This window comes from Cyanistes caeruleus, unplaced genomic scaffold (assembly GCF_971803275.1).
Source record: "Cyanistes caeruleus unplaced genomic scaffold, bCyaCae1.hap1.1 HAP1_SCAFFOLD_98, whole genome shotgun sequence".
In the NCBI taxonomy this organism is placed as follows: Eukaryota; Metazoa; Chordata; class Aves; order Passeriformes; family Paridae; genus Cyanistes; species Cyanistes caeruleus.
The window spans coordinates 726,676-870,854 of NW_028255900.1; the positions used below are offsets into that span (position 1 = coordinate 726,676).

Genomic DNA, 144,179 nt, shown 5'->3' on the forward strand with positions numbered 1-144,179 from the left:
ATTCTTAGCAATTTGGTTAGTTTACAGCATCTTCAAGGGAGAAATACAGAAGAAAATGTCCTGGAACCAGAAAATAATAAAGGCACTGATGTGAGATCCTCACCCCCACCATCTTCTGGTTCTCCAGTTCGTGACAACATCCAGGACAATGCTTACATCAATCAAGGATTCGAAGAACATCAAGTATAAACTCAGAAACAAAGGACTGTATCAAGTGAAAACATTTGCACTTCTAGTGAAGTAAAAATGCTTTCAAAGTGGGGAATAATAGTAAAAGGTCTTAAAATCTTAGAAAATTCAGGGACTTAGAAATAAAGTTAGGTTTGGCAAGCCTGGGAAAAGTAGGCTATGGGAAATGTTAGGCCTTGTCCTTGCTAAAGATCAGGTGAAACTGCACCTGTGTTAGCAGTATATAATAAATGATACAATTGTTAGATGTGATTAGATATTATTATTGTTTAAAGAAGATGAGGAACAATGTTAGGGGTCTGAGGGGGATCATGAGAAATCCATGCTTGGGTAACATCAATGTATACAATAGAACGCTGTAAGTTTAATAATTAATATATAAGTTTTATAATGATAGAGTAGAAAAACATGTTCAACTCAAAACCAAGTCGGGTCAGATTTGGGTATGTGTACCCCTGACACCCAGATCTCTTAATAAAGCACCTGCATATAATCATTCATGATTGTCTGTGCTCCTGAACGCTAACAATTTCATCAGATTTTACTGGAATTTTGTGAGAAATTTGTGGAATTTTGTGGGATATTTTGTAAAATTTTGTGAGATATTGAGGAGATACAGTGAATTTTGTGGGAAATTTTCTGGAATTTTGAGGATTTTTCTAGAATTTTTTGGGATTCTGAGAAGACTTGAAGAGTTTTTTGGTATTTTTCTGGAATTTTGTGGAACACTGTGGAGATTTTGTGGATGCTTCTGGAATTTTGTGGGATTTTTCTTGAATTTTGTGGGGCTTTTCAAGAATTTTGTGATTTTTTTTTCTGGAATTCTGTGTAAATAGGAGGAGATTCTGTGGGATGTTTCTGGAAATTGGTAGGGTTTTGATAAGATTGAGGGTTTTTTTTAATTTTTCTGCAATTTTATGGGATTTTTCTGGAATTTTGTAAAAATTGTGGAGATATTTTGGGATGTTTCTGGAAATGTGTAGGGTTTTGAGAAGTTTTAGGAAATTTTGTGGGTGTTTTCTGCCATTTTGTGAGATTTTAAGGAGACTTGAAGGATTTTGTGGGAGGTTTATAGAATTATTGGGATTTTTATGGAATGTTGTGGGGTTTTTGTGGAATTTTGTGGGATTTTGAGGAGACTTGAGGAATTTTGAGGGATTTTTCTTAGGCTTTGAGGAAATTGGAGCAGATTTTTTGGGATGTTTCTGGAATTTGGTAGAGTTTTGAGACGTTTCAGGGATTTTTGTGGGATTTTTCTGGAATTTCATGGGATTTTTCAGAGCTTTTGTGGGATTTTGATAAAATTTAAATATTTTTGTGGGATTTTTTTGGAATTTTGTGGGATTTGTTTTGAATGTTGTGAAATTTTGTGGGATTTTGAGGAGACTTGAACAATTTTGTGGGATTTTTCTTAGATTGTGTGGAAATTTGTGGAGATTTTGTGGGATGTTTCAAAAATTTGGTAGGGTTATGAGAAGATTTAAGAATTTTTTGGGATTTTGCTGCAATTTTGTAGGATTTTTCTGGAATTTTGTGGTATATTGAGGAAACTTGATGAATTTTGAGGGATATTTCTAATATTTTCTGGAAATTTGTGCAGATTTTGTGAGATGTTTCTGGAATTTGATGAAGGGAGAAAATTTAGGTAATTTTGTGGTATTTTTTTCAAATGTTGTCAAACTTCTCTTAAATTTTGAGGAATTTTCTCAAATTTTGAGGGATTTTTGTAGAATTTTGTGGAAATTGTGGAGATTTTGTGGGATGTTTCTGGAATTCGGTAAAGTTTTGAGAAGATTTAGTGAATTTTGTGGTATTTTTTTCTTTAATGTTGTGGGATTTTTTTAAAAATTTTGTGGGATTTTGAAGAGATTTTTGTGGAAGTTTCTTGAATTTTGTGAGATTTTCTTTGAATTTTGAAAGATTTCGAAGACTCATGTTTTGTGGATCTTTGTAGGATTTTGAGGAGACTTGAAGGATTTTGATGGCCTTTTTCTTAGATTGTGTGGAAATTAGTGGAGATTTTGTGGGGTGTTTCTGGAATTTGGTTGGGTTTTCGGAAGTTTCAGGGAATTTTGTGGGATTTTTTTGGAATGTTGTAGTAATTTTCTGGAATTGTGTGGGATTTTGAGGAGACTTGAAGAATTGTGAGGGATTCTTCTTAGATTGTGTGGAAATTTGTGGAGATTTTTTGGGATATTTCTGGAATTTGTTGGGCTTATGAGAAGATTTTTGGAATTTTGAGGGGTTTTTTTCTGGAATTTTGTGAGGTGTTCGTGGAATTTGGTGGGATTTTTTTTGAATGTTGTGGAATTGTCAGGAATTTTGTAGGATTTTAAGAAGACCTGAGATATTTTGTGGGTTGTTTCTAGAATTGTTAGGATTTTTTGGAATGTTGTGGGGTTTTTGTGGAATTTTGTAGGATATTGAGGAGCCCTGAAGAATTGTGTGGGATTTTTCTCAGGCTTTGTGGAAATTTGTGAAGATTATGTGGGATATTTCTGGAATTTGGTAGGGTTTTGAGAAGATTTAGGGAATTTTGTGGGTGTTTTCAGGCATTTTTCTGGATTTTTCTGGAAGGTGGCGGGATGTTTCTGGAATTTTGTGATGATTTTTTGTAATTTGGGTGCTTTTGGAGAGACTTGAAGAATTTTGAGTACATTTTTCTTAGATTGTGAGGAAATTAGTGGAGATTTTGTGGGGATATTTCAAGAATTTGGAAGGGTTTTCTGAAGTTTTAGGGAATTTTGTGGGATTTTTTTGGAATGTTGTGGTAATTTTCAGGAATTTTGTGTGATTTTAAGCAGCCTTGATGAATTGTGTGGGATTTTTCTTAGATTGCATGGAAATTTCTGGAGATTTTTGTGGGATATTTCTGGAATATGGTAGGCTTATGAGAAGATTTAGGGAATTTTGTAGATTTTTTTCAGGAATTTTGTGAGGTGTTTCTGGAATTTTGTGGGATTTTGAGGAGACTTGAAAAATTTTGAAAGGTTTTTCGTAGATTGCGTGGAAATTTGGGGAGATTTTGTGGGATGTTTCTGGAATTTGTTGGGCTTAGGAGAAGATTTTGGGAATTTTGCGGCTTTTTGTCTGGAATTTTGTGAGGTATTTCTGGATTTCGGTGCGATTTCTTTGGAATGTTGTGGAATTGTCTGGAATTTTGTGGGATTTTGAGGAGACTTGAAGGATTTTGTGGGATGTTTCTAGAATTTTTAGGAATTTTTTGGAATGTTGTGTGGTTTCTGTGGAATTTTGTGGGATATGGAGGAGCCTTCAAGAATTGTGTGGGATTTTTCTTAGATTGTGTGGAAATTTGTGGGGATTTTGTGGGATGTTTCTGGAATTTGTTGAGCTTATGAGAAGATTTAGGGAATTTTGTGGGATTTCTTTGGAATGTTGTGGTAATTTTCTGGAATTTTCTGGGATTTTGAGGAGACTTGAAGAATTGTGAGGGATTCTTCTTAGATTGTGTGGAAATTTGTGGTGATTTTTTGGGATATTTCTGGAATTTGTTGGGCTTATGAGAAGATTTTTGGAATTTTGAGGGTTTTTTTCAGGAATTTTGTGAGGTGTTCCTGGAATTTGGTGGGATTTTTTTTGAATGTTGTGGAATTGTCAGGAATTTTGTGGGATTTTGAGGAGACTTGAAGGATTTTGTGGGATGTTTCTTATATTGTGTGGAAATTAGTGGAGATTTTGTGGGATATTTCTGGAATTTGGTAGGGTTTTGAGAAGATTTAGGGAACTTTTGTGGCTGTTTTCTGTCATTTTTTGGGATTTTTCTGGAATTTTGAGGGATGTTTCTAGAATTTTTTGATGTTTTTGTGCAATTTGGGTGATTTTGAGGAGACTTGTAGAATTTTGATGGCCTTTTTCTTAGATTTTGTGGAAATTGGTGGAGATTTTGTGGGGTGTTTCTGGAATTTGGTTGGGTTTTCGGAAGTTTCAGGGAATTTTGTGGCATTTATTGGGAATGTTGTGGTAATTTTCTGGAATTTTGTGGGATTTTGAGGAGCCCTGAAGAATTGTGTGGGATTTTTCTTAGATTGTGTGGAAATTAGTGGAGATTTTGTGGGATGTTTCTGGAATTTGTTGAGCTTATGAGAAAATTTTGGGAATTTTGTGGGTTTTTTTCAGGAATTTTTGAGATGTCTCTGGAATTTGGTGGGATTTCTTTGGAATGTTGTGGAATTGTCTGAAATATTGTGGGATTTTGAGGAGACTTGAAGGATTTTGAGGGGTTTTTCTTATATTGTGTGGAAATTAGTGGAGATTTTGTGGGATGTTTCTGGAATTTGTCGAGCTTATGAGAAGATTTTGGGAATTTTGTGGGGTTTTTTATGAAATTTTGTTCAATGTTTCTGGAATTTTGTGGGATTTTGAGGAGCCTTGAAGAATTGTGTGGGATTTTTCTTAGGTTTGGTGGAAATTTTTAAAGACCATGAGGGTTGTTTCTATAATTTGGTTAGGTTTTGAAAAGATTTAGGGAATTTTGTGGGATTTTTTTGTAATTTGGTGGGCTTATGAGAAGATTTTGGGAATTTCGTGGATTTTTTTCTGGAATTTTGTGGAATGTTTATGGAATTTGGTGGGATTTTGGGGAGACTTGAAGGATTTTGTGGGATGTTTCTTATATTGTGTGGAAATTAGTGGAGATTTTGTGGGATATTTCTGGAATTTGGTAGGGTTTTGAGAAGATTTAGGGAACTTTTGTGGCTGTTTTCTGCCATTTTTTGGGATTTTTCTGGAATTTTGAGGGATGTTTCTAGAATTTTTTGATGTTTTTGTGCAATTTGGGTGATTTTGAGGAGACTTGTAGAATTTTGATGGCCTTTTTCTTAGATTTTGTGGAAATTGGTGGAGATTTTGTGGGGTGTTTCTGGAATTTGGTTGGGTTTTCGGAAGTTTCAGGGAATTTTGTGGCATTTATTGGGAATGTTGTGGTAATTTTCTGGAATTGTGTGGGATTTTGAGGAGACTTGAAGAATTGTGTGGGATTTTTCTTAGATTGCGTGGAAACTGGTGGAGATTATGTGGGATATTTTTGGAATTTTGTAGGTTTATGAGATGATTTTGGGAATTTTGTGGATTTTTTTCTTGAATTCTTGAGATGTTTCTGGAATTTGGTGGGATTTCTTTGGAATGTTGTGGAATTGTCTGAAATATTGTGGGATTTTGAGGAGACTTGAAGGATTTTGAGGGATATTTCTAGAATTTTTAGGATTATTTTGGAATGTTGTGTGGTTTCTGTGGAATTTTGTGGGATATGGAGGAGACTTGAAGAGTTTTGAGGGATTTTTCTTAGGTTTAGTGGAAAGTTTTAAAGATTATGTGGGATGTTTCTGGAATTTGGTAGGGTTTTGAGAAGATTTAGAGAATTTTGTGGGATTTTTTTTGTAAAGTTGTAATTTTCTGAAATTTTTTTGGATTTTAAGGAGACTTGGAGAATTGTGTGGGATTTTTCTTAGATTGTGTGGAAATTAGTGGAGATTTTGTGGGATATTTCTGCAATTTGGTAGGCTTATTAGAAGATTTTGGGAATTTTGTGGGGTTTTTTCAGGAATTTTGTGAGATGTTTCTGGAATTTGTTGGGATTTCTTTGGAATGTTGTGGAATCGTCTGGAATTTTATGGGATTTTGAGGAGACTTGAAGGATTTAGTGGGAGTTTTGTTATATTGTGTGCAAACTTGTGGAGATTTTGTGGGATGTTTTTGGAATTTGGTGGGCTTATGAGAAGATTTTGGGAATTTTGTGGATTTTTTTTCTGTAATTTTTGAGGTGTTTCTGGAATTTGATTGGATTTCTTTGGAATGTTGTGGAATTGTCTGGAATTTTGTGGGATTTTGAGGAGACTTGAAGGATTTCGTGGGGTGTTTCTAGAATTTTTATGATTATTTTGGAATGTTGTGTGGTTTCTGTGGAATTTTGTGGGATTTTGAGGAGACCTGAAGAATTTTGAGGGGTTTTTCTTAGGTTTAGTGGAAATTAGTGGAGATTTTGTGTGATATTTCTGGAATTTGGTAGGGTTTTGAGAAGATTCGGGAACTTTTGTGGGTGTTTTCTGCCATTTTTTGGGATTTTTCTGGAATTTTGCGGTGTGTTTCTAGAATTTTGTGATGTTTTTGTGTAATTTGGGTGATTTTGAGGAGACTTGAAGAATTTTGATGGCCTTTTTCTTAGATTTTGTGGAAATTAGTGGAGATTTTGTGGGGTGGTTCTGGAATTTGGTTGGGTTTTTAGAAGTTTCAGGGAATTTTGTGGCATTTATTGGGAATGTTGTGGTAATTTTCTGGAATTGTGTGGGATTTTGAGGAGACTTGGAGAATTGTGTGGGATTTTTCTTAGATTGCATGGAAACTTGTGGAGATTTTGTGGGATATTTCTGGAACTTGGCAGGCTTATGAGAAGATTTTGGGAATTTTGTGGATTTCTTTCTTGAATTCTTGAGATGTTTCTGGAATTTGGTGGGATTTCTTTGGAATGTTGTGGAATTGTCTGAAATATTGTGGGATTTTGAGGAGACTTGAAGGATTTTGTGGGATGTTTCTAGAATTTTTAGGATTATTTTGGAATGTTGTGTGGTTTCTGTGGAATTTTGTAGGCTTATGAGGAGATCTGGGGAATATTGTGGGGTTTTTTCAGGAATTTTGTGAGATGTTTCTGGAATTTGTTGGGATTTCTTTGGAATGTTGAGGAATTGCCTGGAATTTTGTGGGATTCTGAGGAGACTTGAAGGATTTTGTGGGATGTTTCTGGAATTTTGTGGGATATTTTTTGAATGTTGTGTGGTTTCTGTGGAATTTTGTGGGATATGGAGGAGAATTGAAGAACTTTGAGGGATTTTTCTTAGGTTTTTTGGAAATTTGTAAAGATTGTGTGGGATGTATCTGGAAGTTGGTGGGCTTATGAGAAGATTTTGGGGACTTTGTGGGGGTTTTCTTTGTAAGTTTGTGAGGCGTTTCTGGAATTTGGTGGGATTGTTTTGGAATGTTGTGGTAATTTTCTGGAATTTTGTGGGATTTTGAGGAGCCTTGAAGAATTGTGTGGGATTTTACTTTGATTGTGCGGAAATTTGTGGAGATTTTTGTGGGATATTTCTGGAATTTGGTAAGCTTATGAGAAGATTAAGGGAATTTTGTGGATATTTTACTGGAATTTTGTGAGGTTTTTCTGGAATTTTGTGGGATTTTGAGGAGTCTTGAAGTGTTTTGAGGGGTTTTTCTTAGATTGTGCGGAAATTTTTGGAGATAATGTGGGATATTTCTGGAATTTGGTAGGGTTTTGAGAAGATTTAGGAATTTTTGTGGGTGTTTTCTGCCATTTTTTGGGATTTTTCTGGAATTTTGCGGTGTGTTTCTAAAATTTTGTGATGTTTTTGTGTAATTTGGGTGATTGTCCTGGTTTAGGGTAAATTTGGGAGAAAACCTCCAGTGGGCTCCCCCCGGGAAGCAAACCCACGTGGCCCCTTTCTCCCACCCCCCATCCAGTTCGGGAAGAGATTTCTCTGAGAGGAGTGGAAAAAACCTGTTTATTTCCCAGGCACAGCACTACCCAGCACAAAAATGAACGATATCAAATTACAAAACCTCTCGCCCTTCAGCAGAGATGAGGAACTTCAGAGGGTCTCTTTCCTGGGGGTGTTGGCTCTGTTATCAGTCCCTCTGGCGCTGGAAAATGCCGCTGCCCAGGCTGGGCTCCCGGTAGTCCAGGGGTGCTCCCGGTGCTCCCCCGAGTCCCCAGTCCAGAGCAGCTTCGATTCGTTTCAGGAAAAGGGAAAGAAAACAGTCCAGGAAGACCTCTCTGCTCCGGCTAGCTGGAAAGCCAAGGCGATCTGTGTCTTGTTGTCTGTCTGTGCTGTAGTCAAAACTCCCGATGCGGGGGGAGCAAGTGCAGTCTGATAACAGACTTGGTGCTTCTTTTCCACTCACTTTTACTCTCAGATGGAATTTTAAGAATACAAAACCTGTGTCTGGGTTAGGTGGACGAATGGGGATACAATTTAACATCATAATCAACCCAGGACACACGCCCACTGTGCTTTCCAGCTGCTTTGCTCCAGCTCCCCCCAGATCACCACGAATTCCACTGAACTGAAACAAATCCAAATCCTCGTGGGTCGGGACAAGGGCAGGGAGAGGTCACTCAGGGATCACCATCAGGGGCACAACAGCCCGACATGGGGAAATGAACTGAACTTAGGACTGAGCAAATCAGACCAGGAGAATGAGGATTAAAATCAATCTTGAGAAACACCTCCTCCCGCTCCTGAACTTTTCTGTCCGGGCCGCTGCTCGCGGGGCACAGAGAGGGGCCCGGCCGTGTCCCTCCAGACCTCGCTGGGAATCAGCCCAGAGCCCTCAGCCTTCCTTGTGCCCATCCCCGGGGCCCCTTGTGGGCTCCCAATGGCTCCCGTGGCTCTCCCAGTCCATCCCAGCCTCTCCCAGTCCATCCCAGTCACTCCCAGTGACCCCGCCTGTCCATCTCGCCCCTCCGTGTATCTCTCGCCCCTCAGCCAATCAGAGCGCCCCTCTCTGATGACTCATCAGTTGCCGGGCAGATCCACAGAGCCGAGAGCCCCGCGCTGGACTCGGCCGCCCAGCGCCGTGCGCTTCATTCCCAGTCCCTCCCAGTGCCACCACAGTCCCGCCCAGTGCCACCACAGTCCCTCCCAGTGCCACCACAGTCCCGCCCAGTGCCACCACAGTCCCTCCCAGTGCCACCACAGTCCCGCCCAGTGCCACCACAGTCCCTCCCAGTGCCACCACAGTCCCGCCCAGTGCCACCACAGTCCCTCCCAGTGCCACCACAGTCCCGCCCAGTGCCACCACAGTCCCGCCCAGTGCCACCGCAGTCCCTCCCAGTGCCACCACAGTCCCGCCCACTCCTTTTTAGCCATTCCCAGTCTATTCCTAATTCATTCTCACTTCACTCCCAGACCTCCACACTCTCTTCCAGTGTCCCAGTATCCACTCTCATCTCTTTCAGTGACATCCCAGTCCCTGCCAGTCCATTCCCAGTCCCTCCCATTTCCACACCACTCCTCTCCACTCTCTCCCAGTGCCCATCCCAGCGTGTCCATCTCGCTGGTGCCCTCCAGCTCCCAGCCCGGCCCCGGCCGCCTGCTCTGCTCCCTGATGGATTTCTCCCCTGCCCACATCCAGCTGAGCTGCTCCCAGGGCCAGCAGCAGCTCTCGGGCCACGTGCTGGCCACTGCCGTGCTCCCCAGCGGGGACTGGAGCCAGCAGCTCCTGGTGCTGCTGGAAACTCCCCCGGCAATGCGGGCTCAGCTCCAGCTGCCAGGTGCAGCACGGCAGCCTGGAGCACCCCCTGAGCCGGCACTGGGGCACGGCCCGGCCCCCACAGCGCCGGGGGCAGCGGGGGAGGCACTGGGGGGGCCCAGAGGGGGATTGGGGTGTGCTGAGAGGAACTGGGAGGGAGTTTGAGACAGACTGGTTTAAACTGGAGAAGGGATTGAGGTGCTTAGGATGGCTGGGAAGGGGATTAAAGGATGTTGGGGAGGGTGGGATGGGGTTCTGGGGGTGCTGGTGGACACTGGGAGGGAGTTTGGGGGTGCTGGGTGTCACTGGGAGGGATTTGAGTGAGCCTGGAGGAGCTGGAAGGAGATTGGGGATTGGAAAGCAGGGATTGGGATGAGGTTGGTTGTGCTGGAAGAGACTGGGAGGAGTCTTGATGAGTCCTGGTGGGGCTGGGAAGGGACTGGGAGAGGGTCTGGGGGTCCAGGGGCAGTGGGGGGAAATTGGGAGGGGGCTGTGGGATCCTGAGAGGAACAGGAGGGGCTCTGCTGGGTCCTGGGGAGGCTGGGAAGAGACTGGCAGTGATTTACCAAAACAGCAATATTGATCCAGTATCAACATCAATCTGTTAATGGACAAAAAACCTCTCCAACAGTTTAAAGTTACAAAGTGGATGTTTAATCACAGCACTGGGCGAGGGCGGGAGTCACCCCTTAATATGCACTGCAAGCTGACAAAAGATTCCAGTGTCTATTTATTTACAAAAGTCTTGAATATCCAAAATACTAATACATATTAATACCAATACATATGCATAATGCTAACACTTCCCATTCCCCACTTTGGATTAAAATGCACTGTAATCAGTTTAAAATGTCATTACAACTGCGTGGTTGGCTCCCCAATTTGAGGAGGGGGTCGTTTTGGTGAGGAGGGGTCATCAGGAGATGAAGGAAAACCGCTCTTCCTCACTCTCGCCTTTCTACCTTTACAATGGTTGACATTACAAATGACATTTGGTACAACTCCAATTTCCTCCCTTGTGACTTTGAAATGGGTTTCCAGATGTAAGGTCTGTGATCTTCCTGAACCCGTTTATCACTTTCTCTTTTCTCATTATAAGCACAGCTAAACAAACATACAGTGACAAGTAATTTTTTACCTAAGTCTGAGATTCATTATCTCAAATCCTGCTTCTCACTTCATCATTAACTCTAACTAGCTCCAGCAAGGCCTATCTCTAGCTGAGATCTCCAAATTTTCTAAAATACCTAATTTTTTAAAATTAGTTAGTCCAAAGGAGGTTCCAGAGCGTCCTGGGCAGGCTGGGGGAGACTGAGAGGGTCCTTGGAGGTACCTGTGGGGTCTGTGAGAGGTTTTGGGGGTCCTGCCCTCTGCAGTTGCCCCAGGGACGCCATGAAATGCCACCTGCAGTAAGATGCTTACGGAGATTGGAGTCTCCATGTTGGGTTTCGTCTTCCTGGTTCTGGGGCTCAGCATCTACCTGAGCAAGAATGTGAGACGGGGTCCCTAAGTTTGGATATCCCCTCCCCCAGAGCATGTGTGTTCCCTCAGGGCCCCCAAGCCCGGTGTCACCCCCTTTTCTCTGCCAACAGTGCTCCTGAGGCAGCGACAAAAGGTTCTCTAGGATTGAAAGTCAACAAATCCAGTCTCCTCAAGGAATTCCTATTGTTGGTCTGTGTCCTGATGGATTTTCATTCCCCTGCTTTCATCCAGGCGCCCACAGGGAGCCAGGAAGATGTGGAGCCTCCCAGCCACGTGTCTTCCCAACACAGATCACCAGGACCACGGATCACCAGGGCTCTGCCCAACGGGGGTCACTGGGGATCATCCAACGCCCATCCTCCCATGGGGGATGGAGCTGGAGCAGCGCACGAAGCTCTTCCCGCACCCGGGGCACTCGCAGGGCTTCCCTTACTGGTGCCTCCGTTGGTGTTGGGTCAAGTGAGAGCTCTGTGAGAAGCTCTTCCCACACTGGGGACACTCGTAGGGCCTCTCCCCACTGTGGATGCGCCGGTGGAGAGTGAGGGTGGAGTTGCGGTTGAAGCCCTTCCCGCAGTCGGGGCAGCGGAAGGGCCTCTCGTCTGTGTGAATCCGCTCATGTCTGATGACACTGGAGCTGCGCTGAAACCTCTTCCCACACTGGGGACACTCATAGGGCCTCTCCCCAGTGTGGATGAGCTGGTGTTTTCTCAGGTCAGAGCTCCACCCAAAGCTTTTCCCACATTTCAAGCAGGTGTAGGGCCGTTCCCCAGTGTGGATCACCTGGGGTGCCCTCAGGTTGGACCTCTTGCTGAAGCACTTCCCACATTTTCCACACTCATAGGGCTTTTCCCCAGTGTGGATCCTCTGGTGTTCCCTCAGGTAGGAGATGTAGCTGAAGCTCATCCCACATTCCCCACACTCGTAGGGCTTTTCCCCAGTGTGAATCACCTGGTCCTGGATCAGCTCGCACCTGTACCTGAAACCCTTCCCACATTCCAAGCAGTTGCAGGGCTTCTCCCCACCATGAGGCTTCTCCCCCAGCTCTGAGCTCTGGCTGGATCTCTGGCCATGTTCCTGGTATAGGGGGGGATCTTTCCTCCTCGCAGCTCCCTGGGCTGGGTTTGCAGACCCTTCTCATGCGGCTTCTCCAGGGCTTTTCCACCTCCTCCATCCAGCCACGGCTTAGGAATGAAAAATCCTGGTTTGGGGGAAAAAACAAGAGGAGAGCACTTTGGGCTGGGGGTACCTCCTTGCCCAAGGTGCTCTCAGGAAGTCACTGGGCATCTTGTGTCTGAAAGAACCTCCAGGACACCAAGATTCAGCACCAACATCCTCCAAACATCAAAAGAGATCAAAAACTTCCAAAACACCAAAAAGCTGATATCCTCCCAAAATAGAAAGATTCAGCCCCCACAAAAAAACAAAGCACCAACATTCAGCCCAATAAAGCTCAGAAACACCAAGATTCAGCCCCGTGAAAATCGTGCATCTCCCTGCCCGGGCACTCGCTGCATGGGGGGTGAGGGGGGCAATGAGGCCGGGCCGGAGCAGGGGGTGCCTGAGAGAGGCCCCGAGCCCGGCAGAAGCCCCTGCACAGCCATGCAAGTGGCTCCTGGCCGGACTCGGGGATCCCCCTGGCCATCCCCGCTGGAGCAGCCTGGTCCTGAGGGACTCTGGCCCCTGCGAGGGACCCCAGGCTGCAGCAGGACAAGGATTCCTGGCCCTCAGGGGGAGGCAGTGACATGACCTGACTGTGACCCCCATCCCTGTGCCTCTGGGCGGGGAGGGGGACGGAGAGGGGCACAAAGTTAAGCCCGGGAAGGAGGGAGAGCTGGGGGGAAGATGGATTTCCATAGGAATTACTTTGCTTCTCGTTTTCTTGTTCTGACATGTTGGATAATAAATTCAATTAATTTCCCCAAGTCAGGTGTGCTGTGCCCGTGACGAAGGATTGAACTGTCCCTACCCCCATCCCGACCCCCGAGCCTTTCCTTGAGTGTTCTGCTCCCCGCCCGGGCCAGGAAGGAAAGTCACGGAGTTTTTGCCTCTTTCTGGCATCCCCTGCTCCATCCCGGACTCACCCCCAGCTCCCTCAGCTCCCGGGCACCCCGAGCTCCCGGCGCTTCAGCGCAGCGGCGCTTCCTTGGCCTCCTGCCCGGGCCGGGCCCAGCGCCGGGGCCGCTCCTCAGCCCAGGGGGCCGAGAAATGGCGGAGCTCAACCTAAGGCAGGCGAGGCCGTGCCGTGTGCAGAGCCCGCCGCTGGCTGCGATTGGCTGCTTCTGCCGTCACTCGTGGCTCTGGCGCGCGCTGATTGGGCAGAGCGGGGACAAGCCCGGCCCCGCCGGCGCCCCCAGGGCGGCCGTGGGGCAGGAGAGCCGCCATTGCCGGAGCGTCTGTGCGGGCCCGGCAGCGGCGGCAGCAGCGGCCGGAGCCCGGTGAGGCGGCGGCGGAGCTCGGAGGCGGCCCCGGCCATCGCAGGTGGGAGCCGCGCTCGGTTCTGCGGGGGCTCGGGGCTCGCTGCGGGCCCGGGAGGGGGCGGCAGGGGGCTGTGGCGGGTGGCTTGTGCCGTGGGCGGCCCGTGTTGGCCCTGGGCTGAGGGCGCTGCGGGAGCGGCTGCCCGCGGTCTCCTTGCCGCTGGGGCCTCGGCAGGAGGCGGTGGCGGAGCAGCGCTGGCTCGTCCCGCTTCGTGTCGGGAGGCCGGAGGTGGCTGCGCTGGGCCCGGGGCCGGGCGGGAAAATTCCCGGCGCCAGAGGTTTGTGTGGCCCAAGGAGCCAGAGGAGTGGTGTGCAAGTGACTTTATTGCTGCCCAAAGGGAGAGGCCATGGGGCATTTGCCGTGCGCTCTCTCCAGTTCTTGGAGGACGCGGCCTCGTTTTTGTCCTGATTTTCCCGGCCGCATGTCCCTGTCCCTTTGCCCAACACTGGCCGAGGTGCTTGGAAGGTTCAGCCTTCCCGATCCGCCTGCTGCATGTCCTTTTTGTATAACATCCGATATTCGTGGCTCTGTGAAGTGTTTGTTCTTCTGGAAGTTCAGGAATGTATTGGGACTTGGTCTGAGCAGCAGTCCTTGTCAATTAGTAACATTTTCTGAAACTGGTTGATTTCTCCCATTGCTTCCTTATGTGTAAGTCCCTAGCCCCATCTCCAAGCAGATTCACTCATTGCCTCTGTTTTTTCTTCCTGGGTGTTCTTTGTTTTTGGGATTGCTCTCAATGCCCTCATTCTCTGTCCTTTTGTAGCCGTTTGTGGCTCAGGAGGCCTGGCTGCCACCTGCATCCCCTTGCTCAGCTGCTGAATGAGCTGCACTCAGCAAGGTGTGGTGCATGGTAAAAAGTTGAGAGTTGCTGTAGCACATGAGAGGAGAAACAGCATTTGTTTAACCCATGGTCTGTGAGAGAACCACAAACTGTGTCCCATTCCCATCCTTTCCACGTTTGGACCAGTACAAGAGCTGTTTTTTTATTTCCTTTTTTATCTGTTCCTCCACTTTTCCTTTGTGATCTATTTGCCAAGAGCAGTTTGAGTCATTTACCTTTCCACAAACTCTGCCTCGATTTTCTGCTAAAAGGTAATCTGATCCCATCCCATGGTGAAATGTTGTGTTCCTCATCTGAGTGGATTGGTCGGGAAGAAGGTTGGGAGCTGTCTGATTGAGTATGTCAGGAAAATTAATCCACAAACCCCAGAGGTTTATGTCCAAAAAGGATACAGGGGAGTCCTTTGACTTTATTTGAATAAAGGGAGAGGCCATGGGGCATTCCCCTGGGGTCTCTCAAATTTTTGGAAGACACAACCTTGTTTTCATCCCAATTTCACGTCTCTGTGTCCCTCTCTTTCCCCAGTGCCTGAGGTATTGGAGAGGTACAGACTTCCCGGAATGCCTGATAACTAAGATTCCCCTCTAATGTGTAACCCTCCCTCTTAATTTTTAACTCTTATGGAATTTATGGTTTTCTTGCATTATTTCTTTCATCTTTCAATATTTAATCTCATTTATCAGCAATCCTACAGTCTGTAAAGACAAATAGATATTTTCCATTCATCCATCAGTGGAAACTTTCTCATTGTTTCTTCTATCTCTCGGTGCTGGTTTCATGTATCAGCAGACCCACAGCTTGTTTATAAAGACAAATCTGTCATTCCTCTCAGGTATTTCACTGACAGTTTGTAATCTAATTATGGCATTGAAATGATGAATGGGTTCTCTGGCTCCTGATATGAATTCCTTGGGGTTCCCAGGGGCTGGTCCATGGTGCTGCAGTGAGAAATGTGAGTGAAAATAGGAGAAGAAGGTGACAGGAGAAAAGGGCAGGAAAGATGATGGAAAAATTCTAAGAAACATGAGTGCAAAAGGGTGAGAAACATGAGGGGAGAGAAGGGAGAGAATGTGAGGGGAAGAGCATGAGAAACTTAACTATTAAAAACAGTAAAACAGTCAGGAAATGTGAGGGAAACATTGTGGAAACCTGAGGGGAAAAAAATAAAAGAGAAACCTGAGGGTGGAAAAAGGCAGAAGATATGAGTGAAAAAAGGGCACAAAATATGAGAGGAAAAGTGTAAGGAACATGAAGAGAAAAGAATGATAAATGTGAAGAAAAAGGAGTGAGAAACATGAGAGGAAAGAAGTGAGAACGATGAGGAGAAAAGTGAGAAACATAAGGAGAAATTTTGAGAAGGAAAACTGGGATAAGGAGAGAACCAAGAGGGGAGAAAAAGGTGGGAAATGTGAGAGGAAAAGTGTGAGGAACATGAGGTGAAAAGGCTGGGAATCATGAGTAAAAATGATCAGGAGAAGTGTGACAGTCTTGGTTGGGAAGGGGTGGAAATGTGAGGGAGAAAGGACAGGAAATGTGAATGGAGAAAAGGGCAGGAGAAAAGGCACCATTGACAAAAGAGCTGTAATAATTCCAAACCCATTCCCCCATACATTTGTCCATTTATTGGACAAGCCCAGGGCTGCTCTGTGTGTCCGTCTCTACCTCTGCCTTAATTCCCCTTTGGAAGCGGTGGAACTGGCCGGATCTGTGTCGCTAGAGGACACAAAGTGGAGCACGAGGGTTTGAATCACAAAACAGCCAGAGGTTTATTTCATGAGGCAAAAGCCCTTAAAGCCCTTATTTTGGGGTTTTTCAACCCTTTTTATAAGGTGTTCCAATACAGGTTAGCCTGATTGGTAGAAGAAACAACAGCTCCCTCATCCCATTGGTGGGACAAGAGAGAAACACTCTCAGAACATCTGTATGATTATTTTGAGAAACTAAAACCTTGTTTTCACTACAGTCCTTGAGAGAGAAGAAAGTTCTCAAAAGACTTTCCCTTGGGAACAGATCAGCCCCTGAGAGCTTGAAACTGTCTCAGGTTCAGAAAATCATGTCCACAGATCTGCCCACCAGCAGCAGCTGCTCCAAGCTGGGAACGTGACTGGCAGTGCTGATTTCCAGAGGCTTCTGTCCCCCAGGTGAAGCCAAGGCAGGGCAGGGTTGAAAAGCGCTGCTGGTGCTGCTGCTGCTGCTGCTGGTGCTCTGTGCCAGAGAGCCCCGGCTGGGCAGGGCACGGCGCCCACGCACTGCGGGCTCTTCCTCCTGCTGGGCACACCTGGGAACAAGTCATGATGACTTGTGGGAAAAACAAGAGCTTTGTGGGGGCTGCACTGCTCCTCACACACTCAGGCCACCTACAGCACAGAGCTTTGGCCCCCAAAAGGTAAACCAGAGGGAAACAGCTGGAAAAGGTTTCATTTCAACCTTTCTTACCTGCTCAACAGAAATGGCCAAAATGAAAGTCACCAAGCAGGGTGTGATCCCCACATCCAGCTTAGAAACAGTTAGAAAGAAGGCAATACTGTATTTGCACTGGTTGTGTGGGAAATCCCTTCCCTAACTTGTGCACACCCAGCAATCTCACCTACTCGTTTGTATCCATGGAACTAAGACATACTCAATACTTTGCTGAAGCTCACAGGCTAAACATTCCCCTAAATTATTTGACATATTTAAATCTCATCTCAGAATTTATCAACATGAGAGTAGGGCTGTCCTGAGGGTCTCTGGTCTCATTGTCATAGGTTCAGGAGGAGACCCATGCACAAAAGAACCCAAGACTCAGATGGGGTTGCAAAGCAAATTTATTCTATTAGTTGCAGTAGCAAATACTGCATACCAACCACAGCATTCCCAAAAACCCGCTGAGCGGGAGAAGGAGCTGAAGCATCGTCCTCAGCGGGAGGGCAGGTAGGCAGTGCCCTTTCAGGACATTCCCTGCATCAAAACAGTGTGCACCTCGTCCTTCTCACCTCTCCACCCCAGACGCAGGCCTTATATCTCCTGCTCAGGAGTGGCATTTTCCCAGTTCCAGCATCAGCTCCCACATGGCCAGCATGAGATGAGGCCACAATGGCTCAGAATAGCGACTCCAAGCCAACAAGGCCTCCATTATGCATTGTTCCTCTTTCAAAAGTTAACTGCCCACCGACTGACCAATACATTGCTTCTCTTGCAAGGGTCAAGTTCCCACCCCTTAAACGATACAGTTTTCTTCATTGTCTTGTCAACCTGCTCAAACATGGATCAAATGTGGCAGGGCCTCAAACACGACTGCAGTCCCTGACACAATCTTTTGGAAACACCCGTTCCTCATCTTCTCCTCTGGATGTCAAGAGACTCCTAAAACCACTTTCTTCCTGTGAATGCATTCCAGCTACCTTCTTACCAGGACCACTCTCTTTATTCTCAAGGCTAAGATAGCCACTTGGAGACATGAATCACTGCAGTGGGGGAATACAGGGTTCAGCACTGTTTGTTAAAGCTAATGGAATTCACGAGCCCTATTTGTTACAGTTCAACACCTCTGCTTCCTTTTCTGGGAATTCAACACAAACTTAGTAAGTTCTGCAAGTGCTCTTGCTGCGTAAAGCCACATTGTGTTTTTCATTCAGCAATTCATGAAGAAAACACAAATTGCCTACTGAGACCCTTCTGCTCCCTCCCAAATCACTACTCAAGAACAAGCCTCAGGCACATGCCCATAGCCCCTCTCTGCCAGCAGCTCCGAGCTGCATTGCACAGTGCTTGCTGTGCCCCAGAGAGCACCAAGCAGGCTGGCCTGGTGCCCCTGAATATTTCTGCAAAACCCTCTGCATTAAACACCTTTGCTGTGGCTCAGTGCAGAGCTCCAGGATTGCAGGCGCTTGGTCCCAGAGCTGTGTGAGGCACTGGCTCGTGCAGATGTGCCCTGACTTGCTGTCAGTGCCTCACACTGGCCTGGGTTCCCCTGGCAGAAATGCCGTGCCTGAAGGACACTGCCCTGTGCTGGAGCCTGCGGAGCAGCCCGGCTCCCTCCCCCTGTGCCCAGAGTGCTGCACACACTGCTGACCATTGCCAGCAGTTCCAGGGCAGGCGGCAGAAGAGCAGCAATGGTCAGGCAGGGCAGCAGCCCTGGGCTGCTCTTTGCCTTTCTCTCCTCCTGTGCAGACTCCAGACAGCCCATGGCACCAGTGTGTGCTGTGCCCAGCACGGCGCCGCTTCCCCTCAGAAGCAGCCAGCTGCCAGCTTGGCTCTGAGAGTGGAGGATTTGCCTGGGGCCAGCAAGAGGCAGCCAGGGCCAGGCTGCTGCCTCTTGCAGCTCCAAGGGCCTCCTTCCAGCCTGCCTCTGCCGAGGCTCAGGCTCCTCCGGGCTCTGCCAGGGCTCTGCTGGGGCTCCAGCCTGGCCAAGGCCGGGCCCGCTCTCACCTCACAGGCGCTGACAGCTCTGCACCACAGGAGACCTTGCACAGCACCCTCACTGCTCTTTCTGCTTTCTCTCTTCAGCCAGACTCTCCTCCAGCCAAAGAGATTTCTCTTAGGGATACAAATCCAAGTGGCAGGAACCCAAATGTTCTCGAGTCACATCTGCACAGCCTGCATCTGCACGGGATGTTTGCGTTGCACTGCTCCTCCTTTGGTTTTTCCTGCAAATTCCATTGCTGTTTCTGCCTCAAATAGAAATGCCACAGCTGGGCAAAACTTGTCCAGTTGGCCATATTCCAAAGGCAGTGTGGTCTGGAGAGGATGAATGAAGAGGAGCCTTCCCCCCTTACAAACTGTACCAAAGAAGCCATCAATGTCACTTTCCACCTCTAAGAAAAAACTGACAATTTAGGAGGAAATGTTGAGCTTTCTCACAGGGTCAGAAGGAGAGAAATGTTCCAAAGGAGTTGAGATTTTAGAAATTTTATTTAAAATCCTACTCTACAATCCTACACTACAAACCTACACTACCATCCTGCACTACAATCCTACTCTATAATCCTATTCTACAATCCTACTCTGCAGTCCTACTCTATAATCCTACTCTAAGTTTTTCATGGAGAAGACAGTTTATAAATTGATTGTTGCATTCCTGCCTCCTCCTTCCACTTCTTTACTGCAAGGATGAGAGGTGCCAGGCTGGACCCAGGCATGGCCGATGTTATAAATTGATGCTGCAGAAAGGAAAATAAAACAACAAGAAAGCATGATTTTCCAAGCTAAGAGCTTCAAAGGCAGGGGAATACTTTTTAAATGAAAAGGGGATTGAGTCAGAGTAGGTCAGGGGCATGGGGCAAGAGTGGCACAGGTTGTCCCAAGAGCTGGTAGGTGGCCCACCCCTGGAAATATCTGAGGTGTGAGTATCCTGATCTCTTGAAAGATGTCCCTGCTCATTGCAGGACACAGACTAGGTGACCTTTCCATGTCCCTGTGTGTTAGTTTGAGATGAATTGACATTTAGGGAAAGAAGTAAGAAACCCCACACGGAAGTGATTTCTTTGAGAGAAGCTGCTGGAAGCTTCCTCTGTGCCTGAGACAGGCCAATGGCTGGCTAGTTCTGAGAACTGACAACATTTTGCACCATTTAGAAATGAGATGCGCCTCTGTGATGATGCACATTTTGAAAACCACCAGCCCGGGCACTGGCCCTCTTTGCTTCCGGAGCCCAAAGGTAACGGAGCTCTGCTGAGGCCGGCCCTGCTCGCCCATGGCCTGTGCTCCTGGGGGAGGCCGGGCCAGAGCCCAGCGGCTCCCGGGCGGGGGATGGAGGCTGCGGGACCCCGGCCCCAGGCTGGGCCAGGCCACGGCTGCTGACATCTTGCCCACACTAAACCCTCTCCCCGGCGTGCAGCGACGGCTCCAGGCTGAGCCTCCCCTCCCAGCGGCTCCCGGGCAGAGAGAGGGGCCCAGCACAGCCTGAAATCCAACACCGTGACTGCCATGACCTGGGTGAGATTGAACCCTTTCACTGCACAGATGAGACCTTTCTTATTCTTGTGGGCCTGATAATAAAATTTGTTATTCCTTTGAAGTTTGAAGCCTGTTTTGCCCTTCTCCTGATCCATAGCTCCCAGCAAGAAATGAGTAAGTGCCCTGGTGATTTTAGCCAGCGCTAAAACCCAGCACTCCCTGCCAGCCCAGCCCAGTCTAGGATTGCTCCCCACTGTCAGCTGAACAGCACCAAGGTTGGAAGGGAGGAGGATGGGGGCTCATCTGATGCCTTGGATTTCAGTGGAGGAGGAGCCCATCCCTGGGACACTGTTTCACCTGCAGCCCTTTTGGCATTTTACCTGCAGCAGCTCCTTGGCAGACCAGCGCTGCGCCTCGCCTTTCTGCAGGCAGCAGCTCAGGAAGTCACGCAGCAAAGGCGAGAATTGCTCGGGCTGCCGCAGCTGTGGGGTCCCTTCTGTGGCTATGTGGAATTTAGCCTGGGGAAACAGGAAACACAAGGCTCCACCTGCTTCTTTCCCATCTGGAACTGCTCTCCCAGAGCCCATTGTTTCAGCTCCACTCTGCAGTGGCAGTTTTTGCCCTGGCAGAGAGGCAGACATGACTTTCCTGTAGCATTTGGATGACGACTTTCCTGTATCATGAAAAAACCCAAGCCCCAAAGCCACAGCTTTGCCAACATCCAGCAGATCTTGCCTTGGCAGCTGATTTCATTGCCTGCTCTAGTTAGTGGCAACTACATCAGCAAATACATGTTTCCTTCACAAAGGATTCCCAGCAGCTTGGCAGCCTTTTTGGAAGAGGGATTATGCTATTCTAACTAACTGTACTATTCCAAGGATTCTTATGTGAAAAGAATCTCTGCAGTGCTTGTTGGTCCCTTAAGCACAGCTGCCATGAAACAAAACTCTTCAGGCTTTTTGTCTTGTTCTTGAAAATGATGGTAATTGGAAGAAAAGAAAGGAAATGCAGCAGGTGTTCCTCAGGGAAGGAAACAAACCTTTGGAATCTCATTTTCAACACAGACACATTAAGATGCCTCCACAAATGTATTGGGTTGAAAATGCCTGTTTGGGCACACAGGAACCACCTGCAGCTCTGTCTCTCAGCACTCTGAAAATTTCAGGTTCCCTTAGGTGGCAAAAGGAAAATATTCATGGTGAAATCAGAAGTGTCATCCCTGTGGTAACCCTGTGCTCGTTGGATTCTCAAGTCAATGCATTAACGCTGTGCCCATCCCAGAAAGTGCCAGGAAACAAACAGGAGGTTTTGGCAGGCTCTCCCCGTCACCAGGCTCCAGCTTGGTGATATGGAGAAAGTGGCTTGGGTTAGGAAAGAAGGTGGTCACTGAGTGTCTCAGCAGCACTGCACAAGAAGCAGAAGAGACTCTGGCTTTACAGCCTCATCTCCAGGTTTCAGGCAAGTTTCCCTGTGAGAAGAATGGGGCTGCACCTCTTCTCTCAAAAGCACTGTTTTAGAAACTTGGTTTGCTTTGAGTTTCTTTGCTTCATTTCTGGAAAGATAACACCAGCTCTGAGATGCTTGTTTCCTATTCTTGGGGCCATCTACACCGCCAAAAGAGCTGGAACGACTTCTAAGGCAAAGCAAAATGCTGCCTGAGAATGGAGATGGTTTGGGCGAGGTAAGGCTTGAGTTCCCCCAGTGCTGCAACCAAAGCTCCAGCAGATGCTGATGTGCTGCAGGGCCATTTGTAGAAGGGGCCTTGGTGGAAGTACTTCCAGCAGATGCCATGGGATTTTGTGCAGTGAGCAGAGAACACGGGACAGGTGAGAAAGACAGCGGGATCAGAGAGTATTTGCTCCTTACCGATCGAGCAGTGAAACTGTCATAAGGAGTTTTTTGTTCGGCCATTTCAATTGCCACAATTCCAAAAGACCACACGTCCACTTTGGGGCCATATGGTTGACGCTTCACCACTTCAGGTGCCATCCACCAAGGAGTCCCGGTCACCGAGCACCGCTGATTTTGCTCAGGGGTGAGCTGAGCAGAAAGGCCAAAATCAGCTGAGGAGAAAGCAAAATACTCTTTTAATTTTAATACTCTCAATTAGGAAACCAAGCCAGAGAATTCCCCAGTGGAAGTTTGAGAATGTGCACTTGAATTTCCTGGACAACACTCCCTGCTCTGTTTCCTTGGGGCTTTGGCCAAGGCAATATGAATTGGCTACTTCAAACATCCCCCCATTTCTTACACTTCCTCCAGCAGTGCCTTTTGTTCCCCTGAAGGTTTAGATTGCAGCTCCCTCCCTCTGGAAGGAACACACACAGACACACACAGAGCAATAGCACTCTTGGCTGCTTGTGGTTCCTTGTCATAGCTGTGTGCACCCTGCAACTGTGCCTTCAGCCCACAGCAGGGGGGACCCCTGCACTGCCAGCAGCAGCATTTTTGGGGAGCTGGCAGTCACTGAAAGCAGCCCCACACCCCCCATTCCTGGAAGGCTGAAGCTGAGCAAGAATACACTGACCCAGCTTGACAGAGCCGTCGGTTCTTAGAAGGATGTTGTTGCTCTTGACATCTCGATGGATCACGTGGTTGGAGTGAAGAAAATCCAGTCCTTGCAGGCACTGAGAGAGAAAACAGAACCAGGGGGGCAAAAAGTAGTGCTGTGAGTTCATCGCACAAGAAAGGAAACAGCTGTGGAAGGTTCCCTTTGCAGGGGAATGGGGAGGAATGGCAGAACACAGTGCCATTGAGAGCAAGAGCCTGCTGCTCCAACAGGAGCAGAGCAGCACCTTTCTCAGTGGAGAACTGCAAATGCCAATGCAAGAGACAGAGATAGAATACAAGAGCAGGGGATAAGAGTACAGGAAATGAGTCCAGTGAGTGTAGGGGCACTGGCAGACAGTTCCCTTGAGATGCTCTTGCTTGCCCATAGCCGAGCAGCAACACAGAAACCAAGCCTGGCCCATGAAATCCCTCCCGTTCTGAGCCCCTGTTTCCCAGACAATGCAGCTCAAGGCCTTGGAAGCACAGATGGGATCCCTGACCTCCCGACTGACAGCTGCAATCTCTCCTTCAGACATTTGAATCTCATCGATGAGATCTCTCAGAGTGCCTCCGTCCATGTACTCCATCACCAGCCAGAGTTCCTCATGCACAAGGTAGCTGAAAAAAGGAAACAAGGCCATGCAGGTGAACATGCACGGCTAGCTTGGTTTTTTGCTTGAGTCTTGTTTCTGGGTCCCTTTGTGACAAGGGCAGAAGTAAAGGCATAGACATTGCCTCTAGGCTGTGCAGTGTTTGCAGTCTGAGCTGTCTCAAGGAGAAAGGCAGTTTAGGAAGAGCCCAGATAAAAAACCTGTCACGCATGGCATTTCTGGAAATAAGCACCTAGTCTTCCTGGCATGCACAGCAATGGAAAAGAGGGGCAACAATGCAAGGGCAATCCTCTCTTGGATGGTTCATCAGCATTTAAGAAACTTGAAAAACTCAAGCCCAAAGAACTGTGGAGGCAATGAACTTAGAAGGTATTGAATTCTTAAGATAGGGCTGATGCAGGTTTTTGAACAATGTTCAGTCTGCATTTGCCAGGGTGGATTCATGCAGACAAAATGCAGTCTCTTCCCATCCATTGGAGATAAGTAGAGAAATAATCATTAACAACTCTATTTCCTGCCACTGACCAAAGTGGGGTTTTAAGCTCTCATGCTTGTAGTATGTAAACAAACATTCAAGGGGTAGGACCGTGACCACTCACCTGGCTAAGTAATTCACGATCCTGGGACTCCTATTGCTTTCCATGATCCTGATTTCATTCATGGTTAGTATCTTCCTACTCACTCCTTGCACATTTATTTTCTTTATGGCCACCTCAAATGACATTGAAAGGAGTAACTTGAGAAAATTGGTAGCATGAGACCACAACACACATGGAGCAAGTGATTTTGGAATGGCACAGCCAAGCTGTGCCCAAGTGCCTTGTGATTAGACCTCATCATTGGAGTAATTAGGGAGTGACATTCCAACAGCCCATTTCTCTGCTCCCTTGGGGGTCAGTTACAGGACATGTGGCCACTGGCGATTTGTCCACTTGGTAACTAAGGTGTATCAACGATCACCCACCAAGCTCTGACCACACTCTCTGCTGCTCTGCTTGGTTCAAAAGAAGGAATGGGTGCCTTGGTTCTCTGTGGATACATCCTGGGCTATGGGCAGGGCTCAGGGCTTTTAGGAACATCTTGCAGATCTCTCCCTACGTGTGGCTCCCAAGTGCAGCACTGCACGTGTCTAGGGAACTACCAGGAGCATTCAGATGTATTTGCTGGCAGCCAGAAATGAGAATTCAGGACTCTGAAGCTGTAGCCCCAAAAAGCAGTGAGGTGCTCTAAGACACCACCTTTGTTTTAGCAATTGAGAGCGTGTGGGCGCGTCCTTCTCTGAAAGGAACCGCTGCCCTCCTTGTCTTCGTACGGGCAGCTGAGGAGGACAAAGCCTGTTCCAAGTGCAATTTGCAGGCTGGCTCCAGTCTGTGCTTCTTGTGCCTTTTCAGCACAGCTCTACTCAAAGCTCCAGCCACAGCTGTCAGCAGTGGGGAAAGGCCTGGAGAGCAGCAGAGGCTGCAGGGGCTGTTGACATTTACCTCTCCTCCTGTTGCAGTGTCAAGTGCTCTGGAAACCTCTCCAAAACCCCTAGAAACAAAACAGCAGCAAAGAAAGGAGAAGCCATTTAGATCTTGCAGTGGAAGCCAGTCCAGACAGGAGAGCTCTGCTGTAAATGCCTAAAAGCTGCAGGTTGCAGGAGGGGTCTGCCAGAAGGCAGATGATGCATTTTCCCCTCAAGTGCCTGGGCACTGTGCCTGTTCCTGAAGCCTTGGGCTTTACTGCCTCAGCTCCAAAAGGCAGCTTATTCCTTCAAGCAGATTTCCCAGGTTCTATTCCTTGCTGCAGGCAAGACCTTGGCAGCATGGAGATGTCTTTGACAATGCCTTCTGAGCACACTTGACAAATTCTGGCCAGTACTGAGAGATGGGGCAGACTAAGCCCGCTGTCTAAACATATGGACAACCTGTCTGACTTCCCACTTGATGGATATTCCCCCAGTGAAACACCTGGCCCATGGCTGTGTAGAAGTGACTGTGGTTGGACTCACCCGCTGCCAAGACTTTCCAGTTCAATGTATTTTGTGATGGGATTTTCCTTGTTCACCATTCTCCCTGAGGGAAACAAAATGCAAGATGCTGACTTTCAGGCAGAGATCCCAACTTGCAGGAGATGCCAAAGGCAGCCCCGCTGTCTGGGGCTCTGAACCCTCTGTGGTCAGCTGGGCAGCAAGCACAGCAGCAACAAGACAGGCAGTTGTGCAGTACAAATGGGCAGCAGAGAGACTGATTTTGTCCAGTCCTTGGAAGGAAATGAAGCGCAGAGAGCACAGCAGGGCACAGCACAAGGCTGGCAAAGGCCAAGCGTGAGCACTGACAAGCAATGGCAAGAAGACACAGCCAGCCTGAGCCCCTGACAAGCTTGTAGCAAATATCTGTTTCTTCATTGTGGGCCCAATGAAAACATCTCTCGCTCTCTTTGCTGTCACCTGATGTACTTTCAAAGGAGTCCTCACTGACAAAAATACAGCATTCTCATAAAAACCTTGTAGATATAGTAGACGCAATAAAAACAGTCACCAGTAAATGACACCAGTAAGACACATGGGTCAGAACAGCTCTTTCAGGGTGGAGAAAAAACAAACTCTTCCAAAAAACCCCGAATCAGAAACTAAAAAAGGATAAAATCTGAAAACTAAAACCAGAACCACAACAAAAAGACAAAACCCCAAAACCAATCAATATCTCTGAAGTCTTTTGGTTCTGATGACTGGTGGGAAGTCTGGAGTCTAAGGAGAATTTCAGAATCAAATACTCTGTTCAGTTTGGCCACTAGCACACAGGACTTGCATAGATCATTTGCTAGGCCACAGCCTCCTGCTGATCCAAGAACAATTCCTGCTTCTGCCTTTAGTGGCAGGGGAATGCCAGGCAAAGCCGAGCCAGTCCAAGCTGCCCTCAGAGGCAGCAGGAACAGCCAGAGCGCTCTCTCGCTGCCTCAGAGCACAGCAGTTCCTGTGGGGAGTCCTAAATGTCTCTGGGACACCAAAGTGAGGAGGATCATTTGCTACAGCTCTGCTGGCACGTGCACACAATACACTGTCCCTCAGACAAGAAATACACCAGACGTACTCAGTTGCTCCACGAAGTCTCCCTGGCTCTCCTGGAGCTGAGCAGCAGATGTGTCACTGCTGGAAATGGACAAACTGCTCCGGCTCCACTGCTCAGCTTGGGCAACAAAGGCTCCTTTAGATGCTGCTGCTGCTGCTGCTGCTGCAGCAGATTGAATGGAAGAGCCTGTGTAGATCTGCGAGAAGAAAGGAGTTTGTGTCAGAAAGCTGGCTGGCAGAGATTACCCCGAGTTCCCTTTTCAAATGCAAGCCCTTAGGAAGTTGCTGTTAGCCACATGCAAAGCTCATCAACTGGATTTTTTGGATTCCCGCTTCTGGAACCAAATGGTCAAAACCCAAGGTTGGTTTTAATCAAGTTGATGGCCAGTTTCATATTCCATTTTCCTGGATTTTCTGAAGGATGACTGCAACAACGACCATTGCACTTCCTCCCAAGGATCCCTTTCCCCCTCCAAGGGCTGCAGACACATTTGCAGCTCCTTGTTCTAATGTTGGAGCTCCTCCCCCTCAGTCCTCTTTTCCTGCACCATCTTCAGAAGGTGCTCAGCCTGCAGCACTTGTGCTTGGGACAGTACCTGTGCCTCCCGCCGACCTTGGGGCTCTTCATCAGCAGGCATTTGCTGGAAGCCTTCGCAGGCTGCCAGGTGAGATATCAACACGTCCACCTCAAGTCAAAGAGAACAAAGCAGTCAGAGACCACAGCTTGTCCCTGTGTGCCAAGGCTCATTGACTGTGAGCAAAGGGAAAGAGCAGGACAGCAGCAGATTCACCAAGGGATACAGACAGCTTGCAGCTTGTATTCCAAATCTGTCTGGGGGACTGTGTTCACTTGCAAAAAGCCCTGAAGAAACAAGGAGAGCAGGAGCAGGCCAGCAGGAATCTCTTGAGATGAGTGCTGGCAAAAGGGCAAATGACTGGTGCCACTGTCCAGGGCAGCAGCTGAGATTGAGCACAGCAGGAAATGTCCTTCCAAGCAGCTGGGATAGACACTACAGCAGGATGGCACTGAGAGGCATCAGCCCAGCCCCCTGCTGCTCTGCAGAAGAAAGGCAAGAAGGGCAGAAAGCACCAGACTGCAGTGACTGCTGTGCCTATCGCTCTTTCACTCACTCGATTTTCTAGAGCCTCTTGCTGCTGAGCGAGGAGATGGAATTTCTCTTCGATGATTCTTCTTTCTTCCTCCAGCCTGTTCTCCCTTGCCCTGATCCTAGCCTCAGCTTCCTGTAGCTCTGCCAGAAGCTCCTCATCAGAGGCCTGTGAAGAACAACAGAGAGGAATTTCCATGAGTGGAGTGTCGGCCACACTTTCACTCACCTGGTTCTGTTGATTTCCTCTCTGCCAGGGGAGATTCATCTCCTCTTCGATGCTTCTGTCTTCCTCGTGCCTCCTCTTCACTGCCATGATGGCCCTCGGAGCTTCGGGCAGCTCTGCCTGGGGCTCTGCCTCGATGTTCTGTACACACAAATGGAGAGCAAGTGCCTGGGAGCTGCCATCAGGCTCAGCTTCTTCCTCAGTTTCAGCCTCAAAATCACACTCATTCAGTCACTTCTTTCTGCTTCCCTACCCACCTCTGCTTCCACTGTAACCTCCTGTCCCGCTGCTGATCTCTGCAGAGGCTCTTTGCTTTCAGGGCCTCTGGCACTCGTGGCCTGCTCAGTCCCAAGAGCTGCGTTTTATGCCCCTCTTCCTGCCCTTCACTCTGTCCCCTGCTGAGTCAGCCTTACCTGGCCATTCTCCAGTGGCTCTTCCACCTGCTGCCCCAGCTGCTCTTCCTGCTCTTGGGCTGGGAACAGCTCTCCCTCAGGCTGGCACGGCCGTCCTGATAAAACAATCTGCTCCTGCTCTTTCTCTGGAAGGACCTGCAGAGAAAGCAAGAGAAGATCGGCTTCAACTTCTCATCCAACATTTGTGGGCCAAGACTCAAAGACTGATGGGCTCCCACGTTCCCAAAGCTCTGTGCTGCTGCTCTCCTGCCTTGTTCTCTGCCCGTGGGGAAGCACAGATTCCAAAGTGACCCTGGCAGTGCAATCAGGGCCCATCTGGCACTGAATCTCCAACAGACTCTTGGGCAGCTGACAGGAAATGTGGGGCATTTCTCAAGGGCCTCCTTCCCCTTCTGCTGTGTCCTGCTTGTCTCTCCCTAGTGACTGACAGCCAGCCCTGTCCCACAGCTCCATCCTGGCTCTGCAGGGGCTTCCTGGGTGAGCTCACCCCTTGGGAGAGACACTGCTGGAGTTCATGTTCTTTTCAGGCCTGCCCTGCCACTCCTGCCCCTCTGACATCTACACTCTTGTTAGAAATCCTGCTCATTCAGGAGACAAGGATGTGTGCAATTTGATCCTCTGCTGCAGGTCAGAGCCTCTATGGCCACCTCAGGATATGGAAGAGGATCAAGGTGTTTCTCCTCCCTCTTTTGTCAGCTGAGAATTCTGAGTGGCAGTGACAGAGATCCTCAAAAGGCCCCACCAACAAATTAATTGACACACCCCTAGGGATGCCAATGAAGGAAGCCATGGATCATGTAATGCATGTATGACCAAAGTCAGCAAAAACCACCTAAACCATGGAATTGTCCCACCTCACTAGGACAGGCAGAAATTTATAGGTTAAACAGGGAGTGTCAGGACAGAAGAGGCAGGAGGAGGAAAACAGCTCTGAGGAGAAAAAACAACCAACTCTAAAGGGGTTCTTAGCAACACAAGACAGCACTCAAGGACTTGCAGCTTTGCCCCCACACTAGGCTCCAATGCAGTTTCCAAAGCTGCAGACTTCACCACAAAACGTATCAAGAGAAACTTGCCACTTGTGGATTTTGCCTCAGAAGAAGGGTTCAGAACTACACAGTTTGTTTCTTTGGCCACACAGGACAAGAATGGCCGGCCACAGCTTCATGGACAACACAATCATCTCCCTGCAGTTTATCAAAAGCCAAAAGACAGGTGGCCTAAAAGACTCTGCAGAAGTGAAGAATTACTCCAGAAAACTGCAGAACACTTCTCCAGGTCATGCAGAGGTTTCCAAAAAGGGACAGCAAACAAACCAATCCCTGTGAGCCCCAGAAATGCCGTGTGAGCCCTTGGCCATGGCTTGGCAGAAGCCAAGAGACAGAGCTTCCCTGAGCCAAGCAGCCAGCTGCTCACCCGCAGGCAGCAGCGCTTTGGGGCCTCAGCACGACGGCTCAAAGCCCAATTTCCAGCTGCCACGGGATGGGGGAATGGCTGGGTGCTGGCAGGACTCCAGCACTCAGCATCCTCAGCCAGCAACAGCAAGTGCTGGCTGCTCAGAAACTTGCAGCTCTGCCTTGCACTAAAGACAGCAGCACCCAGCACTGGCACTTACTGTCTGGGCATGGTCAGGCTGGGCTGTGACCACAGCTGGAGGCTCGTGCTCCTTTTGCTCATTTTGCTCCTCTTTGGCCTCTTCTCCAGGAGCAGAGGGAGCCACAGCAGAGTCTGCTCTTGCTTCTGGGCTCTGTGGACAGATGGTGGAGTTAGGGACAGGCAGCTCCCTATCATTTAGAACCTTATTTCTCTTCAGCTCTATTTCTACAACCAGCTCTACCAAGCACAAATCATCAGCTTTGATAGCAATGGGATTCTAAGTCTCTCCAACGAAATTAAAATGGGTTAATTCAGCCAGGCTACAAATAGCTCTGAATTAGAGAGTTCACCCTGGCTACTATCAGCAAGCAACGTTCTCTCTGCAAATCTGAGCTTTGAGTTCTTTTAAAGCTCTGCAATGGAAAATTAGGAAATAGCCAACAATGCCTTTGCTATTGCTGCTGTAAACATGGAAATGGATCTTCTTTCAGCCCACCCAGCTGGCCCTCTGCACTCTACTGCCACAGGCCAAGCTCACAGTTCCCTGCACAATTCTGAAACACCAGAAACATCAAATGTTCCTTTCTGACTCACCTCAGGATCGGCACCTCTGAACACACGGCTCAGATGACCTGCAGTGGGCAAGGAAAAGGAACCAAATTCTTTGAGAAAACTGGAGAGAACCGTGGCCTATTTAGAACAGCATCTGAGAAGATCTCCCAGTCTGCATTTTCAAAGGTGTCCTGCTTGACTGGTGTGGTTTAAAGCAGCAACTAAAAAATCACTAGAAAACTTACTTATTTCTTGCTGTGAGATATAGATTAGAACAAGAGCAAAACAGGCTTAAAACTTAAATGGAATAAAGAAAGTTTATTGACAAAAACTACAAGAATAAGAAACCAGAATAAAACTTCCAGAACAACCCTTTTCTCCCCCACTACCCAACCATTCCCTTGTTTACATGACAACATGGAGACAAAAAACTTTGGATCTTTGGTGTTTACAACAGTTCCAATTCCTGCTGGAGTCTTTTCATCAGTCTTTGTAGAGAAATAGAAGTCTTCTTCTGCTATCTATGGAGTTTTTCACAAGAAAACTATTTTTCTTCATAGCTTTCTATTTCTCTGATGCCAGCTGCTGGGAAATCTGCCATCAGTTGTCTCCTCCCATTTCCCATCACTCTGAGGTGTGTTATGGGTCATGAGTCTAGGGATGTCATTTTTATGAATGAGTTATTCAAAGGCAAAAGTTCTCTATCTGTTTTTGTGAGCCCTCCTGGAAACAGAAGTTTTCTCTTTTTGCTTCTTAAAAGCCACAAATCTTCAACTCTTACTTCTCCCCCTCTGTTCCAGCATCTCACAGTGTCACAACTACTTCATCATTTGCTCAAAATCCACACTTGGAAACACTCCATTCCTCCCAATATACTCTGTCATGAATTAAAGGCGGTTTTTTCAGAACATTACTGTCCATCTCCATAGCTTTAACAGAAAAATATTCCAGCTTATTAAAGCATCTCCTTCTTTCTCTTCCCCCTCTCAATTTAATTTGTTTCTTCACTCTCTTTGATGGGTTGATGGTTGATCACTCCCTCTCTCTCTCTCTCTCTCTGGGACAAAAGGATTAATCTGCAAGTCTCATGCAGGTAGTAAAAGAGTTAAAATCTTGCTAAAGCTGCAGATGTTGATGGTGTCAGTTTTCAGTTCAGTGGCAGAAACTGCAAACCAAGTCAGGCTGGCCGGCTCCGTTTCTCCCCCCACCCCGCCCTCTGCAGCCTTGTCCGGCCTGGAGGGGGGGAGGAGGCCGAGACAGAGCCCTGTGACCTCGTCAGAAGCCAGAAACCAAAAAGAGCAAGAAATTCCCGGCCTCACATCTTCAGGTGGTGTTCACAGGTTGATCTCACTTCTCAATAGTTAAAACCGCTGCCAATTCTCACCCATGTCCAGGAATTAGTCAGGAGAAAAAACTCCCATCAGCCTCCAGCAGTTTCAACTTCCCCAGCTCTCAGAGCTATCTTAAAAGTAAAGTCACCGCAAGAGATTGAGCCAGCAAAGTGAGGAAATGCCAGACTCTGCTGCCACAGGCTCTCCCGTGGAGGGAACAGAAGCCCTGCAAATGCTGCCCTCAGCCCCCTGGCTACAGACACCCCGTGTTTTGCTGAAGGTGTTGACAGGAGCTTGACCAAACCAGGGGCATCCTCATGGTCTTTGTGTTTCAATAGCAACCCGGTCACTAAGAAAGAGCAGGGAGACCTACAAAAGCCAGCTCAGGTTCCAGCCAGGGAAAACCTCTACTTACGTGCCAGGTTGGTGAGGTAATAGCCGGCATAGCCGATGCCATAAATGGCGCAAACGGCAACAGCGAGCTGCTCCATCACTGTAGCACTGCTGTGCCAGTTTGCACACTCTGCTCCACCACAAAAACAAACAAGGCTCCTGTCAGTGTGCAGCTGCCCACTGACAAACGCCTCAAGCAGGAGGATGCTCCTGCACTGAGCAAGCCCAAGAGCTGCTCTGACCCTGAGGCCTTCCGTGCACCAAGGCAACCTTGGGATGTCACCACGACAAGGTGGCATCCATGCCCTGACATCACAAAGCCAATGCTCTGCGCTGCTCTGGGAATTGATGCAGAGCAACCCAACCTTCCCTACAGCAAACACAAAATTGCCTGGCAGGTTCTCCTCTGTCACAAAGGGTCACAAATCCTTTGCTGGGCTGTGGGAAATGGAAAGACAGAAACTTCCACAGATACTGAAGGGTTTGATTTCCAGCCTTGGAAGGAGCTTGGGTTCATGCAATGCTAAAGGTTCACAGACGTTGAGTCGAGAATTCATAAGCTTATGTTCCTATAGCTGCAAGTAAGAATATGCCAGAAGTAAATAAAAAACTGCATTGAGTGAGATGGTGGAGAGATTTTCAACTGTAATTGTGTGATTTTAGAGAGTAAGGTATGAATCTAAATATTATCCTAAGAAGCACATGTGTGTAGGTGAGCTAGCAGTGTATTGGGTGAAAAGCAGACACAGTGCAGCAGAACTTGGCAAAGATGAAAGGTGATTAAGTAATAATAAACCTCTTCAATTTAGTGCATTAGCCAAAAATCTCAAATTAGCGAATCTAAGGCACTGCACCAGGCTGAAGCTGAGGATCCCCAGCCAAGCTCAGAGGGAGGAGAACACAGCATTTGTGGGATCCTTTCCAGTCTGACTTGCTTTAGCTGGAGCCTGGGGGAGGAGAGAGCAGGAGAAGGCTTGGCTGAGTCCTCTCCCCTCTGCCTTGCCCTTCTCTGCTGGATCCTCAGTTCATCCCACACCCACCCCAAGACTCCATCCCCATCCTACTGGTGCTGATGGGATTAAAGGAGATAAAGAGGAGATTAAAAAGATAGAGAGGAGAGAAAAAGAGAAGTTTAAATGCAGTTTAAATATGAAAGAAATGCACATGTTAGTGACTGCTGAGAGTTGAAAGGGAGCTGAAGGGTTTGGGAAGGGCCAGGAGCCCGTGAAGGGCTCAGGAGCTGCTGCTGCCGGGAGGGAGGAAATGCACCAATGGCTCCCAGCAGAGTCTGTGCTTTGAGGCTCTTTCCCAAACAGCTGCAGGAGGGAAAGCAGCTGAGTTTGGAGGAAGAGTTTTCTGCGGAGGTTTCCTGTTTGGAGCTGTCACAAGCTTGAGCTGCTCAAGGGAAACGCGGCTCTGCTTCCAGCAGGGCCCAACTGCCCGGGAGCACAACTTGGTTCCCTGGCCCTGAGCCAACGGGCAGCAGCAGCTTCTGTTCCCTCCTGGCTCTTGTGTCATTTCCAGCAGCACAAGACACACCAAGAAAAGCTCCTCCAGAACATGCCATGAGAAACACAACCTGATTTCATTGCATGGAGGAGCTCTGACAGTCCCACGGGCTCAGGTTTGTTTGTCAGTGAACAGAGCAGGGAAAAGCACAGACACATTCCCTGCACAGGGAATTCACAGGAGGAAAGTGCAGCGCTGGAGGATGTGCTTGGATACAATGTTCCCACGGCAGTTTTGGGGATAAAATCGTCAGCAGAGAGAAAAGAAAAAGTGCTACCAAGGGTGGGCTGGGGAGGGCTGGTGCTTCCCGGGAGGCTCCCGAAGCTCAAGAGGACAAAGCCCAGACCTTGTCCAAGCTGCGAGCTGGGTCTGAGCCAGAAACCAGGGGGTGGCAGAGACATTGCTGCTGAAGGGCTTCAGATTGCCAAAGCTAAAGTGTCCAGGATCAAGGAACATCTTGAGGTTACAGAAGTCCCAATGCCCACGTTCCATCCCCTCATTTCAAGCTGAAAGCAGAGCTCCACTTGTGACTCTGCTTTTTAATAAAGAATGTCAAACTTCAACAAAATTCCCTTAGAAAGACCCCATGAAGGTTCACACTGTGAGAGCTCACTCGAGGCAGCCCCAGCTCCTGCCCTGGGTCAGTCCCTGTCAAGCCCACTGTGCTTTCCAGCTGCTTTGCTCCAGCTCCCCCCAAATCACCACGAATTCCACTGAACTGAAACAAATCCAAATCCTCGTGGGTCGGGACAAGGGCAGGGAGAGGTCACTCAGGGATCACCATCAGGGGCACAACAGCCCGACACGGGGAAATGAACTGAATTTAGGACTGAGCAAATCAGACCAGGAGAATGAGGATTAAAATCAATCTTGAGAAACACCTCCTCCCGCTCCTGAACTTTTCTGTCCGGGCCGCTGCTCGCGGGGCACAGAGAGGGGCCCGGCCTTGTCCCTCCAAACCTCCCTGGGAATCACCCCAGAGCCCTCAGCCTTCCGTGTGCCCATCCCCGGGGCCCCTTGTCCCTCCCAGTGGCTCCCGTGGCTCTCCCAGTCCATCCCAGCCTCTCCCAGTCCATCCCAGCCTCTCCCAGTGACCACGCCTGTTCAACTCGCCCCTCCGTGCACCTCTCGCCCCTCAGCCAATCAGAGCGCGCCTCTCTGATGACTCATCAGTTGCTGGGCAGATCCACAGAGCCGAGAGCCCCGCGCTGGACTCGGCCGCCCAGTGCCGCGCACTTCATTCCCAGTCCCTCCCAGTGCCACCACAGTCCCGCCCAGTGCCACCACAGTCCCTCCCAGTGTCACCACAGTCCCGCCCAGAGGCCCCACAGTCCCTTCCACTTCTTTTTAGGCCATTCCCAGTCTATTCCGAGTTCATTCTCACTTCACTCCCAGACCTCCACGCCCTCATCCAGTGTCCCAGTATCCACTCTCATCTCTTTCAGTGCCATCCCAGTCCCTGCCAGTCCATTCCCAATCCCTCTCAATGCCACACAACTCGTCACCCATCTCTCCCAGTGCCCATCCCAGCGTGTCCATCTCGCTGGTGCCCTCCAGCTCCCAGCCCGGCCCCGGCCGCCTGCTCTGCTCCCTGATGGATTTCTCCCCTGTCCACATCCAGCTGAGCTGCTCCCAGGGCCAGCAGCAGCTCTCGGGCCACGTGCTGGCCACTGCCGTGCTCCCCAGCGGGGACTGGAGCCAGCAGCTCCTGGTGCTGCTGGAAACCGCCCCCGGCAATGCGGGCTCAGCTCCAGCTGCCAGGTGGAGCACGGCAGCCTGGAGCACCCCCTGAGCCGGCACTGGGGCACGGCCCGGCCCCCACAGCGCCGGGGGCAGCGGGGGAGGCACTGGGGGGGCCCAGAGGGGGATTGGGCTGTGCTGGGAGGAACTGGGAGGGAGTTTGAGATGGCCTGGTTTAAACTGGGGAAGGGATTGAGGTGCTTAGGATGGCTGGGAAGGGGATTAAAGGATGTTGGGGAGGGTGGGATGGGGTTCTGGGGGTCCTGGTGGACACTGGGAGGGAGTTTGGGGGTGCTGGGTGTCACTGGGAGGGATTTGAGTGAGCCTGGAGGGGCTGGAAGGAGATTGGGCATTGGAAAGCAGGGATTGGGATGAGGTTGGTTGTGCTGGGAAGAGAAGGGGAGGGGTCTCAATGAGTCCTGGTGGGGCTGGGAAGGGACTGGGAGAGGGTTTGGGGGTCCAGGGGCAGTGGGGGGAAATTGGGAGGGGGCTGTGGGATCCTGAGAGGAACAGGAGGGGCTCTGGTGGGTCCTGAGGAGGCTGGGAAGAGACTGGCAGTGATTTACCAAAATAGCAATATTGATCCAGTATCAACATCAATCTGTTAATGGACAAAAAACCTCTCCAACAGTTTAAAGTTACAAAGTGGATGTTTAATCACAGCACTGGGTGAGTGCAGGAGTCACCCCTTAATACGCACTGCAAGTTGACAAAAGATTCCAGTGTCTATTTATTTACAAAAGTCTTGAATATCCAAAATATGAATACATATTCACAATGCTAACACCTCCCATTCCCCACTTTGAATTAAAATGCAAAGTAATGAATTTAAAATGTAATTACACCTCTGTGGTTGGCTCCCTGATTTGAGGAGGGCTTTGTTTTGGCAAAGAGTAATCAAGAGATGAAGGAAAACCGCTCTTCCTCACTCTCACCTTTCTACCTTTACAATGGTGGACATTAAAAATGACATTTGGTACAACTCCAGTTTCCTCCCTTGTGACTTTGAAATGGGTTTCCAGATGTAAGGTCTGTGATCTTCCTGAACCCATTTATCAGTTTCTCTTTTCTCATTATAAGCACAGCTGAACAAACATACAACGAAAAGTAATTTTTTACCTGAGATTCATTATCTCAAATCTTGCTTCTCAATAATCATTAACTCTAACTAGTTCCAGCAAGGCCTATCTCTAGCTAAGATCTCTTATTTTTCTAAAATTCTTAATTTTTTAATATTATTAACTCCAAAGGAGGTTTCAGAGGGTCGAGGGTGAGCTGGGAGAGACTGGGAGGGTCCTTGGAGGGGCTTGAGGTGTCTGTGAGAGGTTTTGGGGGTCCTGACCCCTGAAAACCCCCCCAGGGATGATGACAGATGCTGCCCACAGCAAGATGCTGACGGGGATCGCAGTCTCCGTGTTGGGCTTCATCTTCCTGGCACTGGGGCTCGGCTTCTGCCTGTGCAGGAAGGTGAGGGGGGATCCCAGGGATTGTGTCCTCCCTCCCCACAGAGCGTGTGTGCTTCCCTTGGGCCCCCTATGTCTGGTGTCACCCCCTTTTCTCTGCCCACACAGCTCCTGAGTCAGTGGCAAAAGGTTAAAAGGATTTTAAGTCAACAATTCCCACTGTCATTCTGTATCCTGTTGGATTTGCATTCCCCTGCTTTCATCCAGGTGCCCACAGGGAGCCAGGAAGATGTGGAGCCTCCCAGCCAGGTGTCTTCCCAACACAGATCACCAGGACCACGGATCACCAGGGCTCTGCCCAACGGGGGTCACTGGGGATCATCCAACGCCCATCCTCCCATGGGGGATGGAGCTGGAGCAGCGCACGAAGCTCTTCCCGCACTCGGGGCACTCGCAGGGCTTCCCTTACTGGTGCCTCCGTTGGTGTCGGGTCAAATGAGAGCTCCTGGAGAAGCTCTTCCCACACTGGGGACACTCGTAGGGCCTCTCCCCAGTGTGGATGCGTCGGTGGATGGTGAGGGTGGAGTTGTGCTTGAAGCCCTTCCCGCAGTCGGGGCAGCGGAAGGGCCTCTCGTCCGTGTGAATCCGCTCATGTTTGAGGACATGGGAGCTGCGCTGAAACCTCTTCCCGCACTGGGGACACTCATAGGGCCTCTCCCTGGTGTGGATGAGCTGGTGTTTTCTCAGGTCAGAGCTCCACCCAAAGCTCTTCCCACATTCCAAGCAGGTGTAGGGCCGTTCCCCTGTGTGGATCACCTGGTGTCTCATCAGGTCGGAGATATCTCTGAAACTCTTCCTACATTTTCCACACTCGTAGGGCTTTTCCCCAGTGTGGATCCTCTGGTGTTTCCACAGGCTGGAGCTCTGGCTGAAGCTCTTCCCACATTCCCCACACCCATAGGGCTTTTCCCCAGTGTGGATCCTCTGGTGCTCAATCAGCTGGGAGCTGTACCTGAAGCCCTTCCCACATTCCAAGCACTTGTGGGGCTTCTCCCCCAGCTCTGAGCTCCGCCTGGATCTCTGGCCGTGTTCCTGGCACTGGGGGGATCTTTCCTCCTCACAGCTCCCTGGACTGGATTTGCAGACCCTCCTTGTGCGGCATCTCTGGGGCTTTTTCTTCTCTTCCATCTCAACACTGTTTGGGAACGTAAAATCCTGGTTGGGGGGAAAAAAACAACAGGAGAGCACCTTGGACTGGGGTTTCCTCCTTGCCCAAGTTCATCTCAGGAAGTCACTGGGCATCTTGTGTCTATAAGAACGTCCAGCACACAAAGATTCAGCCCAAACATCCTCCAAACATCAAAACAGATCAATAGCTAATCAAACAACGAGATTCAGCCAAAACACCCTGCAGAACAGAAAGGTTCAGCCCCTGCAAGAAACCAAAGCACCAACATTTATCCCAATAAAGCTCAGAAACACAAAGATTCAGCCCCGTGAAAATGGTTATTCCCCTCCCCAGTCACCTACTGCATTTGGCGGGAGGGGGGGAGAATGCTCCTGGGGTGGGGGAGCTGCAGATACAGGGATGAACATTGTGCTGCTTCCTCTTCCTGCTCCTCTTCCTCCTGTGGCCCTACTCTTCCTCACACTCCTCCTCCTCCTTCTGCACAACCCCAGGTACATATTTTGACCCTTTTGTTCCTCAGCCCTGCTTCTCCTTCCCTTCTCCTCCTGCCCCCAGGCCCAGCACCCAGTGCCGCCTCCCTCTTCCCCCCCAGTCCCACAGCATCCCACCGCAGGGGCACGGATGCAGCTGGGCCAGCTCGGCCTGGGGCAGCGCTGGGCTCTCGGCCGCTTCCGCCCGCACTCGCTCCCCACTGCAGCCGCTCCCGCCACCACAGCGCGGGGGGGCCCGGCCTTGGCGCTCCCCCCTCCCACCTCCCCAAATTCCCCTCCAGGGGGGCGCCAAGGCCCGGGGAGGCACAGGTGGGATCCAAGTGGGACCACTGTGGGGAAAAAATGAATGTTAAAAAGACATCCTGGACAAAGAGATGATGACCTCAAAATATCTCTCAAGGGTCCCTTGGGAGCATGTGGAGGTCGTTTGCACATTCTCCCAGAGGGAATTAAGGACATGGACACCCAGGGGGGCAAGAAGGGAAGTCCAGAAGGAATTTAGACAACAGGGGATGGAGGGTGTTTGTGTGCTGGGAAAGGGATTGGCTGAAGGGGAGTGTGCAGGAATGTGCTTAAGGCAAGAAGCAGCAGGAGGAATCCATGGGGTAAGAAAAATGATGATGGAAAAGAAGAGGAAGAAAAAAAATACTGAGGATTGGGATGTGTTTCAGAAGACTCTTATCCTCAGAATTTGCCAGCTGACTCAGATCCTTTGTATCCCAGTTTTGGAGGACAGGAAAACAAGGAGGTGAGGATTTCAGGGGGTTTCTCTGAGCTGGGAGCGGCAGGAGCGGGCGCAGAGCTGCGGCACCGGGAGCACGGGCTGGGGGCCTGTGGGGAGCTGTGGGGCCGGGCCGGGGCTGTGGGGCAGCCGGGGCTCAGCGCCGGGCGCTGCCTGAGCCCAGCACCCCCCGGGCAGGGCCGGCAGTGGCCCCCGGCCCCCAGGAGGCTGCGGGACGCCCCGGCCGCTGCCCGGCCCCGTGGAGCTGCCGGCCCTGCCCGCCGGGGGGGCCGCCTTTGGACACTGCGGCAGGACAGGGACCGGCTCTGGGATACGGGCTGGGGAGGGGAGCCTCAGCACAGCCAACACGAGGAAGGAACAACTCACAAATGGCGATTAGACCTGCAAGGATCCACATGATCTTTTAAGCATTTCCTGCTGGGTCCCTGGAGAAAGGAAGGATTTTGCAGAAAGCTCAGCAGCTGACACACGATGAGCACCCACAGGCACTGAGGGGGGCTGCAGCAGCGACAGAAGAAGCCCCTGCAGCACTTGCTCACAAAGGCTCAGCAGCTGAATGCAGCAAGGGATGAGCAAAAGGCCAAGCTGAAGGCAAAGGCCATGGCACAGTTCCTACAGCCCCTGAGGGATCAAGCCCAGGGCCCAAGGGGGCCCCAGCACCCAGGGGACACCCTCGGCCAAAGCACCTGGCACAGGCATTGCCCTCCTGGCCAGGGCACAGCCCACCCAAACAGCCCCTGGCAAGGAATCAGCCTTCCAGCTGCAGGGCACAAGGACACTGCAAGCACAGACAGCAGCACCCTCAGCACCAGCAAGTCCAGCCCTTGATGGACACGCATTCTTAGCGGTGGCACAGCTCCCATTCCACCAGGGACCCACCACACTGCAGCCCTTGGGAACATCCAGGGTGGCTCTGGATCCAGAGGAGACCTTTCCTGATGGACACAGGGGCCTCTCCATCCAATCGGAATCTTACAATAAAAGGGGGGAAAACTGTTAAGGAATATTTTAGCTATTAAGGCACTAAGTGGGAAAGATGAGTGGGTGTGTTTTCTTCAGCCACTATTAACAAATGTGGGGGATGGGTTTAAAATGCAGGAACTTTTATTTGCTCACAATTGTGATTGTAATTTACTGGGAAGGGATTTGATGGCAAAACGGGGAATGCAAATTAATGTTGGAAAAGGTGATACAGAGGCTGGTTCTGCTGTACCTCTGTGTCAAATGTCTGGCAGAGCCACGGCCGAAGTGAACCCACAAGTGTGGGCAGCCCCAGGGAAATGGGCAAAATTAGATATGGAGCCTCTCCAAATTTCCCTGAAGCAACCAGGACAAGAGGTGTCCAAAAGCAATCCCCTGTTCCAAGGGAGGGAAGGAAGGGCTCACAGCCTGTCTGGGAGTCCTGCTCAAGGCATGGCTTGGGCAGCCAGGGATGGCTCCCTAGAATGCTCCTATCCTGCCAAACAAGAAATCCAATGGAATCCACAGAATGCTGCAGGACCCAAGAAGAAGAAATGAGATGATGAAACCGAGGCACCCCACACTCTCAGATCCTTACACCAGCCTCAACCAGGTGCCCTCCTCACACTGCTGCCATTCACAACTTGATGCAAAAGATGCTTTCTGGGGATCTGCCCACTTCCAGAGGATGCAAACACAATTCTGCCTTGGGCTGGCAACAAGAGGTAGAAGGGAAAATGCTCAAGACATGGACGGTCCTTCTGCAGGGATGCACGGAAGCACCGGCCTGACTGGGGCAAGCCTTGCAGGAAATATCAAAGGAATTGACCTCACCCCCAGGGACTGGCTTATTGCAGGATGTGGATGACTTGATCCAGTCAGGAGGACAAGGAGAAGAAGTAGAGGAAGCCTCTGTGAAATAACCAAAAAAATAACGAATCAGACAGCTCCAGCTCCTGACCTTCCCCCCAACCAATCCCTTCAGATGAGGAACACAGTATTTCACTATGGGATGGGATCAGATTACCTTTTAGCAGAAAAAGGAGAGGTTTGGGAGAACTTAAGTTTAAAAAAGTTTAAAAGTTAAAACTGCTCGTGGCAAATGGATGGCAATGGAAAAGTAGTAAAACAGATAACAAAGGAAATAGCAAAGCAGCTCATGTACTTGTTCAAATGTGGAAAGGATGGGAATGGGACACAGTTTTGTGCTTCCCTGGCAGACCATGGGTGAAACAAATGCTGTTTCTCCTCTCATGTGCTACAGCAACTCTCATCTTTTTACCATGCACCACACCTTGCTGAGTGCAGCTCATTCAGCAGCTGAGCAAGGGGATGCAGGTGGCAGCCAGGCCTCCTGAGCCACAAACGGCTACAAAAGGACAGAGAATGAGGGCACTGAGAGCAACCCCAAAAACAAAGAACACCCAGGAAGAAAAAACAGAGGCAATGAGTGAATCTGCTTGGAGATGGGGCCAGGGACTTGTACATAAGGAAACAATAGGAGAAATCACCAGTTTCAGAAAATGTTACTAATTGACAAGGACTGCTGCTCAGACCAAGTCCTGCTACATTCCTGAACTTCCAAAAGAACAAACACTTCACAGAGCTAGGAATATCGGATTGTTATATATGCACATCATATTATTGGCTTTTCACAAGTATTATAATGAATATTATATGTCTAACATTAGAAAATTTAGCTGTAATAATACAGTCTTCTTTATTTCTGTTATTAATGAAACTTAGAAATAGTGGTATAATACATGTATGTTAAGCTAGGACATAGCATTAAAACAAAAACTACTTTTGTTTGTGGAACCCAAAGACTGAAAAAGATGGAGATCTTCTTTTCTTTTATAACTATCTTATCCAGATGAAGACAGCAGTGACCAAAACTGTGGGAGGGAGGAATTTATTGCATTTCTGGTATCAGGGAATGTAAATCTCGATGGCGCCAAGAGGATTGATCCATTGAGAAGGGGGCAAGAGAAAACTAAACAGAAGAACACCAAAGATCCTAAGAAGAATGTATGAATATGTATAAGAATGTAAGGACATGTAGTAGGATTCTGTTTTTAAGAGACAATCCTTTGTTAGTAAGGTCTGCTCTCTTGGCTGAATGCAGAGACACCCGGCCGGATCTGTATACATTATTTTTTTCTCCTAATTCTTTTTTTATTAAACTTTTAATTCGATAAAAATTATGTGAACTTCGTTTTTCACAGGATGTTATACAAAAAGGACATGCAGCAGGAGGATCGGGAAGGCTGAACCTTCCAAGCACCTCGGCCAGTGTTGGGCAAAGGGACAGGGACATGCGGCCGGGAAAATCAGGACAAAAACGAGGCCGCGTCCTCCAACACCTGGAGAGAGCGCACGGCAAATGCCCCATGGCCTCTCCCTTTGGGCAGCAATAAAGTCACTTGCACACCACTCCTCGGGCTCCTTGGGCCACACAAACCTCTGGCGCCGGGAATTTTCCCGCCCGGCCCCGGGCCCAGCGCAGCCACCTCCGGCCTCCCGACACGAAGCGGGACGAGCCAGCGCTGCTCCGCCACCGCCTCCTGCCGAGGCCCCAGCGGCAAGGAGACCGCGGGCAGCCGCTCCCGCAGCGCCCTCAGCCCAGGGCCAACACGGGCCGCCCACGGCACAAGCCACCCGCCACAGCCCCCTGCCGCCCCCTCCCGGGCCCGCAGCGAGCCCCGAGCCCCCACAGAACCGAGCGCGGCTCCCACCTGCGATGGCCGGGGCCGCCTCCGAGCTCCGCCGCCGCCTCACCGGGCTCCGGCCGCTGCTGCCGCCGCTGCCGGGCCCGCACAGACGCTCCGGCAATGGCGGCTCTCCTGCCCCACGGCCGCCCTGGGGGCGCCAGCGGGGTTGGGCTTGTCCCCGCTCTGCCCAATCAGCGCGCGCCAGAGCCACGAGTGACGGCAGAAGCAGCCAATCGCAGCCAGCGGCGGGCTCTGCACACGGCACGGCCTCGCCTGCCTTGGGCTGAGCTCCGCCATTTCTCGGACCCCTGGGCTGAGGGGCGGCCCCGGCGCTGGGCCCGGCCCGGGCAGGAGGCCGAGGAAGCGCCGCTGCGCTGAAGCGCCGGGAGCTCGGGGTGCCCGGGAGCTTGAGGGCGCTGGGAGCTGGGGGTGAGTCCGGGATGGAGCAGGGCATGCCGGAGCGAGGCCAAAACTCTGTGACTCTCCTTCCTGTCCCGGGCGGGGAGCAGAACACTCAAGGAAAGGCTCGGGGGTGTGGATGAGGGTGGGGACAGTTCAATCCTTGGTCACGGGCACAACACACCTGACTTGGGGAAATTAATTGAATTTATTATTCCGACGTGTCAGAGGAAGAAAACGAGAAGCAAAGTAATTCCTACGGAAATCGATCTTCCCCCCAGCTCTCCCTCCTTCCCGGGCTTAACTTTGTGCCCCTCTCCGTCCCCCTCCCCGCCCAGAGGCACAGGGATGGGGGTCACAGTCAGGTCATGTCACTGCCTCCCCCTGAGGGCCAGGAATCCTTGTCCTGCTGCAGCCTGGGGTCCCTCGCAGGGGCCTGAGTCCCTCAGGACCAGGCTGCTCCAGCGGGGATGGCCAGGGGGATCCCCGAGTCCGGCCAGGAGCCACTTGCATGGCTGTGCAGGGGCTTCTGCCGGGCTCGGGGCCTCTCTCAGGCACCCCCTGCTCCGGCCCGGCCTCACTGCCCCCCTCACCCCCCATGCAGCGAGTGCCCGGGCAGGGAGATGCACGATTTTCACGGGGCTGAATCTTGGTGTTTCTGAGCTTTATTGCGGTGAATGTTGGTGTTTTGTTTTTTTTGTGGGGGCAGAATCTTTCTATTTTGGGGGGATATCAGATTTTTGGTGTTTTGGAAGTTTTTGGTCTGTCTTTATTAGCATTCAGGAACACACATAATCAGAGACTGATTATATGCAGGTGCTTTATTGAAGTGTGCAGGAACTGGGGGTATCAGCAACCCAAATCTAGCTCCATTGTCTTTTTCCAAAGTGCACATATTTCTACAATTTCAGCTGTAGCAATAATCACTATAACAACCTTATCAATATTGCTTCATTAATATTGCTTCATTAACTCTATCTATATTGCTTCATGAGAGTTAGCTCATCCTTTTATGAACATGTCCGAATCTTATCTCTGGGTGGGTATCTTGGAGACCCCAAGTACCAGTTCTCGTTACCATAAACATTTCAGCTTGCTAGACCATCCCTAATACGAAGCATTCTTGTGGCCTACCTCTACATGATTTGAAGAAACATTTTCAGAAACATTTAACCCCATAGTACCATATTTCCCCCCTTTAAAAATATTTTATTTTACTATAATAAGTGTGATGCTTTCACTATATACAGTCCTTTTTCTGAGATTATACTTGATGTTCGTCTTTGAATCCACAGTTGTCGTAAGCGTTGTTACACTCTGGAGGACTTGGAGATGACAAATGTGGATGTGGATCTCTGTCCTGTGTCAGTGCCTTTATTATCTTTTGGTTCCAGGATACTCTTTTCTTTCTCTCTCCTTTCAGAACTGCACAGATTAACCAGATTGCTAAGAACACAATTAGTAGGATTATCAGACTCTCAAGAATAGATTTGATCCAGGAGCTCACATTCCATCCTAACCCTTCAAAAATTTTATCTACCCAACTTGTGGTCAGATCTTCCCTCTCTTTCTGTGCTTCATGTTCTATTTGTTTTAACGGATTAATGTCGTGTTCTACATCTGCAGTTCCATTTGGGCTGTGGATGCAGCAGTGATCAATTTGTCCTTTTAGGTACCCGCATATTCCGTGTTCTTTCAACAATAACATATCTGAAGCAAATCTGTTTTGCTGGGTCATTTTAGTTGTGGTTTATAATTGTACATTTAGCTCTCTAAATCCCTCTTTGGTAACTCTTGCCAATCTTTCTACCTGACCTGTAAGTTTGTACAACATCTTTCTATTGTTATAATTTGTTATTGGACCAAACAAGGATTCCAGAGCCCAATGAAATTTTACACTACTGGAGGGTTCCTGCCATCTTTCTTCATCTTCAGCTTTGTTTTCCTGAACTTCTCGTCTTGTCCTTATTTGCAGAAGTTCATGTTCTCCCTTGAATGGGGACCTTTTCCAAATTGAGCATAAGGTGGGGAGGCCTAAAGTAATCTCTTTTACTTTTTCACCTACAGGCAAATGTGTTGTCCAGGTGCCATCGCTTGCTGCCCATCCAAATTGGCCTGGACTCTGAATTGTACTTGTGCTACATATTACCTTTTGGATCACTTGTCCTATCTTGTCATTTGTTTCACCTTGTTTATGTTTGATTCCTCTGCAGGCACATCCAATTTGCAGAGCTACCACGAGTGGTGGCATTTGTTTTATTTCTTCATCATCAGAAGTACAGTCCTAAGTTTTGTTCCATTCCCACCAATTCACTTTGTCTGTCTCCATTCTACTACTGGTTGCAGTGTTCCATACCCCTGTATCTGTTTCATTTTCTGAGCCTTCCCACTTAATGCACCAAGGGCTATCTGCCATAGATTGGAATTTCTGAAGCCCACTCATTGCCCATGCACTGTCCCAAGCTTCAGCCCGATCTTTTCCTTCCTGTCCTTCACACTTCCACTTCAATACTGGAATCTTTTCTTTAATGACCTTTGCTGTCTTTTCATAACACCATCCATAATTCCCTAATCCCCCATACCAGCCTAGTTTTGGTTCATACTTTCCTCCATTTTCATGACAATCCCATGTAGATGAATACTTTGGCTTCACAGCATTTTCAAACACTGTCTTATTTGGGTACTCGTAATCTATATGCAGTACAAAGCTCACATTTTCATTTTTATTCTTTTGTATTTCAGGTAATTTTGATGTTATAATTCTCCAATTTATTTGGTCTCCTGCTGCCTTTGGTATTGGCAGACAGGCAGTTATTTTGCTGGTGTTTTGCACGTTAGCAAAATCTTTAATTAATCCAATCATCCCATTTTCTGCCTGAATAGTATGAGAGACTTTTATCACTTGTGTTTCTGGCTGCACCCCCACATCCCTCTTCATTCTCAAATGAAGAGTTGTCAGCTGATCCTTTTGCATTTCACATCCCAAGGTAACATTGATTCCAACTGATGGCCCTAAAGGCCATAAAATAATCACCATTACAGTCACTAGCAACCTAGACATTTGAAACAATCAAACCCGCTTCATCTGCAGCTTTGTTGGCCCTACAGTTTGTGCAGTCCACAGTGCAGGGGAAACCTTCTTCACCCTGGTGTAATGTATGCAGGGATCCAGTCCAGCTCCTTTGACTGCTGTCAAGGTAGTTAACAGTACCTGATAGGGTCCATTCCACCTTTCTTTTAATGGTTCTTCCTTCCAGCTTTTACCGTACACTTCATCTCCCGGGGGGATGTCATGAACTGGATTCTCAAGAGTCAGCGGCCTGTTCCACACAAGGGTGCTCCGAAGCCGAGCTCGAGCTTTTCCAAGAGACAGAACATAATTCTACACCTCTTGCTTCCCTGTAACATGTACATTTGGATTAGGTTCAGGGCATTCATATGGTTTCCCATCCAATATCTCATAAGGACTGACTGACATCCCGCTTCTAGGCTTTATCTGAATCCTCAGCAGTGCTATTGGTAAAGCTTGTGGCTACTGCAATTTAGCCTCTTGGCATCTTTTGCTGATTTGCCTCTTCAATGTCTGATTCATCCTCTCTACCTGTCCACTGGATTGGGGTCTCCATGGTGTATGGAGATGCCAAGCTATTCCCAGTAACCTACTCACCTCCCTCACTGCTGTGGCTGTGAAATGTGGGCCCCTATCTGATGATATTCCTAGAGGCACCCCAAATCTTGAAATGATTTCTTGCAGTAACCACTTGACTGTCTCCTTTGCTTGATTTGTGTGACAGGGAAGAGCTTCTGGCCATCCTGAAAATGTGTCAACCCCTTTCAATAGATATTTGTATCCTTGAGTTCTTGGTAATTCTACAAAATCTACTTGCTGATAATCTCCTGGTCCTACTCCTACCAGAATTTTCCCTAATTGTGCCTGTCGTCGAGCCACTGGATTGTTCTTTAAGCAGATTTCACATTTTGACATTACTGATTTTGCCATTGTTAACATCCGTACTGAAATTAAATTTTGTTTTAACAATTTCACCAATGCCTCTGCACCCCAATGACATTTGTTATGTTTAATTTGTAGAACTTCTCTCATTATCAAGGGGGGTACCACTACTTGTCCCTGTGTAGTCACATACCACCCTTCTGAATTCTTCTGTGCATTCAGTGAACATCCCAATTTCTCATCTTCTTTTGAATATTTTGTTTCTGTGGGTAAATTGAATTGAGATACATTAGTTTTTAAAGGTATCAATGCCATTGCAGTTTGCACTTCTCGAGCAGCTTGTCGGGCTGTCCAGTCTGTTTTCCGATTTCCCTCATGAATTTTGGAGCTTCCTGATTGGTGAGCTTTGCAGTGCATGATTGCTACTTCGTCAGGCTTTTGTACTGCTTTTATTGATTGCAGGACTGCATCTTGATGTTTAATGTGTGTGCCTTGAGAAGACAGCAGTCCTCTTTCTTTCCCCAGTGCTCTGTGTACATGCACTACTCCAAAAGCATACTTTGAGCCAGTCCATATGTTTACCCTTTTCCTTTCACTTAATTCTAGTGTTCTGGTTAAGGCAACCAGTTCTGCCCTCTGGGCAGATGGATTTGGTGATGATGCTTTTGCCTCCACTGTTGTACTGACTGTTGTTGCCTGGGGGTCCCAGAGCATCTTCCTCTCTGCCTTCTTCTCCTCCATTCCTCTAATGCTTGGGCATGAGAAGTCTGGTTTGGGGGGAAAAACAAGGGGTGACCACCTAGGATTCAGGGTTCCTCCTGCCTGAGTCCATCTCTAGAAGTCTTCAGGTGTCTTGTGTCCATGAAAATCTCCAAAGCATCAGGACTGAGAGGAAAAATTCCCTCCCTGAGGTTTCCCTTTCCTGGGGTCCCCACTTTGGTGTCCCAGGGCTTCCCCCTCTGCAGGCTCATCCCTTCTCCGGGCTGCCCCTTCTCCAGGCTCCCCTCACTCCCGGCTCTCGGGGTCCCCCATCTCCAGGCCCCCATTTCAGGCTCCGGGGCTCCCGGGGCTCCCCCCTTTTCGCTGCTCCCCTTCCCCTGCCGGTACCGGGCATCTCAGCTCAGCTTTGGAGTCCTGCAAGATCCAGACATCGCTCTGCCCGGCCCGGCCCCAGAAAAAGGAACAGGGGTCCCCAAAGCTACTTCGAGTGAGCTCCAAATATCCCTTCCCCTGCAAACAAATCCTGCCAGGACGGCCCAAGACCTTCGGGGCGAGGTTCCCGTCCCCGGTGAGCTGCGGGCTGCGGGGCCCGATGCTCCCGGCGCGAAGGGGCTGCAGATCCAGAGAGCGATGGACGCACCTGGGTGATTTGCGGAATAAAAGGAACTCTATAACTCACAGAGTAGTTATAAGAGCAGGTATGAATTTATTCAGCGCTGAGGTGCATGGGGGATATCTCCTCCAAAATGCATGCACACCCTTTTGATTGGGTTTTCCCTTTTTATCCTTTACAGAGCAGGTTTACACGATACGGCTAATACATATTAATTTCCTAACCCCGCCTGTCTTCACTTCATATTAAAATTAGCCCTGTGCCCCTTTCAGTCCTTTGGCCGCTTTTTTTTGGGGAGGGGGACTTCAAATCCGTTTCCTCCGGCTTAGGGTCCAGGAATCTCCTTTATCCTGTGGTGCCTTTGTCTTTGCATCTTGTTTGTGTATTCCAGCTCCTTATCTTATCTTGCAGTCTGACTCTTTTTCCTGTTCTTGTGGATTAGGGTGTCAGGGTCTGGTTTTTGTCAGACACCCCTTTTAAACGTTTCTTCTTAATTTCTTTGTTTCATGGGGCCTCCTCTGCTGCTCCTCTTGCAGTTCCTGCTCCTCCTCTACCCCTCCTCTTCCTCCCGCTCCTCCGCTTTCCCCTCCTTGCCCTCCTCCTCCTCCATCTCTCGGCTGCTGGCGAGGAGCTCTGGGGTGAGCGGAGCGGGGCCGGGAGCCGGTGGGAAAGGGCTGGGAGAGGGGGATGAGGGGAGCTGGGCCAGGGGGAGAGGGGTTCTCAAGGAGGGGCTGCCAGTTAAGGCCAGGAGCCCCAAATCCCCTCCGTGTCCTGCCAGCCCCTGCCCCCGGCGCTGTGGGGGCCGGGCCGTGCCCCAGTGCCGGCTCAGGGGGTGCTCCAGGCTGCCGTGCTCCACCTGGCAGCTGGAGCTGAGCCCGCATTGCCGGGGGCGGTTTCCAGCAGCACCAGGAGCTGCTGGCTCCAGTCCCCGCTGGGGAGCACGGCAGTGGCCAGCACGTGGCCCGAGAGCTGCTGCTGGCCCTGGGAGCAGCTCAGCTGGATGTGGGCAGGGGAGAAATCCATCAGGGAGCAGAGCAGGCGGCCGGGGCCGGGCTGGGAGCTGGAGGGCACCAGCGAGATGGACACGCTGGGATGGGCAGGGGGCTTGGGGACCCCCCAATGCGGATCTTCCTCCCCACAAGCCACAGGGAATCGCTCCAGGGATCGAGTGCTGCGGGGACGGGGAACCACGTTTCTTTCATCCCAGCCCCACCTTTCCCTCTCCTCTCCCCCTTTCTCCTCCTTCCCCCAATCCATTGACCCCACTCAATGCAATTTGGGTTTCCCAGCACCCTCCCCCACGCTTTGGGGGTCCCAGCCCTCTCTTTTTCCCACTTGCCCCTTCCCAATCGTCCCTCCAATCTCCAGCCTCCTCCCCCGTGCTTGGATTTGGGGGTTCCAGGCCCCTCCTGCTCCGTCTGGGGGTCCCATCCCCCCTTTCACTCAATTTGGGGTGATCCTAGCAGATTTTTTTCTGGGAGGAATCCCTGAGTTACAGGATTTTTGGTGTGTAGATTTGAAGGGGGACAGCTCCGTCTGGCATTTGTTTAACCCATGGTCTGCCGGGGAAGCACAAAAATGTTTCCCATTCCCATCCTTTCCTCATTTGGTCTGGTTCATGAGCTGCTTTCTTGTTTCCTTTGGTATCTGTTCTCATCTATTTGTCAACAGCAGTTTGAGTCATTTACTTTTCCAGAAATTCTGTCTCCTTCTGCTAATAGATAATGTGATCCCATCCCATGGTGAAATGTTGTGTTCCTCATCTGAGTGGATTGGTTGGGGGGAAGGTCAGGAGCTGGAGCTGTGTGGTTGGTTATTATTTCAATGACATCCTGTAATCTAATTATGCCATTGAAATGAGAAATGGTTTCTCTGGTACCTGCTATGAATTCATCAGGGTTCCCAGGGTCTGGTCCGTGGTGTTGCAGGATTTGTTCTGGTGGCCGTTCATCTTTTCCCCATTTCTGGGTGCTCCCTCCAGCCAGGGCTGCATCAATTGTCAGCTTTTCTCTCATTAAATCATCACATACTTGGATTCCCAACTGGTTTCCCTGAACTTGTAGCAAATAAACCCCAGTGGTCTGATACACCCTATATAACATAGACAGTGACAGCACATGTTGGAGCGGGGACGGGGATGATTCTCCCTCACTTGTTTTAGCGAAGTTTTCACAACATTCTCCATTTTCTGTTTTCCTTTGCAGCTTAAACAATTTCTGCTGCAGAGTCAGATATCCTCACAATGGGCTGTGCCTTTATCTGTGCAAATTCCATCTGTGCAAGCAGGCAGAGCTTGGGCTGAGGGGCAGAAAGAATCAGCTCAGTTCCCCCCAGGTAGGAAGCCTCATGTCCATTGTGCAGGCTTTGGCCCATCGGTGTTAATTTGCATTTCTAAAGCTCCTCTCCTGGCTGCTTGGAACAAAGCTTCTCTTCCAGGGCAGTCATGGGATGATTCACATTTGTTAGTGCCACAATGTGGTTGTTTTTTGTTTTGGTTTATTTTTTTAACAGTACTCTAATAAGTGTTTATGAGATAAAGGCTCACCTTTAAAGCTCTTCTGGTTTTCAGAAACAGCCTAAAATTCCACATCCAAAAACCCATATAAAATTTTTGCCATCACTATGAGCCAGGCACAAACATTCCCAAAACATTTTCAAGGCAATTGAATTTTTCCTACTTCCCTCTCGGCCTAAAAATTGATTCTCCCTACCTTGGCCCAAACTGAACTGACAATATAAAATCAGGATTATTACAAAAAAAAAAAAAATCGAATGCTGTAATCCTTTCACTGAAACTTTGCAAAAATCAAAAAGTCTCCCACAATGTCTTTAGTGCTAGAGAGTCAAGGCACAACGTGATTCTGGCCAGGATGTGCAAAAGAAATCATTAAATCCACACTTAGGCTGGGTGTGCTGTGAAAATCATTCCATGACACATGAGTTTGACTAGATTTTTCCTAAATTCATACAGTCTGACCCCATAGAAATCCATTGGTTTAATGTTCATTGGTTTGAAGGTGTGGAGTTGTTAGGATTTGGTTTCCTGTTGCAGCCGGATTTCTGTGCCTGTGATGGGAATTAGGTGGGCACTCCTGGATTTCCTGCTCAGCCTTTTCCAGACCAGGTGTCTCCAGCTGTGCCTGGAGCAGTGTCTGGGGTAGATGTTGGTTGATGTTTGCTGCTGGGTGTTGATGTTTTGTTGATGGTCGTTATCTTGGTGGGAATCTTTTGGGCTATTCCCAGTCTGTTGAGATGTTAATTTCATCTCTGCTGAGTGGTGGAAAAGAAACATTAAAATTCCTTTCCCCAAGGTAAATGCAAACAAAGTGCCTTGAGAGAAATAAGATTTGAAGCCATTTTCAAGTTGGTCTATTTTGCCAGCAGCTAATCCCAGGCAGGGCAGAGTGTGAGTGTAATTGAGAGGCAGAGTGGAATTGTCCCGGTGCCTTCCCCAGCAGCTGTGGCGAGGGCAGGCACAGAAAGGCCTGAAGCTGCAAGAGTGAGAGCAAGGATTGTCCCGCAGTGGCTGGAGATGGCAAAGGAGGGTGCCCAGGCCAAGGATTTGAGCAGAGGATCTGTGGGCAGGCCCAGGGGCTTCCCCCGCTGGGGAGCCCTGGCTGCTGCTGCGTTGCCTTCAGTGCAGGCTCAGGGGTGGCCTGTTTAATATTCCCTTGCAATTCAGATTTCTGAGTCTGGAAGAGCCATGGCTGGGGCATCACTCTTTTTATTTTTTTCATTTTGTTGAGTTTTGTTCTCTTTCTTATGTCCACTCCATAATATTGAGACTATCTAGGGCTAAAAAAGTCACAGAATGATCTGGCTAGAAGAGAGAATCCTCAATTCATCTCCTGCAATTCCCTGTTAATTGTAGGAATTGTACCAGCTCCATTTTAGTCCTGGGTCACATTATTTCTGAGATTCCTTGAGCCCTCTCAGGGTCAATACAATACAAAGCTTCAGTCAAAATAGGTCCCAAATATTTAACATTTTCTCTACCATTTGCTCTTCCTTTTTTTTCAGAAAAAGCAAAGCAGCAAAGCTGCTTTTTAGCCTGAAAATGAAGCCATTTCACAGAGGCTTCCTGTACCTCTTCTCCTTGTCCTCCTGACTGGATCAAGTCCTCCACATCCTGCATTAAGCCAGTCCCTGGGGGTGAGGTCAATTCCTTTGATATTTCCTGCAAGGCTTGCCCCAGTCAGGCCGGTGCTTCCGTGCATCCCTGCAGAAGGACCGTCCATGTCTTGAGCATTTTCCCATCTACCTCTTGTTGCCAGCCCAAGGCAGAATTGTGTTTGCATCCTCTGGAAGTGGGCAGATCCCCAGAAAGCATCTTTTGCATCAAGTTGTGAATGGCAGCAGTGTGAGGAGGGCACCTGGTTGAGGCTGGTGTAAGGATCTGAGAGTGTGGGGTGGCTCGGTTTCATCATCTCATTTCTTCTTCTTGGGTCCTGCAGCATTCTGTGGATTCCATTGGATTTCTTGTTTGGCAGGATAGGAGCATTCTAGGAAGCCATCCCTGGCTGCCCAAGCCATGCCTTGAGCAGGACTCCCAGACAGGCTGTGAGCCCTTCCTTCCCTCCCTTGGAACAGGGGATTGCTTTTGGACACCTCTTGTCCTGGTTGCTTCAGGGAAATTTGGAGAGGCTCCATATCTAATTTTGCCAATTTCCCTGGGTCTGCCCACACTTGTGGGTTCACTTCAGCCGTGGCTCTGCCAGACATTTGACACAGAGGTACAACAGAACCAGCCTCTGTATCACCTTTTGCAACTTTAATTTGCATTCCAAATTTAGCCATCAAATCCCTTCCCAGTAAATTACAATCACAACTGTGAGCAAATAAAAATTCCTGAATTTCAAACCAAACCCCCACATCTGCTAATAGTGGCTGAATACAACACACCTGCTCATCTTTCCCACTTAGTGCCTTAATAATTAAAATATTCCTTAACAATTTACTCCCCTTAGGTGTAAGATTCTGAGTGGATGGAGAGGCCCCTGTGTCCATCAGGAAAGGTCTCCTCTGGATCCAGAGCCACCCTGGATGTTCCCAAGGGCTGCAGTGTGGTGGGTCCCTGGTGGAATGGGAGCTGTGCCACCGCTAAGAATGCGTGTCCATCAAGGGCTGGACTTGCTGGTGCTGAGGGTGCTGCTGTCTGTGCTTGCAGTGTCCTTGTGCCCTGCAGCTGGAAGGCTGATTCCTTGCCAGGGGCTGTTTGGGTGGGCTGTGCCCTGGCCAGGAGGGCAATGCCTGTGCCAGGTGCTTGTGGCCGAGGGTGTCCCCTGGGTGCTGGGGCCCCCTTGGGCCCTGGGCTTGATCCCTCAGGGGCTGTAGGAACTGTGCCATGGCCTTTGCCTTCAGCTTGGCCTTTTGCTCATCCCTTGCTGCATTCAGCTGCTGAGCCTTTGTGAGCAAGTGCTGCAGGGGCTTCTTCTGTCGCTGCTGCAGCCCCCTCAGTGCCTGTGGGTGCTCATCGTGTGGCAGCTGCTGAGCTTTCTGCAAAACCCTTCCTTTCTCCAGGGACCCACCAGGAAATGCTTAAAAGATCATGTGGATCCTTGCAGGTCTAATCGCCATTTGTGAGCTGTTCCTTCCTCGTGCTGGCTGTGCTGAGGCTCCCCTCCCCAGCCCGTATCCCAGAGCCGGTCCCTGTCCTGCCGCAGTGTCCAAAGGCGGCCCCCCCGGCGGGCAGGGCCGGCAGCTCCACGGGGCCGGGCAGCGGCCGGGGCGTCCCGCAGCCTCCTGGGGGCCGGGGGCCACTGCCGGCCCTGCCCGGGGGGTGCTGGGCTCAGGCAGCGCCCGGCGCTGAGCCCCGGCTGCCCCACAGCCCCGGCCCAGCCCCACAGCTCCCCACAGGCCCCCAGCCCGTGCTCCCGGTGCCGCAGCTCTGCGCCCGCTCCTGCCGCTCCCAGCTCAGAGAAACCCCCTGAAATCCTCACCTCCTTGTTTTCCTGTCCTGGAAAACTGGGATACAAAGGATCTGAGTCAGCTGGCAAATTCTGAGGATAAGACCCTTCTGAAACACATCTAAATCCTCAGTGTTTTTTTCTTCCTCCTCTTTTCCATCATCCTTTTTCTTACCCCATGGATTCCTCCTGCTGCTTCTTGCCTTAAGCACATTCCTGCACACTCCCCTTCAGCCAATCCCTTCCCAGCACACCAACACCATCCATCCCCTGTTGTCTAAATCCCTTCTGGACTTCCCTTCTTGCCCCCCTGGGTGTCCATGTCCCTAGTTAGCTCTGGGAGAATGTGCAAACGACCTCCACATGCTCCCAAGGGACTCTTGAGAGATATTTTGGGGTCATCATCCCTTTGTCCAGGATGCCCTTCTAGCATTCCATATTGTCCCCTCAATGGTCCTACCTGGATCCCACCTGCGCCCCTCCCCCCGGGCCTTGGCGCCCCCCTGGAGGGGAATTTGGGGAGGTGGGAGGGGGGAGCGCCAAGGCCGGGCCCCCCCGCGCTGTGGTGGCGGGAGCGGCTGCAGTGGGGAGCGAGTGCGGGCGGAAGCGGCCGAGAGCCCAGCGCTGCCCCAGGCCGAGCTGGCCCAGCTGCATCCGTGCCCCTGCGGTGGGATGCTGTGGGACTGGGGGGGAAGAGGGAGGAGGCAGTGGGTGCTGGGCCTGGGGGCAGGAGGAGAAGGGAGGGAGAAGCAGGGTTGAGGAACAAAATGGTCAAAATATCTATCTTGGGTTTTACAGAAGGAGGAAGAGGTGTGAGCAAGAGTTGGGCCACAGGAGGAGGAGGAGGAGGAGGAGCAGGAAGAGGAAGCAGCACAAGGTTCCTCCCTCCCTGTGTGCGCAGTCCCAGGAGTGTTTCCCTGCCCACAGTCAGCAGGTGACTGGAGAGGGGGATCCACGATTTTCACTGGGCTGAATCCTGTTGTTTCTGAGCTTTATTGGGCTAAATGTTGGTGCTTTGTCTTTTTGCAGGGGCTGAATCTTTCTATGCTGGAGGGGGTTTTGCCTGAATTTGGTGTTTGATTAGTTTTTGATCTTTTTGATCTAGTTTTGATGTTTGGAGGATGTCTGGGCTGAATCTTGGTGTTTTGGTTTGTTACAGACACAAGATGCCAAATGACTTTCTGAGATGAACTTGGGCATGGAGGAACCCCCAGTCCAAGGCTCTCTCCTGTCTTTTTTTCCTCCTAATCAGGAATTTTCATACCGTGTCTAAATGGAAGAGGCGGAGGAAAAGTCCTGGAGGTGCCACACAAGGAAGGGCTGCAAACCCAGCCCAGGGAGCTGCAAGGAGGAAAGATCCCCCCAGTGCCAGGAACACGGCCAGAGATCCAGCCGGAGCTCAGAGCTGGGGGAGAAGCCCCACAAGTGCTTGGAATGTGGGAAGGGCTTCAGAAAGAGATCCCACCTCATCCAGCACCAGAGGATCCACACTGGGGAAAAGCCCTACGAGTGTGGGGAATGTGGGAAGAGCTTCAGCCACAGCTGCCACCTGATCCGGCACCAGATGATCCACACTGGGGAAAAGCCCTATGAGTGTGGAAAATGTGGGAAGAGCTTCAGAGATATCTCTAACCTGATGCAACACCAGGTGATCCACACGGGGGAACGGCCCTACACCTGCTTGGAATGTGGGAAGAGCTTTGGGTGGAGCTCTGACCTGAGAAAACACCAGCTCATCCACACTGGGGAGAGGCCCTACGAGTGTCCCCAGTGTGGGAAGAGGTTTCAGCGCAGCTCCCATGTCCTCCTACATGAGCGGATTCACACAGACGAGAGGCCCTTCCGCTGCCCCGACTGCGGGAAGGGCTTCAAGCACAACTCCACCCTCACCGTCCACTGGCGCATCCATACTGGGGAGAGGCCCTACGAGTGTCCCCAGTGTGGGAAGAGCTTCTCCAGGGGCTATCACTTGACCCAACACCAACGGAGGCACCAGTAAGGGAAGCCCTGCGAGTGCCCCGAATGCGGGAAGAGCTTCGTGCGCTGCTCCAGCTCCATCCCCCATGGGAGGATGGGCGTTGGATGATCCCCAGTGACCCCCGTTGGGCAGAGCCCTGGTGATCCGTGGTCCTGGTGATGCGTGTTGGGAAGACACCTGGCTGGGAGGTTCCACATCTTTCTGGCTCCCTGTGGGCACCTGGATGAACACAGGTGCAGGAACATCCATTGGGACACAGAACAACAATGGGAATTCCTTGGGGAGAGTGGATTTGTTGACTTTTAATCCTAGAGAACCTTTTCCTGCTGCCTCAGGAGCTCTGTGGGCAGAGAAAAGGGGGTGACACCGGGCTTGGGGGGCCTGAGGAGAGCACACACGCTCTTGGGGGGCGGAGGACACCACCCCTAGGACCCCCCCTCACCTTCCTGCGCAGGCAGAAGCCGAGCCCCAGTGCCAGGAAGACGAAACCCAACACGGAGACTCTAATCCCTGTCAGCATCTTGATGCAGGCAGCATTTCACAGCATCCCTGGGTGTCTGCAGGGTTCAGGACCCACAAAACCTCTTACAGACACCCCAAGCCCCTCCAAGGACCCTCCTAGTCTCCCACAGCCCACCCAGGACCCTCTGAAACCTCCTTTGGACTAATTAATTTCAAAAAATTAGGTATTTTAGAAAATTTGGAGATCTCAGCTAGAGACAGGCCTTGCTGGAAGTAGTTAGAGTTAATGATTAAGTGAGAAGCAGGATTTGAGATAATGAATCTCGGACTGAGGTAAAAAATTCCCTTTCACTGTGTGTTTGTTTTTCTGTGCTTATAATGAGAAAAGAGAAACTGATAAATGGGTTCAGGAAGATCACAGACCTTACATCTGGAAACCCATTTCAAAGTCACAAGGGAGGAAACTGGAGTTGTACCAAATGTCATTTGTAATGTTAACCATTGTAAAGGTAGAAAGGTGAGAGTGAGGAAGAGCGGTTTTCCTTCATCACTTGATGATTCCTCCTTGCCAAAATGACCTCCTCCTCAAATTAGAGCGCCCATCACGCAGGCAGAATGACTTTTTAAACTCATTACCGTACATTTTAATACAAAGTGGGGAATGGGAAATGTTAGCATTATGCATATGTATTGGTATTAATATGTATTAGTATTTTGGGTATTTAAGACTTTTGTACATAAATAGACACTGGAATCTTTTGTCAACTTGCAGTGCGTATTAAGGGGTGACTCCCGCACTCGCCCAGTGCTGTGATTAAACATCCACTTTGTAACTTTAAACTGTTGGAGAGGTTTTTTGTCCATTAACAGATTGATATTGATACTGGATCAATATTGCTATTTTGGTAAATCACTGCCAGTCTCTTCCCAGCCTCCCCAGGACCCAGCAGAGCCCCTCCTGTTCCTCTCAGGATCCCACAGCCCCCTCCCAATTTCCCCCCACTGCCCCAGGACCCCCAAACCCTCTCCCAGTCCCTTCCCAGCCCCACCAGGACTCATCAAGACTCCTCCCAGTCTCTTCCCAGCACAACCAACCTCATCCCAATCCCTGCTTTCCAATCCCCAATCTCCTTCCAGCCCCTCCAGGCTCACTCAGATCTCTCCCAGTGACACCCAGCACCCCCAAACTCCCTCCCAGTGTCCACCAGGACCCCCAGAACCCCATCCCACCCTCCCCAACATTCTTCAAACCCCTTCCCAGCCATCCTAAGCACCTCAATCCCTTCCCCAGTTTAAACCAGTCTATCTCAAACTCCCTCCCAGTTCCTCCCAGCACAGCCCAATCCCCCTCTGGGCCCCCCCAGTGCCTCCCCCGCTGCCCCCGGCGCTGTGGGGGCCGGGCCGTGCCCCAGTGCCGGCTCAGGGAGTGCTCCAGGCTGCCGTGCTCCACCTGGCAGCTGGAGCTGAGCCCGCATTGCCGGGGGCGGTTTCCAGCAGCACCAGGAGCTGCTGGCTCCAGTCCCCGCTGGGGAGCACGGCAGTGGCCAGCACGTGGCCCGAGAGCTGCTGCTGGCCCTGGGAGCAGCTCAGCTGGATGTGGGCAGGGGAGAAATCCATCAGGGAGCAGAGCAGGCGGCCGGGGCCGGGCTGGGAGCTGGAGGGCACCAGCGAGATGGACACGCTGGGGACACTGGGAGAGAGTGGAGAGAGTGGTGTGGCATTGGGAGGGACTGGGAATGGACAGGGAGGGACTGGGGTGGCACTGAAAGAGATGAGAGTGGATACTGGGACACTGGATGAGGGCGTGGAGTTTTGGGAGTGAAGTGAGAATGAGCCAGGAATAGACTGGAAATGGCTAAAAAGGAGTGCAAGGGACTCTGGGGCCTCTAGGAGGGACTGTGGTGGCACTGGGAGGGACTGTGGGGGCACTGGACGGGACTGCGGTGGCACTGGGCGGGACTGTGGTGGCACTGAGCGGGACTGTGGTGGCACTGGGCGGGACTGTGGTGGCACTGGGAGGGACTGTGGTGGCACTGGGCGGGACTGTGGTGGCACTGGGAGGGACTGGGAATGAAGTGCGCGGCACTGGGCGGCCGAGTCCAGCGCGGGGCTCTCGGCTCTGTGGATCTGCCCGGCAACTGATGAGTCATCAGAGAGACGCGCTCTGATTGGCTGAGGGGCGGCAGATCCACGGAGAGGCGAGATGGACAGGCGGGGTCACTGGGAGAGGCTGGGATGGACTGGGAGAGGCTGGGATGGACTGGGAGAGGCTGGGATGGACTGGGAGAGCTACGGGAGCCATTGGGAGGGACAAGGGGCCCCGGGGATGGGCACAAGGAAGCCTGAGGGCTCTGGGGTGATTCCCAGGGAGGTTTGGAGGGACACGGCCGGGCCCCTCTCTGTGCCCCGCGAGCAGCGGCCCGGACAGAAAAGTTCAGGAGCGGGAGGAGGTGTTTCTCAAGATCGATTTTAATCCTCATTCTCCGGCTCTGATTTGCTCAGTCCTAAGTTCAGTTCATTTCCCCGTGTCGGGCTGTTGTGCCCCTGATGGTGATCCCTGAGTGACCTCTCCCTGCCCTTGTCCCGACCCACGAGGATTTGGATTTGTTTCAGTTCAGTGGAATTCGTGGTGATTTGGGGGGAGCTGGAGCAAAGCAGCTGGAAAGCACAGTGGGCGTGTGTCCTGGGTTGATTATGATGTTAAATTGTATCCCCATTCGTCCACCTAACCCCGACACAGGTTCTGTATTCTTAAAATTCCATCTGAGAGTAAAAGTGAGTGGAAAAGAAGCACCAAGTCTGTTATCAGACTGCACTTGCTCCCCCCGCATCGGGAGTTTTGACTACAGCACAGACAGACAACAAGACACAGATCGCCTTGGCTTTCCAGCTAGCCGGAGCAGAGAGGTCTTCCTGGACTGTTTTCTTTCCCTTTTCCTGAAACGAATCGAAGCTGCTCTGGACTGGGGACTCGGGGGAGCACCGGGAGCACCCCTGGACTACCGGGAGCCCGGCCTGGGCAGCGGCATTTTCCAGCGCCAGAGGGACTGATAACAGAGCCAACACCCCCAGGAAAGAGACCCTCTGAAGTTCCTCATCTCTGCTGAAGGGCGAGAGGTTTTGTAATTTGATATCGTTCATTTTTGTGCTGGGTAGTGCTGTGCCTGGGAAATAAACAGGTTTTTTCCACTCCTCTCAGAGAAATCTCTTCCCGAACTGGATGGGGGGTGGGAGAAAGGGGCCACGTGGGTTTGCTTCCCGGGGGGAGCCCACTGGAGGTTTTCTCCCAAATTTACCCTAAACCAGGACAATCACCCAAATTACATAAACACATCACAAAATTTCAGAAACATCCATCCAAATTCTAGAAAAAATGACAAAAAATGGCAGAAAACACCCACAAAATTTCCTAAATCTTCTCAAAACTCTACCAAATTCCAGAAGCATCCCACATAATCTCCAAAAATTTCCACACAATCTAAGAAAAACCCCTCAAAACTCTTCAAGACTCCTCAAAATCTCACAAAATTCCAGAAAAACCTCACAAAATTCCAGAAAAAAAATCCACAAAATTCCCTAAATCTTTTCATAAGCCTACCAAATTCCAGAAATATCCCACAAAAATCTCCACGAATTTCCGCACAATCTAAGGAAAATCCCACACAATTCTTCAAGGCTCCTCAAAATCCCACAAAATTCCAGAAAATTACCACAACATTCCAAAACAATCCCACCAAATTCCAGAAACACCTCACAAACTTACAAAAAAAACCCCCACTAAGTCCCCAAAATCTTCTCATAAGCCCACCAACTTCCAGATACATCCCACACAATCTTTACAAATTTCCACTAAACCTAAGAAAGATCCCTCAAAGTTCTTCAAGTCTCCTCAATATCCCACAAAATTCCACAGAAAATTACCACAACATTCAAAAAAAAATCCTAAAAATTCCAGAAACATCCCACAAATTCCTTCAAGTCTCCTCAGAATCCCACAAAATTCCAGACAATTCCTCAACATTCCAAAGAAATCCCAGCAAATTCCAGAAACATCTCACAAAATTCCAGAAAAAAAGCAAAATTACCCAGATCTTCTCATAAGCCCACAAAATTCCAGAAATATCCCACAAAATCTCCACAAATTTCCACACAACCTACGAAAAACCCCTCAAAATTCTTCAAGTCTTCTCAAAATCACACAAAATCCAAGAAAACTGCCACAACATTCCAAAAAAATCCAACAAAATTCCCTAAATCTTCTGAAAAACCCACAAAATTCCAGAAAATTACCACAACATTCCAAAAAAACCTCACCAAATTCCAAAAATCTTCTCATAACCCTACCAAATTCCAGAAACACCCCACATCTCCACTAATTTCCACACAATCTAAGAAAAATGTACTCAAAATTCTTCAAGTCTCCTCAGAATCCCACAAAATTTCAGACAATTCCACAACATTCCAAAGAAATCCCACCAAATTCCAGAAACATCCCACAAAATTCCAGACAAAAATCCACAAAATTGCCAAAATCTTCTCATAAGCCTACCAAATTCCAGAAATCCCACAAAATCGCCTCAAATTTCCAAACAATCTTAGAAAAATCCCACACAATTCTTCAAGGCTCCTCAAAATCCCACAAAATTCCAGAAACATTACCACAACATTCCAAAAAAATCCCACAACTTCCCTAAATCTTCTCAAAACCCTACCAAATTCTAGAAACATCCCTCATAATCTTTACAAATTTCCACTAAACCTAAGAAAAATCCCACAAAATTCTTCAAGTCTCCTCAGAATCCCACAAAATTCCACAGAAACCCCACAACATTCCAAAAAAATCCAAAAAATTCCAGAAACATCCCACACATTCCTTCAAGTCTCCTCAAAATCCCACAAAATTCCAGACAATTCCATAACATTCCAAATAAATCCCACCGAAATCCAGAAACATCTCACAAAATTCCTGAAAAAACCCCACAAAATTCCCAAAATCTTCTCATAAGCTTATCACATTCCAGAAATATCCCACAAAAATCTCCACAAATTTCCATGCAATCGAAGAAAAATCCCACACAATTCATCAAGGCTGCTTAAAATCCCACAAAATTCCAGAAAATTACCACAACTTTCCAAAAAAGTCCCACAAAATTCCAAAAATCTTCTCATAACCCTACCAAATTCCAGAAACACCCCACAAAATCTCCAGTAATTTCCACACAATCTAAGAAAAATGTACTCAAAATACTTCAAGTCTCTCCAAAATCACCCAAATTACAAAAAAACCCAGAAAATTCCAGAAATATCCCGCCACATTCCAGAAAAATCACAAAAAATGCCAGAAAACACCCACAAAATTCCCTAAATCTTCTCAAAACCCTACCAAATTCTTGAAATATCCCACATAATCTTCACAAATTTCCACAAAGCCTGAGAAAAATCCCACACAATTCTTCAGGGCTCCTCAATATCCTACAAAATTCCACAAAAACCCCACAACATTCCAAAAAATCCTAACAATTCTAGAAACAACCCACAAAATCTCTCAGGTCTCCTCAAAATCCCACAAAATTCCTGACAATTCCACAACATTCCAAAAAAATCCCACAAAATTCCAGAAACACTTCACAAAATTCCAGACAAAAAACCCCTCAAAATTCCAAAAACCTTCTCATAAGCCCAACAAATTCCAGAAATATCCCAAAAAATCTCCACAAATTTCCACACAATCTAAGAAGAATCCCTCACAATTCTTCAAGTCTCCTCAAAATCCCACAAAATTCCAGAAAATTACTACAACATTCCAAAAAAATCCCACAAAATTCCCTAAAACTTCAGAAAACCCAAGAAAATTCCAGAAACACCCCACAAAATCTCCACTAATTTCCACAAAGTCTAAGAAAAAGGCCATCAAAATCCTTCAAGTCTCCTCAAAATCCTACAAAGATCCACAAAACCCCTAAACAATCCAAAAAAATCCTAAAAATTCTAGAAACATCCCACAAAATTCTAGAAAAAAATCACGAAATTCCTTAAATCTTCTCACAGGCTCACAAAATTCCAGATATATCCCACAAAATTCTCCACAAATTTCCACACAATCTCAGAAAAATGCTTAAAAACGTTTCATGAGACTTCGAAATCTTTCAAAATTCAAAAAAAATCTCACAAAATTCAAGAACTTCCACAAAAATCTCTTCAATATCCCACAAAATTTTAAAAAAATCCCACAACATTAAAGAAAAAAATACCACTAAATTCACTAAATCTTCTCAAAACTTTACCGAATTCCAGAAACATCCCACAAAATCTCCACAATTTCCACAAAATTCAAAAAAAATCTCTCAAAATTTGAGAAAATTCCACAAAATTTAAGAGAAGGTCCACAACATTTGAAAAAAATACCACAAAATTACCTAAATTTTCTCCCTTCACCAAATTTCAGAAACATCTCACAAAATCTGCACAAATTTCCAGAAAATATTAGAAATATCCCTCAAAATTCATCAAGTTTCCTCAATATACCACAAAATTCCAGAAAAATCCTACAAAATTGCAGCAAAATTCAAAAAAATTCTTAAATGTTCTCATAACCCTACCAAATTTTTGAAACATCCCACAAAATCTCCACAAATTTCCACACAATCTAGGAAAAATCCCACAAAATTGTTCAAGGCTTCTCAAAATCCCACAAAATTCTACAAAAATTCCACAAAAATGCCACAAAATTCTTCAAAATGTCACCTAATTCCAGAAACATAAAAAAGATCTCTTCCAATTTCCACAACATTCCAAAATATTCCCTCAAAATTCCAGAAACATCCACACAGATCTCCTCCACTTTCCACAAAATTCCAGAAATATCCCTCAAAATTCTTCAAGTCTCCTCATTATCCCACAACATTCCAGAAAAATCCCACAAAATTAAAAAAAAAAATCCCCCAAAATTGCATATAAATCCCACAAAATTGCAGAAAAAAAAAAAAGTCCTTAAATCTTCTCAAAACCGAATCAAATTTTTGAAACATCCCACAAAATCTCCACAAATTTCCACAAAATCTAAGAAAAAGCCCACAAAATCCTTCAAGTATTCCCAAATTCCTTCAAAATTTCACAAAAACCTCAATAATTCCAGAATCATCCCACAAAATCTCCTCATAATTCCAGAATAACTCAAAAAAATCCTACAAAATTCAAAAAAAAAAACCCCGAAGAATTCCATCAATCTTCTCAAAATCCCACCGAATTCCAGAAACATCCCACAAAATCTCCACAAATTCCCACAAAATCTAAGAAAGATGCCTGAAAATTCTTCATGTCTCCTCAATATCCCTCAAAATTCCATAAAACCCCCACGAAATTCAAGAAGCATCACACAAAATTTAATGAACAATCCCACAAGATTTCAGAAACATCCCAAAAAATTCTTCAAGTCTCCTCAAAATCCCACAAAATTTCACAACATTCAAAAAAAATCCCACAAAATTCCCAAAAAATCCCACAAATGTATTTAAATTTTATCAAAATCCCACAAAAGCTCAGAAAAATCCCATGAAATTCCAGAAAAATCCCACAAAAATCCCTGAAACGTCTCAAAACCCTACCAAATTCCAGAAACATCTCCCAAAAAATCTGCTCCAATTTCTTCAAAGCCTAAGAAAAATACCTCAAAATTCCTCAAGTCTCCTCAAAATCCCACAAAATTCCACAAAAACCCCACAACATTCCATTAAAATCCCAATAATTCTATAAACCTCCCACAAAATCCTTCAAGTCTCCTTAAAATCCCACAAAATGGCAGAAAACACCCACAAAATTTCCTAAAACTTCTCAAAACCCCAGACATTTCCAGAAACATCGCAAAATATCTCCACAATTTTCTACAAAATTCCAGAAAAATCCCACAAAATTGCAGAAAAATTAAAAAAACCCTCAATCTTATCAAACCCCTACGATTTTCCAGAAACAATCGAAAATGTCTCCATAAATTTCTACAAAATTACAGAAAAATCCCATAAAATTGCAGAAAAATAAAAAACCCCCTCAATCTTATTAAAACCCGACCAATTTCCAGAAACATCCCACAGAATCTCCTCCTATTTACACAGAATTCCAGAAAAAAAAAATCACAAAATTCTTGAAAAGCCCCACAAAATTCAAGAAAAATCCCACCAAATTCCAGAAAAATCCCACAAAATTCCCTAAATCTGCACAAAACCCTACCAAATTCCAGAAACATCCACAAAATCTCCAGTGTTCCACAAAATTCCAGAAAAATACCAAAAAACTCTTCAAGTCTTCTCAGAATCCCACAAAATTCTAGAAAAATCCTCAAAGTTCCAGAGAATTTCCCACAAAATTCCCTAAATCTCCTCAATATCTCACAAAATTTTACAAAATATCCCACAAAATTCCACAAATTTCTCACAAAATTCCAGTAAAATCTGATGAAATTGTTAGCGTTCAGAAGCACAGACATTCACGAATGATTATATGCAGGTGCTTTAATGAAGAGCTCTGGGTGTCAGGGGTACACATACCCAAATCTGACCCGACTTGGTTTTGAGTTGAACATGTTTTTATACTCTATCATTATAAAACTTATATATTAATTATTAAACTTACATCGTTCTATTGTATACATTGATGTTACCCAAGCATGGATTTCTCATGATCCCCCTCAGCCCCCTAACATTGTTCCTCATCTTCTATAAACAATAATATCTAATTATATCTAACAATTGTATCATTTATTATATACTGCTAACACAGGTGCAGTTTCACCTGATCTTTAGCAAGGACAAGGCCTAACATTTCCCATAGCCTACTTTTCCCAGGCTTGCCAAACCTAACTTTATTTCTAAGTCCCTGAATTTTCTAAGATTTTAAGACCTTTTACTATTATTCCCCCCTTTGAAAGCATTTTTACTTCACTAGAAGTGCAAATGTTTTCACTTGATACAGTCCTTTGTTTCTGAGTTTATACTTGATGTTCTTCGAATCCTTGAGTGATGTAAGCGTTGTCCTGGATGTTGTCACGAACTGGAGAACCAGAAGATGGTGGATGTGGATCTCACATCAGTGCCTTTATTATTTTCTGGTTCCAGGACATTTTTTTCTGTATTTCTCCCTTGAAGATGCTGTAAATTAACCAAATTGCTAAGAATACAGTTAGTAAGATGATCACACTCTCAATGATAGATTTAACCCATGAACTCACATTCCACCCTAACCCTTTGAAGATTTTGCCTAACCAACTTGTAGACAAATCCTTTTGCTCTTCCTGCGCTTCATGCTCTATTTGTTGCAATTGATTGATGTCATATTCTACATCTGCAGTCACATTTGGGGTGTGGACGCAGCAATGATCAATCCATCCCTTTAAAAATCTCACACACTCCATGCTCTTTCAGGAGTAGTAAATTGTAATTGTACATTTAGTTCTTTAAATCTTTCTCAGGTCACTCTTGCTAATTTATCTACCCGACCTGTAAGTTTGTACAACATTTCTCTCTTCTGATAGTTTGCTATAGGACCAAGCAAAGACTCTAGGGCCCACCCAAATTTCACTCTACTAGAGGCTTCTTGCCAAGTGTCACCCTGATTCTGTTCCTATCCTAATCTTCCCTAGCTATGCCTGTGTCTAGCCACTGAGTTGTTTTTTAAGCAGATTTCACATTTTGACATTACTGATTTTGCCATTGTTAGCATCCGTACCGAGATTAATTTTTGTTTCATCAATTTCACCAATGCCTCTGCACCCCAATGACATTTGTTATGTTTCATTTGTAGAACTTTATTGGAGGACTGCCAGCGACTCACCGCTCTTCACAGAAGTAAACGTGAACGCCGTTTATTTCTATCTTTAGCACACCTTTTATAGGGTTCTACAGGGCCTGCGGGCAGAGCAAGTTACTATTGGCTAACACACACAGGTTTACATTTTTTCTCCTGTACACAAGGATATTGTTTTGCTTTACTCTCTCTTCTGCAGGAGGGTTTCAAGGACTTTAGCCTTTAATATCACGAGTTATTTCAAAGACTGGTTTGTGCAGACAGGCCTTTACTAATATTTAAAATATAGCAACCATTCCCCCTTTCACTTTTTGCACAAACCAGGCTTTGGATGTGACTCATTCTATACTCTTATGAAGACAAGATAACACACAACTTAGACTTTCATCCCCATTAACATTATAAGTAAAGTCCGTCCCCCTTCTAGCACAAGAGACCTCAACCATCCAGTGATGCCCCAGCTGGAGAACCAACTTCCAGTGGGGTCACTATCTTCCTTCAGGGCATGTAACCCATCCTGTAGCTGTTGCAGTTGCCCATGGATGGAAGCTGAATGATCAGTAAGATTCAAGCAGCACATGCCTTCAAACTCCTCACAACCATGTCCTTGTGCTAAGAGCAAAAAGTCAATTGTGGCTCGATTTTGTAATACTGCAAGATGTACACTACTCACATCGGCTGAAAGCTCACTTAACATTGTGGATATTAAATTCAATCTTTTATTAGTCTAACAAGTGAGCCTTTTTAGAGTTGCTAAGCTTTAATTCATTCAGGCTTCACTTTGACTGACTGATGTTTTTTATTTTATCAGCTACATTCTACAATTGATGTAAGCTTGGATGGAAACAAAGTAAGTTTCCCAAGATAACGGGTTTTCTATGTGGATTAGCAGGAATCTCATTCCATGCTCTATCTCCACAGATTAGGAATATAGAACTAGGTAATCACTTTGGTAATTGTTCTGTGAGATTGCACCACTAATAAAGGCTTTACTCTCAGTGTGAGTAACGAGATCAGCTATAGGGTTGTCTGCAGCCCAGTGCTGCATTACTTTGTTGGAATGACTTTTTGTCGGGGGTTCAAACATTATCCATCCACCTGAGGTATTGGTGGAACCTAACAAATCTAATTCTTCTGGGGGGCCCTATGGTAACATTGAGAACTTTGGTAATTTTTGCTTGCCAGCAGGCTTCAAGTTGGCTTCTTAATGTGAAGCCAACAGTGCAATTGCACTCTTGCAACATTGCCAATTGATTCAGTTGAGTCTCATTACTAATTAAACCTTTAAATGCTGGAGGATCCCATTCAGGGACTCCTATGAGACAGGTGTGAAAAGGATCTCCAGGTGTGGCTAGGCTCAGACACATTGACCTTTGGCCAGTTCAGTGTGCCAGAGTGACCCATATGTTCTGTCACTTTTGGATGTTAGTTGATTTAACACGATTCAGTCTTGGAACATTCACTGCTGCCGTGATGTCAGCTGGCAGCTGATCGGTGACTGAGGGCTTTGATGTTCAGATTGTTCTTCACATCCTTCTAAATCTTAAAACAAAAGATAACTGAAAAATTGGTACAGACACAACATCATAATAACAACATAAAATTTCTGTTGGTAAACTGTCTGTGTAGTGCTCAGACACAACTGTGTCCTGACAGCTCCACTTCTGATCCATGTCTGGAGTACCAAGGCTGTGTGGTGACATCTCTGTTCACTGGATCTCGTGTGTTCAGAGGCAGACAGTCTGGTCAGATGGACAGGTGACCTTTTTGAACCTGTCAACAAAACACAGATACTTCTTCCTTTGAAGTTAATGAATTACACTAATCAAATGCTTTTAGGGCATCAATTTCCCCCATTTTTTTTTTTTTTTTTAAATAAAAACGAGATGTACTTCTGTTATACACATCAACATTAACACAAAACCATATACACAATGAATAAGAACCTATAACAGTTAAAAATCAATCAAATTATAAACATTATTAATAACATATGTAATATAAAACTACTATTAATTACTAAAACACTGCACCAGCATCCCATACTTTGCAAACAAATAGAAACAAAAAATCATCAGTGAAGGATTGGATCACCACCTCCGGAAATGATTCTCCAAGCCCACTTCAAAATTGATCCAGCTGTCATATTAATAGGGTCAAACTGCTGAGTCAAAAAGTGACTCAAATACTGATTTGGGACAGAAAACATCTGGATCTGATGGCAAACATTCTGTCCAGGTAAAGTCAAGGCTTGGCCAGGGCCTGGCTTTAAACTGGAAAGATGCCTCTTAACTCATTTCTAAAACAAGGTTCTCAGTAGCAGCAGCTAGGAGATGCTCACAGCACAACAAACTGTTAAAATGCATTTGTACAAAGCAAATGATCAGAAGCCTCAGGTACCAGACCAATCAAACCATGCAGCAGTTGGTTTAATCTGAAGCCTCTCCCATGGCAGCTGATCCTCAGCAATGGTACATCTTAAAATTCTGGAAACACTGAAAAATAAGAAAGCTATAACAAACAAAAACTGCAGAGATTGCAACAACCAATAGAACTCCCGATGAAGTCAAGGGTGTCACAGACTGCATTCCCTTCTATCCACAAGCAGGTGTTCATCAGTGTTCTGTCACAGCTGTTTCAGATGTGGCTATCTTCATCTCTCTAGGAAAATAACTATACTTTGCAGTTTAGACAAGTGTCTCCAATAAGACATAAAACAATTTAAATTGAACAGTATTTAAAATTAATAAAATTAATTATAACAAAAGGAAATAACAAAACTTAACCTTAAAAAATATCTAAGTTATAAAACTTAACTTAAAAACATTCAAGCCTAAACATAAAACTTGACTTCTCTTAATTCTATTAACACTTCATCTATATTAAATAAAAACATAACAATCTTATTCTGTTACTACAAAGAGGCAACTAAAAGTTTGATATATACCTTTTAAACACAATATAACAGTAACATGGATTCACTATAAAGATTATAAAAATGTAACAAATCCATCACAATTCTATGTCATCTAGCCTTGAGAATAACTCACAATAACTGCAAATGTTACTAAAAATACTCATTCAAAACAGGAATTTGCCTAGTATATGTTTAAATTGGTTAGGATTTTAAAGTGCAGTTTTTCTAGAGAAAAACCACAACAACACAGGATTTGGCAAGTTGCCATTCAGCTTTTGTAGCACTTTTCAGAAACATTAAGTTTAATTCTTAAACTAAAATCTAAAATCCAAATTGGTATATATGCAGTTATATGTGTTTTATATAACAAAAGGACTCACATTAAAATTACCTTATTAAAATTGTGGAAAAAACAAGCAAATGGGTAATATATACTTTAACTTAACTTTGTCTTGTGCAGTAAAGTTCCCTTAACTAATTATTTTTTTTTTAAACCACAAATCTCTTTTGTAGATAACATTAATTGGAAGGTTTTCTTAGAAGCTGTAAATCATACCATATTTTAACCTTAGGTTTTAAGGCTAATTATTGCAAGGTAACTTCTGCTAATATTCACCTTAAACACCTTTTTTTTTGAAAAGGGACCTTTTTAAACTTTCAAAGAAACACAATAATTTCTCCAGTAAAACTCTAGAAAACTGCAACTGCATAAATTCATTATTACTTAAAACACAAAATTAACTCTAACAGGGTATATAAAAACATTTTTAAAAACCAATGAATCATGACTTTTTAACAAACTGGGTACTATCCCAGTGCTTTTTCTTAGAGAGGGAGCGGGGGGGGTGGACTGCCCGCCCTGCTGCTGCTCTCTGCTGCTGTTGTCTTTATTCGCATTCTCCACATACTCTCGCAGGAAAAAAAACAAAACAAAAAAACACCTCACAAAGTTAACTTTAACACATACAGTTGTTTCTCTCAATCCCTCTTGTTCACTGATAGAGGAAAAAAGGGGCACAATTTTTACAAAAGCAGGCGATGTTATATGAAAAGGCTCTCACGGCCAGGTGCTAACAATGGTGACCACTGCAGCTTATCAACTTCTAATTACAGTGATGAATTTCGAACTAGGTACCATATAGTTTGTGACTTTTTGGCTATTTTGTCTCTTTCTGAAGCTGTCTGAGCCACCTGTTCCTGCTCAGCTGTTTCTGTAATTGTTCAGCATGGCCTTGGAAGTTTTTCTGCACTGCTTCTGCCCCGGGGGTGCCCCCGCTCTCTGTGCACACCTCAGTGCTCCCCCATGTCCCCCTGGTTCGGGTGGAAACCAATCTAAATTTGGATTCTTTTCTTCCAGGGTAGCAAAGTTGGAACTTAAATAAGATTGTAATGTTAAGAGTGACTCCAAAAGTGAAGCAAATAGTTCAGGATATATCACATCCTGCCGTAACTGAACAGATTCTGTTGTTTCAGCGTTTGCTGTGGAATTTCTTTCTCATTATTTCCTTCTCTCTGACTCTCCCTCCCTCTTTCCATGGGCAGCATAGATAGGAGTGTTTGCCCAGCAGTGGGAGGCAAAGGCGTGAGCATACCCACAAGCAAGAAGTCCAGGAAGCTCCTTGCGCAAATCAAAACCCTTAAGCTGTGGCTTTTCTAAAAAGCAGGTAAATAAATCATGTGCTGCTTGCCTTTTCATCTTACCGTCAGCGCTGTTGCAGCCCTACAAGGTTCGGCAGCACGTTACGGCCAGGACTCTCCTCTGAGGTCGCCTGGGGCGCGGCACCGTTGCTTTTCGCCGTCCTTGCTGCGGAGGACCTGTCCCCTGTCGCCGACTCCCGTGGCCTTCGCTTTTTAATGTCCCAAAGGTCCCAAAGGTCCCAAGGGTCCCATTTGTTCGGGCGCCATTTGATGAGTTCGGCGGGAGACAAGCAGCACTCAATATGAATGATCAGCAAGTCTCCTTTATTGGCAACTCCAAACTCCCTATATAACATCAATAATTAGGCTCCTACATAGTGCAAAAGCAAGCTCATTATTGGATATTTCATTTAAGGACAACTCCACCTAGTTCCACCTTCTTGTGGTCGTTCATCTGTGCTGAATCCACATTCTTCTGATCACAGTGTCCTGTTCTCAGTTCACAGTTACCAATAAGGTCTTTCTGACATTGCAACATCTCATACCAACTACACTCTACTGTTGTTTAATTCTTTCTCAGCTAATTGCTGCATGGGACCACGACCTTTGTTAGCTAGCCACTCTTTCACACTGTTGAGCTTCGGGAGCCTCCCGGGAAGCACCAGCCATGAAGATTCCAGTGGGCTCAGCTGCTACCTGCAGGGGTACTGGGTGTGGCCCGTTGTGACTCAGCGGTGCTAAGAGACCCCTGTGACATCAGAGAGCCCCACCACGACTCAGGGTGTGTAAGCGGCGCAGAACCCTGAGGTGCCCAGTCCCGTGAGAGCCACTCTTGCAGAAGGAAGCAGCTCTCGGGATCCATTCGCGCTTCAGGATCTCAGAGATGGAGGAGAACAAGGCGAAACCCAAATGCTCCCAGCCACCCAGCCCCCTGCCCAGCTGGGGGCAAGACCAGGCCCTCAGCGGGCACTTGGTGGGGGCAGTGGGTGGCTCAGCCTGGCCACAGTCAGGCACTGAGGAGAAGGAGGGGCCCTTGGTCATCACGGAAGAGAAGAACCCTGACGTGGATGACGAGCCTTCCCAGTGGGGAGACCTTCGGGCCCAAGAGCCTCGCCTCTACGGAGCAGGGAGTCACCAAGAGTTGCACCAGGGGAAGGTGGCTGTGAGAGTGCCCTGGGGAGATGTGGCACAGCAACACCTCTACCAGTGGCAACAAAGGGTGACAGTCAAGGAGCTGCCCCAAGGGGAGAAGGAGGTGAGTGACCTAAAGCTGTCCCAGCAAGGGGAAGGAAGTGCGAACAGCCAGGAGAACCAGACACATTCTCCTGCCCCCAGTGAGGAGATGCCATCAGCAGGGGTACAGAGCTCAGGCCCTGCCCCTCACAGCACCTGCTGCTCCCCCAGCCTGCCGGGAACCCAGAGCCCCAGTGAGCAGCAGGCTGTCGCTGAGGGGAGGTCACTCCTAGCAGAGGAAGGGAGTGAGGAGGGGACCCCAGCTGAGTATGATGAAGACTGGGAACAATACACCCAGAGTGAGTCTTCCCAGGAGTGCCAAGCAGAGCCAGAGCTGTCCCAGGAAGAGGTCAGCAGCTGCCAGGACTGGTACGACTCGGAAGAGTGCAGCGAACTGGGCCATGGAGACTTCCTGGACGGGGACTCCAGCAGCCTAGACGATTCCACCGAGGAAGACAACAGCAGCACACAGGACAGCTATGAATATGTGAGCATCCTCAGCTTTGGGATCACCCCCCTGCCACAGGAGGAGGACAGCTTGGACAAAGTCAGCGTCCTCGAGCTGTGTGAAGCAGAAAGCAGGGCCCAAAGCCTGGCAGCTCTTGCGGCAGACGGGCTGCCAGTGCCTGTCCCTCGGGAGGCCTGGCTTGAGGTCCAGGCACCGGAGTCACTCCGTGCCTCACTTTCCTCCCTGCACGGCCAAGCCTCCATGGCCCAGCAGGGGCCTGAGGCAGGGCCTCAGAGCCTGGGGCCTGCCCTGCATAGCCTCGAGGTCCCCGAGGCCCTCAGGCAGCAGCCGTCTCCCTCCAGCAAACGGCCCGGCTTCCTCAGGCGGGCACGGCGGGCGCTGCGGGCGCTGTTCCGCTGGCCCTGCTGGGCACCACAGCCACAGGAGTAGCGCCGGTGCCAGGCTTACAGATGGCAGCTGGCCCAGGGCCCCAGGGAGCCACACCTTGCCCTGGACATGGCCCTGCAGCCTCAGCTGCCATGGCTACTGTGGACTGTGCCAGGGGCATCTCCCCAACACCCAGAGTCACCGCTGTGGCCAACCCCAAACAGCAGCCATGGGGTACATTGGTGCCAGGGCGCTCAGCAGTGAATCCCAGAGTCATCAAGGTGGGAAGAGACCCCGACAGTCACCCAGTGCCACTGGCCTCCTGGCAGCACCGCCATCACCGCAAAACCACATCCCCAAGGGCCACAACTCTTCGACACTCCAGAGACAGCCACTCCACCACCTCCCCGGGCAACTTCTTCTAATGCCTCACGCCTCTGTCAGAGAAAAACTGCTTCTGATATTGAGTCTGAACTTCCCCTGCTGGCATCACGGGACATTTCCTCTCATGAAAGGATCCCACGCCAGTCCTTTGGGATTATATCCATGACGAATGGGCACAGACCAGAGGTGCTGCTCCACTGACGTGACTGCAGAACTCTGACTCGTACCATTCTTCCAAAAAAATCAACGTTGAGTTTAGGAAATAGTAGTAGTTAGGAATAAGAATAGGAATAGGAATAAGAAGATGAATAGGAATAAGAAGATGAAGATAGTCATTAATATAAGAAGAATAGGAATTACAGTAAGCATAACAAGTGAATAAGATTAATTAGAATAAGAAGAATAGGATGAAGAAGAAATAGTAGTAGTAAATAGGAATAAAAATTAGGAATAAGAAGAATAAGAGTAAGACGAAGAAGAAAAAATAGTAGTAGCAATTAAGAAGGGAAAGAAGAAGAAGAAGAAGGGAAAGAAGAAGACGATTTAGATGAAGAAATAGTAAATAGGAAGAAGAAGAAGAAGAAGATCATCAAATTAAAATACACATCTGGGATCCCAGAATGCAGGGAAGGACTTTAAAAAGCACCTACTTCCACCTGATTGTCTTCTGAGCACTCTCTGCCTCTGAGACCTCCTCCCTATTTCTATGTCCCTGGCACCCATTTCTTTCTCAATAAAACCCACGTTCAATAAAATCTGCTTGTTGTCCTCCTATGGTCTCATTTGCACCTTCACTGGGGCAGAGGCACCTCTCCTTCATGGCATCCTAACCCTGGCTGGAACCATGGGCAGGGTCCCTTCCAGTCATGAACACTCCAGGATTCTGTCAGGACTCCCTTCCCTTCTTCCCTCCGCTGCCAGCTGGAGAATGTGCAGCAAAGCAACCTTTGCTGTCTGCTCTGGGAGCCCACCCAGCTGCTGGACCCTGCCCAGCTCCCTTGGGAGGCACAGCAGGAGCAGCACCCTGGCAGCCTCGGGAATTGCCCTCTGGGGTCCATGGCACACACTGCAATGGGCTGGCATTCCAGCTTCCAGCAAGGAAAAGATGTTCCTGCCCTTCAAGGCCAAGTTCTCAAAGGGCAGAGACCCAAGTGGAGCAAGATCTTACAATGACATTCCACTGCCAGCCTCCATAACTTCATCCAGGGCTGCTTTACCTCCTGGATTGGGGAAAAACAAAAATCAGGAGAGGGTCTTTGGCTGGGAACTGCCACAGGAAAAGAGGGACACTGGGAGGGAAAAAGAGCAGACAAAGGAAGGCAGGAGAGAAAGGAGGACACAAATGGCAACCAGCTGAGAAGGTGGCACTCTGAAAACCAAACCGGAACTTACAGAAAAAGAATGGGGCAGAAATGAAGGATTCTGAAACTTTATTTACTATGCTTCTCTGGGCAACCTGTGCCAGGACCTCACCACCCTCACAGGGAAGATTTTCTACATTAAACATGAATTTCCTCTCTTTCACTCTGAGCCCAATGAAACACCACAAACTCGTTTGTGGTAATTCTCATAAACTGCTCAGCTCTTTGTTCCAGTGCACCCAGCAAGCAACAGGCAGGACAGTTCCACCAGCATGGAAACCCAACTCACAGCTGAGGGACTCAGAAAATCTAAACACCAGCAGAACACCAAAAGGGCACATTTATCATTTTTGCTACAATACACAGCACTGAAAGTGATAGCTAATGACAGCCTCCTAGTCACCCCAATCCTTTCTCCATTTTAAACTTTCTCTGAAATAACCAAAATAACTCTTCAAATTCCTTCATCTTTATCAATCACAGATCTTTTCAGAGCAGACTCAGGAAGAGAGCACATTAGCATGTTGTTATTCAGACATGGCTTGTTGTCCCTCTTCCCCTGCTAAATGACAGCAGTAGATACTGGGAATAACCAGGTATCCTGAGGAATTTTTCCTGCAGCAAGTTATTTTCCTATCATGGTCCATCTGTAATTTTATGACTTATTAAAAGACCAATATAAATACAGTACAGTGCCTTGCAATTACTCCCCCATATATTTATAAACCTCAAAGTCTTCCAGGTCCTAAAAACAGGAAAAACCCTGTGTCACTCTTTCAGGAGATTAACGTAGTTAGGGACTGGACACATCCTCTGTAGGACTAACTAGAAAAACAGCTGAAGCTCCAGCAGATCCTTAATAAACTTTTCAGGAATAAGATTGTGTTATTTCAGTGTGCTGATTTTTTATTCATCTAGTTATTATCTTTTTATTTCTTTTCTCTTTCTGACTTTTCAAAAGCTGATGTTGCACAAAAAAGTGAGCTGTGGAAACCTGAAGCAAGCTGGGCAATTAGGGCTGAACTGCTCCATCTGCTTCACAGAGAATTTTTATTTGACCCCAGAAATGCTGGTTACTCAAGCAGACTAAACAATTTTGATTCATTTCAGCATGTGAGGACTGGGCTGTGCAGCTTCAGGCCAGGCTGGCAGGGTTGAACAGGAATTCCCAAACAGCACTGGAGTCATGGTCCCCTCAGCATACCCTGCTCCACCCAGCCCCAGCCTGCTGGGAATCAGGCTCAGACGTAAAAGCATGAATTCTGAATATCTCAGGATTGCTGTGTCGCTGCCCGCTCGGCCCTTCACGCCCCGGCTAGCTTGTGCCAAGTGTCAGCGGCAGGAGTGGGGAACCAGGTGAGCACTGTGTGGCTCGACCTGGAACCTCTAGAGCTCCTTTGGGCTCGGGCTCTATAGTGTGCAGGGCGACACGAGGTGCAGTAAAGGGAGAGAGAGTGCTTGGAGTCCTCCAATTTCCCAGGAACAAATTTATTCCAGCAGGCGCAGGGAGAAGGCGATGAGGGACAGGGCTGGGATCTCGAGGAGAAAGTCCGAGCCGAGACCCTGGGCACCTCTGTGCGCCAGGTTTTAAAGCCCGTGGGCGGCTCATACAACAACCAATAATATGGCAGCAGGGGAGGTGTGTGGGAAGGGGTTACAATACACAAATCCAATGGTAGGGACTTGGGGGAGGGAGGATAGCTATACAACCAATAGGGCATCGAGTAAGGGGTGATGAACAGGGAAGGAACCAGAACAAAAGGTGTGGTGTACATAGACTGATAGGGCTTGGGGGTAGGACCAAAGTGATGGATGGGGAACAATCTGGAAAGAGGGGAGAGGTTTACAATGACAGGCAACTGGGAACAAACCATACCGGGATAGTGGGGAGTAACTGGGGCAAACCAACTCTAAACTCAACGAAGGTGAACAAACATACTTAATGAAGGTAAACTAACAGGTGGCAACATCTCCCCCTTTCTTTTTTAGAAAGAGGAGGTTGCATCGGCAGGAGGTGCAGAGGGTTCAACAAACCAGTCTTGGGGTACGGGAGAAGGAGGAGGTGAAGAGGGAGGAGAAGGAGCACTAACAAAATTGACTTGAGGGGAGGGGGATACAAGATGTAAAACTGATTGAACTAAACATCTTCTTAAAACTGCAAACGCTATTAAAACGATGAAAACGACGAAAACAATCCATAAAACAGTCTTTAAAATGGACGAGAGCCATCTGGAGACCCCCCATCCCGAAAAAAGACTGCTGACCCAGTCATTAGTCTCTTGGCGTATTTGGTGGATCATGCCCTTCATTTCTGTGATGGTTTTCTTGATGTCTGTGCTCCTGGTGGTCAGATTCATGCAGCAAAGTCCCTCAAATTCTTTACAATCATGATTATGGAGGAGCAGTAGGAAATCAATAGCAGCGCGATTTTGTAGCGTTGCTCGCCTGGTTATCTCCTCGTCTTCGAGGAGGTCGCTCAGCGCGGTTGACGTTAAATTGGCTTGCTTGACCACCCAACACTCTAATTGGCCTAATTCTCCGAGGGCTTGTGCCGCAGCCAACCATGGCAGAAATACTGACACAGCAACCCATTTTGGTTTATTCCAATGAAAAATTTCAGAGTCGCAATCAGGGTCAAGATCTTCGAGACTGCGCTTCTTAATGACCGAATTATTCTTTCGTTCCCAATTTTCAATTTGAGATGTATTGGGCGCAAACAAAGACAACCGGCCTAAAGTGCACGGCCCTCCGAGAAGGCGAGAGGGGATGCCAGCCCACGCTCGGTCCCCACAAACTAAAAATATGCCCTTAGGCAACTTAAGAGGGTAGGAACTGAGGGTTGAGGGCATCTTAACATGGGCGATGTTCTTGCACCAGGAGGATGCTTGAAACTGTTTGTTGTCCTGCATTAAATTAGAATAAGGAGTAGGATCTGAGGGGTAGTAACAGAAATGGATACAATAGGGTGCGGGGGAGGAGTTTAACAAATCAAATTCTTGGGGCTCAGCGGTTGCCCTTTCCAAGAAGACCAGCCAGTCTCTCCATAGTAGGAGAGGGTTCTGGACAGGCCTCTTAATCTTGTAGGTGAGTGCAGAGCGGGCCACTCGCTGAGCTGGCCTCCCTTTATTAGCTTCGCTCAACAAACTCAACAGGGAATCCGGGTATTCATTAGGCTTTAACGGGATCCCCACCAGGCAAGTGGTCATCGGATTTCCTGCTGCTCCTGTGGATAGGCATAGCTCATCCCGTTGGAGGGACTTTGCCAACATGACCCAAACATTTTGTTTGGGTTGGGGCACGATCCACATGTTGATCTGGGTCACCAGCATCATCAGGAGTGCAGTGGTTGGTGCAACGATCGGGGTGGTCATCTTTCCGATGGCTCTTTCTGAAAACAAAACATACGAAAAACATAACTTTAACTGAAAAGAAAGGTAGGTTGACATAACAAAAAGGGGCTTGGGTTGTTTCCTCCTCCTCCTCGGGATGGGGGATGGCTCATCCGGACACGACGTCATTGACATCCTCGACCCTATCTGGTGGCCTGCTTGGATGTCTGGGGACATAAGGTTTCACCCATCTTTGTGGGATCCACCTTGGTCCCTGGGGCGAGGATATGCAAGCGTACCCCCGCCCCCAGGTCACCAGATCGAAAGGACCCAAGATCTTCTGGGTCTCAGGGTCCCGGACCAGCACTGGAGGGCGCTGCTGCAACTGGTAGTTCTTGTTGGTCTTGAAATGCCGGGCCACTGGAGGGTTAGGGTCCTGTTCGGAACAATTGAGAAAGTTTAGCGTGTAAAGGGCTTTGAACAACCGCTCTTGTGGCGTGCAGCCCTTCACAGTCTCCCTTTGATGAGAAAGGACACGCTTGAGCGACTGATGGGCTCACTCAACGATCGCTTGGCCGGTGGGGGAGTGTGGGATGCCTCTCTTATGTTCCACTCCCCACTCCTGCAGGAATTCCTCCAGTTTCCTGGAGGTGTATGCTGGGCCATTGTCTGTTTTTATTTCTTTGGGGACCCCCAGTACAGAGAAAGCCTGCATTAGGTGCTTACAGACATGCTCGGCTTTCTCTCCTGTGTGGGCAGAAGCAAAGACAGCACCTGAGAAGGTATTGATGGAAAGGTGTACGAACCGAAACCTGCCAAACTCAGGGACGTGTGTTACGTCCATCTGCCACACTTCGCAGCTCTCCAGACCTCGAGGGTTGACTCCCGATCCCAAGGAGGGCATTGCGGTGGATTGGCAGTGCGGGCATGTGGCCACAATGGCTCTGGCCTGATCTCGCTGCAGGTGGAATTGGCGGACCAGACCAGGCACATTTTGATGGAACATCTGATGGCTCAGCTTAGCTTGTTGGAACAGATCTGGGAGCTGAGCCATGGAAACAGGGGCAGCGAGGGAATCAGCTACCTGGTTTCCCTCGGCTACCGGGCCAGGGAGATCCGTATGTGACCTTACATGCATTACAAAAAATGGTTGCTTTCTGTGGGAAACAGCATGTATTAGCTTAGAAAGCAACTCAAACAATTTCGGGTTTGAGACCTCCTTCAGAGCAGCGTGCTCTGCTCTGGCAACTACCCCTGCAACATAGGCCGAATCAGTGATTAAATTGAAAGGTTCAGGAAACCTCTCAAAGGCTCTGACGACTGCATCCAACTCAGCAACTTGTGGAGACCCTTCCACATATTGAATATCTGCTTCGCACTGCTGAGTTTCGGGATCTCGCCAAGTCACTACAGACTTGTGAGATGCCCCGGATGCGTCTGTGAACACAGTCAAAGCTTTGAGGGGCTTTCTGCTCCGCATTTCTTTTGGAATCGGTTCAAATTTAGAATTGAAAAATTTGTGGGCAGGGGCATGGACCGAAACTTGGCCTTCAAAACTATCTAAAGCAATCTGGAGTGTCTCATTCTCCCGAAGTAGTTGATTAAACATTTCTTTTGTCAGCCTATCTGGAGACGCTTTGTCCCGAGACAAGCTGACTGGTACTCGAACGCATGCAAAATCACATCCAGCCATCTCCCGAAGCTGAGCTCGAGCTCTCCCGATGAGCTGAGCCATCAGCTCCTGTGGCCGGGTGATACTTTTGGACCTTTGATGGCTCAAGAAAACCCACTCTATGATTAAGAGGGGATCCTTAGAGCCCTGGTCCCACTGAAAAATCAGCCCACTGAGGTGTGGCATTCTCCCGAGTATGATGAATTCAAAAGGCAGGGTCGGTTCGTACCGATGTGCTTGCCTTTCGACAAGCACATCCTCCACTTTCTCTAGGGCTTTCCTCGCCTCTGGGGTCAGAGTCCTGGGAGAACTCAGCTCTTTCTCCCCCTTCAAAAGTGTGAAGAGGGGGGCTAGGTCTTCCGTGGAAAGGCCCAGCCAAGGCCTGACCCAGTTTAAGGTCCCACACAGCGAGTGAAGGTCCGCTAAGGTTTTCGGATTGCTGTTTATTGCCAATTTTTGAGGCACAACAGTCCTCTCAGCAATCCGCAGACCCAGATACTTCCAGGGTGGCATCCGTTGAACTTTATCCTCCTGGAGTTGAAAGCCTGCAGATGTTAAAACCTTAACCACTCGGTCAAGTGATCGGGTAAGTAGATCGTCATGGGGGGCGCACACTAGGACATCATCCATGTAGTGATGGATGATGACCTCCCCCATCTCTTTGCGCACAGGAGACAGCAACGAGGAGACGTACCACTGGCAGATGGTGGGTGAATTCTTCATGCCTTGTGGCAAAACCCGCCAGTGGAACCTCCTCATTGGGGCTTCTCGGTTGAGGGTTGGCACCGAGAAGGCAAACCGTGGGGCGTCGTCAGGATGTAGGGGAATTTGAAAGAAACAGTCCTTGATGTCGATTATGGCCAGATTCCAATTTTGGGGGAGCATAGTCGGGGTAGGCATCCCTGGTTGAAGGGGCCCCATGTCAACAATGGTTTTGTTGATGGCACGAAGGTCGTGGAGGAGTCGCCACTTGTCTTTCCCCGGCTTTCGGATAACAAACACCGGGGAATTCCAAGGGCTGGTAGTTTCTACTATGTTACCCTTATACAACTGCTCCTCCACGAGCTCGTTGAGCGCCCTTAATTTGTCTTTTCGAAGCGGCCACTGATCAATCCAGATTGCTTCATCAGTGGTCCAATCCAGCTTCTGGAAGGGGCGCTCTACAGTGGCCGCTATTAAAAATCCCGAGGGGTTTTCGGGATTTCAATCTTTACCCCCCATTGTGACATAAGGTCCCTCCCCCACAAGGGAACCTGAAAATCCGCAACAAATGGGCGTAAATTTGCCAATTGCCCATCCGGTCCCTTAATTTGTACTACGCTCTTAGATACCTGTGCTAATTGAGTACCCCCTATACCCTGAACCTTCCCCGCCACGGGTTGCAATTCCCAATGTGACGGCCATCTCCTTTGGGGGATGATTGTCACATCTGCCCCTGTATCAAGCAGACCCCTCAAGTTGACAGATTCCGCACCCTGCTTGATGCTGCAGTCGATGATGGGTTTATTTTCACCCACCACCTCTGCCCAGTAGACGCCTGGTGCGTGGTCGTCTACCGGGACTCCCTCTGGGACAGGAATGTACTGAGCTATGATTTGCCCTTTTGGGAGAAAATATGGTGGGTGAATGCAGCGCACTAAGAGGATGAGATCTTCCGGACCACCCGGGAAGGTGATCGGGGAGATCTCAATCTCTGGGGGTGTGTGTCTTGTGTCCCCGATGGCGATAAACTTACAGTCGTGTCCATTCCCTGGCTGGTTCTCCTCCAGTGGGTCCACAGCTACCACCGTCCAGTGCTGGGACCGGAAGAGGATGTCTTTGACGGTGATGAGGTGTCGCGTCCGGTAAATTTGCCATGTCCGATGTTTCTTTCCCCCCACCTCCGCGATACCTGCCCCATTTTTTGCATCGCGCGGGGCAGGTTCGTGCCGCGCTCTCAGTTTCTTTGTTTTTTATTAGTTGTTCCCTCCAGTACTCTCCCCCCAGATCCATTTCCCACGAGCCCCTGGCGTGGGTGGGCGGTGGGACAGTCCCTCGCCATGTGACCCAGTTGTCCACATTGGTAGCACTGAGTAGTTCTTGCTGGTGGAAGGATGAACTGGCCCGATGGGTGTTGGGTCACTGCCGCTGTTGGTGTTCTCCTGGCCACCTGTGGTGGTGGTGCTACCCTGGACGCCCCCACTAACGGAACTTTCTTCTCACATGCATCAATGAGGATGTCCAAGGTTGGCGGTGGATACATGGGCAAACTAAATATAACCTGTTTGCAGATGTCATTACAGTTTGCCTTAGCCATTTCTAAGACAAGCTGCTCTTGTAGCTCAGGTTTATCAACTTGTCTTTCTATTTGCTCCTGTAAACGGTTAATAAACACGGTAAATGGCTCATCGGGGAACTGTTTAATATTTGAGAAGTTGGTCAGGGGTTCCCCCCCTGGCAGGATGTTAAATACCTTCTCTGCGGCCTCCGTGATCTTAGCTAAGACAGGCCGTGGTAAAACCCTTGCCTGTTCCTCCGGCTTCCCCCAATTCCCTTCACCGCACAAGTGATCTATCGAGAGGGGGTTTTCGTCCGCGTCAACCGCGGACTCCTCGCTGCGCAACAGCTCAGGAAGGATGGCCTCTAACGACTTCTTCCACCTCTGTTTCCACAGCCTATAATCAGCTGGGGAAAGGAGGCAGGCAAACAACTCTTTTAAGTCGTGGGGGACCATCTCGTTCGTGGAGAAGGTGGCTTTTAATAAACCCTTAAAGTATTCACTTCTCCTGCCGAACTCTTTCTGGGCTTTGCACAGCTCCCTCTTTGTCTGGAAGGAGAAGGGCTCCCATTCTCGGTACCTCCTTCCCCTTCCTCTAAAACTGACCGGTGCGGCAAAGGGAATCACTACCTGTTCCGGGTTCTGGTCTTCAGGCCTGTCACTTCCTGTCCCCGAAGCGTGGGAACCGGATGGGACAGTGTGGGAGCTGGGAGGAGGGACGTGGGAACCAGGAGGAGGGGCGTGGGAACCGGGAGGAGGGGCGTGGGAACCGGAAGGAGGGGCATGGGAACCGGAAGGAGGGGCGTGGGAACCAGAAGCCGGAAGAGGCGGGGCTGGAGGACCGACTGAGGAGGAGGGCTGAAGGGAGGAGCCGCGGCCGGAAGGGGTGGGGTTTTGGGAGGTCACACTTTGGAGACACGCCCCCGAGGAGGAGGAACCACCCAAGGGGAGGTGGGAGGAGTCAGGGTAGGATGGAAGGGAGGGGCTAGGGAGGAAGGGGTTGGTCATTGAGGGAAGAAATGGGTTCTTGGAAGAAGGAGCACAAGGGGGGGGTCCGACCATGTGGTCCCTGCCATCTTGTGCCCTTTGGAGGCCATTTTGAGGGTTAGGAGAGGGGTCAGGGAATATAGGGGAGCATTGGAAACTGGGGGAAACTGAGGCACGGGGGTTAGAAGAGGAATCAGGGAACATGGAGGAGCCTTGGAGACTGGGGGAAACTGAGGCATGGGGGTCTGAGGGTAAAAACTGGGGACTTGTAACCTGGGAAATGTTTAACTGAGGGCTGATAACTGGGGAAACTGAGGAATGGGAAGACACTCTGGCAGCTTGCCCAGGGCTGCCAGGGCAAGGGTTCTGGGAGAGACGTGGGGAGCCAGGGATCCTGTTACCCTTGGGGGATCCCTGAACAGGACAACTTGCCCTGCAGGTCGCTCTGCAGGTCTCCCTCAACTCGGGATCAGGGGGAGAGGAACATGGGGATAGGGAAACTGGGGAAACTGGGGAATTTTGTGGCGGCTGCTTCTGCATTTTCTTTTCCTCTATTACAGCAGACCGAAGTAAAATAAATAATGTTACAAATTTTTCCACTGAATTATCACCTCCATTAACTATTTCCGTTAATTTGGACCCAACCGCATTCCAGAATTCTACAGAATTTGCTTTGTCTGGGGTTACATTTGGGGAATGCAGGAACAGCCATCTCACAAACTTCTTTACCCTCCCACGAGAAAACTTCTTATTCCCCCCCTCAAGGGTACCCACAACTTGGTAAAAAACTCTCTTTTGCTGTGCCGAAAGACGTGCTCCCATCTTGTCAACCCTGGCACAGCAATCCCACCGCCCCCTGCAACCAAACAACAAATCAACTAAAATAAAAATACGGGTCCGGACCGGGCTACACACACACTCCCCACAAGGGAGTTTTCACACACTGGGCGCCCCCTTTTCCCACACACAGGGACCACTCACCCAAGTCCGGACAGTTGTTGCAGGCGACGTCCACACCTCCCGAGGCGACCGTCTGCACATCTGACGGCTGCCGCCTCGACCTCTGGGAGCGCAACTCGGCAAAAACGAGTCTGCTACCACCAGAGCAGCTGCTGCTCACGGTCTTTGTGAAATAGGTCCACCAACCTCTCCGGGGGTCTCTACGCCTCGCGAGAGGCCCCACGTTGGGCGCCAGCTGTCGCTGCCCGCTCGGCCCTTCACGCCCCGGCTAGCTTGTGCCAAGCGTCAGCGGCAGGAGTGGGGAACCAGGTGAGCACTGTGTGGCTCGACCTGGAACCTCTAGAGCTCCTTTGGGCTCGGGCTCTATAGTATGCAGGGCGACACGAGGTGCAGTAAAGGGAGAGAGAGTGCTCGGAGTCCTCCAGTTTCCCAGGAACAAGTTTATTCCAGCAGGTGCAGGGAGAAGGCGATGAGGGACAGGGCTGGGATCTCGAGGAGAAAGTCCGAGCCGAGACCCTGGGCACCTCTGTGCGCCAGGTTTTAAAGCCCGTGGGCGGCTCATACAACAACCAATAATATGGCAGCAGGGGAGGTGTTGTGGGAAGGGGTTACAATACACAAATCCAATGGTAGGGACTTGGGGGAGGGAGGATAGCCATACAACCAATAGGGCATCGAGTAAGGGGTGATGAGCAGGGAAGGAACCAGAACAAAAGGTGTGGTGTACATAGACTGATAGGGCTTGGGGGTAGGACCAAAGTGATGGATGGGGAACAATCTGGAAAGAGGGGAGAGGTTTACAATGACAGGCAACTGGGAACAAACCATATCGGGATAGTGGGGAGTAACTGAGGCAAACCAACTCTAAACTCAACAAAGGTGAACAAACATACTTAATGAAGGTACACTAACAGGCAGCAACACAGGATGAAGTTAAATTTCAAGAATTAAAGAATGTTCTCATAACTACCCCAGTATTAACTTTGCCAGACACTAATAAAGAGTTCCAGTTGTTTGTGGACGTGAGTGGACAAACAGCACAAGGAGTTTTGACCCAGGAATGGGCAGAAAAGAAAAAGCCCATAGGATTTTTGTCAAAAATCCTAGATCCAGTTAGTCGGGGCTGGCCTACTTGCCTGCAAGCAATTGTGGCAGTAGCTCTGTTGGTTGGGGAAGCGAAAAAGATAACTTTTGGAGCCCCCTTGGTAGTTTACACCCCACACGATGTAAGGAATATCTTACAGCAGAAAGCGGAGAAATGGTTAACTGATTCAAGGCTTCTGAAATATGAAGCAATGTTAATCAGTTCACCGGGTCTGGAACTAAAAACAACTACTGCACAGAATCCTGCGCAGTTTTTGTTTGGGGAACTAACAGGAAAGCTAATTCATAATTGTATTGAGACAGTAGAACTGCAAACCAAGGTAAGACCGGACTTTCAGGATCAGGAACTGAAAGGAGGGGAGAAATGGTTCATTGACGGCTCCTCAGGGGTAGTTGAAGGAAAGCGAAAATCAGGATATGCCATCATAAACGGCACGACAGGGCAAACTATAGAATCAGGCCCCCTGCAGGCAAGCTGGTCTGCACAGGCTTGTGAGCTGTATGCTCTCCTAAGAGCTCTTCAGGGTTTGAAAGGAAAAAGGGGGACCATTTACACGGATTCAAGGTATGCATTTGGAGTGGTTCATACTTTTGGAAAAATATGGGAAGAAAGGGGTTTGATTAACACCAAAGGGAAGGGGTTAATACACGGAGAAATAATCAGGCAAATTTTGGAAGCAGTCAGAGAGCCACAAGAGATATCGGTTGTTCACGTGAAAGGACACCAAACTGGGTGGCAATTCCACACAAGGGGGAACAATTGGGCAGACAAAGAAGCAAAACGAGTGGCTTTGTTAACAGTAAGTATTCCTGAGATAGTCCCAAAGGAATCACCAGAGGTTTCCATGCTCCCCTCGGAAAAGGAGCTGGAAGAATTCAAAAGGGTAGGAGGCTACCTCGAAAAAGGTAAATGGTGGTTACCGGACGGGATAGAGTTAGTCCCAAAGGGAATAGCCAAGGGAATACTCAGAAGGTTACACGAACAGACACATTGGGGAACCAGGGCATTGGCAGAACAATTCTTAAAGTTCTTTGGATGCAAAGGAATCTTCGAACTTGCCAAGCAAGAGGTACAGGGGTGTGTGATATGCCAGAAGGTAAATCGGGCAAATTTTAAACAATCAACTTGGGGAAGCAGGCCGCTCTCATACTGGCCGTTTGAAAGAATCCAAGTAGATTTCACAGAACTACCAAAAATTGGTAGGAATAAATATGTGCTGGTAATTGTAGATAAGTTAACACATTGGGTAGAGGCTTTTCCCAGAGCAAAGGCTACCGCCCAAACGGTGTCAAAAATTTTACTAGAAGAAATAATTCCCAGATATGGGATAGTGGACCATATTGATTCAGATCAAGGCACACATTTTACTTCAAAAATCATTAAACAATTATCAGAAGCATTAGGAATAAGGTGGCAATATCACACCCCCTGGCATCCTCAGAGTTCGGGGCAAGTGGAAAGAATGAATCAGACATTGAAATCACAGTTATCTAAACTGATGATTGAAACAAAGATGTCCTGGATCAAATGTCTTCCCCTGGCATTGTTGAATATCAGAACCATGCCACATTCTGGAACAGGATTATCCCCCTTTGAAATGCTATATGGAATGCCATATAAGCATGGAATGCCGGTAGCCCATCCTCAAGTGGAGGATGTGCAAATCCAACCGTATCTTATTTCTATCAATAAAAACTTACAGGAGTTAAGAAGAAGAGGATTGATTCCCCAAAGCACAACATTGGGATTTCCAATCCATCAGATTCGACCGGGAGATAAAGTACTGATCAAGGTGTGGAAGGAGCTCCCCCTCAGTCCTCATTGGGAAGGTCCATTTCTCGTCCTTCTGACTACAGATACCGCAATTCGAACTGCCGAGAAGGGGTGGACACACTCTTCTCGGGCAAAAAAGGTCACGGATTACAATTCTTCTGAGTAGAAGGTCACTACCCCTCCGGGAGAATTGAAAATCAAGTTTTGGCGTCACCACAAATGACAAGCGAAGGACAGATAAGTTGTATAAATTCCGATTGTTACTGTTTTCCATTTGTACACTTTGAGTGTGCTTATTGTAAGCAAATTTGGGTGGCTCATTGCCTGGGAGGGAACCAACCTAGGGGTTTGTGTAACCAGTGCCTAGAAAAGGAATTAGATGAGACCAATCGTTTCCTTATACTTGCTACCCGGGCGGGCTTGTTGGAACTAGACTCTCCTGAGTGGTTCCAATTTTTCCAAAAGGGGTTGAGAGGGAAACTCGACTGCAAAGCGGAACCTCTAGTGATCGAGTGCTGCCGAACAGTAAAAGTACCGTGTAGGATTGATCCGATCAAAGCATCTCGGTGGGCTACCTTTAAGAGAAGGTACGCCATCAGGACTTCAAGGGCCCCTGAAGACAGTCCCTGCTGCCGAGAAGATGGTTATCCCCGCCGTATGTTCCTATACGGGCGAAGGGCATGGCAGAGGGATGCAATGGTGGGGAATCCTGATGATCCTGAACCTAGCCATGTGCTTGGCCGAGGGAATGAGTCCCGAGGCGCCTCCGGGGGAGAGTCCCCCGGGGAAGTGTGAGCAGTGCCGGACTGCCACAGAAACCGAGCGATTGATCGACTGTCCTCCGGAGCTGCACGCAGGGGTATGCTGGTCGAATGATTCCCAATTGAATCTGTGTAAATTAAAGGGAAAGGTTTGGTGCTCCAACCCAGGAGCAAGTATTATGGAAAAGCAATTTCGGACCTCGAGAGAACAAAAGATTCAAACGACCCACCTCCGAAACAAAAGAGAGATAAGGGGAGTCCCTCCAATTTCGGTCTGCGGACAGTGTAACAAAACTGTCTGGATTGGGGGGAAGAGGCAATCAACTTTTATAGCTTATTTTCAAGTCAACCCTCTTTGCTACAATAAAGCAAACTTAAAACCGTGTACTATTGGGGGAAAAATGTATTGGGAAGGGAAAAATTTAAAACACAAAATGAAAACTTCTTTTAATAACGAACCTATAATATTAGATTTGTTAAAAAGCAATGATGATCGAGTATGTTTACAGTTCGACCAGGTATTCTGTTTTTCTAAAGATGAGGAAGGGTTAGACCCTGAAAGTAAAATAAAACAGCTAACACTGGAGCTAAAAAGACGAGAAATGGAAAATAAGAAAAAGAGGTTAGAACAAGAGAGGCTAAACTCTCTCAGTGAGCAGTATGAACAATTAGAAAAGCAATATGATAACTGGGGGTTGCCCAGCCCCAACCAGAACCTATTTATAGATCTAATGCAAGAAATTGCCACCGAATTAGGTCTATCTAACTGTTGGATATGTGGTGGTTTAAAATCGGCCGAAAGATGGCCATGGAAGGGAGAGGAAATAACCCCAGAACAATTGCTAAAATGGACAGGACTAAAATTATCCAGAACTACTCGGAGACCCGAGGGATGGGTAATTGATAAAAGAATAATTGGAACTTTCTGCATTAGTCGGCAAGGGAGAGAATTTACCGATTTGGTAGGGTACACCCCGTGTGTGAATACTCTCACGGTAAATTCAGATAGCAAAACAAAGGTCTGGCAACCAGAACCACCCGAGGGTTATTGGAGCCACTCTTGGGAAAATAACTGCGAATGGGTAGACATAATTGGACTCTGTTGGAATAAAAATCCTGGGGCCAATCCCTTCCATGCATTTAAAGGCCTGAGGGAATATTGGGAGGATCTGGCAAAAACAAACCAAGGTTGGGAGGCACCGGACGGAATTTACTGGATATGCGGGAAAGAAATGGAAATGATGGAAAGGATCCTGCACACTTGGGATAATTTGGCCCTTTTTCTTCACGTTACCTAAAGACGAAAGTAAGTCTTTAGGTGCTCCCCTCTTTGAAACGTTAGCACGACAAAAGAGGGAATTAAAGCGAGAACTACCGATGGCAGGAGGCAATCATAAGTGGAAAGAGGAGGAATGGCCTGCCGAGAGGATCATTCAATATTATGGGCCCGCCACATGGGCAAATGACGGCAGTTGGGGTTACCGAACCCCCATTTATCTCCTCAATCGGCTTATTAGGTTGCAGGCTGTAGTAGAAGTAGTCTCAAACCACACTTCAGAAGCCCTAGGACTCCTAGCAAAACAACATTCGCAGATGAGAGCCTTTGTATATCAAAATAGATTAGCTCTCGACTATTTGCTAGCCGAGGAGGGAGGAGTGTGTGGAAGATACAATGAATCCGAGTGTTGCATGGAGATAGATGACTACGGAGAAACTATAAAGGGACTAGCGGCTGAAATAAAAAAGGTGGCACATGTGCCGGTCCAGAAATGGAATTCCATTTTACAAGCCTCCTGGTGGGAGCAAATATTCGGACAGGGGGCTTGGTGGAAGAAACTAGTGTTCTTTATAGGGTGTTCGGTTGCCGGAATCGTTTTTCTACCTTGTTTAATTCCTTGTCTGATCAGATTGATACATTCTGTAGTACAAGGAATGCAAATTGCCGCCCTCCCAATAGACCCGGAAAAAGCACAAGGGAAAACAGCCCCTCTTTCTAAACTAATGAAGTTAGAAGAGGAGAAGGAAAATAAAAATGCACTTAAGGCCTTGGAAAAGTTTGAAAATGAACATATGTTGCCTCAAGAAAATAATAGGGATTCACTAACAGATTGGGAAGAAAACGAAATAGATTAGGAGAAATGCAAAGTATTCCTCCTACAGTAACAGTTTAATAAAATACGAATTTTTAATGTGATAAATTATTAGGCGGGGGACTGTAATAAATTAATCTATGAGTAAAAATTCGTAAAGGTATAATTAAAATATATATGTGATTGCGATGTCATAAAAAATATAACATATAATGGGAATAAGTCCTTCTCCGGATCTGGTCGTGATTCTCCTCCGAGAGGCAACAGATTGCAGCCAAGTACCCAGATAACGATCACAAGCAGGCACATCAGCCCAGAAAGAATGGGCAGGACACGAGCCATCAAACAAACAAAAAAACGGGCCCGGACGAGATATCGCCGAGCCTGAGCATCTCCGCCCTGCCCACCTGTATTGGAGAAATGGAAAAACTAGACAAAGGAAGAGGAGACAGCCGAGATAGCCATCGGCTCCAGGATGGGTCCCACCACTCCACCCTAATGGCCGGGACCAAAATGATATCAAAAAGACATCCTGGACCTCTTTACATATGAGGAGCCTCTGCCCAACGTCTATTGACCCTATTCTCCGGTGCCAGGAAATCTATTCTTCAAACAATCAAGAACCTCTTAGCAAAGGATGCCTGCTTGGAATTTGGCCTCGGGACACAAACTGCCTATAAAAACCCAGGCCAAAGGACTCTCAGGCGTGGATTTGGGAGCACCTATACCTTGCGTATAGACCCTGTCCACCCAGCGCAGCGCTGCTTATTTTATTGTGGTTTTTTCTCGTTGTTCGAATTTATTATTGTTTGATAATAAATTTTCTCTTTTATATAACCCGAAATTGCCTTTGCATTTATAACAAATATCCCACAACATTCCGAAAAATACCCACAACATTGCAGAAAAATGCCACGAAATTGCAGAAAACTCCCACAAAATTCCCTACAACTTCTCAAAACCCTACCAAATTCCTGAAACAGCCCACAAAATCTCCAAAAATTTCCACACAATTCCAGAAATATCTTTCCAAATTCTACAAGTCTCCTCTGAATCCCACAAAATTCCATAAAAATTACACAAAATATTAAAAATGGCACCAAATTCCAGAAATATCCCAAACAATCTCCTCCAATTTCCACACAATTCCAGAAATATCCTTCCAAATGCTTCAATCTCATCAATGTCCCACAACATTCAAAAAAAATCCCACAAAATTGCAAAAAAAGCCACAAAATTGCAGAAAACTCCCAAAAATTCCCGAAAACTTCGCAAAACCCTATCAAATTCCTGATACAGCACACAAAATCTCCACAAAATTCCACACAATCTAAGAAAAATCCCACAAAATTCTTCCAGCCTCCTCAATATCCCTCAAAATCTCACATAACCCCCACGTAATTCGAGAAACATCCGGCTAAATTTAAGGAAAAATCCCATAAAATGGCAGAAAACTCCCACAAAATTCCCTAAATCTTCTCAAAACCCAACCAAATTCCTGAAACAGCCCACAAAATCTCCACAAATTTACACACAATTTAAGAAAAATCCCACAAAATTCTTCAAGTCTCCTCTGAATCCCACAAATTCTTACAAATCTCACCAAATTCCAGAAATATCCCAGAAAATCTCCTCCAATTTCCATAACATTCCAAACCAATCCCTCAAAATTCCAGAAACATACAAAAAACCTCCTCAATATCCCAAAAAATTTAAGGAAAAATTCTACAACATTCCGAAAAAATCCTACAAAAATGCAGAAAAATGCCACAAAATTCCCTAAAACTTCTCAAAACCCTACCAAATTTCTGAAACATCCTGCAAAATCTCCTCCAATTTCCACACAATTCCAAAAATATCCTTCCAAATTCTTCAAGTCTCATCAATATCCCACAATATTCCAGAAGAATCCCACAACATGCCGAAAAAATCCCACAAAATTGCAGAAAAATGCCACAAAATTACAGAAAACTCCCACAAAATTCCCTAAATCTTCTCAAAACCCTACCAAATTCCAGAAACATCCCACAAAATCTCCACAAATTTACACACAAATTAAAAAAAATCCCACAAAATTCCTCAAGTCTCCTCTGAATTCCACACAATTCTTACGAATCTCACCAAATTCAAGAAATATCCCAGAAAATCTCCTCCAATTTCCATAACATTCTAAACCAATCCCTCAAAATTCCAGAAATATACCTAAAAACCTCCTCAATATCCCAAAAAATTTAAGGAAAAATTCTACAACATTCCGAAAAAATACTACAAAATTCCCTACATCATCTCAACACCCTACCAAATTCCTGAAACATCCCATAAAATCTCCTCCAATTTCCACACAATCTAAGAAAAATCGCACAAAATTCTTCAAGTCTCCTCCATATCCCTCAAAATCCCACAAAACTCCCATGCAATTCCAGAAATATCCCGATAAATTTAAGGAAAAATCCCATAAAATGGCAGAACACTCCCACCAAATTCCCTAAAACTTCTCAAAACTCTACCAAATTCCAGAAACATCCCACAAAATCTCCTCCAATTTCCACAAAATTCCAAAAATATCCTACAAAATTTTTCAAGTCTCATCAATATCCCACAAAATTGCGGAAAACTCCCACAAAATTTCAGAAAACTTCTCAAAACTCTACCAAATTCCTGAAACAGCCCACAAAATCTCCACAAATTTCCACACAATCTAAGAAAAAACCCACAAAATTCTTCAAGTCTCCTCCATATCCTTCAAAATCCCACAAAACCCCCATGTAATTCCAGAAACATCCCGCTAAATTTAAGGAAAAATCCCATAACATGGCAGAAATCTCCCACCAACTTCCCTAAAACTTCTCAATACCCTACCAAATTTCTCAAACATCCCACAAAATCTCCTCCAATGTCCACACAATTCCAGAAATATCCTTCCAAATGCTTTAAGTCTCATCAATATCCCACAACATTCCAGAAGAATCCCACAACATGCCGAAAAAATCCCACAAAATTGCAGAAAAATGCCACAAAATTACAGAAAACTATCACAAATTTCCCTAAATCTTCTCAAAACCCTACCAAATTCCTGAAACAGCCCACAAAATCTCCACAAATTTCCACACAATCTAAGAAAAATCGCACAAAATTCTTCAAGTCTCCTCCATATCCCTCAAAATCCCACAAAACCCCCAAGTAATTCGAGAAACATCCCGCAAAATTTAAAGGAAAATCCCATAAAATGGCAGAAATCTCCCACCAACTTCCCTAAAATTTCTCAAAACCCTACCAAATTTCTCAAACATCCCACAGAATCTCCTCCAATTTCCACACAATTCCAGAAATATCCTTCCAAATGCTTCAAGTCTCATCAATATCCCACAACATTCCAGAAGAATCCCACAACATGCGAAAAAAATGCCACAAAATTGCAGAAAACTCCCACAAAACTTCAGAAAACTTCTCAAAACTCTACCAAATTCCTGAAACAGCCCACAAAATCTCCTCCAATTTCCACACAATCTAAGAATAATCCCACAAAATTCTTCAAGTCTCCTCCATATCCCTCAAAATCCCACAAAACCCCCACTTAATTCCAGAAACACCCCGCTAAATTTAAGGAAAAATCCCATAAAATGGCAGAAATCTCCCACCAAATTCCCTAAATCTTCTCAAAACCCTACCAAATTTCCAGAAACATCCCACAAAATCTCCACAAATTTACACAAAATTGAAGAAAAATCCCATAAAATTATTCAAGTCTCCTCTGAATTCCACAAAATTCTTACAAATCTCACCAAATTCCAGAAATATCCCAGTAAATCTCCTCCAATTTCCATAACATTCCAAACCAATCCCACAAAATTCCAGAAACATACAAAAAAACCTCCTCAAAATCCCAAAAAATTTAAGGAAAAATTCTAAAACATTCCGAAAAATCATACGAAATTGCAGAAAACTCCCACAAAATTCCCTCAATATCCCACAAAATGGCAGAAATCTCCCACCAAATTCCCTACATCTTCTCAAAACCCTACCAAATTCCTGAAACAGCCCACAAAATCTCCACAAATTTCCACACAATCTAAGAATAATCCCACAAAATTCTTCTTGCCTCCTCCATATTCTCCAAAATTCCACAAATCCCCCACGTTAATCCAGATATATCCCGCAAAATTTAAAGAAAAGTCCCATAAAATGGCAGAAATCTCCCACCAAATTCCCTAAAACTTCTCAAAACCCTACCAATTTTCTCAAACATCCCACAAAATATCCTCCAATTTCCACACAATTCCAGAAATATCCTTCCAAATGCTTTAAGTCTCATCAATATCCCACAACATTCCAGAAGAATCCCACAACATGCCAAAAAAATCCCACGAAATTGCAGACAAATGCCACAAAATTGCAGAAAACTCCCACAAAATTTCAGAAAACTTATCAAAACTCTACCAAATTCCTGAAACAGCCCACAAAATCTCCACAAATTTCGACACAATCTAAGAAAAAACCCACAAAATTCTTCAAGTCTCCTCCATATCTCTCAAAATCCCACCAAAACCCCACGTAATTCCAGATACATTCGCAAAATTTAAGGAAAAATCCCATAAAATGGCAGAACACTCCCACCAAATTCCCTAAAACTTCTCAAAACTCTACCAAATTCCAGAAACATCCCAGAAAACCTCCTCAATATCCCAAAAAATTTAAGGAAAAATTCTAAAACATTCCGAAAAAATCCTACAAAATTCCCTAAGACTTCTCAAAACTCTACCAAATTCCTGATACAGCACACAAAATCTCCACAAATTTCCACACAATCTAAGAAAAATCCCACAAAATTCTTCAAGTCTCCTCCATATCTCTCAAAATTCCACAAAACCCCCACGTAATTCGAGAAACATCCGGCTAAATTTAAGGAAAAATCCCATAAAATGGCAGAAATATCCCACCAACTTCCCTAAAACTTCTCAAAACCCTACCAAATTTCTCAAACATCCCACAAAATCTCCTCCAATTTCCACAAAATTCCAAAAATATCCTTCAAAATTCTTCAAGTCTCATCAATATCCCACAAAATTCCGGACGAATCCCACAACATGCCCAAAAAATGCCACAAAATTGCAGAAAATTCCTACAAAATTTCAGAAAACCTCTCAAAACTCTACCAAATTCCTGAAACAGCCCACAAAATCTCCACAAATTTCCACACAATCTAAGAATAATCCAACAAAATTCTTCTTGCCTCCTCCATATTCCCCAAAATTCCACTAAACCCCCACGTTAATCCAGATATATCCCGCAAAATTTAAAGAAAAGTCCCATAAAATGGCAGAAATCTCCCACCAAATTCCCTAAAACTTCTCAAAACCCTAACAAATTTCTGAAACATCCCACAAAAATCTCCTCCAATTTCCACAAAATTCCAAAAATATCCTACAAAATTCTTCAAGTCTCATCAATATCCCAAAAAATTGCAGAAAACTCCCACAAAATTCCAGAAAACTTCTCAAAACTCTACCAAATTCCTGAAACAGCACACAAAATCTCCACAAATTTCCACACAATCTAAGAAAAATCCCACAAAATTCTTCTTGCCTCCTCCATATTCCCCAAAATTCCACAAACCCCCCACGTTAATCCAGATATATCCCGCAAAATTTAAAGAAAAGTCCCATAAAATGGCAGAAATCTCCCACCAAATTCCCTAAAACTTCTCAAAACCCTACCAAATTTCTGAAACATCCCACAAAATCTCCTCCAATTTCCACACAATTCCAGAAATACCCTTCCAATTGCTTCAAGTCTCATCAATATCCCACAACATTCCAGAAGAATCCCACAACATGCCAAAAAAATCCCACAAAATTGCAGAAAAATGCCACAAAATTGCAGAAAACTCCCACAAAATTTCACAAAACTTCTCAAAACTCTACCAAATTCCTGAAACAGACCACAAAATCTCCACAAATTTCCACACAATCTAAGAAAAATCCCACAAAATTCTTCAAGTCTCCTCCATATCCCTCAAAATTCCACAAAACCCCCACTTAATTCCAGAAACATCCCGCTAAATTTAAGGAAAAATCCCATAAAATGGCAGAAATCTCCCACCAACTTCCCTAAAACTTCTCAAAACCCTACCAAATTTCTGAAACATCCCACAAAATCTCCTCCAATTTCCACACAATTCCAGAAATATCCTTCCAAATTCTTCAAGTCTCATCAATATCCGACAACATTTCCGAAGAATCCCACAACATGCCGAAAAATTCCCACAAAATTGCAGAAACATGCCACAAAATTACAGAAAACTATCACAAAATTCCCTAAATCTTCTCAAAACCCAACCAAATTCCTGAAACAGCCCACAAAATCTCCACAAATTTCCACACAATTGAAGAAAAATCCCACAAAATTCTTCAAGTCTCCTCCATATCCCTCAAAATTCCACAAAACCCCCACTTAATTCCAGAAACATCCCGCTAAATTTAAGGAAAAATCCCATAAAATGGCAGAAATCTCCCACCAAATTCCCTAAAACTTCTCAAAACCCTACCAAATTTCACAAACATCCCACAAAATCTCCTCCAATTTCCAAACAATTCCAGAAATATTCTTCCAAATTCTTCAAGTCTCATCAATATCCCACAACATTACAGAAGAATCCCACAACATGCCGAAAAAATCCCACAACATGCCGAAAAAATCCCACAAAATTACAGACAAATGCCACAAAATTGCAGAAAACTCCCACAAAATTTCATAAATCTTCTCAAAACTCTACCAAATTCCTGAAACAGCACACAAAATCTCCACAAATTTCCACACAATCTAAGAAAAATCCCAAAAAATTCTTCAAGTCTCCTCCATATCTCTCAAAATTCAACCAAAACCCCACGTAATTCCAGATACATTCGCAAAATTTAAGGAAAAATCCCATAAAATGGCAGAACACTCCCACCAAATTCCCTAAAACTTCTCAAAACTCTACCAAATTCCAGAAACATCCCACAAAATCTCCTCAAATTTCCATAACATTCCAAACCAATCCCTCAAAATTCCAGAAACATACAAAAAAACCTCCTCAATATCCCAAAAAATAAAAGGAAAAATTCTAAAACATTCCAAGAAAATCCTATAAAAGTCCCTAAAACTTCCCAAAACTCTACCACATTCCAGAAACATCCCAGATGATATCCTCCAATTTCCACAAAATTCCAAAAATATCCTTCAAAATTCTTCAAGTCTCATCAATATTCCACAACATTCCGGACGAATCCCACAACATGCCCAAAAAATGCCACAAAATTGCAGAAAACTCCCACAAAATTTCAGAAAACCTCTCAAAACTCTACCAAATTCCTGAAACAGCCCACAAAATCTCCACAAATTTCCACACAATCTAAGAATAATCCAACAAAATTCTTCTTGTCTCCTCAATATCCCTCAAAATTCAACAAAACCCCCACGCAATTCCAGAAACATCCCGCTAAATTTAAGGAAAAATCCCATAAAATGGCAGAAATCTACCACCAAATTCCCTAAAACTTCCCAAAACTCTAACAAATTCCAGAAACATCCCACAAAATCTCCTCCAATTTCCACAAAATTCCAAAAATATCCTACAAAATTATTCAAGTCTCATCAATATCCCAAAAAATTGCAGAAAACTCCCACAAAATTCCAGAAAACTTCTCAAAACTCTACCAAATTCCTGAAACAGCACACAAAATCTCCACAAATTTCCACACAATCTAAGAAAAATCCCACAAAATTCTTCAAGTCTCCTCCATATCCCCCAAAATCCCACAAAACCCCCATGTAATTCCAGAATCATCCCGCTAAATTTAAGGAAAAATCCCATAAAATGGCAGAAATCTCCCACCAAATTCCCTAAAACTTCCCAAAACTCTACCAAATTCCAGAAACATCCCACAAAATCTCCTCCAATTTCCACAAAATTCCAAAAATATCCTACAAAATTCTTCAAGTCCCATCAATATCCCAAAAAATTGCAGAAAACTCCCACAAAATTCCAGAAAACTTCTCAAAACTCTACCAAATTCCTGAAACAGCACACAAAATCTCCACAAATTTCCACACAATCTAAGAAAAATCCCACAAAATTCTTCTTGTCTCCTCCATATCCTTCAAAATCCCACAAAACCCCCACGTAATTCCAGAAACATCCCGCTAAATTTAAGGAAAAATCCCATAAAATGGCAGAAATATCCCACCAACTTCCCTAAAACTTCTCAAAACCCTACCAAATTTCTCAAACATCCCACAAAATCTCCTCCAATTTCCACACAATCCTAGAAATATCCTTCAAAATGCTTCAAGTCTCATCAATATCCCACAACATTTCAGAAGAATCCCACAACATGCCAAAAAAATCCCACAAAATTGCAGAAAAATGCCACAAAATTACAGAAAACTATCACAAAATTCCCTAAATCTTCTCAAAACCCTACCAACATTCCTGAAACAGCCCACAAAATCTCCACAAATTTACACACAATTGAAGAAAAATCCCACAAAATTCTTCATGTCTCCTCTGAATTCCACAAAATTCTTACAAATCTCACCAAATTCAAGAAATATCCCAGAAAATCTCCTCCAATTTCCATAACATTCCAAACCAATCCCTCAAAATTCTAGAAACAACCCAAAAAACCTCCTCAATATCCCAAAAAATTTAAGGAAAAATTCTAAAACATTCCGAAAAAATCCTACAAAATTCCCTACATCTTCTCAAAACCCTAACAAATTTCTGAAACATCCCACAAAAATCTCCTCCAATTTCAACACAATTCCAGAAATATCCTTCCAAATTCTTCAAGTCTCATCAATATCCCACAACATTCCAGAAGAATCCCACATGCCGAAAAAATCCCAGAACAAAATTGCAACAAAATTGCAGAAAACTCTCACAAAATTACAGAAAACTTCTCAAAACCCTACCAAATTCCAGGAACATCCCACAAAATCTCCAAAATTTCCACACAATCTAAGAAAAATCCCACAAAATTCTTCTTGTCTCCTCAATATCCCTCAAAATTCAACAAAACCCCCACGCAATTCCAGAAACATCCCGCTAAATTTAAGGAAAAATCCCATAAAATGGCAGAAATCTACCACCAAATTCCCTAAAACTTCCCAAAACTCTACCAAATTCCAGAAACATCCCACAAAATCTTCTCCAATTTCCACAAAATTCCAAAAATATCCTACAAAATTCTTCAAGTCTCATCAATATCCCAAAAAATTGCAGAAAACTCCCACAAAATTCCAGAAAACTTCTCAAAACTCTACCAAATTCCTGAAACAGCACACAAAATCTCCACAAATTTCCACACAATCTAAGAAAAATCCCACAAAATTCTTCAAGTCTCCTCCATATCTCTCAAAATTCCACAAAACCCCCACGTAATTCGAGAAACATCCGGCTAAATTAAAGGAAAAATCCCATAAAATGGCAGAAATATCCCACCAACTTCCCTAAAACTTCTCAAAACCCTACCAAATTTCTCAAACATCCCACAAAATCTCCTCCAATTTCCACAAAATTCAAAAAATATCCTTCAAAATTCTTCAAGTCTCATCAATATCCCACAAAATTCCGGACGAATCCCACAACATGCCCAAAAAATGCCACAAAATTGCAGAAAATTCCTACAAAATTTCAGAAAACCTCTCAAAACTCTACCAAATTCCTGAAACAGCCCACAAAATCTCCACAAATTTCCACACAATCTAAGAATAATCCAACAAAATTCTTCTTGCCTCCTCCATATTCCCCAAAATTCCACTAAACCCCCACGTTAATCCAGATATATCCCGCAAAATTTAAAGAAAAGTCCCATAAAATGGCAGAAATCTCCCACCAAATTCCCTAAAACTTCTCAAAACCCTAACAAATTTCTGAAACATCCCACAAAAATCTCCTCCAATTTCCACAAAATTCCAAAAATATCCTACAAAATTCTTCAAGTCTCATCAATATCCCAAAAAATTGCAGAAAACTCCCACAAAATTCCAGAAAACTTCTCAAAACTCTACCAAATTCCTGAAACAGCACACAAAATCTCCACAAATTTCCACACAATCTAAGAAAAATCCCACAAAATTCTTCTTGCCTCCTCCATATTCCCCAAAATTCCACAAACCCCCCACGTTAATCCAGATATATCCCGCAAAATTTAAAGAAAGGTCCCATAAAATGGCAGAAATCTCCCACCAAATTCCCTAAAACTTCTCAAAACCCTACCAAATTTCTGAAACATCCCACAAAATCTCCTCCAATTTCCACACAATTCCAGAAATACCCTTCCAATTGCTTCAAGTCTCATCAATATCCCACAACATTCCAGAAGAATCCCACAACATGCCAAAAAAATCCCACAAAATTGCAGAAAAATGCCACAAAATTGCAGAAAACTCCCACAAAATTTCACAAAACTTCTCAAAACTCTACCAAATTCCTGAAACAGACCACAAAATCTCCACAAATTTCCACACAATCTAAGAAAAATCCCACAAAATTCTTCAAGTCTCCTCCATATCCCTCAAAATTCCACAAAACCCCCACTTAATTCCAGAAACATCCCGCTAAATTTAAGGAAAAATCCCATAAAATGGCAGAAATCTCCCACCAAATTCCCTAAAACTTCTCAAAACCCTACCAAATTTCACAAACATCCCACAAAATCTCCTCCAATTTCCAAACAATTCCAGAAATATTCTTCCAAATTCTTCAAGTCTCATCAATATCCCACAACATTACAGAAGAATCCCACAACATGCCGAAAAAATCCCACAACATGCCGAAAAAATCCCACAAAATTACAGACAAATGCCACAAAATTGCAGAAAACTCCCACAAAATTTCATAAATCTTCTCAAAACTCTACCAAATTCCTGAAACAGCACACAAAATCTCCACAAATTTCCACACAATCTAAGAAAAATCCCAAAAAATTCTTCAAGTCTCCTCCATATCTCTCAAAATTCAACCAAAACCCCACGTAATTCCAGATACATTCGCAAAATTTAAGGAAAAATCCCATAAAATGGCAGAACACTCCCACCAAATTCCCTAAAACTTCTCAAAACTCTACCAAATTCCAGAAACATCCCACAAAATCTCCTCAAATTTCCATAACATTCCAAACCAATCCCTCAAAATTCCAGAAACATACAAAAAAACCTCCTCAATATCCCAAAAAATAAAAGGAAAAATTCTAAAACATTCCAAGAAAATCCTATAAAAGTCCCTAAAACTTCCCAAAACTCTACCACATTCCAGAAACATCCCAGATGATATCCTCCAATTTCCACAAAATTCCAAAAATATCCTTCAAAATTCTTCAAGTCTCATCAATATTCCACAACATTCCGGACGAATCCCACAACATGCCCAAAAAATGCCACAAAATTGCAGAAAACTCCCACAAAATTTCAGAAAACCTCTCAAAACTCTACCAAATTCCTGAAACAGCCCACAAAATCTCCACAAATTTCCACACAATCTAAGAATAATCCAACAAAATTCTTCTTGTCTCCTCAATATCCCTCAAAATTCAACAAAACCCCCACGCAATTCCAGAAACATCCCGCTAAATTTAAGGAAAAATCCCATAAAATGGCAGAAATCTACCACCAAATTCCCTAAAACTTCCCAAAACTCTAACAAATTCCAGAAACATCCCACAAAATCTCCTCCAATTTCCACAAAATTCCAAAAATATCCTACAAAATTATTCAAGTCTCATCAATATCCCAAAAAATTGCAGAAAACTCCCACAAAATTCCAGAAAACTTCTCAAAACTCTACCAAATTCCTGAAACAGCACACAAAATCTCCACAAATTTCCACACAATCTAAGAAAAATCCCACAAAATTCTTCAAGTCTCCTCCATATCCCCCAAAATCCCACAAAACCCCCATGTAATTCCAGAATCATCCCGCTAAATTTAAGGAAAAATCCCATAAAATGGCAGAAATCTCCCACCAAATTCCCTAAAACTTCCCAAAACTCTACCAAATTCCAGAAACATCCCACAAAATCTCCTCCAATTTCCACAAAATTCCAAAAATATCCTACAAAATTCTTCAAGTCCCATCAATATCCCAAAAAATTGCAGAAAACTCCCACAAAATTCCAGAAAACTTCTCAAAACTCTACCAAATTCCTGAAACAGCACACAAAATCTCCACAAATTTCCACACAATCTAAGAAAAATCCCACAAAATTCTTCTTGTCTCCTCCATATCCTTCAAAATCCCACAAAACCCCCACGTAATTCCAGAAACATCCCGCTAAATTTAAGGAAAAATCCCATAAAATGGCAGAAATATCCCACCAACTTCCCTAAAACTTCTCAAAACCCTACCAAATTTCTCAAACATCCCACAAAATCTCCTCCAATTTCCACACAATCCTAGAAATATCCTTCAAAATGCTTCAAGTCTCATCAATATCCCACAACATTTCAGAAGAATCCCACAACATGCCAAAAAAATCCCACAAAATTGCAGAAAAATGCCACAAAATTACAGAAAACTATCACAAAATTCCCTAAATCTTCTCAAAACCCTACCAACATTCCTGAAACAGCCCACAAAATCTCCACAAATTTACACACAATTGAAGAAAAATCCCACAAAATTCTTCATGTCTCCTCTGAATTCCACAAAATTCTTACAAATCTCACCAAATTCAAGAAATATCCCAGAAAATCTCCTCCAATTTCCATAACATTCCAAACCAATCCCTCAAAATTCTAGAAACAACCCAAAAAACCTCCTCAATATCCCAAAAAATTTAAGGAAAAATTCTAAAACATTCCGAAAAAATCCTACAAAATTCCCTACATCTTCTCAAAACCCTAACAAATTTCTGAAACATCCCACAAAAATCTCCTCCAATTTCAACACAATTCCAGAAATATCCTTCCAAATTCTTCAAGTCTCATCAATATCCCACAACATTCCAGAAGAATCCCACATGCCGAAAAAATCCCAGAACAAAATTGCAACAAAATTGCAGAAAACTCTCACAAAATTACAGAAAACTTCTCAAAACCCTACCAAATTCCAGGAACATCCCACAAAATCTCCAAAATTTCCACACAATCTAAGAAAAATCCCACAAAATTCTTCTTGTCTCCTCAATATCCCTCAAAATTCAACAAAACCCCCACGCAATTCCAGAAACATCCCGCTAAATTTAAGGAAAAATCCCATAAAATGGCAGAAATCTACCACCAAATTCCCTAAAACTTCCCAAAACTCTACCAAATTCCAGAAACATCCCACAAAATCTTCTCCAATTTCCACAAAATTCCAAAAATATCCTACAAAATTCTTCAAGTCTCATCAATATCCCAAAAAATTGCAGAAAACTCCCACAAAATTCCAGAAAACTTCTCAAAACTCTACCAAATTCCTGAAACAGCACACAAAATCTCCACAAATTTCCACACAATCTAAGAAAAATCCCACAAAATTCTTCAAGTCTCCTCCATATCTCTCAAAATTCCACAAAACCCCCACGTAATTCGAGAAACATCCGGCTAAATTAAAGGAAAAATCCCATAAAATGGCAGAAATATCCCACCAACTTCCCTAAAACTTCTCAAAACCCTACCAAATTTCTCAAACATCCCACAAAATCTCCTCCAATTTCCACAAAATTCAAAAAATATCCTTCAAAATTCTTCAAGTCTCATCAATATCCCACAAAATTCCGGACGAATCCCACAACATGCCCAAAAAATGCCACAAAATTGCAGAAAATTCCTACAAAATTTCAGAAAACCTCTCAAAACTCTACCAAATTCCTGAAACAGCCCACAAAATCTCCACAAATTTCCACACAATCTAAGAATAATCCAACAAAATTCTTCTTGCCTCCTCCATATTCCCCAAAATTCCACTAAACCCCCACGTTAATCCAGATATATCCCGCAAAATTTAAAGAAAAGTCCCATAAAATGGCAGAAATCTCCCACCAAATTCCCTAAAACTTCTCAAAACCCTAACAAATTTCTGAAACATCCCACAAAAATCTCCTCCAATTTCCACAAAATTCCAAAAATATCCTACAAAATTCTTCAAGTCTCATCAATATCCCAAAAAATTGCAGAAAACTCCCACAAAATTCCAGAAAACTTCTCAAAACTCTACCAAATTCCTGAAACAGCACACAAAATCTCCACAAATTTCCACACAATCTAAGAAAAATCCCACAAAATTCTTCTTGCCTCCTCCATATTCCCCAAAATTCCACAAACCCCCCACGTTAATCCAGATATATCCCGCAAAATTTAAAGAAAGGTCCCATAAAATGGCAGAAATCTCCCACCAAATTCCCTAAAACTTCTCAAAACCCTACCAAATTTCTGAAACATCCCACAAAATCTCCTCCAATTTCCACACAATTCCAGAAATACCCTTCCAATTGCTTCAAGTCTCATCAATATCCCACAACATTCCAGAAGAATCCCACAACATGCCAAAAAAATCCCACAAAATTGCAGAAAAATGCCACAAAATTGCAGAAAACTCCCACAAAATTTCACAAAACTTCTCAAAACTCTACCAAATTCCTGAAACAGACCACAAAATCTCCACAAATTTCCACACAATCTAAGAAAAATCCCACAAAATTCTTCAAGTCTCCTCCATATCCCTCAAAATTCCACAAAACCCCCACTTAATTCCAGAAACATCCCGCTAAATTTAAGGAAAAATCCCATAAAATGGCAGAAATCTCCCACCAACTTCCCTAAAACTTCTCAAAACGCTACCAAATTTCTCAAACATCCCACAGAATCTCCTCCAATTTCCACACAATTCCAGAAATAACCTTCAAAATGCTTCAAGTCTCATCAAAATCCCACAATATTCCAGAAGAATCCCACAACATGCCGAAAAAATCCCATAACATGCCGAAAAAATCCAACAAAATTGCAGAAAAATGCCACAAAATTGCAGAAAACACAAAATTCCCTAAATCTTCTCAAAACCCTACCAAATTCCTGAAACAGCCCAAAAAATCTCCACAAATTTCCACACAATCTAAGAAAAAACCCACAAAATTCTTCAAGTCTCCTCCATATCTCTCCAAATTCCACAAAACCCCCATGTAATTCCAGATACATTCGCAAAATTTAAGGAAAAATCCCATAAAATGGCAGAAAACTCCCACCAAATTCCCTAAAACTTCCCAAAACTCCACCAAATTCCAGAAACAACCCACAATATCTCCTCAAATTTCCATAACATTCCAAACCAATCCCTCAAAATTCCAGAAACATCCCAAAAAACCTCCTCAATATCCCAAAAAATTTAAGGAAAAATTTTCAAACATTCCGAAAAAATCCTAGAAATTCCCTAAGACTTCTCAAAACTCTACCAAATTCCTGATACAGTACACAAAATCTCCACAAATTTCCACACAATCTAAGAAAAATCCCACAAAATTCTTCAAGTCTCCTCCATATCCCTCAAAATTCCACAAAACCCCCAAGTAATTCGAGAAACATCCAGCAAAATTTAAAGGAAAATCCCATAAAATGGCAGAAATCTCCCACCAAATTCCCTAAAACTTCACAAAACCATACCAAATTTCTCAAACATCCCACAAAACCTCCTCCAATTTCCACACAATTCCAGAAATATCCTTCAAAATGCTTCAAGTCTCATCAAAATCCCACAACATTCCAGAAGAATCCCACAACATTCCAAAAAAATGCCACAAAATTGCAGAAAACTCCCACAAAACTTCAGAAAACTTCTCAAAACTCTACCAAATTCCTGAAACAGCACACAAAATCTCCACAAATTTCCACACAATCTAAGAAAAATCCCACAAAATTCTTCTTGTCTCCTCCATATCCCTCAAAATCCCACAAAACCCCCACTTAATTCCAGAAACATCCCGCTAAATTTAAGGAAAAATCCCATAAAATGGCAGAAATCTTCCACAAAATTCCAGAAAACTTCTCAAAACCCTACCAAATTTCCAGAAACATCCCACAAAATCTCCTCCAATTTACACAAAATTGAAGAAAAATCCCATAAAATTCTTCAAGTCTCCTCTGAATTCCACAAAATTCTTACAAATCTCACCAAATTCCAGAAATATCCCAGTAAATCTCCTCCAATTTCCATAACATTCCAAACCAATCCCACAAAATTCCAGAAACATACAAAAAAACCTCCTCAAAATCCCAAAAAATTTAAGGAAAAATTCTAAAACATTCCGAAAAATCATACAAAATTGCAGAAAACTCCCACAAAATTCCCTCAATATCCCATAAAATGGCAGAAATCTCCCACCAAATTCCCTACATCTTCTCAAAACCCTACCAAATTCCTGAAACAGCCCACAAAATCTCCACAAATTTCCACACAATCTAAGAAAAATCCCACAAAATTCTTCTTGCCTCCGCCATATTCTCCAAAATTACACAAAACCCCCACGTTAATCCAGATATATCCCGCAAAATTTAAAGAAAAGTCCATAAAATGGCAGAAATCTCCCACCAACTTCCCTAAAACTTCTCAAAACCCTACCAAATTTCTGAAACAGCCCACAAAATCTCCACAAATTTCCACACAATCTAAGAAAAATCCCACAAAATTCTTCATGTCTCCTCTGAATTCCACAGAATTCTTACAAATCTCACCAAATTCAAGAAATATCCCAGAAAATCTCCTCCAATTTCCATAACATTCCAAACCAATCCCTCAAAATTCCAGAAACATCCCAAAAAAACCTCCTCAATATCCCAAAAAATTTAAGGAAAAATTCTAAAACATTCCGAAAAAATCCTACAAAATTCCCTACATCTTCTCAAAACTCTACCAAATTCCTGAAACAGCACACAAAATCTCCACAAATGTCCACACAATCTAAGAAAAATCCCACAAAATTCTCCTTGCCTCCTCCATATTCTCCAAAATTCCACAAAACCCCCACGTTAATCCAGATATATCCTGCTAAATTTAAGGAAAAATCCCATAAAATGGCAGAAATCTCCCACCAACTTCCCTAAAACTTCTCAAAACGCTACCAAATTTCTCAAACATCCCACAGAATCTCCTCCAATTTCCACACAATTCCAGAAATAACCTTCAAAATGCTTCAAGTCTCATCAAAATCCCACAATATTCCAGAAGAATCCCACAACATGCCGAAAAAATCCCATAACATGCCGAAAAAATCCAACAAAATTGCAGAAAAATGCCACAAAATTGCAGAAAACACAAAATTCCCTAAATCTTCTCAAAACCCTACCAAATTCCTGAAACAGCCCAAAAAATCTCCACAAATTTCCACACAATCTAAGAAAAAACCCACAAAATTCTTCAAGTCTCCTCCATATCTCTCAAAATTCCACAAAACCCCCATGTAATTCCAGATACATTTGCAAAATTTAAGGAAAAATCCCATAAAATGGCAGAAAACTCCCACCAAATTCCCTAAAACTTCCCAAAACTCCACCAAATTCCAGAAACATCCCACAATATCTCCTCAAATTTCCATAACATTCCAAACCAATCCCTCAAAATTCCAGAAACATCCCAAAAAACCTCCTCAATATCCCAAAAAATTTAAGGAAAAATTTTCAAACATACCGAAAAAATCCTAGAAAATTCCCTAAGACTTCTCAAAACTCTACCAAATTCCTGGAACAGCCCACAAAATCTCCACAAATTTCCACACAATCTAAGAAAAATCCCACAAAATTCTTCAAGTCTCCTCCATATCCCTCAAAATTCCACAAAACCCCCAAGTAATTCGAGAAACATCCAGCAAAATTTAAAGGAAAATCCCATAAAATGGCAGAAATCTCCCACCAAATTCCCTAAAACTTCGCAAAACCATACCAAATTTCTCAAACATCCCACAAAACCTCCTCCAATTTCCACACAATTACAGAAATATCCTTCCAAATGCTTCAAGTCTCATCAATATCCCACAACATTCCAGACGAATCCCACAACATGCCCAAAAAATGCCACAAAATTGCAGAAAACTCCCACAAAATTTCAGAAAACCTCTCAAAACCCTACCAAATTCCTGAAACATCCCATAAAATCTCCTCCAATTTCCACACAATCTAAGAATAATTCCACAAAATTCTTCTTGCCTCCTCCATATCCCTCAAAATCCCACAAAACTCCCACGCAATTCCAGAAACATCCCGCTAAATTTAAGGAAAAATCCCATAAAATGGCAGAAATCTCCCACCAACTTCCCTAAAACTTCTCAAAACCCTACCAAATTTCTGAAACATCCCACAGAACCTCCTCCAATTTCCACACAATTCTAGAAATATCCTTCCAAATGCTTTAAGACTCATCAATATCCCACAACATTCCAGAAGAATCCCACAACATGCCGAAAAAATCCCACAAAATTGCAGAAAAATGCCACAAAATTGCAGAAAACTCCCACAAAATTTCAGAAAACCTCTCAAAACTCTACCAAATTCCTAAAACAGCCCACAAAATCTCCACAAATTTCCACACAATCTAAGAATAATCCCACAAAATTCTTCTTGCCTCCTCCATATTCCCCAAAATTCCACAAAACCCCCACGTTAATCCAGATATATCCCGCAAAATTTAAAGAAAAGTCCCATAAAATGGCAGAAATCTCCCACCAAATTCCCTAAAACTTCTCAAAACCCTAACAAATTTCTGAAACATCCCACAAAAATCTCCTCCAATTTCAACACAATTCCAGAAATATCCTTCCAAATTCTTCAAGTCTCATCAATATCCCACAACATTCCGGACGAATCCCACAACATGCCGAAAAAATCCCAGAACAAAATTGCAACAAAATTGCAGAAAACTCTCACAAAATTCCAGAAAACTTCTCAAAACCCTACCAAATTCCAGGAACATCCCACAAAATCTCCAAAATTTCCACACAATCTAAGAAAAATCCCACAAAATTCTTCTTGACTCCTCAATATCCCTCAAAATTCAACAAAACCCCCACGCAATTCCAGAAACATCCCGCTAAATTTAAGGAAAAATCCCATAAAATGGCAGAAATCTACCACCAAATTCCCTAAAACTTCCCAAAACTCTACCAAATTCCAGAAACATCCCACAAAATCTCCTCCAATTTCCACAAAATTCCAAAAATATCCTACAAAATTCTTCAAGTCTCATCAATATCCCAAAAAATTGCAGAAAACTCCCACAAAATTCCAGAAAACTTCTCAAAACTCTACCAAATTCCTGAAACAGCACACAAAATCTCCACAAATTTCCACACAATCTAAGAAAAATCCCACAAAATTCTTCAAGTCTCCTCAATATCCTTCAAAATCCCACAAAACCCCCACGTAATTCCAGAAACATCCCGCTAAATTTAAGGAAAAATCCCATAAAATGGCAGAAATCTCCCACCAACTTCCCTAAAACTTCTCAAAACCCTACCAAATTTCTCAAACATCCCACAGAATCTCCTCCAATTTCCACACAATTCCAGAAATAACCTTCAAAATGCTTCAAGTCTCATCAAAATCCCACAATATTCCAGAAGAATCCCACAACATGCCGAAAAAATCCCATAACATGCCGAAAAAATCCAACAAAATTGCAGAAAAATGCCACAAAATTGCAGAAAACACAAAATTCCCTAAATCTTCTCAAAACCCTACCAAATTCCTGAAACAGCCCAAAAAATCTCCACAAATTTCCACACAATCTAAGAAAAAACCCACAAAATTCTTCAAGTCTCCTCCATATCTCTCAAAATTCCACAAAACCCCCATGTAATTCCAGATACATTTGCAAAATTTAAGGAAAAATCCCATAAAATGGCAGAAAACTCCCACCAAATTCCCTAAAACTTCCCAAAACTCCACCAAATTCCAGAAACATCCCACAATATCTCCTCAAATTTCCATAACATTCCAAACCAATCCCTCAAAATTCCAGAAACATCCCAAAAAACCTCCTCAATATCCCAAAAAATTTAAGGAAAAATTTTCAAACATACCGAAAAAATCCTAGAAAATTCCCTAAGACTTCTCAAAACTCTACCAAATTCCTGGAACAGCCCACAAAATCTCCACAAATTTCCACACAATCTAAGAAAAATCCCACAAAATTCTTCAAGTCTCCTCCATATCCCTCAAAATTCCACAAAACCCCCAAGTAATTCGAGAAACATCCAGCAAAATTTAAAGGAAAATCCCATAAAATGGCAGAAATCTCCCACCAAATTCCCTAAAACTTCGCAAAACCATACCAAATTTCTCAAACATCCCACAAAACCTCCTCCAATTTCCACACAATTACAGAAATATCCTTCCAAATGCTTCAAGTCTCATCAATATCCCACAACATTCCAGACGAATCCCACAACATGCCCAAAAAATGCCACAAAATTGCAGAAAACTCCCACAAAATTTCAGAAAACCTCTCAAAACCCTACCAAATTCCTGAAACATCCCATAAAATCTCCTCCAATTTCCACACAATCTAAGAATAATTCCACAAAATTCTTCTTGCCTCCTCCATATCCCTCAAAATCCCACAAAACTCCCACGCAATTCCAGAAACATCCCGCTAAATTTAAGGAAAAATCCCATAAAATGGCAGAAATCTCCCACCAACTTCCCTAAAACTTCTCAAAACCCTACCAAATTTCTGAAACATCCCACAGAACCTCCTCCAATTTCCACACAATTCTAGAAATATCCTTCCAAATGCTTTAAGACTCATCAATATCCCACAACATTCCAGAAGAATCCCACAACATGCCAAAAAAATCCCACAAAATTGCAGAAAAATGCCACAAAATTGCAGAAAACTCCCACAAAATTTCAGAAAACCTCTCAAAACTCTACCAAATTCCTAAAACAGCCCACAAAATCTCCACAAATTTCCACACAATCTAAGAATAATCCCACAAAATTCTTCTTGCCTCCTCCATATTCCCCAAAATTCCACAAAACCCCCACGTTAATCCAGATATATCCCGCAAAATTTAAAGAAAAGTCCCATAAAATGGCAGAAATCTCCCACCAAATTCCCTAAAATTTCTCAAAACCCTAACAAATTTCTGAAACATCCCACAAAAATCTCCTCCAATTTCAACACAATTCCAGAAATATCCTTCCAAATTCTTCAAGTCTCATCAATATCCCACAACATTCCGGACGAATCCCACAACATGCCGAAAAAATCCCAGAACAAAATTGCAACAAAATTGCAGAAAACTCTCACAAAATTCCAGAAAACTTCTCAAAACCCTACCAAATTCCAGGAACATCCCACAAAATCTCCAAAATTTCCACACAATCTAAGAAAAATCCCACAAAATTCTTCTTGTCTCCTCAATATCCCTCAAAATTCAACAAAACCCCCACGCAATTCCAGAAACATCCCGCTAAATTTAAGGAAAAATCCCATAAAATGGCAGAAATCTACCACCAAATTCCCTAAAACTTCCCAAAACTCTACCAAATTCCAGAAACAGCACACAAAATCTCCACAAATGTCCACACAATCTAAGAAAAATCCCACAAAATTCTCCTTGCCTCCTCCATATTCTCCAAAATTCCACAAAACCCCCACGTTAATCCAGATATATCCTGCTAAATTTAAGGAAAAATCCCATAAAATGGCAGAAATCTCCCACCAACTTCCCTAAAACTTCTCAAAACGCTACCAAATTTCTCAAACATCCCACAGAATCTCCTCCAATTTCCACACAATTCCAGAAATAACCTTCAAAATGCTTCAAGTCTCATCAAAATCCCACAATATTCCAGAAGAATCCCACAACATGCCGAAAAAATCCCATAACATGCCGAAAAAATCCAACAAAATTGCAGAAAAATGCCACAAAATTGCAGAAAACACAAAATTCCCTAAATCTTCTCAAAACCCTACCAAATTCCTGAAACAGCCCAAAAAATCTCCACAAATTTCCACACAATCTAAGAAAAAACCCACAAAATTCTTCAAGTCTCCTCCATATCTCTCAAAATTCCACAAAACCCCCATGTAATTCCAGATACATTTGCAAAATTTAAGGAAAAATCCCATAAAATGGCAGAAAACTCCCACCAAATTCCCTAAAACTTCCCAAAACTCCACCAAATTCCAGAAACATCCCACAATATCTCCTCAAATTTCCATAACATTCCAAACCAATCCCTCAAAATTCCAGAAACATCCCAAAAAACCTCCTCAATATCCCAAAAAATTTAAGGAAAAATTTTCAAACATACCGAAAAAATCCTAGAAAATTCCCTAAGACTTCTCAAAACTCTACCAAATTCCTGGAACAGCCCACAAAATCTCCACAAATTTCCACACAATCTAAGAAAAATCCCACAAAATTCTTCAAGTCTCCTCCATATCCCTCAAAATTCCACAAAACCCCCAAGTAATTCGAGAAACATCCAGCAAAATTTAAAGGAAAATCCCATAAAATGGCAGAAATCTCCCACCAAATTCCCTAAAACTTCGCAAAACCATACCAAATTTCTCAAACATCCCACAAAACCTCCTCCAATTTCCACACAATTACAGAAATATCCTTCCAAATGCTTCAAGTCTCATCAATATCCCACAACATTCCAGACGAATCCCACAACATGCCCAAAAAATGCCACAAAATTGCAGAAAACTCCCACAAAATTTCAGAAAACCTCTCAAAACCCTACCAAATTCCTGAAACATCCCATAAAATCTCCTCCAATTTCCACACAATCTAAGAATAATTCCACAAAATTCTTCTTGCCTCCTCCATATCCCTCAAAATCCCACAAAACTCCCACGCAATTCCAGAAACATCCCGCTAAATTTAAGGAAAAATCCCATAAAATGGCAGAAATCTCCCACCAACTTCCCTAAAACTTCTCAAAACCCTACCAAATTTCTGAAACATCCCACAGAACCTCCTCCAATTTCCACACAATTCTAGAAATATCCTTCCAAATGCTTTAAGACTCATCAATATCCCACAACATTCCAGAAGAATCCCACAACATGCCGAAAAAATCCCACAAAATTGCAGAAAAATGCCACAAAATTGCAGAAAACTCCCACAAAATTTCAGAAAACCTCTCAAAACTCTACCAAATTCCTAAAACAGCCCACAAAATCTCCACAAATTTCCACACAATCTAAGAATATTCCCACAAAATTCTTCTTGCCTCCTCCATATTCCCCAAAATTCCACAAAACCCCCACGTTAATCCAGATATATCCCGCAAAATTTAAAGAAAAGTCCCATAAAATGGCAGAAATCTCCCACCAAATTCCCTAAAACTTCTCAAAACCCTAACAAATTTCTGAAACATCCCACAAAAATCTCCTCCAATTTCAACACAATTCCAGAAATATCCTTCCAAATTCTTCAAGTCTCATCAATATCCCACAACATTCCGGACGAATCCCACAACATGCCGAAAAAATCCCAGAACAAAATTGCAACAAAATTGCAGAAAACTCTCACAAAATTCCAGAAAACTTCTCAAAACCCTACCAAATTCCAGGAACATCCCACAAAATCTCCAAAATTTCCTCACAATCTAAGAAAAATCCCACAAAATTCTTCTTGTCTCCTCAATATCCCTCAAAATTCAACAAAACCCCCACGCAATTCCAGAAACATCCCGCTAAATTTAAGGAAAAATCCCATAAAATGGCAGAAATCTACCACCAAATTCCCTAAAACTTCCCAAAACTCTACCAAATTCCAGAAACATCCCACAAAATCTCCTCCAATTTCCACAAAATTCCAAAAATATCCTACAAAATTCTTCAAGTCTCATCAATATCCCAAAAAATTGCAGAAAACTCCCACAAAATTCCAGAAAACTTCTCAAAACTCTACCAAATTCCTGAAACAGCACACAAAATCTCCACAAATTTCCACACAATCTAAGAAAAATCCCACAAAATTCTTCAAGTCTCCTCCATATCCTTCAAAATCCCACAAAACCCCCATGTAATTCCAGAAACATCCCGCTAAATTTAAGGAAAAATCCCATAAAATGGCAGAAATCTCCCACCAACTTCCCTAAAACTTCTCAAAACCCTACCAAATTTCTGAAACATCCCACAAAATCTCCTCCAATTTCCACACAATTCCAGAAATATCCTTCCAAATTCTTCAAGTCTCATCAATATCCCACAACATTCCAGAAGAATCCCACAACATGCCGAAAAAATCCCACAACATGCCGAAAAAATCCCACAAAATTACAGACAAATGCCACATAATTGCAGAAAACTCCCACAAAATTTCCTAAATCTTCTCAAAACTCTACCAAATTCCTGAAACAGCACACAAAATCTCCACAAATGTCCACACAATCTAAGAAAAATCCCACAAAATTCTTCAAGTCTCCTCCATATCCTTCAAAATCCCACAAAACCCCCATGTAATTCCAGAAACATCCCGCTAAATTTAAGGAAAAATCCCATAAAATGGCAGAAATATCCCACCAACTTCCCTAAAACTTCTCAAAACCCTACCAAATTTCTGAAACATCCCACAAAATCTCCTCCAATTTCCACACAATTACAGAAATATCCTTCCAAATGCTTCAAGTCTCATCAATATCCCACAACATTCCAGAAGAATCCCACAACATGCCGAAAAAATCCCACAACATGCCAAATAATCCCACAAAATTACAGACAAATGCCACAAAATTGCAGAAAACTCCCACAAATTTTCACAAAACTTCTCAAAACTCTACCAAATTCCTGAAACAGACCACAAAATCTCCACAAATTTCCACACAATCTAAGAAAAATCCCACAAAATTCTTCTTGCCTCCTCCATATTCCCCAAAATTCCACAAAACCCCCACGTTAATCCAGATATATCCCGCAAAATTTAAAGAAAAGTCCCATAAAATGGCAGAAATCTCCCACCAAATTCCCTAAAACTTCTCAAAACCCTAACAAATTTCTGAAACATCCCACAAAAATCTCCTCCAATTTCAACACAATTCCAGAAATATCCTTCCAAATTCTTCAAGTCTCATCAATATCCCACAACATTCCGGACGAATCCCACAACATGCCGAAAAAATCCCAGAACAAAATTGCAACAAAATTGCAGAAAACTCTCACAAAATTCCAGAAAACTTCTCAAAACCCTACCAAATTCCAGGAACATCCCACAAAATCTCCAAAATTTCCACACAATCTAAGAAAAATCCCACAAAATTCTTCTTGACTCCTCAATATCCCTCAAAATTCAACAAAACCCCCACGCAATTCCAGAAACATCCCGCTAAATTTAAGGAAAAATCCCATAAAATGGCAGAAATCTACCACCAAATTCCCTAAAACTTCCCAAAACTCTACCAAATTCCAGAAACATCCCACAAAATCTCCTCCAATTTCCACAAAATTCCAAAAATATCCTACAAAATTCTTCAAGTCTCATCAATATCCCAAAAAATTGCAGAAAACTCCCACAAAATTCCAGAAAACTTCTCAAAACTCTACCAAATTCCTGAAACAGCACACAAAATCTCCACAAATTTCCACACAATCTAAGAAAAATCCCACAAAATTCTTCAAGTCTCCTCAATATCCTTCAAAATCCCACAAAACCCCCACGTAATTCCAGAAACATCCCGCTAAATTTAAGGAAAAATCCCATAAAATGGCAGAAATCTCCCACCAACTTCCCTAAAACTTCTCAAAACCCTACCAAATTTCTCAAACATCCCACAGAATCTCCTCCAATTTCCACACAATTCCAGAAATAACCTTCAAAATGCTTCAAGTCTCATCAAAATCCCACAATATTCCAGAAGAATCCCACAACATGCCGAAAAAATCCCATAACATGCCGAAAAAATCCAACAAAATTGCAGAAAAATGCCACAAAATTGCAGAAAACACAAAATTCCCTAAATCTTCTCAAAACCCTACCAAATTCCTGAAACAGCCCAAAAAATCTCCACAAATTTCCACACAATCTAAGAAAAAACCCACAAAATTCTTCAAGTCTCCTCCATATCTCTCAAAATTCCACAAAACCCCCATGTAATTCCAGATACATTTGCAAAATTTAAGGAAAAATCCCATAAAATGGCAGAAAACTCCCACCAAATTCCCTAAAACTTCCCAAAACTCCACCAAATTCCAGAAACATCCCACAATATCTCCTCAAATTTCCATAACATTCCAAACCAATCCCTCAAAATTCCAGAAACATCCCAAAAAACCTCCTCAATATCCCAAAAAATTTAAGGAAAAATTTTCAAACATTCCGAAAAAATCCTAGAAAATTCCCTAAGACTTCTCAAAACTCTACCAAATTCCTGGAACAGCCCACAAAATCTCCACAAATTTCCACACAATCTAAGAAAAATCCCACAAAATTCTTCAAGTCTCCTCCATATCCCTCAAAATTCCACAAAACCCCCAAGTAATTCGAGAAACATCCAGCAAAATTTAAAGGAAAATCCCATAAAATGGCAGAAATCTCCCACCAAATTCCCTAAAACTTCGCAAAACCATACCAAATTTCTCAAACATCCCACAAAACCTCCTCCAATTTCCACACAATTACAGAAATATCCTTCCAAATGCTTCAAGTCTCATCAATATCCCACAACATTCCAGACGAATCCCACAACATGCCCAAAAAATGCCACAAAATTGCAGAAAACTCCCACAAAATTTCAGAAAACCTCTCAAAACCCTACCAAATTCCTGAAACATCCCATAAAATCTCCTCCAATTTCCACACAATCTAAGAATAATTCCACAAAATTCTTCTTGCCTCCTCCATATCCCTCAAAATCCCACAAAACTCCCACGCAATTCCAGAAACATCCCGCTAAATTTAAGGAAAAATCCCATAAAATGGCAGAAATCTCCCACCAACTTCCCTAAAACTTCTCAAAACCCTACCAAATTTCTGAAACATCCCACAGAACCTCCTCCAATTTCCACACAATTCTAGAAATATCCTTCCAAATGCTTTAAGACTCATCAATATCCCACAACATTCCAGAAGAATCCCACAACATGCCAAAAAAATCCCACAAAATTGCAGAAAAATGCCACAAAATTGCAGAAAACTCCCACAAAATTTCAGAAAACCTCTCAAAACTCTACCAAATTCCTAAAACAGCCCACAAAATCTCCACAAATTTCCACACAATCTAAGAATAATCCCACAAAATTCTTCTTGCCTCCTCCATATTCCCCAAAATTCCACAAAACCCCCACGTTAATCCAGATATATCCCGCAAAATTTAAAGAAAAGTCCCATAAAATGGCAGAAATCTCCCACCAAATTCCCTAAAACTTCTCAAAACCCTAACAAATTTCTGAAACATCCCACAAAAATCTCCTCCAATTTCAACACAATTCCAGAAATATCCTTCCAAATTCTTCAAGTCTCATCAATATCCCACAACATTCCGGACGAATCCCACAACATGCCGAAAAAATCCCAGAACAAAATTGCAACAAAATTGCAGAAAACTCTCACAAAATTCCAGAAAACTTCTCAAAACCCTACCAAATTCCAGGAACATCCCACAAAATCTCCAAAATTTCCACACAATCTAAGAAAAATCCCACAAAATTCTTCTTGTCTCCTCAATATCCCTCAAAATTCAACAAAACCCCCACGCAATTCCAGAAACATCCCGCTAAATTTAAGGAAAAATCCCATAAAATGGCAGAAATCTACCACCAAATTCCCTAAAACTTCCCAAAACTCTACCAAATTCCAGAAACATCCCACAAAATCTCCTCCAATTTCCACAAAATTCCAAAAATATCCTACAAAATTCTTCAAGTCTCATCAATATCCCAAAAAATTGCAGAAAACTCCCACAAAATTCCAGAAAACTTCTCAAAACTCTACCAAATTCCTGAAACAGCACACAAAATCTCCACAAATTTCCACACAATCTAAGAAAAATCCCACAAAATTCTTCAAGTCTCCTCCATATCCTTCAAAATCCCACAAAACCCCCACATAATTCCAGAAACATCCCGCTAAATTTAAGGAAAAATCCCATAAAATGGCAGAAATCTCCCACCAACTTCCCTAAAACTTCTCAAAACCCTACCAAATTTCTGAAACATCCCACAAAATCTCCTCCAATTTCCACACAATTCCAGAAATATCCTTCCAAATTCTTCAAGTCTCATCAATATCCCACAACATTCCAGAAGAATCCCACAACATGCCGAAAAAATCCCACAACATGCCGAAAAAATCCCACAAAATTACAGACAAATGCCACATAATTGCAGAAAACTCCCACAAAATTTCCTAAATCTTCTCAAAACTCTACCAAATTCCTGAAACAGCACACAAAATCTCCACAAATGTCCACACAATCTAAGAAAAATCCCACAAAATTCTTCAAGTCTCCTCCATATCCTTCAAAATCCCACAAAACCCCCATGTAATTCCAGAAACATCCCGCTAAATTTAAGGAAAAATCCCATAAAATGGCAGAAATATCCCACCAACTTCCCTAAAACTTCTCAAAACCCTACCAAATTTCTGAAACATCCCACAAAATCTCCTCCAATTTCCACACAATTACAGAAATATCCTTCCAAATGCTTCAAGTCTCATCAATATCCCACAACATTCCAGAAGAATCCCACAACATGCCGAAAAAATCCCACAACATGCCAAAAAATCCCACAAAATTACAGACAAATGCCACAAAATTGCAGAAAACTCCCACAAAATTTCCTAAATCTTCTCAAAACTCTACCAAATTCCTGAAACAGCACACAAAATCTCCACAAATGTCCACACAATCTAAGAAAAATCCCACAAAATTCTCCTTGCCTCCTCCATATTCTCCAAAATTCCACAAAACCCCCACGTTAATCCAGATATATCCTGCTAAATTTAAGGAAAAATCCCATAAAATGGCAGAAATCTCCCACCAACTTCCCTAAAACTTCTCAAAACGCTACCAAATTTCTCAAACATCCCACAGAATCTCCTCCAATTTCCACACAATTCCAGAAATAACCTTCAAAATGCTTCAAGTCTCATCAAAATCCCACAATATTCCAGAAGAATCCCACAACATGCCGAAAAAATCCCATAACATGCCGAAAAAATCCAACAAAATTGCAGAAAAATGCCACAAAATTGCAGAAAACACAAAATTCCCTAAATCTTCTCAAAACCCTACCAAATTCCTGAAACAGCCCAAAAAATCTCCACAAATTTCCACACAATCTAAGAAAAAACCCACAAAATTCTTCAAGTCTCCTCCATATCTCTCAAAATTCCACAAAACCCCCATGTAATTCCAGATACATTTGCAAAATTTAAGGAAAAATCCCATAAAATGGCAGAAAACTCCCACCAAATTCCCTAAAACTTCCCAAAACTCCACCAAATTCCAGAAACATCCCACAATATCTCCTCAAATTTCCATAACATTCCAAACCAATCCCTCAAAATTCCAGAAACATCCCAAAAAACCTCCTCAATATCCCAAAAAATTTAAGGAAAAATTTTCAAACATACCGAAAAAATCCTAGAAAATTCCCTAAGACTTCTCAAAACTCTACCAAATTCCTGGAACAGCCCACAAAATCTCCACAAATTTCCACACAATCTAAGAAAAATCCCACAAAATTCTTCAAGTCTCCTCCATATCCCTCAAAATTCCACAAAACCCCCAAGTAATTCGAGAAACATCCAGCAAAATTTAAAGGAAAATCCCATAAAATGGCAGAAATCTCCCACCAAATTCCCTAAAACTTCGCAAAACCATACCAAATTTCTCAAACATCCCACAAAACCTCCTCCAATTTCCACACAATTACAGAAATATCCTTCCAAATGCTTCAAGTCTCATCAATATCCCACAACATTCCAGACGAATCCCACAACATGCCCAAAAAATGCCACAAAATTGCAGAAAACTCCCACAAAATTTCAGAAAACCTCTCAAAACCCTACCAAATTCCTGAAACATCCCATAAAATCTCCTCCAATTTCCACACAATCTAAGAATAATTCCACAAAATTCTTCTTGCCTCCTCCATATCCCTCAAAATCCCACAAAACTCCCACGCAATTCCAGAAACATCCCGCTAAATTTAAGGAAAAATCCCATAAAATGGCAGAAATCTCCCACCAACTTCCCTAAAACTTCTCAAAACCCTACCAAATTTCTGAAACATCCCACAGAACCTCCTCCAATTTCCACACAATTCTAGAAATATCCTTCCAAATGCTTTAAGACTCATCAATATCCCACAACATTCCAGAAGAATCCCACAACATGCCAAAAAAATCCCACAAAATTGCAGAAAAATGCCACAAAATTGCAGAAAACTCCCACAAAATTTCAGAAAACCTCTCAAAACTCTACCAAATTCCTAAAACAGCCCACAAAATCTCCACAAATTTCCACACAATCTAAGAATATTCCCACAAAATTCTTCTTGCCTCCTCCATATTCCCCAAAATTCCACAAAACCCCCACGTTAATCCAGATATATCCCGCAAAATTTAAAGAAAAGTCCCATAAAATGGCAGAAATCTCCCACCAAATTCCCTAAAACTTCTCAAAACCCTAACAAATTTCTGAAACATCCCACAAAAATCTCCTCCAATTTCAACACAATTCCAGAAATATCCTTCCAAATTCTTCAAGTCTCATCAATATCCCACAACATTCCGGACGAATCCCACAACATGCCGAAAAAATCCCAGAACAAAATTGCAACAAAATTGCAGAAAACTCTCACAAAATTCCAGAAAACTTCTCAAAACCCTACCAAATTCCAGGAACATCCCACAAAATCTCCAAAATTTCCACACAATCTAAGAAAAATCCCACAAAATTCTTCTTGTCTCCTCAATATCCCTCAAAATTCAACAAAACCCCCACGCAATTCCAGAAACATCCCGCTAAATTTAAGGAAAAATCCCATAAAATGGCAGAAATCTACCACCAAATTCCCTAAAACTTCCCAAAACTCTACCAAATTCCAGAAACATCCCACAAAATCTCCTCCAATTTCCACAAAATTCCAAAAATATCCTACAAAATTCTTCAAGTCTCATCAATATCCCAAAAAATTGCAGAAAACTCCCACAAAATTCCAGAAAACTTCTCAAAACTCTACCAAATTCCTGAAACAGCACACAAAATCTCCACAAATTTCCACACAATCTAAGAAAAATCCCACAAAATTCTTCAAGTCTCCTCCATATCCTTCAAAATCCCACAAAACCCCCACGTAATTCCAGAAACATCCCGCTAAATTTAAGGAAAAATCCCATAAAATGGCAGAAATCTCCCACCAACTTCCCTAAAACTTCTCAAAACCCTACCAAATTTCTGAAACATCCCACAAAATCTCCTCCAATTTCCACACAATTCCAGAAATATCCTTCCAAATTCTTCAAGTCTCATCAATATCCCACAACATTCCAGAAGAATCCCACAACATGCCAAAAAAATCCCACAACATGCCGAAAAAATCCCACAAAATTACAGACAAATGCCACATAATTGCAGAAAACTCCCACAAAATTTCCTAAATCTTCTCAAAACTCTACCAAATTCCTGAAACAGCACACAAAATCTCCACAAATGTCCACACAATCTAAGAAAAATCCCACAAAATTCTTCAAGTCTCCTCCATATCCTTCAAAATCCCACAAAACCCCCATGTAATTCCAGAAACATCCCGCTAAATTTAAGGAAAAATCCCATAAAATGGCAGAAATATCCCACCAACTTCCCTAAAACTTCTCAAAACCCTACCAAATTTCTGAAACATCCCACAAAATCTCCTCCAATTTCCACACAATTACAGAAATATCCTTCCAAATGCTTCAAGTCTCATCAATATCCCACAACATTCCAGAAGAATCCCACAACATGCCGAAAAAATCCCACAACATGCCAAAAAATCCCACAAAATTACAGACAAATGCCACAAAATTGCAGAAAACTCCCACAAAATTTCCTAAATCTTCTCAAAACTCTACCAAATTCCTGAAACAGCACACAAAATCTCCACAAATGTCCACACAATCTAAGAAAAATCCCACAAAATTCTCCTTGCCTCCTCCATATTCTCCAAAATTCCACAAAACCCCCACGTTAATCCAGATATATCCTGCTAAATTTAAGGAAAAATCCCATAAAATGGCAGAAATCTCCCACCAACTTCCCTAAAACTTCTCAAAACGCTACCAAATTTCTCAAACATCCCACAGAATCTCCTCCAATTTCCACACAATTCCAGAAATAACCTTCAAAATGCTTCAAGTCTCATCAAAATCCCACAATATTCCAGAAGAATCCCACAACATGCCGAAAAAATCCCATAACATGCCGAAAAAATCCAACAAAATTGCAGAAAAATGCCACAAAATTGCAGAAAACACAAAATTCCCTAAATCTTCTCAAAACCCTACCAAATTCCTGAAACAGCCCAAAAAATCTCCACAAATTTCCACACAATCTAAGAAAAAACCCACAAAATTCTTCAAGTCTCCTCCATATCTCTCAAAATTCCACAAAACCCCCATGTAATTCCAGATACATTTGCAAAATTTAAGGAAAAATCCCATAAAATGGCAGAAAACTCCCACCAAATTCCCTAAAACTTCCCAAAACTCCACCAAATTCCAGAAACATCCCACAATATCTCCTCAAATTTCCATAACATTCCAAACCAATCCCTCAAAATTCCAGAAACATCCCAAAAAACCTCCTCAATATCCCAAAAAATTTAAGGAAAAATTTTCAAACATACCGAAAAAATCCTAGAAAATTCCCTAAGACTTCTCAAAACTCTACCAAATTCCTGGAACAGCCCACAAAATCTCCACAAATTTCCACACAATCTAAGAAAAATCCCACAAAATTCTTCAAGTCTCCTCCATATCCCTCAAAATTCCACAAAACCCCCAAGTAATTCGAGAAACATCCAGCAAAATTTAAAGGAAAATCCCATAAAATGGCAGAAATCTCCCACCAAATTCCCTAAAACTTCGCAAAACCATACCAAATTTCTCAAACATCCCACAAAACCTCCTCCAATTTCCACACAATTACAGAAATATCCTTCCAAATGCTTCAAGTCTCATCAATATCCCACAACATTCCAGACGAATCCCACAACATGCCCAAAAAATGCCACAAAATTGCAGAAAACTCCCACAAAATTTCAGAAAACCTCTCAAAACCCTACCAAATTCCTGAAACATCCCATAAAATCTCCTCCAATTTCCACACAATCTAAGAATAATTCCACAAAATTCTTCTTGCCTCCTCCATATCCCTCAAAATCCCACAAAACTCCCACGCAATTCCAGAAACATCCCGCTAAATTTAAGGAAAAATCCCATAAAATGGCAGAAATCTCCCACCAACTTCCCTAAAACTTCTCAAAACCCTACCAAATTTCTGAAACATCCCACAGAACCTCCTCCAATTTCCACACAATTCTAGAAATATCCTTCCAAATGCTTTAAGACTCATCAATATCCCACAACATTCCAGAAGAATCCCACAACATGCCAAAAAAATCCCACAAAATTGCAGAAAAATGCCACAAAATTGCAGAAAACTCCCACAAAATTTCAGAAAACCTCTCAAAACTCTACCAAATTCCTAAAACAGCCCACAAAATCTCCACAAATTTCCACACAATCTAAGAATAATCCCACAAAATTCTTCTTGCCTCCTCCATATTCCCCAAAATTCCACAAAACCCCCACGTTAATCCAGATATATCCCGCAAAATTTAAAGAAAAGTCCCATAAAATGGCAGAAATCTCCCACCAAATTCCCTAAAACTTCTCAAAACCCTAACAAATTTCTGAAACATCCCACAAAAATCTCCTCCAATTTCAACACAATTCCAGAAATATCCTTCCAAATTCTTCAAGTCTCATCAATATCCCACAACATTCCGGACGAATCCCACAACATGCCGAAAAAATCCCAGAACAAAATTGCAACAAAATTGCAGAAAACTCTCACAAAATTCCAGAAAACTTCTCAAAACCCTACCAAATTCCAGGAACATCCCACAAAATCTCCAAAATTTCCACACAATCTAAGAAAAATCCCACAAAATTCTTCTTGTCTCCTCAATATCCCTCAAAATTCAACAAAACCCCCACGCAATTCCAGAAACATCCCGCTAAATTTAAGGAAAAATCCCATAAAATGGCAGAAATCTACCACCAAATTCCCTAAAACTTCCCAAAACTCTACCAAATTCCAGAAACATCCCACAAAATCTCCTCCAATTTCCACAAAATTCCAAAAATATCCTACAAAATTCTTCAAGTCTCATCAATATCCCAAAAAATTGCAGAAAACTCCCACAAAATTCCAGAAAACTTCTCAAAACTCTACCAAATTCCTGAAACAGCACACAAAATCTCCACAAATTTCCACACAATCTAAGAAAAATCCCACAAAATTCTTCAAGTCTCCTCCATATCCTTCAAAATCCCACAAAACCCCCACGTAATTCCAGAAACATCCCGCTAAATTTAAGGAAAAATCCCATAAAATGGCAGAAATCTCCCACCAACTTCCCTAAAACTTCTCAAAACCCTACCAAATTTCTGAAACATCCCACAAAATCTCCTCCAATTTCCACACAATTCCAGAAATATCCTTCCAAATTCTTCAAGTCTCATCAATATCCCACAACATTCCAGAAGAATCCCACAACATGCCGAAAAAATCCCACAACATGCCGAAAAAATCCCACAAAATTACAGACAAATGCCACATAATTGCAGAAAACTCCCACAAAATTTCCTAAATCTTCTCAAAACTCTACCAAATTCCTGAAACAGCACACAAAATCTCCACAAATGTCCACACAATCTAAGAAAAATCCCACAAAATTCTTCAAGTCTCCTCCATATCCTTCAAAATCCCACAAAACCCCCATGTAATTCCAGAAACATCCCGCTAAATTTAAGGAAAAATCCCATAAAATGGCAGAAATATCCCACCAACTTCCCTAAAACTTCTCAAAACCCTACCAAATTTCTGAAACATCCCACAAAATCTCCTCCAATTTCCACACAATTACAGAAATATCCTTCCAAATGCTTCAAGTCTCATCAATATCCCACAACATTCCAGAAGAATCCCACAACATGCCGAAAAAATCCCACAACATGCCAAAAAATCCCACAAAATTACAGACAAATGCCACAAAATTGCAGAAAACTCCCACAAAATTTCCTAAATCTTCTCAAAACTCTACCAAATTCCTGAAACAGCACACAAAATCTCCACAAATGTCCACACAATCTAAGAAAAATCCCACAAAATTCTCCTTGCCTCCTCCATATTCTCCAAAATTCCACAAAACCCCCACGTTAATCCAGATATATCCTGCTAAATTTAAGGAAAAATCCCATAAAATGGCAGAAATCTCCCACCAACTTCCCTAAAACTTCTCAAAACGCTACCAAATTTCTCAAACATCCCACAGAATCTCCTCCAATTTCCACACAATTCCAGAAATAACCTTCAAAATGCTTCAAGTCTCATCAAAATCCCACAATATTCCAGAAGAATCCCACAACATGCCGAAAAAATCCCATAACATGCCGAAAAAATCCAACAAAATTGCAGAAAAATGCCACAAAATTGCAGAAAACACAAAATTCCCTAAATCTTCTCAAAACCCTACCAAATTCCTGAAACAGCCCAAAAAATCTCCACAAATTTCCACACAATCTAAGAAAAAACCCACAAAATTCTTCAAGTCTCCTCCATATCTCTCAAAATTCCACAAAACCCCCATGTAATTCCAGATACATTTGCAAAATTTAAGGAAAAATCCCATAAAATGGCAGAAAACTCCCACCAAATTCCCTAAAACTTCCCAAAACTCCACCAAATTCCAGAAACATCCCACAATATCTCCTCAAATTTCCATAACATTCCAAACCAATCCCTCAAAATTCCAGAAACATCCCAAAAAACCTCCTCAATATCCCAAAAAATTTAAGGAAAAATTTTCAAACATACCGAAAAAATCCTAGAAAATTCCCTAAGACTTCTCAAAACTCTACCAAATTCCTGGAACAGCCCACAAAATCTCCACAAATTTCCACACAATCTAAGAAAAATCCCACAAAATTCTTCAAGTCTCCTCCATATCCCTCAAAATTCCACAAAACCCCCAAGTAATTCGAGAAACATCCAGCAAAATTTAAAGGAAAATCCCATAAAATGGCAGAAATCTCCCACCAAATTCCCTAAAACTTCGCAAAACCATACCAAATTTCTCAAACATCCCACAAAACCTCCTCCAATTTCCACACAATTACAGAAATATCCTTCCAAATGCTTCAAGTCTCATCAATATCCCACAACATTCCAGACGAATCCCACAACATGCCCAAAAAATGCCACAAAATTGCAGAAAACTCCCACAAAATTTCAGAAAACCTCTCAAAACCCTACCAAATTCCTGAAACATCCCATAAAATCTCCTCCAATTTCCACACAATCTAAGAATAATTCCACAAAATTCTTCTTGCCTCCTCCATATCCCTCAAAATCCCACAAAACTCCCACGCAATTCCAGAAACATCCCGCTAAATTTAAGGAAAAATCCCATAAAATGGCAGAAATCTCCCACCAACTTCCCTAAAACTTCTCAAAACCCTACCAAATTTCTGAAACATCCCACAGAACCTCCTCCAATTTCCACACAATTCTAGAAATATCCTTCCAAATGCTTTAAGACTCATCAATATCCCACAACATTCCAGAAGAATCCCACAACATGCCGAAAAAATCCCACAAAATTGCAGAAAAATGCCACAAAATTGCAGAAAACTCCCACAAAATTTCAGAAAACCTCTCAAAACTCTACCAAATTCCTAAAACAGCCCACAAAATCTCCACAAATTTCCACACAATCTAAGAATATTCCCACAAAATTCTTCTTGCCTCCTCCATATTCCCCAAAATTCCACAAAACCCCCACGTTAATCCAGATATATCCCGCAAAATTTAAAGAAAAGTCCCATAAAATGGCAGAAATCTCCCACCAAATTCCCTAAAACTTCTCAAAACCCTAACAAATTTCTGAAACATCCCACAAAAATCTCCTCCAATTTCAACACAATTCCAGAAATTTCCTTCCAAATTCTTCAAGTCTCATCAATATCCCACAACATTCCGGACGAATCCCACAACATGCCGAAAAAATCCCAGAACAAAATTGCAACAAAATTGCAGAAAACTCTCACAAAATTCCAGAAAACTTCTCAAAACCCTACCAAATTCCAGGAACATCCCACAAAATCTCCAAAATTTCCACACAATCTAAGAAAAATCCCACAAAATTCTTCTTGTCTCCTCAATATCCCTCAAAATTCAACAAAACCCCCACGCAATTCCAGAAACATCCCGCTAAATTTAAGGAAAAATCCCATAAAATGGCAGAAATCTACCACCAAATTCCCTAAAACTTCCCAAAACTCTACCAAATTCCAGAAACATCCCACAAAATCTCCTCCAATTTCCACAAAATTCCAAAAATATCCTACAAAATTCTTCAAGTCTCATCAATATCCCAAAAAATTGCAGAAAACTCCCACAAAATTCCAGAAAACTTCTCAAAACTCTACCAAATTCCTGAAACAGCACACAAAATCTCCACAAATTTCCACACAATCTAAGAAAAATCCCACAAAATTCTTCAAGTCTCCTCCATATCCTTCAAAATCCCACAAAACCCCCACGTAATTCCAGAAACATCCCGCTAAATTTAAGGAAAAATCCCATAAAATGGCAGAAATCTCCCACCAACTTCCCTAAAACTTCTCAAAACCCTACCAAATTTCTGAAACATCCCACAAAATCTCCTCCAATTTCCACACAATTCCAGAAATATCCTTCCAAATTCTTCAAGTCTCATCAATATCCCACAACATTCCAGAAGAATCCCACAACATGCCGAAAAAATCCCACAACATGCCGAAAAAATCCCACAAAATTACAGACAAATGCCACATAATTGCAGAAAACTCCCACAAAATTTCCTAAATCTTCTCAAAACTCTACCAAATTCCTGAAACAGCACACAAAATCTCCACAAATGTCCACACAATCTAAGAAAAATCCCACAAAATTCTTCAAGTCTCCTCCATATCCTTCAAAATCCCACAAAACCCCCATGTAATTCCAGAAACATCCCGCTAAATTTAAGGAAAAATCCCATAAAATGGCAGAAATATCCCACCAACTTCCCTAAAACTTCTCAAAACCCTACCAAATTTCTGAAACATCCCACAAAATCTCCTCCAATTTCCACACAATTACAGAAATATCCTTCCAAATGCTTCAAGTCTCATCAATATCCCACAACATTCCAGAAGAATCCCACAACATGCCGAAAAAATCCCACAACATGCCAAAAAATCCCACAAAATTACAGACAAATGCCACAAAATTGCAGAAAACTCCCACAAAATTTCCTAAATCTTCTCAAAACTCTACCAAATTCCTGAAACAGCACACAAAATCTCCACAAATGTCCACACAATCTAAGAAAAATCCCACAAAATTCTCCTTGCCTCCTCCATATTCTCCAAAATTCCACAAAACCCCCACGTTAATCCAGATATATCCTGCTAAATTTAAGGAAAAATCCCATAAAATGGCAGAAATCTCCCACCAACTTCCCTAAAACTTCTCAAAACGCTACCAAATTTCTCAAACATCCCACAGAATCTCCTCCAATTTCCACACAATTCCAGAAATAACCTTCAAAATGCTTCAAGTCTCATCAAAATCCCACAATATTCCAGAAGAATCCCACAACATGCCGAAAAAATCCCATAACATGCCGAAAAAATCCAACAAAATTGCAGAAAAATGCCACAAAATTGCAGAAAACACAAAATTCCCTAAATCTTCTCAAAACCCTACCAAATTCCTGAAACAGCCCAAAAAATCTCCACAAATTTCCACACAATCTAAGAAAAAACCCACAAAATTCTTCAAGTCTCCTCCATATCTCTCAAAATTCCACAAAACCCCCATGTAATTCCAGATACATTTGCAAAATTTAAGGAAAAATCCCATAAAATGGCAGAAAACTCCCACCAAATTCCCTAAAACTTCCCAAAACTCCACCAAATTCCAGAAACATCCCACAATATCTCCTCAAATTTCCATAACATTCCAAACCAATCCCTCAAAATTCCAGAAACATCCCAAAAAACCTCCTCAATATCCCAAAAAATTTAAGGAAAAATTTTCAAACATACCGAAAAAATCCTAGAAAATTCCCTAAGACTTCTCAAAACTCTACCAAATTCCTGGAACAGCCCACAAAATCTCCACAAATTTCCACACAATCTAAGAAAAATCCCACAAAATTCTTCAAGTCTCCTCCATATCCCTCAAAATTCCACAAAACCCCCAAGTAATTCGAGAAACATCCAGCAAAATTTAAAGGAAAATCCCATAAAATGGCAGAAATCTCCCACCAAATTCCCTAAAACTTCGCAAAACCATACCAAATTTCTCAAACATCCCACAAAACCTCCTCCAATTTCCACACAATTACAGAAATATCCTTCCAAATGCTTCAAGTCTCATCAATATCCCACAACATTCCAGACGAATCCCACAACATGCCCAAAAAATGCCACAAAATTGCAGAAAACTCCCACAAAATTTCAGAAAACCTCTCAAAACCCTACCAAATTCCTGAAACATCCCATAAAATCTCCTCCAATTTCCACACAATCTAAGAATAATTCCACAAAATTCTTCTTGCCTCCTCCATATCCCTCAAAATCCCACAAAACTCCCACGCAATTCCAGAAACATCCCGCTAAATTTAAGGAAAAATCCCATAAAATGGCAGAAATCTCCCACCAACTTCCCTAAAACTTCTCAAAACCCTACCAAATTTCTGAAACATCCCACAGAACCTCCTCCAATTTCCACACAATTCTAGAAATATCCTTCCAAATGCTTTAAGACTCATCAATATCCCACAACATTCCAGAAGAATCCCACAACATGCCAAAAAAATCCCACAAAATTGCAGAAAAATGCCACAAAATTGCAGAAAACTCCCACAAAATTTCAGAAAACCTCTCAAAACTCTACCAAATTCCTAAAACAGCCCACAAAATCTCCACAAATTTCCACACAATCTAAGAATAATCCCACAAAATTCTTCTTGCCTCCTCCATATTCCCCAAAATTCCACAAAACCCCCACGTTAATCCAGATATATCCCGCAAAATTTAAAGAAAAGTCCCATAAAATGGCAGAAATCTCCCACCAAATTCCCTAAAACTTCTCAAAACCCTAACAAATTTCTGAAACATCCCACAAAAATCTCCTCCAATTTCAACACAATTCCAGAAATATCCTTCCAAATTCTTCAAGTCTCATCAATATCCCACAACATTCCGGACGAATCCCACAACATGCCGAAAAAATCCCAGAACAAAATTGCAACAAAATTGCAGAAAACTCTCACAAAATTCCAGAAAACTTCTCAAAACCCTACCAAATTCCAGGAACATCCCACAAAATCTCCAAAATTTCCACACAATCTAAGAAAAATCCCACAAAATTCTTCTTGTCTCCTCAATATCCCTCAAAATTCAACAAAACCCCCACGCAATTCCAGAAACATCCCGCTAAATTTAAGGAAAAATCCCATAAAATGGCAGAAATCTACCACCAAATTCCCTAAAACTTCCCAAAACTCTACCAAATTCCAGAAACATCCCACAAAATCTCCTCCAATTTCCACAAAATTCCAAAAATATCCTACAAAATTCTTCAAGTCTCATCAATATCCCAAAAAATTGCAGAAAACTCCCACAAAATTCCAGAAAACTTCTCAAAACTCTACCAAATTCCTGAAACAGCACACAAAATCTCCACAAATTTCCACACAATCTAAGAAAAATCCCACAAAATTCTTCAAGTCTCCTCCATATCCTTCAAAATCCCACAAAACCCCCACGTAATTCCAGAAACATCCCGCTAAATTTAAGGAAAAATCCCATAAAATGGCAGAAATCTCCCACCAACTTCCCTAAAACTTCTCAAAACCCTACCAAATTTCTGAAACATCCCACAAAATCTCCTCCAATTTCCACAAAATTCCAGAAATATCCTTCCAAATTCTTCAAGTCTCATCAATATCCCACAACATTCCAGAAGAATCCCACAACATGCCGAAAAAATCCCACAACATGCCGAAAAAATCCCACAAAATTACAGACAAATGCCACATAATTGCAGAAAACTCCCACAAAATTTCCTAAATCTTCTCAAAACTCTACCAAATTCCTGAAACAGCACACAAAATCTCCACAAATGTCCACACAATCTAAGAAAAATCCCACAAAATTCTTCAAGTCTCCTCCATATCCTTCAAAATCCCACAAAACCCCCATGTAATTCCAGAAACATCCCGCTAAATTTAAGGAAAAATCCCATAAAATGGCAGAAATATCCCACCAACTTCCCTAAAACTTCTCAAAACCCTACCAAATTTCTGAAACATCCCACAAAATCTCCTCCAATTTCCACACAATTACAGAAATATCCTTCCAAATGCTTCAAGTCTCATCAATATCCCACAACATTCCAGAAGAATCCCACAACATGCCGAAAAAATCCCACAACATGCCAAAAAATCCCACAAAATTACAGACAAATGCCACAAAATTGCAGAAAACTCCCACAAAATTTCCTAAATCTTCTCAAAACTCTACCAAATTCCTGAAACAGCACACAAAATCTCCACAAATGTCCACACAATCTAAGAAAAATCCCACAAAATTCTCCTTGCCTCCTCCATATTCTCCAAAATTCCACAAAACCCCCACGTTAATCCAGATATATCCTGCTAAATTTAAGGAAAAATCCCATAAAATGGCAGAAATCTCCCACCAACTTCCCTAAAACTTCTCAAAACGCTACCAAATTTCTCAAACATCCCACAGAATCTCCTCCAATTTCCACACAATTCCAGAAATAACCTTCAAAATGCTTCAAGTCTCATCAAAATCCCACAATATTCCAGAAGAATCCCACAACATGCCGAAAAAATCCCATAACATGCCGAAAAAATCCAACAAAATTGCAGAAAAATGCCACAAAATTGCAGAAAACACAAAATTCCCTAAATCTTCTCAAAACCCTACCAAATTCCTGAAACAGCCCAAAAAATCTCCACAAATTTCCACACAATCTAAGAAAAAACCCACAAAATTCTTCAAGTCTCCTCCATATCTCTCAAAATTCCACAAAACCCCCATGTAATTCCAGATACATTTGCAAAATTTAAGGAAAAATCCCATAAAATGGCAGAAAACTCCCACCAAATTCCCTAAAACTTCCCAAAACTCCACCAAATTCCAGAAACATCCCACAATATCTCCTCAAATTTCCATAACATTCCAAACCAATCCCTCAAAATTCCAGAAACATCCCAAAAAACCTCCTCAATATCCCAAAAAATTTAAGGAAAAATTTTCAAACATACCGAAAAAATCCTAGAAAATTCCCTAAGACTTCTCAAAACTCTACCAAATTCCTGGAACAGCCCACAAAATCTCCACAAATTTCCACACAATCTAAGAAAAATCCCACAAAATTCTTCAAGTCTCCTCCATATCCCTCAAAATTCCACAAAACCCCCAAGTAATTCGAGAAACATCCAGCAAAATTTAAAGGAAAATCCCATAAAATGGCAGAAATCTCCCACCAAATTCCCTAAAACTTCGCAAAACCATACCAAATTTCTCAAACATCCCACAAAACCTCCTCCAATTTCCACACAATTACAGAAATATCCTTCCAAATGCTTCAAGTCTCATCAATATCCCACAACATTCCAGACGAATCCCACAACATGCCCAAAAAATGCCACAAAATTGCAGAAAACTCCCACAAAATTTCAGAAAACCTCTCAAAACCCTACCAAATTCCTGAAACATCCCATAAAATCTCCTCCAATTTCCACACAATCTAAGAATAATTCCACAAAATTCTTCTTGCCTCCTCCATATCCCTCAAAATCCCACAAAACTCCCACGCAATTCCAGAAACATCCCGCTAAATTTAAGGAAAAATCCCATAAAATGGCAGAAATCTCCCACCAACTTCCCTAAAACTTCTCAAAACCCTACCAAATTTCTGAAACATCCCACAGAACCTCCTCCAATTTCCACACAATTCTAGAAATATCCTTCCAAATGCTTTAAGACTCATCAATATCCCACAACATTCCAGAAGAATCCCACAACATGCCAAAAAAATCCCACAAAATTGCAGAAAAATGCCACAAAATTGCAGAAAACTCCCACAAAATTTCAGAAAACCTCTCAAAACTCTACCAAATTCCTAAAACAGCCCACAAAATCTCCACAAATTTCCACACAATCTAAGAATATTCCCACAAAATTCTTCTTGCCTCCTCCATATTCCCCAAAATTCCACAAAACCCCCACGTTAATCCAGATATATCCCGCAAAATTTAAAGAAAAGTCCCATAAAATGGCAGAAATCTCCCACCAAATTCCCTAAAACTTCTCAAAACCCTAACAAATTTCTGAAACATCCCACAAAAATCTCCTCCAATTTCAACACAATTCCAGAAATTTCCTTCCAAATTCTTCAAGTCTCATCAATATCCCACAACATTCCGGACGAATCCCACAACATGCCGAAAAAATCCCAGAACAAAATTGCAACAAAATTGCAGAAAACTCTCACAAAATTCCAGAAAACTTCTCAAAACCCTACCAAATTCCAGGAACATCCCACAAAATCTCCAAAATTTCCACACAATCTAAGAAAAATCCCACAAAATTCTTCTTGTCTCCTCAATATCCCTCAAAATTCAACAAAACCCCCACGCAATTCCAGAAACATCCCGCTAAATTTAAGGAAAAATCCCATAAAATGGCAGAAATCTACCACCAAATTCCCTAAAACTTCCCAAAACTCTACCAAATTCCAGAAACATCCCACAAAATCTCCTCCAATTTCCACAAAATTCCAAAAATATCCTACAAAATTCTTCAAGTCTCATCAATATCCCAAAAAATTGCAGAAAACTCCCACAAAATTCCAGAAAACTTCTCAAAACTCTACCAAATTCCTGAAACAGCACACAAAATCTCCACAAATTTCCACACAATCTAAGAAAAATCCCACAAAATTCTTCAAGTCTCCTCCATATCCTTCAAAATCCCACAAAACCCCCACGTAATTCCAGAAACATCCCGCTAAATTTAAGGAAAAATCCCATAAAATGGCAGAAATCTCCCACCAACTTCCCTAAAACTTCTCAAAACCCTACCAAATTTCTGAAACATCCCACAAAATCTCCTCCAATTTCCACAAAATTCCAGAAATATCCTTCCAAATTCTTCAAGTCTCATCAATATCCCACAACATTCCAGAAGAATCCCACAACATGCCGAAAAAATCCCACAACATGCCGAAAAAATCCCACAAAATTACAGACAAATGCCACATAATTGCAGAAAACTCCCACAAAATTTCCTAAATCTTCTCAAAACTCTACCAAATTCCTGAAACAGCACACAAAATCTCCACAAATGTCCACACAATCTAAGAAAAATCCCACAAAATTCTTCAAGTCTCCTCCATATCCTTCAAAATCCCACAAAACCCCCATGTAATTCCAGAAACATCCCGCTAAATTTAAGGAAAAATCCCATAAAATGGCAGAAATATCCCACCAACTTCCCTAAAACTTCTCAAAACCCTACCAAATTTCTGAAACATCCCACAAAATCTCCTCCAATTTCCACACAATTACAGAAATATCCTTCCAAATGCTTCAAGTCTCATCAATATCCCACAACATTCCAGAAGAATCCCACAACATGCCGAAAAAATCCCACAACATGCCAAAAAATCCCACAAAATTACAGACAAATGCCACAAAATTGCAGAAAACTCCCACAAAATTTCCTAAATCTTCTCAAAACTCTACCAAATTCCTGAAACAGCACACAAAATCTCCACAAATGTCCACACAATCTAAGAAAAATCCCACAAAATTCTCCTTGCCTCCTCCATATTCTCCAAAATTCCACAAAACCCCCACGTTAATCCAGATATATCCTGCTAAATTTAAGGAAAAATCCCATAAAATGGCAGAAATCTCCCACCAACTTCCCTAAAACTTCTCAAAACGCTACCAAATTTCTCAAACATCCCACAGAATCTCCTCCAATTTCCACACAATTCCAGAAATAACCTTCAAAATGCTTCAAGTCTCATCAAAATCCCACAATATTCCAGAAGAATCCCACAACATGCCGAAAAAATCCCATAACATGCCGAAAAAATCCAACAAAATTGCAGAAAAATGCCACAAAATTGCAGAAAACACAAAATTCCCTAAATCTTCTCAAAACCCTACCAAATTCCTGAAACAGCCCAAAAAATCTCCACAAATTTCCACACAATCTAAGAAAAAACCCACAAAATTCTTCAAGTCTCCTCCATATCTCTCAAAATTCCACAAAACCCCCATGTAATTCCAGATACATTTGCAAAATTTAAGGAAAAATCCCATAAAATGGCAGAAAACTCCCACCAAATTCCCTAAAACTTCCCAAAACTCCACCAAATTCCAGAAACATCCCACAATATCTCCTCAAATTTCCATAACATTCCAAACCAATCCCTCAAAATTCCAGAAACATCCCAAAAAACCTCCTCAATATCCCAAAAAATTTAAGGAAAAATTTTCAAACATACCGAAAAAATCCTAGAAAATTCCCTAAGACTTCTCAAAACTCTACCAAATTCCTGGAACAGCCCACAAAATCTCCACAAATTTCCACACAATCTAAGAAAAATCCCACAAAATTCTTCAAGTCTCCTCCATATCCCTCAAAATTCCACAAAACCCCCAAGTAATTCGAGAAACATCCAGCAAAATTTAAAGGAAAATCCCATAAAATGGCAGAAATCTCCCACCAAATTCCCTAAAACTTCGCAAAACCATACCAAATTTCTCAAACATCCCACAAAACCTCCTCCAATTTCCACACAATTACAGAAATATCCTTCCAAATGCTTCAAGTCTCATCAATATCCCACAACATTCCAGACGAATCCCACAACATGCCCAAAAAATGCCACAAAATTGCAGAAAACTCCCACAAAATTTCAGAAAACCTCTCAAAACCCTACCAAATTCCTGAAACATCCCATAAAATCTCCTCCAATTTCCACACAATCTAAGAATAATTCCACAAAATTCTTCTTGCCTCCTCCATATCCCTCAAAATCCCACAAAACTCCCACGCAATTCCAGAAACATCCCGCTAAATTTAAGGAAAAATCCCATAAAATGGCAGAAATCTCCCACCAACTTCCCTAAAACTTCTCAAAACCCTACCAAATTTCTGAAACATCCCACAGAACCTCCTCCAATTTCCACACAATTCTAGAAATATCCTTCCAAATGCTTTAAGACTCATCAATATCCCACAACATTCCAGAAGAATCCCACAACATGCCAAAAAAATCCCACAAAATTGCAGAAAAATGCCACAAAATTGCAGAAAACTCCCACAAAATTTCAGAAAACCTCTCAAAACTCTACCAAATTCCTAAAACAGCCCACAAAATCTCCACAAATTTCCACACAATCTAAGAATATTCCCACAAAATTCTTCTTGCCTCCTCCATATTCCCCAAAATTCCACAAAACCCCCACGTTAATCCAGATATATCCCGCAAAATTTAAAGAAAAGTCCCATAAAATGGCAGAAATCTCCCACCAAATTCCCTAAAACTTCTCAAAACCCTAACAAATTTCTGAAACATCCCACAAAAATCTCCTCCAATTTCAACACAATTCCAGAAATTTCCTTCCAAATTCTTCAAGTCTCATCAATATCCCACAACATTCCGGACGAATCCCACAACATGCCGAAAAAATCCCAGAACAAAATTGCAACAAAATTGCAGAAAACTCTCACAAAATTCCAGAAAACTTCTCAAAACCCTACCAAATTCCAGGAACATCCCACAAAATCTCCAAAATTTCCACACAATCTAAGAAAAATCCCACAAAATTCTTCTTGTCTCCTCAATATCCCTCAAAATTCAACAAAACCCCCACGCAATTCCAGAAACATCCCGCTAAATTTAAGGAAAAATCCCATAAAATGGCAGAAATCTACCACCAAATTCCCTAAAACTTCCCAAAACTCTACCAAATTCCAGAAACATCCCACAAAATCTCCTCCAATTTCCACAAAATTCCAAAAATATCCTACAAAATTCTTCAAGTCTCATCAATATCCCAAAAAATTGCAGAAAACTCCCACAAAATTCCAGAAAACTTCTCAAAACTCTACCAAATTCCTGAAACAGCACACAAAATCTCCACAAATTTCCACACAATCTAAGAAAAATCCCACAAAATTCTTCAAGTCTCCTCCATATCCTTCAAAATCCCACAAAACCCCCACGTAATTCCAGAAACATCCCGCTAAATTTAAGGAAAAATCCCATAAAATGGCAGAAATCTCCCACCAACTTCCCTAAAACTTCTCAAAACCCTACCAAATTTCTGAAACATCCCACAAAATCTCCTCCAATTTCCACACAATTCCAGAAATATCCTTCCAAATTCTTCAAGTCTCATCAATATCCCACAACATTCCAGAAGAATCCCACAACATGCCGAAAAAATCCCACAACATGCCGAAAAAATCCCACAAAATTACAGACAAATGCCACATAATTGCAGAAAACTCCCACAAAATTTCCTAAATCTTCTCAAAACTCTACCAAATTCCTGAAACAGCACACAAAATCTCCACAAATGTCCACACAATCTAAGAAAAATCCCACAAAATTCTTCAAGTCTCCTCCATATCCTTCAAAATCCCACAAAACCCCCATGTAATTCCAGAAACATCCCGCTAAATTTAAGGAAAAATCCCATAAAATGGCAGAAATATCCCACCAACTTCCCTAAAACTTCTCAAAACCCTACCAAATTTCTGAAACATCCCACAAAATCTCCTCCAATTTCCACACAATTACAGAAATATCCTTCCAAATGCTTCAAGTCTCATCAATATCCCACAACATTCCAGAAGAATCCCACAACATGCCGAAAAAATCCCACAACATGCCAAAAAATCCCACAAAATTACAGACAAATGCCACAAAATTGCAGAAAACTCCCACAAAATTTCCTAAATCTTCTCAAAACTCTACCAAATTCCTGAAACAGCACACAAAATCTCCACAAATGTCCACACAATCTAAGAAAAATCCCACAAAATTCTCCTTGCCTCCTCCATATTCTCCAAAATTCCACAAAACCCCCACGTTAATCCAGATATATCCTGCTAAATTTAAGGAAAAATCCCATAAAATGGCAGAAATCTCCCACCAACTTCCCTAAAACTTCTCAAAACGCTACCAAATTTCTCAAACATCCCACAGAATCTCCTCCAATTTCCACACAATTCCAGAAATAACCTTCAAAATGCTTCAAGTCTCATCAAAATCCCACAATATTCCAGAAGAATCCCACAACATGCCGAAAAAATCCCATAACATGCCGAAAAAATCCAACAAAATTGCAGAAAAATGCCACAAAATTGCAGAAAACACAAAATTCCCTAAATCTTCTCAAAACCCTACCAAATTCCTGAAACAGCCCAAAAAATCTCCACAAATTTCCACACAATCTAAGAAAAAACCCACAAAATTCTTCAAGTCTCCTCCATATCTCTCAAAATTCCACAAAACCCCCATGTAATTCCAGATACATTTGCAAAATTTAAGGAAAAATCCCATAAAATGGCAGAAAACTCCCACCAAATTCCCTAAAACTTCCCAAAACTCCACCAAATTCCAGAAACATCCCACAATATCTCCTCAAATTTCCATAACATTCCAAACCAATCCCTCAAAATTCCAGAAACATCCCAAAAAACCTCCTCAATATCCCAAAAAATTTAAGGAAAAATTTTCAAACATACCGAAAAAATCCTAGAAAATTCCCTAAGACTTCTCAAAACTCTACCAAATTCCTGGAACAGCCCACAAAATCTCCACAAATTTCCACACAATCTAAGAAAAATCCCACAAAATTCTTCAAGTCTCCTCCATATCCCTCAAAATTCCACAAAACCCCCAAGTAATTCGAGAAACATCCAGCAAAATTTAAAGGAAAATCCCATAAAATGGCAGAAATCTCCCACCAAATTCCCTAAAACTTCGCAAAACCATACCAAATTTCTCAAACATCCCACAAAACCTCCTCCAATTTCCACACAATTACAGAAATATCCTTCCAAATGCTTCAAGTCTCATCAATATCCCACAACATTCCAGACGAATCCCACAACATGCCCAAAAAATGCCACAAAATTGCAGAAAACTCCCACAAAATTTCAGAAAACCTCTCAAAACCCTACCAAATTCCTGAAACATCCCATAAAATCTCCTCCAATTTCCACACAATCTAAGAATAATTCCACAAAATTCTTCTTGCCTCCTCCATATCCCTCAAAATCCCACAAAACTCCCACGCAATTCCAGAAACATCCCGCTAAATTTAAGGAAAAATCCCATAAAATGGCAGAAATCTCCCACCAACTTCCCTAAAACTTCTCAAAACCCTACCAAATTTCTGAAACATCCCACAGAACCTCCTCCAATTTCCACACAATTCTAGAAATATCCTTCCAAATGCTTTAAGACTCATCAATATCCCACAACATTCCAGAAGAATCCCACAACATGCCAAAAAAATCCCACAAAATTGCAGAAAAATGCCACAAAATTGCAGAAAACTCCCACAAAATTTCAGAAAACCTCTCAAAACTCTACCAAATTCCTAAAACAGCCCACAAAATCTCCACAAATTTCCACACAATCTAAGAATATTCCCACAAAATTCTTCTTGCCTCCTCCATATTCCCCAAAATTCCACAAAACCCCCACGTTAATCCAGATATATCCCGCAAAATTTAAAGAAAAGTCCCATAAAATGGCAGAAATCTCCCACCAAATTCCCTAAAACTTCTCAAAACCCTAACAAATTTCTGAAACATCCCACAAAAATCTCCTCCAATTTCAACACAATTCCAGAAATTTCCTTCCAAATTCTTCAAGTCTCATCAATATCCCACAACATTCCGGACGAATCCCACAACATGCCGAAAAAATCCCAGAACAAAATTGCAACAAAATTGCAGAAAACTCTCACAAAATTCCAGAAAACTTCTCAAAACCCTACCAAATTCCAGGAACATCCCACAAAATCTCCAAAATTTCCACACAATCTAAGAAAAATCCCACAAAATTCTTCTTGTCTCCTCAATATCCCTCAAAATTCAACAAAACCCCCACGCAATTCCAGAAACATCCCGCTAAATTTAAGGAAAAATCCCATAAAATGGCAGAAATCTACCACCAAATTCCCTAAAACTTCCCAAAACTCTACCAAATTCCAGAAACATCCCACAAAATCTCCTCCAATTTCCACAAAATTCCAAAAATATCCTACAAAATTCTTCAAGTCTCATCAATATCCCAAAAAATTGCAGAAAACTCCCACAAAATTTCCTAAATCTTCTCAAAACTCTACCAAATTCCTGAAACAGCACACAAAATCTCCACAAATTTCCACACAATCTAAGAAAAATCCCACAAAATTCTTCAAGTCTCCTCCATATCCTTCAAAATCCCACAAAACCCCCATGTAATTCCAGAAACATCCCGCTAAATTTAAGGAAAAATCCCATAAAATGGCAGAAATCTCCCACCAACTTCCCTAAAACTTCTCAAAACCCTACCAAATTTCTGAAACATCCCACAAAATCTCCTCCAATTTCCACACAATTCCAGAAATATCCTTCCAAATTCTTCAAGTCTCATCAATATCCCACAACATTCCAGAAGAATCCCACAACATGCCGAAAAAATCCCACAACATGCCGAAAAAATCCCACAAAATTACAGACAAATGCCACATAATTGCAGAAAACTCCCACAAAATTTCCTAAATCTTCTCAAAACTCTACCAAATTCCTGAAACAGCACACAAAATCTCCACAAATGTCCACACAATCTAAGAAAAATCCCACAAAATTCTTCAAGTCTCCTCCATATCCTTCAAAATCCCACAAAACCCCCATGTAATTCCAGAAACATCCCGCTAAATTTAAGGAAAAATCCCATAAAATGGCAGAAATATCCCACCAACTTCCCTAAAACTTCTCAAAACCCTACCAAATTTCTGAAACATCCCACAAAATCTCCTCCAATTTCCACACAATTACAGAAATATCCTTCCAAATGCTTCAAGTCTCATCAATATCCCACAACATTCCAGAAGAATCCCACAACATGCCGAAAAAATCCCACAACATGCCAAATAATCCCACAAAATTACAGACAAATGCCACAAAATTGCAGAAAACTCCCACAAATTTTCACAAAACTTCTCAAAACTCTACCAAATTCCTGAAACAGACCACAAAATCTCCACAAATTTCCACACAATCTAAGAAAAATCCCACAAAATTCTTCTTGTCTCCTCCATATCTCTCAAAATTCCACAAAACCCCCACGTAGTTTCAGAAACATCCCGCTAAATTTAAGGAAAAATCCCATAAAATGGCAGAAATATCCCACCAACTTCCCTAAAACTTCACAAAACCCTACCAAATTTCTCAAACATCCCACAAAATCTCCTCCAATTTCCACACAATTCTAGAAATATCCTTCCAAATGCTTCAAGTCTCATCAATATCCGACAACATTTCCGAAGAATACCACAACATGCCGAAAAATTCCCACAAAATTGCAGAAACATGCCACAAAATTACAGAAAACTATCACAAAATTCCCTAAATCTTCTCAAAACCCTACCAAATTCCTGAAACAGCCCACAAAATCTCCACAAATTTACACACAATTGAAGAAAAATCCCACAAAATTCTTCATGTCTCCTCTGAATTCCGCAAAATTCTTACAAATCTCACCAAATTCAAGAAATATCCCAGAAAATCTCCTCCAATTTCCATAACATTCCAAACCAATCCCTCAAAATTCCAGAAACATCCCTAAAAACCTCCTCAATATCCCAAAAAATTTAAGGAAAAATTCTAAAACATTCCGAAAAAATCCTACAAAATTCCCTACATCTTCACAAAACCCTACCAAATTCCTGAAACAGCCAACAAAATCTCCTCCAATTTCCACACAATCTAAGAAAAATCCCACAAAATTCTCCTTGCCTCCTCCATATTCTCCAAAATTCCACAAAACCCCCACGTTAATCCAGATATATCCTGCTAAATTTAAGGAAAAATCCCATAAAATGGCAGAAATCTCCCACCAACTTCCCTAAAACTTCTCAAAACGCTACCAAATTTCTCAAACATCCCACAGAATCTCCTCCAATTTCCACACAATTCCAGAAATAACCTTCAAAATGCTTCAAGTCTCATCAAAATCCCACAATATTCCAGAAGAATCCCACAACATGCCGAAAAAATCCCATAACATGCCGAAAAAATCCAACAAAATTGCAGAAAAATGCCACAAAATTGCAGAAAACACAAAATTCCCTAAATCTTCTCAAAACCCTACCAAATTCCTGAAACAGCCCAAAAAATCTCCACAAATTTCCACACAATCTAAGAAAAAACCCACAAAATTCTTCAAGTCTCCTCCATATCTCTCAAAATTCCACAATACCCCCATGTAATTCCAGATACATTCGCAAAATTTAAGGAAAAATCCCATAAAATGGCAGAAAACTCCAACCAAACTCCCTAAAACTTCCCAAAACTCCACCAAATTCCAGAAACAACCCACAATATCTCCTCAAATTTCCATAACATTCCAAACCAATCCCTCAAAATTCCAGAAACAACCCAAAAAACCTCCTCAATATCCCAAAAAATTTAAGGAAAAATTTTCAAACATTCCGAAAAAATCCTAGAAAATTCCCTAAGACTTCTCAAAACTCTACCAAATTCCTGATACAGTACACAAAATCTCCACAAATTTCCACACAATCTAAGAAAAATCCCACAAAATTCTTCAAGTCTCCTCCATATCCCTCAAAATTCCACAAAACCCCCAAGTAATTCGAGAAACATCCAGCAAAATTTAAAGGAAAATCCCATAAAATGGCAGAAATCTCCCACCAAATTCCCTAAAACTTCGCAAAACCATACCAAATTTCTCAAACATCCCACAAAACCTCCTCCAATTTCCACACAATTCCAGAAATATCCTTCAAAATGCTTCAAGTCTCATCAATATCCCACAACATTCCAGAAGAATCCCACAACATTCCAAAAAAATGCCACAAAATTGCAGAAAACTCCCACAAAACTTCAGAAAACTTCTCAAAACTCTACCAAATTCCTGAAACAGCCCACAAAATCTCCACAAATTTCCACACAATCTAAGAAAAATCCCACAAAATTCTTCAAGTCTCCTCCATATCCCTCAAAATCCCACAAAACCCCCACTTAATTCCAGAAACATCCCGCTAAATTTAAGGAAAAATCCCATAAAATGGCAGAAATCTCCCACCAAATTCCCTAAATCTTCTCAAAACCCTACCAAATTTCCAGAAACATCCCACAAAATCTCCACAAATTTCCACAAAATTCCAAAAATATCCTACAAAATTCTTCAAGTCCCATCAATATCCCAAAAAATTGCAGAAAACTCCCACAAAATTTCCTAAATCTTCTCAAAACTCTACCAAATTCCTGAAACAGCACACAAAATCTCCACAAATTTCCACACAATCTAAGAAAAATCCCACAAAATTCTTCAAGTCTCCTCCATATCCTTCAAAATCCCACAAAACCCCCATGTAATTCCAGAAACATCCCGCTAAATTTAAGGAAAAATCCCATAAAATGGCAGAAATATCCCACCAACTTCCCTAAAACTTCTCAAAACCCTACCAAATTTCTGAAACATCCCACAAAATCTCCTCCAATTTCCACACAATTACAGAAATATCCTTCCAAATGCTTTAAGTCTCATCAATATCCCACAACATTTCAGAAGAATCCCACAACATGCCAAAAAAATCCCACAAAATTGCAGAAAAATGCCACAAAATTGCAGAAAACTCCCACAAATTTTCACAAAATTTCTCAAAACTCTACCAAATTCCTGAAACAGCCCACAAAATCTCCACAAATTTCCACACAATCTAAGAAAAATCCCACAAAATTCTTCATGTCTCCTCTGA

The 144,179-nt window shown here is 43.9% G+C and overlaps 3 protein-coding genes and 1 long non-coding RNA gene across 4 annotated transcripts; 1 reads left to right on the forward strand and 3 right to left on the reverse strand.

Annotated features, from left to right (window-relative positions):
- Positions 1–10,099: 10,099 nt before the first annotated feature.
- Positions 10,100–13,211, reverse strand: LOC147646455 (uncharacterized). The gene is made up of 2 exons (XR_015281872.1): positions 13,032–13,211; positions 10,100–12,148 (listed from the first exon to the last, which is right to left on the reverse strand). It is a non-coding gene; the product is annotated as an uncharacterized LOC147646455 (long non-coding RNA).
- A 147-nt stretch (positions 13,212–13,358) lies between these two features.
- On the forward strand, positions 13,359–57,585 carry LOC147646456 (uncharacterized). Its single transcript, XM_086873435.1, has 3 exons — positions 13,359–13,428; positions 55,104–55,239; positions 55,465–57,585. Exon 3 carries the CDS (start codon positions 55,579–55,581, stop codon positions 56,302–56,304), a length of 726 nt encoding a protein of 241 aa, XP_086729561.1. The 5' UTR covers positions 13,359–13,428; positions 55,104–55,239; positions 55,465–55,578; the 3' UTR covers positions 56,305–57,585.
- On the reverse strand, positions 19,141–32,212 carry LOC147646457 (serine/threonine-protein kinase PAK 3-like). The gene is made up of 15 exons (XM_086873428.1): positions 31,993–32,212; positions 30,289–30,326; positions 29,714–29,845; positions 28,099–28,233; positions 27,485–27,826; positions 26,950–27,039; positions 26,376–26,550; positions 25,295–25,358; positions 24,786–24,834; positions 23,904–24,016; positions 23,194–23,311; positions 22,671–22,770; positions 22,010–22,206; positions 20,524–20,661; positions 19,141–19,407 (listed from the first exon to the last, which is right to left on the reverse strand). The coding sequence occupies exons 1-15, from the start codon at positions 32,066–32,068 to the stop codon at positions 19,288–19,290; spliced, it is 1,887 nt and encodes a 628-aa protein (XP_086729554.1). The 5' UTR covers positions 32,069–32,212; the 3' UTR covers positions 19,141–19,287.
- On the reverse strand, positions 35,851–42,828 carry LOC147646458 (uncharacterized). Its single transcript, XM_086873436.1, has 2 exons — positions 42,740–42,828; positions 35,851–37,837 (listed from the first exon to the last, which is right to left on the reverse strand). The coding sequence occupies exon 2, from the start codon at positions 37,808–37,810 to the stop codon at positions 37,088–37,090; it is 723 nt and encodes a 240-aa protein (XP_086729562.1). The 5' UTR covers positions 37,811–37,837; positions 42,740–42,828; the 3' UTR covers positions 35,851–37,087.
- Positions 57,586–144,179: the final 86,594 nt, after the last annotated feature.

Bases quoted from the DNA above. Each gene is read 5' to 3' on its own strand.
- LOC147646457 (XM_086873428.1), bottom strand. From the start codon at position 32,068: ATGGAGCAGCTCGCTGTTGCCGTTTGCGCCATTTATGGCATCGGCTAT. The intron at 29,846-30,288 runs GTGAGTCAGAAA...ATCTGTCCACAG, and splicing joins TCAGAGGTGCCGATCCTGAG to AGCCCAGAAGCAAGAGCAGA. The intron at 19,408-20,523 runs GTAAAATGCCAA...TCCTTTCTGCAG, and splicing joins CTGCCAAGGAGCTGCTGCAG to CATCAATTTATAACATCGGC.
- LOC147646458 (XM_086873436.1), bottom strand. From the start codon at position 37,810: ATGGAAGAGAAGAAAAAGCCCCAGAGATGCCGCACAAGGAGGGTCTGC.
- LOC147646456 (XM_086873435.1), top strand. From the start codon at position 55,579: ATGGAAGAGGCGGAGGAAAAGTCCTGGAGGTGCCACACAAGGAAGGGC.